The 144179-nt window shown below is 41.6% G+C and overlaps 1 protein-coding gene across 3 annotated transcripts; it reads right to left on the bottom strand.

Annotated features, from left to right (window-relative positions):
• Positions 1 to 40108: 40108 nt before the first annotated feature.
• On the bottom strand, positions 40109 to 127732 carry GATA6 (GATA binding protein 6). 3 transcript variants are annotated; one of them, XM_054583441.1, is made up of 8 exons: positions 127663 to 127732; positions 125160 to 126325; positions 120518 to 120684; positions 116785 to 116910; positions 115714 to 115801; positions 115515 to 115618; positions 51665 to 51710; positions 40391 to 40421 (listed from the first exon to the last, which is right to left on the bottom strand). In XM_054583441.1, exons 2-7 carry the CDS (start codon positions 126286 to 126288, stop codon positions 51669 to 51671), a joined length of 1656 nt encoding a protein of 551 aa, XP_054439416.1. In that variant the 5' UTR covers positions 126289 to 126325; positions 127663 to 127732; the 3' UTR covers positions 40391 to 40421; positions 51665 to 51668. The 3 variants fall into 3 exon arrangements, with proteins under 3 accessions (XP_054439418.1, XP_054439416.1, XP_054439415.1); XM_054583443.1 differs by lacking the exon at positions 51665 to 51710 and having other exon boundaries at positions 40109 to 40421; XM_054583440.1 differs by lacking the exons at positions 40391 to 40421; positions 51665 to 51710 and adding an exon at positions 97436 to 98817.
• Positions 127733 to 144179: the final 16447 nt, after the last annotated feature.

Raw genomic sequence — 144179 nt, 5'->3', positions numbered from 1 at the left:
ACCTCTATTTTTGGAGGGATATCTTTTTTCTTTTTTTCTTTTTAACATGGAGATTGAGCAAATGATAGGAACAAGGAGATACATAGTGTAAAGGACAGGTGTAAACCAGAAACTGGGGAGGTAAAAGAAGATGAAACCTGGTAGGGAGCTTCAAACACAGGAGTAAGAGAACATGGAAGTTTGTCTGGAAGTCTGTAGGACCCCTTTTGATCATGGTGCAAAAGATTTGATTGAAGATGAAAAGAGAAAAAAGACTAAATGGATTTTTATGGAAATTTTGCCTCCCAATTCAGTTTAGGAGTACGTTAATAGGAAATATTAAATGCCCAGAATGTCTTAGACGTGGCTGACAGAACAAAGTCAGCAGAGCCAGAGAGCAGCTACTCAAGAGCTCTGAAGGAACCTCTCCTCAAACGTGCGATGAGCCGTCATCAGTGCGTGACTCTCAGACTGCCAGTGAGAGTCTCATCCAAGTGAAAATCTTGAAGAACACGTGCAAATGAAACAGGATACTTACTCTTACAATAGATAAATGAGTATAAGTTGAAATCAAGCAGAAACACTATAGTTTTTAAAGGGGGGGAATCATGCTAAGTTAATACAGTATTTTAGAAGAGAAAAAAAAAAACATGAAGACAAGGGGAATTGATGGCCATAATTTATTGAGTCTAAAAGTTCTTTACATGGGTACCTGCTTTGAAAAACAAAAGAAAACAAAGCAAAACTCAGATCTGACTCAGACCTTACAAAATAATGTGATTTTTCTTGATGATTTTTCGAGGCTGTGCAAGACTACCTGTTTCATCGCTTAGTATAGAAGTGCTACAGTCCTTTCAATCTCTCTTCTCTGAGCTCTTCTCCCTAAGACAGTCCTTTCTTCCTCCTCTTCACAGCCCTCTTCACTCTGAGTACTGTTCCTTGGGCTCTGCTTTACCCTCTCTCCCTCTCCAAAATCCTGGTCATAGCACACTCCCTACCTCTTCCCCCTCACCTCCCCAGACCTAAAAGGGCTAGCTCGAGTTCAGTGGAATTCAGCAAGAATTTAGCCTAAACATTAACTACTTAACAGTTCTTTAACTGTGAGAATACTTAATTCACACAGTCATCTAAGAAAAAATCAAATATTCTATTACCTTTGTACACATGGAAAAATAATGATAACAACAGCTAATACTTCTATAGCCTTTACTAATGCTTTCTGTATATTATTTCCATTCATCTCTATCATCATCATCATCATCCCGCTTTGACACATGAATAAACTGAGGTCGCACAGTCTAATTAGCAGGACAGGTTTCTGAATCCTGCTCTTTAGTCTGGCTCCCAGAATCCACATTCTGAGCTATTACACCAAATGGACTCCTCTCTCCCCTCTAAGATTCTCTTCTTGAATTTCTCTCTCTGTGGATGGCACCCCTGCTTTCCCACCAAACCCCTCTTTCTCACCTCTCACCTTCCATTCACTACCTGAGCCTGCATGGATTCCTGCAGCAACCTCTCCCTGACTGTATATTTGCAGGAGTATGTACATACTCCCCATCTCTCTCTCACATCATCTTTCCACCATAAGTAACCAGAGCATGAGGTGTCCAGTACTTAAAGCCAGCATGTTAGCTTCATGTGTTATATGATTTTAAAAACAGCCCTGGCTGGTGTGGCTCATTGCATTGAGCACCAGCCTGTGAAGCAAAGGATCACTGGTTGGATTCCCAGTCAGGGCACATACCTGGGTTGCAGGCCAGGACCCCTGTAGGGGGCACATGAGAGGCAACCACACACTGCTGTTTCTCTCCCTCTTTTTCTCCCTCCCTTCCTCTTTCTAAAAATAAATAAGTAAAGTCTTTAAAACATACACACAGACACACACAAGATATTTTTAAGTTATTAAAACAAAGATTTTGAGTGTGTAGTGGGGTGTTATAAGACTAGATCTCAACATTTCTGAACCCCTGAGGGTGAAATTAGGCAAGAAATGTATTGGAAATCTTCCAGAAATGTGCTTCCTGTGTCACTAAAAGCAGATGTGAGAGCACATCTCATGGGCAGGCTCTTCTTGGTTCTAGGAGGGAGCAAGTTAATGACCTCAGGATGGTGGCTACTCAAGGTCCCCATGACAGTGACTCTGGAGCCTGCCCCAACCCTATCTTCCTCAGGTTACTAACACCCAGGAAATTGGCAGTAAAGAGAGTGGATTTTAAGAGTAGACCATTGGGAGAAGGCCAGCGTGGGCCGGGAGTTTGCATGTGTGTTGGGGGTTGGGGAGAGCACTTCTTGGGCCTGGGGAAGGGCAGGGTCTAACCGGAGTCAAAGCCTTTACCCTTCAAAGAACAACCATGAGCCTTCAGCAATGGCCCAAAGCTGACAGCCAGACACATCACATCTTTTGGAACAGAACCAACAAAAATAAAGTGTTCTTGAAACTCAGCAAGGGGTTCCTCCAACCTCAAGGGGCACCTGGGTTCTGAGCACAACATAAGGAGAAAGGTACAAACCCTATGGATTACTGGCCATATAAGGGGAAGAGAGGTGCTAAGAGAGAAAGAGACCAGACTTCCCGCTTATCTAGGCATGTGGGCAGTAGAAAAGGTATTCATTTTTTAAAAAGATGGAATGTGATCTTATTTGTCTCTTGGTGTACATGAAATATATCATATCAATTATATTAGCTAATATTATAATCACTTCCTTCTTCTTTCCTACATTCCATCTCTGAGACCACGACCTGGAACTGATGCCTCCTTCTAATTTTCTTGAGCCAACACTGTATATCACTGTGTTGAGGCTTATTCTGCCATAACATTATTTCTTCATTAAAGGGAGTCTATACTTTGGCGAGATGCACATGGTCTAGTCTGGTCCTCAAATTTGCAGGACCACAAAGTACATTTGGTCTGTTCACTCTGTACAGTGGTGGGTAAATAGATTCACACTAATTAAATCCACAAGAGGGTGATTCATGAACTGAGAGAACAATATGTTAAATTACCAAGAAAAATGAAACTGGCCTGAAAAGCAAGGGCATGCATTTGAACTGGACACGGTGTTTGAAATGATTCAGTCCACCCTAGAAGCCAAACAACAAAGCAAAGCATTGCTTTGTCAACACAGAATCAAAGCAAAGTTATTTGTATGCTGTTGCATATTTCCAGAAAATCCTGGTAGACTAAGAAATTGCCTTCCATGATTGCTATGTTTGAAAAACCAAGACTATTAACAAGAATAAGATATCCCTGTCCCTTGAGAATATCATAGTAACATTGATAAATTCTTACAGACCAACCCTCATTTATCCCTTGTCAATGAGATACACTCTTATTCTATTTGTACTTGTCCCTGTGCTTAGAATTATTAAACTTACATATAATTTTTATTAATTATAGCTTAATGGGTGATTTAGATTGTGGCAAATAAGTCTAAGCATCATGGTATAGCACCCTAAAGCTAAAAGAACATCAGCAATCATCTAGCTCACTGGTTTTTAAATTGTGTTTCATGGATCCTAGGGGATGAATAGGAAACAAGAGGTTTGGGGAGGAGGCTGAGTAGACAGGTTGTAGTTGACCACTCCCTTATAAAGAGTTTGGATTATTCAAAGTGCAGAAACCACTGGTATGATTTAATATAGAATGACAGGATAACATTTATATGTTAAATAAGCAATTTGGGAGACATGATTTGAGGAAGACAAAAGGCAAATTAAGAAGACCACCTAGGAAGGTATAGGATTTGTCCAGGGGAAATATGATGGTATTAGGGATCAGGGTGATAGCAAAAGAGCTGGAAATAAATGGATAGATTTGAGATGTAATTAAGAGGTAGAATAGATAGGACTAGGCTACTGAGGGAGCAGAAGCTATTAAAGATTCACTCATTTATTTATCTTGTCCAGGAAATTTATTGAGTGCTTACGATGGGCTAAGTGCTCATTACAACTGGGTTATGTGCTCAACTGGAGAGCCAAGTCTCTGCCTTTCCTGGATTTCATATGTAGTGGAGGGAGGCAGACAATAGACCAGTACACAGAGAGACAAACTATTAACATGCTTAGAAAGAGCTTGTGATATCAGTTGTAGGGCTCACAGTCTTTGTTTTCTTCTTTCAGGGATCCAGTACGATCTGTTGTCCAACAAACCAGTTTTCCAATACCCTGAAAATCATTTTGTATATTTTCCCCAGTTTTTCAGTCTGTAAGATGGAAGGTGAATTTATTCCCTATTATTTCATCATGGCCTGAAGTGGAGGTGGCTTTTTTTTTTTTTTTTTTTTTTTTTTTTTTTGCATAGCTTTGATATAAGGGATAAAGAAAATAGAAGAGTCAAAATTTCCCACCAGGTTCTGATTTTAATAGCACAGTAGATGGTTGTAAAGCAGAACCAGATGACTTTGGGTCTATTTTTTTTCCTTCCTTCCTTCCTCCCTTCCTTCCTTCCTTCTTTCCTTCCTTTGTTTGTCTTTTTTTTTTTTTGTACATGTTTAAAAATTTTTTTTTAATATTCTTGAAAGCAGAGTAATGGTGGGAAGGATGGAAATCAATAGAGTAGTTTGGACATGTAGAATTTGATGTGCCTATAAGATATTATACTAGAGTTCAAAGAGGAGGAATAGGCCATGGGTATCCCTGCTCACCTGGACATATGTAAATACAGTTCACTAAGACAAAGAATCCTGTAGAGGGAGCAAATTTGTCGGGGGAGATCTAGAGCACAGATTTTGAGATGTTAAGTCAATGAAACATTCAAATAACTGTATCAAGTAAGCAGTGCAATATTTACATCTGGAACTCAAATAAGAGCCCTGGGCTGTAAATATAAATTTGAGACTCTTCAGCATGAAATATTTCTTCAATAAATTAATGTATACATAATGTAAATGAATTAATAAAGTTTATCTGGTAAAATCTTCCCTGAGAAGAGGAGCAAATTACCTCAAGATCAGAAAACACTTTCTGTAGATTTTGGTTAATTTCCCCAGTGTAGAAAATAAGCACAATAAAAACAAAATTTTTATTATTAATATTTTAGAGACAAAAAATGTGATTTTTTTCCGAATTAATCAAAACTGATGAATAGCTACTTCCTGTGTAGATCCAAAGGCTTCTTTCAGCATTCTAGGGCAAAGAGTAATTGCTGTATTTTACATCTGAAATCCATTCTCATTTATCAAAATACACTTTAGTTTGGAGAGTGCTACATAATTATTTCCATTATTTCCATTACATCGCTATATGTTGACATAGTATTATTATGCCATCAATCCTCAATCATGAGACTAATGATAAAATCAAATTCTGGATAATCTACATCAGTCAGGAATAAACAGAATAGAGGACAGCAGGTTTGTCATCCTAATTTGGGCTTATTTTGGCTAATAACCCATGTCAGCCCACTGATGACAGAGGTTCAGCTCAGAAGCCTTTTGTGTGGTAAGGAGTCTGCTCAGGATTTTTTTTTAGGTTCTGAGATTTATACACAAAGTAGATCAAGAACTGACTAAAGGTATAGACCCTTCTACAGGAAGAAGGTTATAAAGTTCAAGGACATAGCAAAAGGCAAAATTAGATTCATATGCACGGGTGTCCAACCTTTTGGTGTCTCTGGGCCGCACTGAGAGAAAAAGAGTTGTCTTGGACCACACATTAAATACACAAACACTAACGAAAACTGATGAGCAAGAAAAAGGGTTTTAAGTAAATTTACAATTTTGTGTTGGGCTGCATTCATAGCCACCCTAGGCCACATATGGCCCACAGGCTGCAGGTTGAACACCTCTGACAGAGCTAAGGACTAGAACTGAAAAATCAGCCAGTCCTTCCCCATCTTTTACAGATGAATATAAAACCTAGAGTGATTGCATGACTTGCTCATGGTCACACAACAAGTTAATGAAACATCTTCCTGATAAATGACATCTCATGTTACTCCCAGTCCAGTGTTTTACACCATCTTGAATCCCCAAAGAGTTCTTGTTTTCCTTTGTCTTCTCCAGCAAAAAGAATTGTCTCCAAGTTGTAAGGGACATTTTTTAAATGTAAAGAATAAATTGAAATCTATCATAGATAAGACATTAAGGAAAATTCAGATTTTCAAAACTTACACTACCCTTGACACTTTCCCAACTCACATGAAGCTTTATTTCCATTTATAAATGAGGAAACAGAGGCTACATAGACTAAATAATTTATTACAGGGCACACAACTAGAAAGTGATGTAATTGACAAGATTTTAGGTCTAGAACCCTAGATATACTTCTTTTTCTACTATATCACACTTCAAATGAGATCACACCTTCCCAGACAGATCACAACCTAAAATAATGAAAGACTCAGAGATGTAATTTTGCAACCACCATGAGCAATTTGTGGGGGGAAGGGTTGGGGGCAGGGAGGACATGAAGAACAAAGAGGTGCCAGAAGACTGAAAACATAGTTTTTGATTGTGAAATTCAAGAAAGCCTAGATTCTGGGAACTCCAGTTTGGTCAAAGTAAATTCTTGATTTCAAACTTTGGCAAAAATCTAGAATAAAATTACCGAACAGATGGTTTGTGAACCACCTAGAAAAGAATGCTGTGATCACATGGAGCCAACATGGGTTCGTTAAGGTCATGATGCTGAACCATCAAACATATCTACTAGGAACTTAGGTTAAGTCTGTTGGGATGCCATTGTGGTCAAACTGAAAATATGTAATTAAGATAATAGGATAGTTGGATATGTTCACAACTGGTTGAAGTTGCCAATGGCCTGTCATATGACCCTGCCTGATAGAAGTCCATTAAAAATGTTAGCAATGGCCCTAGCCAGGTGGCTCAGTTGGTTGGAGTGTTGTTTCCTATACCAAAAGGTTGCCATTTTGCTCCCCAGTCAGGGCACATGCCTAGGTTTTGGGTTCAACCTCCCAGACAGGGCATGTACAGAAGGAAACCATCAATGTTTCTCTCTCACATTGCGCGCGCTCTCTCTCTCTCTCTCTCTCTCTCTGCACCTGCCCCTCTCTCTCTAAAATCAATAGTCATATCCTTAGGTGAGGATTAAAAAAAAGTCAGCACTCTTTTTTTCAACTTTGGAGACTGTCAGATATGTAGATAACTCAAAGTTCAATAGGAGATTATATGTGATAAACACCAATATTATTTTGACATACTTAAATGATGGTCAACCCTTTCATTTTAAATTTAACAGCAAAAACTACAGTTATACTTTTAAGACAAAATAAATCTATGAGTAGATCACAAATGATGACAGGTAGATAGATTGATGATGATGATAGATAATAGATGATAGATAGATGATAGATAGATAGATAGATAGATAGATAGATAGATAGACAGACAGAAAGAATTTCATAAGTTCTAAATTGAGAACATCTGACACCCAAAATTAGTGAGAGAGAAAAGACTGAAGTTTAATTGACCACAGGTTCACAAACGAACAGTAGTACACAGATGTCCTATAACATAAGAGCCTGAGCATCAGCATCACAGTTCAAGTCTACTGTATAGCAGCTATGCGACACTGAGCAATGTGTTTAACTTTAAAGCCTCAGGTTCCTATTCTATAAAATAAGTATCATTCAATGTCACTTTGCTAATAATAGAGCTTGGATTACAATTCAAGTCTTCTGATTCTTCATTTGGTGCCTTTTCCACAGAGGGCCACCTTCAAATGGTTGAAGAGAAAAAAATTAGGTGTATTTCATGGGGCTTTAGAAGGTCAACCAACATCAGGTCAATAGAGAGACATTATCGAAAGGCTGATTTCAGCTAATTTCTTGGAAGAACTTTGTACCTGGAGGGACAGCATGGAACAGGCTTCCCCACAAAGCAGAGTAATCATGATGTGCCAAGCAAACAGGTGGCAGTGGCTGACCCACTGTCAGGAATTCTGCTACAATGATTCCAATGAGGATGGAAAATGGGACCAATCATCTCTGAGGTTTCTCTGGCTGCAGGACTCAGAGGGAAGGGGGGAAGAGAGGTAGTAAAGGGCAGAGGGGATCAAATGTATGATGATGGAAGAAGATTCGACTCTGGGTGGTAGGCACGCAATGCAATATACAGATGATGTATTATAGAATTGTATACTTGAAACCTATATAATTTTATTAACCAATGTCACCCAGTAAATTTAATTAAAAAACAAAGAGAAACTATATTCTCTTTCCAGCTAAAAAAAAATTAAGTTCTCCCTGTCTTAGATCATTAGGACTGCTATAACAGAATACCATAGACTGGATGGCTCTGAACAATAAACATTTATTTCTCACAGTTCTGGAGGCTGGGAAGTCCAAGATCATGGCACCAGCAGATTCAGAGTCTGGCAGGATCCTGCTTTCTCACTGAAACCTCACATAAGAGACCCCCAGGGCCTCTTTCATTGGGACACTAATCCCATTGATGAGAGGGTTTCTCCCTCAGGACCTAAGGCTCCTCACCTCCCAAAGGCCCCACCTCCAAACACCATCACATTAGATTCCATCATATAAATTTGGGGTGAGGGGATATTTTGTTAAACAAAACTGAAATAAAATTAAGAAGATATAATTCTCAGACAGATAGGACTTGAGTTGACATGTACCCTCAAAGAATGGTACTTGGAAAGTGGTACGGGAAAGTTAGCCATAACATTCGATCATTACATTTGAGACACTTTTCAAATTCTTAAGCTCCACAGGGAAAGTGGTAACAGTCTCACTGTATTGAAGATTAAAGAAAGAAAAAAACTGGAGTTTAAGAACTACTGGAAGGGACTGCCCTAGTAAATACTCCAGCTCTTGGTTGAGACATCTAGAAATACACACCATACAGATGAGAAACAAACCATACACAGACAAGACTTAGAGAGACACAGCTCATTCTCAAAACAGCTCTCCTTTAACTGCCTGTTAGAAGATAATGTGAACGCTTTATGGAGAAAGAGTATTTCATCCAGAGTTTCTTATAATTTTTATACCAAATGTCTGGATTTTAATTGATAATTAACAACCATGAAAAGAAACAAGACCAAAGAACAAATAAGTAGTAGGAACAGACATGCAGATAACATAGACGTTCGATTTACCAGAGACAGACTTTAAAATAATTAAAATAACTGTGATTTGTATACTCAAGAAAGTAGATGGCAAGACGGAAATCATCACCGAAGGGGAGAAGACACAAAAAGAGCAGAAGCAATACATAAAGAGATAATATCTTAGATATTTCAAAACCTCACAAAGCCATCCAGGAGAAACATGAAATGCTCTAGAATCTAAGTAGGATAAACATAAAGAAAATCCTACACTTTGGTATATCAACATAGAATTGATGAAAATAAAGACACAGACAAAAGTATTAAAGGCAGCCAGAGAAAACAAACACATTACTTTCAAAGGAGCAACAATAAGACAAAAAAAACAAAAATGAAAACAAAGAAATGGTGTCTTTAAAGTGCTGAAAAAAAATAATATCACTGACTGAAAATATCTTTCAAAAATGAAGATAAAGGCATTTTTAGGCAAATAAACAACAGATAATTCATTGCAAGCAGACTTTCAATAAAGTAAATATTATGAGGTGATGGTTGTTAACTAGACTTATTGTGCTGATTAAACTGGTCAGTTCACAATGCATACAAACATGAACTCATTATGTTATACATGACACTTATAAATGTTATATGTTAATATATCACAATAAAAAAGGAAATATTAATGATAATTCTTACATAGGGAAAAAATATTAGATAAGCACATAAAAATGGCAGGAACAGAAAGGGTAAATTTGGGACATACTAATTTTTATTGTCTCAGTAATAAAAATATTTTGTAGGATTAGAAACGTAGGTAGAATTAAAATGCATACAAACAATAACAAAAAGAGGCAGAAAGAGGAGATGAATTAAATTATTATTTAAGATGCACTGCTTAACAGAAAATGGTAAGTCTATAAATTATACTAGATGCAAATTAGTCAAGGAATGATATTGCAATCTCTAAAGTAATAAAAAAAATGGTTAAAGAATATATAACAAGCAAGTGAATAAAAGGAAAAGTGAAATAATGAAAAATACTTGATTAAAAGAAAATAAGTTCAAAAAATGAAAGAAACTATAAAACAGGTGAACATAAGGAAAGTAAATATTAAGAAGATAGATATAAATCAAATAATCTCAGTAATTAAAAAGAATAAAAGTTCCAATTATAAGATATATCAGAGGTATAAGGGGGTTAAATGGTAATGAAAAAAAGAATTTAAAAGATTAAAAAGACAAATATTGTCAGTCTGTAAAATAATCACAAAAACAACTGCAAAACCAAAGCAACCATGCAGCTTACAATATACACACCCTTCTATGAGGACATCACCGAAAGCCCTTAATCACAGGGAGATAGAAAAAGATAAACAATGCAAATGCTAAAATGAAAGCATTATAACATTATCATCAAAGCAAACTTTAAGACAAGAAAATTATTAAAGATAAAACATTCATAATAACAAATATAAACGTACCAGGAAAATATATAATAATTCTAAATAACAGCTTCAAAAATTGAGGAAGTAAAGGAAGAAATATAAAATGATAGTAGGAGACTTTAGCAAACCTCTTTTAGCATATGAGAGGAAAAAATAATAAATCAGTAAAGATACAGGAGATATGAATAACAAAATTAACAAATTTGATTTATTTGACATATGTAGAATACTCCACCCAACAATAAAAGACTACTCATTCATTCCAAGTACACATGAAACATCTACAAAATTGGCCTTATGCTCTCCATCAATAAATTCTCAACAAATTTCAAAGTATTGAAATCATTCAGAGTGTATCTCCTGACCACAGAGAAACTTCCAAATGTTTAAATATTAAGCCACTCATCTTTAAAAATAAATATTTTTTTAAAATTCACCTGAGTCAAAGAATAAATCACAATAAAAATTATAGAGGATTTTTAACTATTCCATATTGAAAAGATGACAGCTACCTGCGGAATGTGGCTAGTTAAGCCTAAAGTGCAGTGTTAAATGCACACACTAGCCAAAGAAAAGGGCCGAAAATCAATTATTTAAGTGTCCATCTCAAGTTAGTACAAAAGCAGCACATTTAATCAAAAAAAGTAAGAAAAAATAAAAATAATAATATGAATTAATGAAATACAAACCAAATGTACACAAGAGAAAATAAAGTTCTTTGAAAAGATAATAATAATAATAAACACTTAGAAAAAGAAATTAAGAAAAATAAATGCAAAAATTAAAAAATCAAAAATGGACTGGAAAAGGAAACATCACTACAGATTCTACAGACATTAAAAGATAAAAAGAGATCCAATCCAAAGCTCCAGGTTGCTGGGTGGTGCCTGAGGTGATGGGTCTGGAAAGGCATGACAGGAGGCCTTGTCCCCATACAGAGGCAGGTCTGAAGCTCAACTCTGCCCATGGTGACCCACACCCGGACCAGGATACGGACCGCTGGTTGGTCCTTATCACACAATGGCAGCAGTCATGCTGACAGACCTGACTCAGATAAATGCTGCCTCATTCTCCAGGTCTTCACCTATCTTCACCCCTACCCAAATCTAGTGCCCTGATTCAGGGGCACCGGCTCATGTCACTGCAGCCCAAGCCCCTGTGTCCATCCAGGCCAGTGAGGTGTTCCTAGGTGGGGTCTCTATTTCTGACAGCCACTGTGATGGAGCATGGGAAAGTGTTCCAGGCAGGGAAACAACTATGTGTAAAGGCTTAAAAGGGGGACCAAGCTGGGAAGGTTCCAGAAACCTGAGTTCCTTTTTGGGTCTGTAGGGAACAAAGGGTGTGAGTGGAGTCACACCTGGAATGGCAGGCAGAGGGGCTGTTCTTCATTCAGAGGGTCCTGGAGTGTTGGGGACAGAAGGGGACACAGACTGAATTAAGGTTTTAAGAGTTTTTCAAAGCCTGCTCAGAGGTAGAACAGACTGGAATAGGGATATGGGGACATTGAGGCACAAGGAGGTTGATTCCTTGATGGAGAAATCAACAAGGTGGTAAGGGGCAGCACCAAGGACTGAGAGCACAGAGGTTAGTCTGTGAACCTGAGGTCACCTAGCTCTGGAGCTGGACAGGCTATAGAAGAGGCCTGAGCCATGGAGCCTGGCCATGGTCACCTGCCTTTTCCATAGGTCCTAATAGCTGAAGAAGCATTCACAGAATCTACACAGGGGAGTGGAGGGTGTCCTAATCCTTCCCTGATCCCAATCCCACTCACATGGTTTCTGGAATTGTGGTGTCCTGGGACTCTTCACCTGCCCTTGGGTCAGGGGACTCTGGAGATATCCCCAACTCAGAGTCCTGACTGCAAGATAAAGATATGAAAGGGCTCCTATTTTCAGGCAACCAGTGGTAAGAAATGTGGACATTCATTCCAGGAACCAGTACCAGGATGGAAAAATTCTTAAAGACAAGAGCTGCAAGTCCTCAGGAAACCACAGGTCTCCTTTCTTTCAGGTGGGAACAAAGATAATGGGGCCAGAGTCAGGACTGGAATAGTTGTCTGAGAAGTTTGGCAACTATTATGTGGATGTTTGGATCAGAGAAGGGAGGTATTCTTACCCAGGTACAAACAAGTTCCATCTGGCTGCAGAATAGAAAATAGATTGTAGAGGTAAGAGAGGAGGAAAGGAACCTAGGAAGAGGCTACTGTGATAGCCCAGGTGAGTGTTGATGGACCAGAGTGATGGTCTTAGAGATGGGGGAAGTTCTTGGATTATGAGTCTATTTTTAAAGAAAGACAAGATGCAGAGGAATGAGTGGAAGTCACACTGACCTCCTCCCAGGACCAATCTAAAATTACAACTAAATTGTGGAGAAATCACCTGGAACAAACAACTGAACAATAGCATGAGAGGAGCCTTTTAACCTCAGACAAACAGAAGAATCAGCTTTAGCACAACCTAACTGGTAAGCAGTAAGGTAGAAACTCGAGAAGGCGGGTGGGGTGCCCATGGGCAGCAGCACCAGAAAGATATTGAAAGGGCCAGTTGGATCCCTCTGAGAAGAGTGGGGTCTAAACCACAAGCGGGGATCTCCAGCCTACAGCACCAGAGCCCAAAAAGATAATAGCCAGTTGTGAAAAGTGGCAGGGTTGCTCTCTGCCAGAGAGGGGTAGCTGGACACACAAAGAGTTGTTCAAAGGGCCAACACATACATTTTTGTTTGCACCCACTTACCCTGGTCTCCAGCAAAGGCAGGGGCAGAGTGGGCTGGAGACACCTGAGGAGAGACAAAAAGGAAACTTTGAGGAGAGAACTGAGAGAGTAGCCAGAGGAATCCCAGTGCTGACTCATCCCCCAGACATCAGCAGCCATCTTGCTCTGGCAGACCACTCGCCTAAGTGGCAGCACCATGAGAAGGACCAATAGCCCCACCCCCAGGAGGCTTTGCCTAGGCCCAGTAGTGCTAAACCCTAACTGCTGAGTACAGAGTGGCAGCCACAGACAGTAGATCCCTGGCTAAAGGGAGTGCAGAATGGTCTAGAGTCACCTGAGGAGAGAGTGGGGAAGGAGGCTTTGAGGGGAGAACAGAGAGAGTAGCCGCAGGATCCCGGTGCTGACTCCTCCCTCATATGGCAGCAGCCGTCTGGCTCAGGCAGAGCACTCCCCTGAGCAGCAGCAGCATGAGAGGACCCAATAACCCCACCCCCAGGAGGGACTCTGCCCCACCCTGTGGTGTCTCTAAGCCAGCCTGATGAGTGCGGAGTGACTAGATTAATAGCTGAAGGAGGCAGATTCCTGAAAGTCTCGAACAGACTGCCTAAGGTCAGGGTCAACATCTGATATCATCACAGGCAGACCCAGAAAGAAAAAACAGCAGTCTCATACGATAGAAGTTCACACTACAAAGTCAGGAAATGAAGACAGATTAATTTAAGAAGCAGAAGCAAAAGAGAAGAGTCTCACAAATAATGGAAAGACAAAGAAACACCCCACAGTCGAAGGGAAAAGAGGACTCCCCAGAAAGAAATCTAAATGAAATAGAGGCAAGTAAACTATCAGATATTGAGTTCCAAACAACGGTTCTAAGGAAGCTCAATGAGCTCAGTGAGCTCAGAGAGAATTACAAAAAACTACAGAGAAACTATGAGGAATTTACTGCAAACTATATCAGCATGGAAAACAACATAGAAACTATCAATAAGACACAAGAGGAAATGAAGAATACAATTTCTTAATTGAAGAACACAGCAGGAGGAATCAAAAGCAGGCTTGATGAAGCAGAGGAATGAATCAGCAAGCTGGAGGACAAGGCAGAAAAGAGCTCCCAGAAAGAGCAAGAAAATGAAAAAAGACTCAAAAAGAATGAAGAGGCATTTAGGGAAATGCAGGACAACCTGAAATGTAATAATATCCATATAATAGGGATACCAGAAAGAGAACAAGAAGAGCAAGGGATAGAGAACCTGTTTGAAAAAGTCATGATGGAAAACTTCCCTAATTGGAGGAGAGAAAAAGGCACACAAGTCCAGGAAGCACTCAAGAGAAACCCTATGAAGTCCACTCCAAGACACATCATCATTAAAATGGCAAATATCAAAGACAAACAGAGAATCCTAAAGCAAGCAAGGGAGAAAGTGGTAGTAACATATAAGGGAGCCCCAATTCGGCTAGCATCTGACTTCTCAACAGAAACACTGCAAGTCAGAAGGGAATGGCAAGAAATATTCCAAGTCATGAAAAACAAAGGTCTACAACCAAGACTGCTCTACCCAGCCAGGCTCTCAATTAAAATGGAAGGCAAAATAAGGAGATTCCCAGACAAAAGAAGGCTGAAAGAATACACCTCCACCAAAACAGCATTGCAAAGTATGCTAAAGGGACTGCTTTAAGATGAAGAAAAAGAGTCTATGACTTTTCACGGTCACCAATACTTGATATTACCAATATTTTCAATACTTATTAATCTCATTGTGACAATGATGTGTTATTTTAATTGTTCCTTTAGTACTTGTTGAAACTAAACCTGTTTTTGTATCTTTCTTGCCTATTTCTATTATTTTTAAAAAGCCTAAAATGAATTTTTGGTATTCTTTATCCATTTTTTGACTAAATGTTTGTAGAATTTTTTCCCTAAAAAAAAAGCGACAACTATTAACCTTTTATAGATTTGTTGCCAATAGTTTCCTATTATATTACTTGTCCTTTAACTTTTTTTACATAAATATTACTGTATAGTCTTAAATGTTTAATATAGTCATATTGTCAATAGTTTACTTTATAGCTTCTGGGTTTCAATATTTTACTTCAGGGTAAGAAAACTATTATTTTGTATTTTCTCCTAAAACTCCTTAGATTTTACATATTGATTTTTAACTCACCTGAATATTTGCTGCATAATGGGTGAAATAGGGCTCTATATTTGTTTTATTTCAAGTAATAGTGATCCATGCACCTTATATGTTGAATAAGCCTTACTTCCCCCATTGATTTGAAATATCAATTGAATCATATATTACATTGTTAGATATATATGTTTGTTTCTAGAATGCTCATTTTATTTTATTGATCTACTTGATTATTTCTGTGTACGTGTCATGATTGCTGAGACTTTATACTGGATTTAAATTTTTTAATATTTTATAGTAAATCTTGACATGTAAAAAACATAAATAAAATCAATCTCTATTAAAAAAAAAAAAGAAAGAAGGGAGGAACTCCAACCTTTTGCAACAATATGGATGGAAATGGAGAATATTATCCTAAGTGAAATAAGCCAGTCAGTGAAAGACAAATACCATATGTTCTCACCTATAAGTAGAATCTATTCAACAAAATAAACTAATGAACAAAATAAACCACAGGCAAGGAAACATGGAGCCAAGTGAAAGTGACCATAGAGATGAGATAGGAGGACAAGGTGGGAAGAAGGAGAAGGAACTAAACAAAGAACATGTATGAATGACCCATGGGCATGGATAACAGAGTGGGAACTGACTGTCGGGGGCAGAGTGGGAGGGCATGGGTGGAGGAGGCCAAAGGGGGAAAAAATTGAGACAACTGTAATAGAATAAACATGATTTCTTTAAAAAAAGAAAGAACAGGTTTAGGGATGTTGTAGGTGACAGAAATAAAGGGAGGAGTGAGGAATGAATCCAGGGACTTAGGATCCAGCAGCTGGAGGGATGGAAACTCAATCAACTAAGATGGGTACTATGGCTTGAATTCTGTACCCCTAAAATTCATATGTTGAAGTTCCAATCCCTTATACCTCAGAATGCAACCACATTTAGAGATAATGTCTTTAAAAATGTGGATAAGTTAAAATGAAATCTGTAAGTCAGGGCCCTAATTTGATATAAATGGTGTCATTATAAGGACAACACCAGGAATACATACTCACAAAGAAACAATCAGGTGAAGAGACAGGAGAAGGGCAACAATCTGCAAGCCAAAGAGAGAGGCCTCAGGAGGAAACCAAACCTGCCCACACTTTGATCTTGAACTTCCAGCCTCCAGTACTATAAAAAAAAAATTCTATTGTTTAAGCCAAAAATAAAAAATGAAAAAGAAGAAAAAGAAGGAAAGAAAGGAAGATAGAGAAAAGAGGATGCCAAGATGATTCAATGGGAAAAGGATAGTCTATTCAACAAACGATGCAGGGAAAGTTGGATATCCACATGCAAAAGAATGAAGTTGAACCCTTAGCTACATCATATACAAAAATTAACTCAAAATCAATCAAGGACTTAAACATAAGTGTTAAAACTATAAAACTCTTAGAAGGAAACAGAAAAGAAAAGCTGCATGACATTGGATTTGACAATGAGTTCTTAGATATGACACCAAAAGAACAGAGCACCAAAAAAATACATAATTTGTACTTCATCAGAATTTAAAAGAAAAGTGCATTGAAGGAGACTATCAAAAGAAAGAGAAGACAACCCACAGAATGAGAGAAATTGTTGCAAATCATCTATCTAATAAAGGGTTAATATCCAGACTATATAAAGAAGTCCTACATTTCAACAACAAGAAAACAAACGACCCAATTCAAAAATGGGCAAAGGACTTGAATAAACATTTTTCCAAAGAAAATGTACAAATGGCCAATAAAAACATATCAACAGATGCTCAACATCACTAATCATTAGGAAAATGCAAATCAAAACCATAAGATACCCATTGCACACCCATTAAGATAGCTATTGTTTTAAAAAAGAAATAGAAGGAAGGAAGGAAGGAAGGAAGGAAGGAAGGAAGGAAGGAAGGAAGGAAGGAAGGAAGGAAGGAAGGAAGGAAGGAAGGAAGGAAGGAAGGAAAGAAATAAGTGTTGGCATTAATGTGGAGAAATGGGAACATTTGCGCACAGTTGGTGGGAATGTAAAATGGTGCAGCCACCACAGAAAACAGTTTGACAGTTATTCAAAAGTTAAATGTAGTATCAGCATATGATCTAGCAGTTCCACTTCTAAGTATACACCCAAAAAAACTAAAAGCAGGGACTCAGGTTCTTGCACACCCATGTTCATAGCAGCATTACTCACAATAATCAAAATATGTAAGCAACCTAATCCAAATGCCCATCAGCAGTTGAATGTATAAACAAAATGTAGTATATACAAACAATAAAATATTAAAAGGAATGAACTTCTAAACATGTTATAGCATAGACAACCTTGAGGACATATGCTAAGTGAAATAAGTCAGACACAAAAGGACAAATATTGAATGATTTCATTAATGAGATACCTAGAGTAGTCAAAGTTATGAAGACTGATAGTAGAACAAAGGTTACTAAGGCCTGAGGGGAGAGGGAAATTTGTTTAATGGGTACAGAGTTTCTGTTTGAGATGAGGAAAATGTTCTGGAATTAAATAATAGTGATGGTCCCTCAACATTGGAAATGTTCCTAATGTAACTGAACTGAACACATAAAAGTGGTTTAAGTGGCCAATTTTATGTTAGGTGTATGTTACTATAATTTTTAAAAGTTATACAGAAAAATTCCATAAGTGCAATTCACCATGTTAACAGAATAAAGAAGGCAAACCATGACCATTTCAATAGATACAGAAAAACTATGATAAAACTGAAAAAACACATTTGTGATATTTTTGTCTTAACTTACTGTAGATAGAAGGGAATTTAGCTAACTATATTTAAACATCTTAACTATCTTTTTTTAAAAACTGCAGCAATATAATACCTAATAGCAAAATATCAAAAAATTTCCCCCTAAGATTGGAAATAAAATAAGAATGCCCACTATCTCTGTTCCTAATCGACATTGTTCTAGAATGTCTATAAATCAAGAAAAAGAAATAAAAATTTTAGGAATTGGAAAAAAAGAATAAGAACTGTCATTATTTATAGAAAACATGATTGTATACATAAAAGATCTAAAACACTCCACAATTAGAGAATTAATAAGTGAAAAACAAGATCTCTTAAACATCTGTACACAAAAATCCTATATACTACAACAATTAGAAATGAAAGCTTTTAGATGATAACATTTATGGTATGATTTTAAAAATCAAATGCCTAGAAATAAGTTTAACAAAATGTGAACAGGATCTCTACACAGAAAACAATGTAACATTATTATGAGAAGTTAAAGAAGAACAGTTACAGAGGAACTGTTTATGCAGAGGGATGTACCATGTACATGGACTCAACATAGTTAAGATGTTAATTTTCCCAAATCAATCTATAGATTCAATGTAATTTCAATCAAAATCCCAGTCACAAAAAGCTTCCCATATAGTTGGGCAGTAAGACTTAGGCCTGATGAATGGCTGGAGAATGCCACAGTACATAAATAAGAAAAGCGCTCCACTACACTAAGTAGCTAATTAAAAAACACAGCGGCACATTTCAGGTGCAACTATACACATAAATGTGAGTGTTATAGGGAGCTGGATGACGAACAAATCAAAGGCACAAATAAGGCGGTGATACTGAGTCATGAGAAAAAGTCTGGAGTGCTTACCCTGGCATACAATTTATAAAAGGTGGCAACCCCTAACACTGGCATGATTTGCTCTACTTGCTTAAGAAACACCCAGAACTGGAATTGCCTGGGTGGGGATTACAGGTTTGGACGAGGGAGCTCTGGCAGGGAGAGGAAAGAGAGGAAGTCATCCTGGGGACACCCACCCACGGCCCTCTTCCCGCTGACATCAGCCTCTCCCCAGGCACTTTGTCAAATGATAACTCTAAGAAGCCCTTTGTATGCCAGTATGGTACTATTGATCCATTTTCAGCAAAGGGAAATATGTGCATCTTCTTCTTCATACTTCCAGTTTCCTATTTAACTAGATTTGAGGCAGAAACCCAGTACCATCTCTCACTACTATCCAGAATATCCCAAAAATAAGATAACTAAATCTAAAAAAACATGAAATTCAAAAAACACAGAGGCAGTTCATGCTGCTAACCCACACAAAGAAGCACACAGATCTGAGCCCACAAGTTAACTAATCTTGGGGATATGTCCCCACATTGGTTCTTAACTCCTCCTGTTTTGCCTATTGGTGCTCCAACTTCCACCTGACTTAAATGGGTGAATTATCAGTTTGTGGATATCTAAGACCCTATTTCTCTCCCTTTTTCCTATTGTTTTTTCTTTCTTTTTTTTTCTTTTTTCTTTGAATAAGTGGTGACTATTCACCACTTATTCTAGAATCTGTATCAGAGGATAATGGGAAAAAAAAAAAGAGAGGCTTGATTATAATTAATTAAATGTCAGGGGAAAGGTGGAATATACCAAAGTCAGGGTTTCTAAATTTTTTAATATGTTATTATTATATGTGGTTTTCCTTTATCCAGCCTCCCCTTTTCTCAATCTTTTTTTATTTTTTAAGATTCTCTGCCTGCCTATCTTAAATAATGGAGGTCATTTGGGCTAGGATGTTGTTTGGTCTTGACTGAGAATATTTATGCAACTTCCTGTTTAGACATGCTTTCTGAGGATTTTGTTATTACAAATAATTTTTTTTGATTACTGAATTCCAGATGTAATGAAAGGAAAACACATTTGAATCATTATCTTGCTAGACTGTGAGTTCTATATATATCTAAAATTTCTTTCAAAAGCAGCAAAATCATCTTCCACCTTCAAAACATGTTCTTCCTCTTTTATTTCAAAAATACTGCAGTTGGTGGTACCACCATCCACTCAGCTGCCTAAATTAGACACTGGGAAGTAAGCCTTGACTCCGCCCTACCCCTCACTTTCCATCCCAGAAATCAGGAATCCTGCTGAGATCACCGATGTTTGTTTCTTGGTTAAGAGGTGGACAAAGCATCAGTCCCCTTTGGCTCCACTTGGATGTGTCCCTGGATACAACTTTTCATTCCATTGACTTGGAAGCGATCGGATCAATCTTTCTTTCCTAAAGCATATTTACAATAAAGCCTTTGGAAACTGGGAGGGGAAAAAAAAAGCCCCACTGAGTTCACCAGCCTCCTTTCTTGGTGTCCCTGACGCCCCTCCTTCCCCAGAGGAATTGCCCACGTCCGCCTCACAAGCCCTTGCTCCAAAGGCTGCAGTGGTCTCCTACTCTAATTCTTGCTGTTGGTCTCCCCCTCCAATCTGTCCTCCATACAGAATGCTCTATCACAAATGAGAATATATGAGGTCTGTCCAGATGGTATCCAGCCATGTAATATGACAAAAAGAGACATTTATTGAAGAAGGTTCAAGAAACATTATACATAAGATAATGACACCTCAGTCCCCTTCAAAGTTGGCACTTTGGAACCTCAAATAGTTCTCCCAATTGCCCTCCACTGTCCCGTCATATTTTCCTGAACCTTTTTGATGGTCTGAAATCTCTTCCCTTTCAAAAGTGATTTTAGTTTTGGGAAAAGCCAGAAATTGCAGGGCACAAAATCTGGGCTGTAGGGGGGCTGAGTCACCTGGGTGATTTGATGTTTTGCCAAAAAACTGCACGAGAATGATGCATGAGTGGGTGCACTGTCATGATGAAGCTGCCAATCACCAGTTGCCCATAGCTGCAGCCTTCTGAATCATCCAAATAGTTTCCACAGAGGAATGTTCAAACTTAATGCAAAATTTGATGCATGTTCATTGCTCTACTTGCTCAATCATTTCGAATGTGATGGGTACACAGTACATACGCTCATTCAACAGCATCTACCGCCCCCACTGGCTAGTATAGTGAAATAGTCATTGTTCACCCATGCATATTCCAGTTCACCCTCCTTGGCTGCCAGGTTATATCGATGTTCTGCAAACCATTCTCGTGATATTAACAATAGCTGGACCTTTTCCGGACATAGTTCATATATTCAATCAATAGGTCCATGCAGCCTTCAAGATGAAGGTCAAAGGCCCCGGCCGAGCATAGAAGTGCTCTAGGGTCTGTTTTTCTTTCCATCCTCTTTGCCCACCATTCCCAGATTTGCACTTTACACTCTGGCAACCTGACTTCCTTGTAGTTGCCCCCACTTTCCCCTGCTGTCTCGCACCTCCATGTCTCTCTCATACCAGAAGTCCTCCTTGACCAGTTCACTACTTTCTGCATCTACTCACTTTCAGGAGCCCCCACCACTCCATTCTCTACACTGGCTTGTAACTACCAGTTTGTGTCCCTCTCCTGGCACCATTCAGTGATTGTCTTCCCTCTGCATCACCAACACCTAGCTCGGCACAGAGCAGGTGCTCAACAAATATTCACCAAATACAGTGGATGGAGAGTTGCATAGGTAATATGTATATTTAAATAGTTTAGAAGTTAAGTATATAAAACATAATGTACAAAAGAGTAAAAACAAATATGTTTTTGAAACGTTTTCATTGCTTTGGACCAGAGCACAGAACCAGTCCTTTGTTCTTCCCACAAATCAGTGGCATACAGCCAAAGCATTGGATTGCTTTTGCTTCCTGAACAATCAGAGTAAACATCTATTGCATTACTTATTAAATGCAGGTGCTGAGTGCTTCACATGGGTTGGCTTATTTAATCTGCCGAACTACCCTATTAGGTAAGAACTATTGTTAGATGTGAGGAAACTGAGGCTTAGTAAAAATAATGTTAGTTCTTGGTGGAGCTGGAATTTGGAATTTGACATCTGGTCCCAAAGTTCATGCTCTTAACCATTCTAATTTCCATGGGAGTTAAGGTCAGAAGGCAGTATATTGAAATGTAGAGTCAAAATTACTCTTGGGAATATCTTTTCATCAGGAATCTATACCTCTTTGGCAGGAAGTTAGAACACATGTTAAAATTCATAGGCACACGCTCCTAGCCCAGGTCCTCCAGGCAAAGTCAAGGTCTCCTTCAGTCTTCACTACAATCTGCTACATATTTGACTTGTCTCCTTAACCATCATTGTAATACTAGATGCTGCAGCTTGATGGCTTTTTTCCCTTTCAAATCTTCAAGACCCCTGTTAGACTGAGCAAATATACACTCGTGAACCACGCTGGAGATGGATATCCCATCTCTCAGGAAGTTCACAGCCGTTCCTGCACTAGGGTTGAAAATAACCACTGCTGAACACTAGATGAAGAGGACGGTTTGCATGTGGGAGCCGTGCTGTATGTGAATAAAAACTGCTAGAAACACACTCAGCAGGGTGAGATGTTTACGCTGAGAGGATGTGAAAAAGCCCAGTTGCGAAATAGCAAATTCCTGTACCCTCATCCAGTCTTCCTGTGGGACCCTGGGTGGAACGGCAGGCCTAATTGCCAGCTCTATGTAAATTGCTCCCTTCTCACTCAAATGCGTGCCTATTTGACTTTATGTAAATTATATACACAGATGAAATGATTCCATTACATCAGGACCTCCCACTGCTCCGGGTCAGGGCACCTGACGTTGACAATGATATCCATTTTTATTTTGAGATCTCTATCGTGGAGAAATGGGATAACTGACATGCAGTTCTTCCTGTTCTCTGACCTAAATCCCTTAAGTGACGTGTTAAAATGGTTTCTGCCACTTTATTCTTTTCAGAAGTAAAGCACTGATGCCCATCCCCAGTATGGCTCAAAAGAGGTACTTGCAACTCCTAAACTTCTGGTGAAGTCTGCATTTCTTCTCTTTGCCATACTAAGATTAAATCTGATGTTTGCAAGGTCCTTGAATTGTAGGCAGATAGGTAGATAGAAAGACACAGAACTGAAAATATGGGCCAATAAATGCATTTGAAATTCCTTTGAGAAAGTTTAAGGAAGCCCACTGTTTTCTCATGGGAAATTATGATTCAGGCCTTTTTTTTTTTCTGTTTACACTAAGTACACTATGGCCAAACTCTAATTAACTTTAGGTGAAGGAGGTCAAGAACAAAAGAACTGAATTACCATAGAAGAATCATCAACCCTCACAGAACACAAAGAGTACAATGGAAACTACTATATGAATTTTTTGGTGGACATAGTAGCTTAGCAACACATATTTACTTCCTGTTATAAAAAAATATGGGTCCTATAAAATAAAGAGTTCCTACATGGTTAATCATATATGCAGCCACAGTTTTCCTTAGAAATAGATGGTCATGAGCCATTGTCTTAAAGGAAAAGTTTATATTAGCAACAAGGTCAAGTACAGAAGTGAAAATACTGCAACGATGGGTCCAAAGTTCCCAGCAGAATCATCCCAACCCAAATCAGGTTGCTCCTGGTGCTGGCTTTCAATGCCACAGCCCCTCGTCACAGCTCAGGGAGCCTTCCTGGCCGTGGAAGGAGCTGGCTCCCGGGGCGCTGTCATTTGGGTTGGGTCACAGTCCGGTCAAGCTAGAAGGTTAAAGTAGGCCTTCCCCGTTCCTCACACCTCTCAGGCTGCATGCTGCATTCTTCAGGTTCCAGTGTTTTCAACTCTTGTTTTATATTTTTAATTGTGGTAAAATACGCATAATATAAAACTTACCACCTTACCCATTTTTAAGCATCCAGTTTGGTGCCATTAAGTACATTCATGTTGTTGTGCAACCATTACCACCAACATCCATCTCCAGAACTTATTTCATCTTGCAAAACTGAAACTTATTACCAGCTAAACAGTAGCTCCCATTCCCTCCCTACAGTCCCTGGCAACAACCATTCTACCTTCTGTCTCTATGACTTTGACTTTTTTAGGTGCCTCATATAAATGGAGTCATACAGTGTTTATCTCTTTTTGACTGGCTGATGTCACTTAATGTAATGTCCTCAAGGTCCATCCATGTTGTAGCATGAGTCAAAATTTCCTTCCTTTTTCTGGCTGGTTAATATTCCGTTTGTCATATTTATTTTGTCCCATCTGTAGAATATTTGTGTGCAATGAGGGGAGTAAAAGGTTGATCGTATAACTTGCCCACTCCTCTCATCCCCTATGCAGTGGAATTGATACCTGGGGTATCACTTTGTTTCCATCACTAATTGGGCAACAGAACATGCAGAAGAAGACCCCTCACAGAAAAATGTTGTGAGACTATAGATTAGACCAGGGCATTTGTGTGACTTTAACAAATCCATGACTGGGCTTGAGGAAGTTTGTGAATTTCTTGAAACTGAAACCAAAATTGTGGGCCTTTGTCTTTTTCTGGGAAAAGAGTCCTTAGTTTTTATGATATTTTTGAAGGGGTCTTTGGCCCCCCCAAATGCTAAGCATCACTGGTCTCAAAGACCTTTCATTAAGGTTGAACTGGGATGAATCGTCTTTGCTCCCCTCTGGGCTCAGGGTGCCATGAGATGGCAGGGCTGCAGTGCCTATGACAATAGAAACTCTCCACTGTACCTCGGCCTCCCAGTGCACCTGCTTCCCAGGATACATTCAAAGCACGATGGAGTTGGCTGTGTTTGGTCTAATTATCCTTCCTACTCTGTAAGAAATTATTTTCACAATGACAGAAGACACTTAATACTCAAAATATTTTCACAATTCAATGTCAAACTAGTATGTTAATGGGAAGTTAAAAATACATATAAAGGTTGGTCTCTGATCTTGAGGAAGAGGAACTCGTGTGAGAAAGGCACAGCTTAAACACCACCACTAAACACTACTCAGGAACTCAGCACTACCAGCGAACAACACACACAAGCCAGGTATGTGGCATTGACCCGAATTTGCTAGAGGAATTGTCTTAAGGTCACAGTCTGTTTAAATCATGCTACCCAATGGAGAAAATTGCTATTCATGCTAACATCTAGGAAAAATCCGACTTTAGATACAAACTACAAACTAGTTCGCTTTCACTTCTTTGAAAGGAAAACTATGTGACTGACCTCATCTTCCTTTAAAATTTGGCCACCAGGAAGCTCAGAGCCATATTTCTGGCTCAACAATGGCAATTATGTAAGTCCAAATATTCTCCACATATTTGTTTTATTATCCAGGCTTCTTCTTCCGTTCCTCATGCTTGACCTTCAATTTATGTTTTCTGTGGTCTGGATTCTATTTTTGAATTTGTATTTATTTCTTCATTGAGTGTTTGCACTGCTCACTGCCTCAATCCTTGGTAGGATGAGGCTTGTTGTCTGTGATGCAGACATTGAAAGGAGCTGGGGTCTAACCAGGAGACAAGATTGATATCTGCCATGCCGGTATTTTCTGCCTCCCTCCAGGTAAACCCTTCACCCTCCTCCACTGGCTCTGAGTCTCCCTGCCAGGCTGTAGGTTGGCAGTGACTGAGTTCTTTTACCAAAGGTCCCAATTCTTAAGGTCTTCTCATGCTCTTAGCTACAGCTTTCTTGGGTTTTAATAAGTTCCCTCCTCTTGCCCCTTCAGTGCTAGGAGTGACAATGGCTCCAACTTTCTACTCCTGCTGGACCCAGGGTGTGTCCCCAGCCTTTCCTGGTTTCTTTCAGCCATGTCTGAACCTATGTAAGTGGTGGCTGTGCAGGCTCCTCAATTATTCCATTTGGGTGTGAGCTGGAATGGTGGCTGATAAGTCTATCAGAACAGGTTGGGTTTTTTGCCATTTCTCCATACACAATATATTCCAGTCATACTGCTTTATGTGTATTTCTGTGAGAGCACCAGCTCCCTCTTGCCTCTGAATCTTTATACATTCTATTCCTTCCACTTGAAAACCCCTTTCCTTCAGTGCATCTTCCTTGATTCACTTCTGCACACTCATAGTGCTCAGTGGAGGCTACCACCAAGACTTACCCCGCTGAACTGTCCTTCATTTCTGAGTCAGCCCCCTCCTCTGGATTGTGAAAGCAGGCTTGTGCCTGATTCTTTGTTTTATTGAGCACCTGGTATTCAATCAAAATTGTTGACTGGATGAATGAGCACACCAGTGAATACAAGGCCCCTGGCTTTTCCATTGTGTGGTGCTGCCTCTGGGGCGGATCCTCTGCTTGCCGGCAGGGCTGCCAAGTCGTCCCTCCCCTTGGACTGCTGAGCTGAGCTGAGCTGGCCAGAGCCCCGGGCAGGCCCAGGGCTTCCTGGGGAAGCACAAAGATGGGATGGGCTGGGTCCACAGAGGGTGCCCAAGGGGGTGTGCTTGAGAGAAACTGACGGAAGGTAAAAGATTAGAGGGGGAGGTGAGGTCACTGCAGGAACCCTAGTGAGACTCTTGGGCTTGACCCTAAGATAACTGGAGTTACTCAGGCTACAAAGAACAAGGTGGAACCAGAGTGACCCAAGAGGAGATAATTTTGAAGATGGATTCCAAACAAATGCGAGGAGAGGGTACTTCAAGGACAGGACACCTGCTGAGGGGCTGAGGGGTGGTGGTCAAGCCATGAGAGATAAGGAGGAAAATGACCACGGGCGTTTCCCACAAAACTAGCAGGTCTCACTCTTTTTTATCATTTTCCCAAAGCTTTCCCCTAGTCCCTGTGTAGCCATGACAACCTTAGCAACTGCCCTGATGTAAGAGGCTACAATAAGAGGCTGTTTCTGAGTAAAGTCACTGTACTTCAACAGCTGAGAATGTGGCCCCTGGTATCATGGAACCCTCAACCCCAGCCCCAGTTCTGCCCTTTACCTACCTGGTCAAATGACCTCCAGTTCTTCATGATGAGATTCTCTCAGCTGAAAAGTGGGGATGACAATGGTACCCACTGCCTAAGGTGGTTTTGAATATTAATTGTTTGTACATGTAGAATATGCAGCCCCCTACCTGGGATATAATACAAATTCTACTGTTTTTATTTTATTGCTATTATGTTACACTTAATTTTTAAGGCAATGCACCAAGGGGAAATCAGCTAAGATACTAAGTAAACAAAATCATAGACATGTTACTAACCATAATCCATGTAAGAAGGGAAAAATGCTGACAAGAGCTTAAAGTGCTAAATCATAAATACCATATGTACTGTTTTATTTTTAATAACAAAAGATTCCAGGTTTTGGACTCCTACCACTGCTGGACTTGGGTTCAGCTCTTTCTACACATTATCTTTAGTCCTTAGAATGACTCACAATTTCGGTATAATTTCCTCCACTTTGAAGCTGAGGGAACTGGGACTTAGAAGGCTAAGAGACTCACCGAAGGCCATATAACTAAAAATGACAGAAAACTAAGGTTGGCCCTAAAGTCCGTGCCTGTCCTGCAAGGTCACCATGCCTTCTCAAAGTGACATCGTCAGTGTCTCCAACATTATTTAGATGTGGTTGTTAACCAAAAACATAAAACTCTATGGTTATATCTATTAGAAAACCCATGTGTGCTTATAAAAAAGAATATGCTGGTTAGGATAAGTGATCAATTTCCAACTACTGACCTATGACATCCATCACATGTACAGAAACATATTCTAAATTCACCATTTAAAGTTGAACCTCTCTCATGTTAGCCTCCTTTTCTTGCATAAGCTGGTCCCTGCAGCACATGGAGAGCATTTTAGGGCCTCCTCCCACGCCGCCGACCCTGATGCTGGCACTGGGTGATCGGCTTGCCAAGGAAGTCAGGCCTTGCACCCATGCCTTGAACATCTCTAAAATTCTTGTCTCTGTGTGTAATGTTTGGACCCTTTCTGAGAACCATCACCAGGTCTGTATTACATCCTTGACACGTCTGCAGATACTCTGAGAGAGGTGGAGTTGAGCGAAAGAAGTAAAGCCCAGAAACAATTGAGGAGTAATAGTTCCAGCTCTACACAAGTGCTATTTTGGTATCTTGGCCTTGTACCTGACAAATGAGTGGAAATTCTGAGTGGAAACATAGATGTCCATTAGTAAGAGAAATCAAGGAAGAAATGGGCCCCTCACAATGCCCTCTTTGTTCTCAGATATTCCTTTGACCTTGTTCCCTCATAGGACAAGGAATATGCAGGGGTCTTCTGATGTATAGCTTCAACTGCCACTTTAACTTGTCCTTGAAAAGCTCTGCAAGAAAATAAAAGACTAATATGATAACACACGCTCATAACCTACAAAATACACCAGTGTATTGTGATATATGTGCTTTTCAAAGCAAAGCACATATAAGAGGGTTAGCAGGGCTGATGTTACTATACTTATCTTACAGATGAGGAAACTGAAGCACAGAAGTTAAGTCTATTAGCCAAGGTCACAGAACTGGTAAAATCAAAACTCAAATCCAATATCTCGTTGGTCTAATTCCAAATCCAGTGCTCTTTTATCTCACCTTTCTTTTTTCTTTTTCAACATAGCCATAGCGAGAAGCAAAATTACATAAAGAAAATTTGGGGAAGTACCAGGACAGGGCGTTAGAGTCACTGTCACACTCAAAGACTCCCAGGCAGCAGCCCTATAAGTGGTGTTTTCACCTTCCTCGCTGGGCCTGCTCACCCGCCTGCTGCTGTGGCCTTGCTGCTCTGGCAGCCACTCTCCTCGACAGGACTGCTAATATCTGGAGTCACGGGGCCGCAGCTACATTCCCCTGAAACACAGGGGCCCCCAAACCATAAAGAAACAGGAACACAGCACAGTGGCTCATCCTTGACACCATGGCTTGGTCCCGTCCCACTCCTGCCCAGCCTGGCATTGTCTTAGAGGGCATATGGTCACACCCCACCTGCTCTGTGAGGCCCGCCAAGGCTAAAATGCTCAGCTCCACATAATATTTGTCATCTACTGGCTTCTCACATAAGATAGTAAATATCCTCCTCCCCAGTTTACAGAGGAGCAAACTGAGGCGCAGAGATAAGGATACTGATTGAGCCCCTTTGTCACACGGCTACTTCATGGCAGAACTGGGAACTACAACCGAACAAAGGCTGCCCTTTGCTTATCTCCAGTTAACACACTGCACGCTGCAGGCTCAGTGCAGGTTAATGGAGACCTCGAGGCAGTGCAGGGGCGTGGTGGGCCAGCCCTGGAAAGAGGCCAGCTTTCCTGGCTTCCAGTCTGGACAACCAGCCACAGGGTCTTGACACTTCCCCTCTGTAACAACCTGGAAATGGACAGTGGATCTCACTATAACAAGGCAGGCCGGTGTGGGGTATTTTCCAGATGAATATTAGGGGAAAAAAAGTTCAGGATAATGTAGAGATCTATGACCCAAAATACCAAAAGGGAAAGTACGGTAATTCACAGAGGGTTTAAAAACAAAACAAAGGAGGGAAAATTGAAACAAAAGCTATCTCATTGACAATCTGCCATTTCCTTTTTTCCAGTTGCTTTTTTTCCCTCTTGGGAAACTGGCATGTGTCTCTCCTCTCACCAAGCACATAACATGTAAAGACAAGGGCTGGATCTAACAAGGCATTAATAGAATGTGGCTGCAGAGCCCAGGTATCCATGGTCCCCTGAAGCACACCAGGCTACTCAATCCAGAGCCAGGCAAATTGTGTCCCACCTGCTTTGGAAGCTATTTACTGACACTTAGTGATTTAGACAAGGCCACAGGTTTTAAAACAGGCCCTTTTTCCTGAATTTTATTGCCTGGTTCCATATTGTTTCACTAAAAATAATTAACTTTCCATAACATTACTTTCACTGACCTTTCGCTTAGCAAAAGCAAGGTTAAAAAGAGAGCTGAGAGCTTCACATAAAACAAATAATCCAGAAAGAATAGAAATCCACATCTAGGCTAGCCACCTTTTTAAAAGTTTCCATTTTGGAAGTTGGTATGTTTCTAGGAATGTATCCATTTCTTCCAGATTGTCCAATTTGTGGCATATAGTTGTTCATATTTTCTTATAATCCTTTGTATTTCTGTGGTGTCAGTTGTTACTTCTCTTTCATTTCTGATTTTATGTATTTGGGTCTTTTTTTTTTTCCCCTTGATGAATCTGGTTAAAGGCTTATCAATCTTGTTTATCTTTGCAAAGAACCAGCTCCTGGCTTCTCATTCATCTTTTGTACCTTTCTTAAAGTTTGAAAGAACTAAACTCTCCTGTAGTTGTTACACCAAGTAAGCACTTAGAGGGAGCCCTGTGATAAGGCAAATGGCTCCGCTCTGCCACCAAATGAACACAAGCAATTCTCAGTTTTCCTTCCTAATAGCTGAAATGGACACACCAGCCCAGGCTGTGTTCATTTCATCTGATATGACATCCAAAGCTTGGTGCGGTAGGTAGAGTTTCTGAAAACAGCCCCAAGATTGCACATCCTAATGCCAAGTCCTGGGAATGTGATGACATAGCACATCATGTTACGACATATGGCAGAGTTGACCTTAAAAGGGGGAGATAATCTAAATGGATCTAATCTACACACATAGACCCATAAAAGCAGAGAACTTTCTCGAGCTGGTGGCAAAAGAGGATGGTGGAGGACGACCGAGGGAGCGAAACATGAAGACCTGTACCTTTGCTGACACGAGGAGCCCAGCAAACCACAGTGCTCATAGCCCAAGCATAACCCCTTCACTTCATGAATCCTCCTTGAGCCCTTCCTCTGTCGGGGCACTAGGCTGCGGGTTATTAGAGCCACAGTAATAACTTCCTCCAGAAGTTTACAGTGTGGTGGTGGGCAGTACTGGTCCACAAAGGTGGCCTTGGAAAAGGAAAACCTGCCTGTTCAAAGAGCTAATCAAATAAAAGAATGAGCCTTTCATTTCACTACTGATCCAAAAACAGAAGTACAGGTTTTGTATTTCTGGCTCTCTCATGTCTCTTCTGCCACCTTCCATCTCCTGAGTGTGGTCTCCCAAGACAACCACCTCAATATGCAGATGTACATTCTGTTGTCTTTTGCTAGTGTTGGGGGATAAATATCCAGTGGAGAAGGAATTACAGTCCTGGCAAAAGGAGCAGCGTCGCGCCCGCCAATGGCCTCACACTGTCTACTTCTCAGGTAATTCCCCACCTGTGGCTGTTAGGCCATCGTTAATGAGCTTGGAAACTGCCTTTTAATGGTGAACTGTTGCTTACGCCTTCAGAGAATAAATCTATGTCTGTTGTTTCCAAAGTGCCTCCTTCCAGAGTACCTATTTCTTTGTTTATAAAATGAGAATGACATTCCATCTCTTTCTACTGGGACTACCTACAGTGACCAGAAATAGTTACGTAAAGTATACTTGGCACGCTGGCTGATACATGGCAGAAAATCTGGCAGGTTTTGTGGCTGTTGTGATTTGTAATGATTATGATCATTCCCTGCTGCCTGCTTAGCATCTGTACCTGGATGTCCTAAAGGTCCTCAAAGTCAACCTGTCTGCATCTCCAGACCTATACCACCAAATGTGTCCCGTCTACATCATTCTGCTTTTGTTTAATGATACTATCACCCACCCAATCACTACTTTCTGTTTATTCTTCTCCTTCTCTCCCCCATCTGCCCTCTTCCTCATCCTTTTTCTTACTCCAAAAGGATTGATTATTGGACCCTAATCATTCTATATCCCAAAGATATCTTTACTCCATCTCACTCACACTATATTAGTCCAAGAAGTTATTCTTTTCTGCCTGAACAATTGCAAAAGCCATATACATTGTCTTTTTTCCTCTATTTCTGCCTCACTAAAACCATATTCTGCTTTAGCGTGTTCTATAGCTTAAATCTGATCATGGCGTTGTCTTCACTAAAGCCCTTCAATGACTTTCCACTGTGGATAAAACAGTGCCCAAGTCCTTGGAACACACAAAATGCCCTTCACAGTCTCTTCTCTTCCTACCCTTCCAGCCTCATCTGCTGTCACCTACCACCACGACCTTCCCTCCAGCCACTCCAAGCTTAAAACTAGTCCTCAGAGGTGCCATTCCTTTTCATTCCTCCATGCCTTTGCAGTAATATTTCCTCTGTTCAGAAGGCTTTCCCATACTTTTCCACTTAGAAAATTTACCTCTGAAGAGCTAATTCAAATATTTCTCCAGTTTGAAGCTTTGGGATATCTGGATCAAAATTAATCTCTCCTTCTTTATATTCACATAAAATTTCTAACAGTTATATTGAGATAGAATTCATGTACCATAAATTCATCCACTTAAAGTGTACAACTTCATGGGTTTTAGTTTATTTACAGAGTTGTACAACTATCACCACCACCTAATTTGAAAACATTTTTATTACCCTGAAAATAAACCTTATATTCATTAGTAGTCATTCCTCCTCCCTCTGACCCAGTTCTAAACAACCACTAATCTTCCCGTCTCTTTAGACTCACCTATTGCGATAGTTCATGTATCATACAACAGTTTTGTGACTTCCTTCATTAAGCATAATGTTTTTAAGGTTAATCAATGTTATACATGTGTCAGCACTTCATTCCTTTTGATTGCTGAATAATATTCCATTGTATAAATACACCTATTCTATTCATCCATCCACCAGTTGATGGACATTTGGGTTTTCACTTTTTGACTATTACAAATAATGCTGTTGTGTACGTATGTGTACAAATTTTGTCTGTCCCATAGCATTTTGCAGGTTCTTCCATTATAACATTGTTTATGTTGTATTATAATTATTTTTATATTCTTCTCCATTGAATTATAAAATCTTCTAGGACCTCATTATTCTCAGAAATGGCTATGTCACAAACAGATCTGATAAATGAATGAATGGGTGAATAAGTAAATGAAGCTCTTCTTCATTTGAATGAGTGACTACTCTTCTTTTTTATAGATGTTATTGAGCAGCTTTAGGTTCACTGTGGATAATCCTTTGAGAAAGGTCAAAAATGCATGGTCATATTTATTTTCAAGTAAGGAAAAGAATATTATTCCTGGCAACAATCCAGGAAGGCAGGGGCAAAGTAGGAACAGAATAATCCTAATCTCAACTAAACAAATAAATGACATCAGCAGCTTCCATGTTCATGTGGATACGGCTTCCCTTGTCCTTTTATAAAATCTTCTCATTAGATAATGTCACACCGGAAGGAGAGGCTGCTATGAAAATGCAGTGAAGTGCCTGGGTCAGCGTCTGTTCCTCAGCCACCCTCTGGTGTAGACCAGGCTTTTGTTGCCTGCGATGGAGGACCCTGAGCGCTGCCCAAATCCACCCAGCAAGAAGGGGCGCGTCACCATCTCCAGGGCCCCAGCCCTTCACTCCCCTGCCACCATTCTCCTTCAGTCATGCTGGGTCAGTTCTGACACCTACATTATTCTAATCCCATATTTTTCCCCTGAGGATATGAGACATGAATACCTGCAATAAGCCACTGCAGACACACCTCCTTTGTGCCCACTCAGGACAAGCACTTGTGGCCAGCAGGGCACCCTCTGAGGGAGTCATCTCTCTTTGGACTCTCCTGTTGGCTGATTTGAACAAATCATAAAAACTGTCATGGGCTTGTCTCCTGAATGGCCTGGAGTTCACCTCCACGGAGAACATTCCTCATCCTCTATTGCGTTAATTAGAAATGCCACAGAACATTCACAAGAGAGGGTGCGAGTCTGTCTGGTACTATTTAGAGCCCCCAACAGGCCACCCAGGCATCCAAGTGCCTCCGTATTCTCTGCCCCCACCCCCAATCCAGAGCCAGGATGACGCTGCCTCTCTGGACACCTTCTGTCACCCCAGAAGTTCAGGCAGTTCCTGGTGACAGCTCAGGATGCACAGACCCTAAAATAGCTGATTAAGAGGTGGTGCTATTTCTAAAAAGTACAGCCTGTTCTGTCTTGAATGCCAGGGGATTATGTCAGTGTTATCTATTCCCATTACAAAAGGATGCTTTTTTGACCTTCGGAGTACCTGTTCCCAATGCCTACTTCACAAAGTGGCTCCTGCATACATTGGGACAAGGAATACCAATGAGGTGAAAGGCAGGAGTTTCACCTTTTATCCCAAGTGAGGGCTATTAGAAAACATTTATTCAAGAGAACAGGCATTCTAGGCTGTTGTGTTTGCTGTGTGTGAGGAGGAGGCACCAAAACCTTGAAACTCAGCATGACTCCCAAGTGACCTGAAACAACCGAGAATAGAAGCTCACTCACAGGCAAGGAGAGCAACTTCTTTTCCCTTGAGCATGTTACAAAGGACATCAGGGGAGGGGAAAGTGGCCAAGCTTTCTTGCCACTGTGCCAGGATAGAGGGTGCAGTGTCCGACCTCAGCTTCCCATGAAGGAGGAGGAATGTATGAGGCCAGAGACCACCAACCACAAACTAGTGGCTCAGGCTGCCTGGGTTCAGGTCCTAATGCTGCCACTTATGAACAGCAGGTTACTTGGGCACCACACCACCCCTGCCTCAGCAGAATGAGGTCGGTGTTAATATCGAGGGTTACACAGGGTAACACTGGACAAAATGAATAAATTGCAACAAGGATGAAATGAATGTTAACATTTCAAATGCTTTTTAAAGGCCTGGCACATAAAAAGTGACATGCATTTGTCACATAAAAAGTTAGACTGCTGCCTTGACTCCATGAGGATTTTCTTCATCATTGCTGCATTTCTGAGTCAGTAAAGCCTCAATACCAGCAATAAGAAATCCCTTTATGCATCAACTCTTCTAAGACTGAATGACTAAAGATACTGCAAGTAATGCAGATTTTAAAATGGTTAAAAAATATACAATAAACAAAAGCAGAGCCTGTCCTGCAACATAGGTTAGGTCATTTAGTCAGATCTTTCCTTGCTAACTATCAAAAGGCAAGGAACACCTATGATCTGGGGAGTGGCTCTAACAGTAAGCTTGGGGACTTCCAGTCAAGATGGAGGCGTAGGTAAATACAGCTCTCCTCCTCGCACAACCACAGCAAATATTACAACTAAACTACAAAACAACTATCACGCAGAATCATCAGAAAATTAAGCTGTATGGAAGTCGAACAACTAAGGAATTAAAAAAGTCACATTCATTCAGTCTGGTAGGAGGGACGGAGATGTGGAAAGACAGAGACATGGAATTGGCATCCCACACCCACATGTGATAGATAAAAATCAGGAGGGATATCTCAAAAGCAAGAGATCCCAGCCCCACATAAGACCACCCAGCCCAGGGTTCCAGTGCTAGGAAGATAAGTTCCCATAACTTCTGGCTATAAAAACCAGTGGGGTTTGGGGTGGCAGAGGAAACTGCAAGATTCCCAGGAGTCTCCTCTTAAAGGGTCCGCAATGGACTTAAGACTTACATAGACCCACTGCCTCTGGGCTCCAGCTTTGGGGCAGCAGCTTAAAGGGCATCCATGGCATATGGGAAGAAACTGAAGTGTCTGGCATTAGGGCAAGTGCTGGGACACAGCCTCCTCCCAAGACAAAACTCCAAAGGCCAGGCACTGGCCATTGTCCCTTTTCTGAGCCCTCTCCCACACAGAGCCACAGAGCGGCAACACCATATCTGAGACTCCATCAACCTAGTTCACATGGGTTGCCCCACCCAGGCAATTACCTAAGGCTCTACCTCATCCAACTAACGATGCACTTTTCTACATTAGGCCATGCTACTAAGGCAGAGAGTCAAAGCAGCTCTACCTAATATATAGAAACAAACACAGAGAGGCTGCCAAAATGAGGAGACAAAGAAATATGGCCCCAATGAAGGAACAGAACAAAACTCCAGAAAAAGAACTAAACAAAATAGAGAAAAATAATCTATCAGATACAGAGTTCAAAACACTGGTTATCAGGATGATCAAGGAACTCATTGGGTACTTCCACAGCATTAAAAAGACTTAGGCAGAAATAAAGTTTATACTGAGTGAAATAAAGAAAAATTTACAGGGAATCAACAGTGGAGTGGATGAAGCTGAGAATCAAATCAATGATTTGGAACACAAGGAAGAAAAAAATTCAATCAAAACAGTAAGAAGAAAAAAAAAAATCCAAAAAATGAGCATAGTATAAGGAGCCTCTGGGACAACTTCAAACATACCAACATTCAAATCATAGGGGTGTCAAAAGGAGAAGAAAAAATGCAAGAAGTTGAAAACCTATTTGAAAAAGTAATGAAAGAAAACGTTCCTAATTTGGTGAAGGAAGTAGACATACAAGTCCAGGAAGCAGAGAGAGTCCCAAATAATATGGATGCAAAGAGGCCCACTCCGAGACACATTATAATTAAAATATCAAAGGTTAAAGATAAAGAGAGCATCTTAAAAGCAGCAAGAGAAAAGAAGTTAGTTACCTACAGGGGAGTTCCCATAAGACTGCCAGCTGATTTTTCAAAAGAAATTTTGCAGACTAGAAGGGACTGGCAAGAAGTATTCAAAGTGATAAAAAGCAAGAACCTACAATCTAGATTACTCTGTCCAGCAAAGCTATCATTTAGAATCAAAAGGCAAATAACCTGCTTCCCAGACAAAGTAAAACTAAAGGAGTTCTTCACCAGCGAGCCATTATTATATGAAATGTTAAAGGGACTAATTTAAGAAAAAGAAGGTCAAAACTATGAACATTAAAATGGCAATAAACTCAAAACAATCAACAATTGACTCTGAAAAACAGACTAAGGAAACAAGAAGAACAGAGAGAGAATCATGGACACAGAGAGCGTTTTGATAGTTGCCACATAGGAGGGGTGTGTGAGGGGATGGGTAAATAGGTGAGGGGATTAAGAAGTACAAATAGGTAAGTACAGAATAACTATGGGATGTAAAGTACAGTATAGGATATGGAGTTGCCAAAGAACTTATATGCATGACCCACGGACATGAACTAAGGAGGGGGAGGTGTTTGCTGGAGGGAATAGAGGGTATTGGTGGAGGGAGGCAAAGGAGGGGGGAACTGGAACAACTGTAATGGCATAATCAATAAAATACACCATAGTTTTTTAAAAGTAAGTTGGGGAGGGGAGAAAAGAGTCTTTTTTCTCAATCTCTAAATATTTCAAACTACATAATAAATTATAGAAATGATTATAATCATCGGTTTCTGTCTGAAGCAGGAGGAAACTTTCCTTGTGACACTAGAGGGCAGGAACAATTTGGGGTATAAGAATGTCAAATGCTCTGCATCTTATTTCAATATTTTGGGGTATAGTTTATTCATTACAAAAAAATTTAGCTGTTCTATTCAGGGGCACGCTATGAGCCAAATTTCAACTCTGGGCTATGGGGTGCACCTGTGAAAACAGACTCTCCCACCTGGACCTGCCAAAGCCTGGAGCATGTGCGGCTGTCGCCATCCATGGAGTGTGGGAGGGAGAGGGTGCAGGCAGGCCTGGAGGTGAGACTCTGCCCGCAGCTGGGGCTGAGGGTGGCTTCACCAGGACTTAGAACTGAGCCTCGAATGCAGTGCTATTTCTGACTGCAGAGCTGCTCGATGGCACAATATCTTTTTACTCCTTTCTCCCTTTATTATCTTTTTTGACTAAATGTCTACAGCCGCAAGGATCCCACCTCAGGAGTGCTATCTGCCACCTGTAATGGGAAACTTTTCGGTGCTGGTACACAGCTCTTATTTACAACCATTTTAAGACATATAATGAGAGAAACAGGAATATGTGTTTCCTCAAGAGGAATATAAAACCAAACACACACTCAGAGGAAATGTCTGTTTGGCTTCAAGAAATAAAAGTGAACAAGAATATAAGTCATGAAGAAGAAGAAGAAAAAGAAGGAAAAAAAAACCCTTAGGTGAAAAGCAGGTGTGGGTAGGCTTTCTTTCCCCGTCAGGTAGAACACAGTAAATATTGAATAATATTTGTTACTTTTTTACATACACACACACATACACAAAAGGGAAGCAACTCATTTCTTCCCATAACAAATACCCATTGGGCACCTGTCATGGGCTAGGGATGTTCTAGGTGCTGAGGACCCATCAGTGAACCCTGCAGATAAAACTCTCTGCCCTCATGATGCTTAGTTCTTGTGGAGGAGGATGACAAGCACATGAAGCATCTGCAATGCAGCACGGGGCTAAGTGCGGGGCTAAGTGCTAAGAGAACAGAACAGGGAAGTGCTGTCCGCAAGCCAGGGGAGAGCCTCACCAGAAACTGGACACTGCTGGCACCTTGTTTTAAAATCTATTTTTAAATTTTAGTTAACATATAATATTGTATTAGTTTCAGGTGTACAACATAGTATGACATTTATATACCTTACAAAGTGATCACCATGAACATAGGATGCATATATCTTTCCAAATTAGTGTTTTTGTTTTCCTGCTGGAACCTTGATCTTGGGCTTTCCAGAGTCTACAATTGTAAGAAAATAAATTTCTGTCATTTAAGCCACACAGTTTGTCATATTTTCTCATAACAGTCCAAGCCAACTTGAGTTGGTTACCAAAAAATGGAATGCTGTTGTAACAAATACTTTAAAATGTGGAAGTGGCTTCAGAGGTGCATGATAGAAAAATTCTAAATTGCCGTGAGGAATTATTGGTAGAAGTATGACGTTAAAGGCAATTCTGGTGAGAGCTCAGAATGAAAAGAGAAGAGCTAAAAAGAGAGCCTCTATCTTCTTAGAAAATACATAGAGAATCACAAACAGGCTATGACAGAAATGTGAGCATTAAAGGCCACTCTGGTGAGGTCTCAGATGAAGATCAGAGACATGTTTTTGGGAGCTGAAGGAAGATGATCTCTGTTATAAAGTGGCAAGGAACTTGGCTGGATTGTGCCCTAGTGTTTTGTTGAAGGTAGAGTTTGTGAGCAGTGAAATTGGATGTTCAGCTGAGGGGATTTCTAAGCAAAGTTTTGAAGTAGTGCCATGGTTTCCCTTTACTTAGAGTAAAATGTGAGAGGAGAGAAATAAATTGAGGTGATTTTTAAGCAAAAGGAAACAGAACTTGATGATCTGGAAAATTCTGTTTATTCGTACTGGAAAAAAAGAGAGAAAAGTGTTCTGAGGAGAACACTACGGGTGTGGCTGAAACACCATTTGATAAGGAGATCTGTTTGGGTGTGAACCACAGATTTGATCAGTCACTACAGAAGCAGCCAGGGAGAGCACAAATACAGCGAGGACTGAGGAAGAGAAATGGAAGACAAAATGAACAAAGACTGCTGGGCTTCTTGGATTCTGCAGGAGTGGAAAATAGAGATATTCTACTACAAATGTTTGTTATTCTTCAAGAAAAGGGAAAAATGACATCAAAGGTGATCCAGAGATAATCCGCACTGCTCCTACCAAGGTTACAAAGGTGGAGCCAGCACTGCGGTTTCAACAGGCTGAGCTGCCACCTCCCAGAGCCTGGGGGGGACACAATTCAGTTCATAGCATTCCTCCCTGGTCCCCCAAAATTCATGTTCTTAATGTATGCAAAATATTCTTTCCATCCCAACAGCCCAAAAAGGACTAGAAGAGGAAAAAAAGAAAAATCTGGTGTCTACTACTGCATGGACTGAAGCTTTGAACAAGCTATAGGTCCAGGAGGACAAAAGAACATAGATACAGCCTCACCACCAGGATCTGAGCCAAGCTGCTTGCCAGCTCTGTGACCTGGTCTATGATATCCCCAAATCACTGTAGGACCAAAGTTCTGAAAAACTATTTGAGCCTGGTTCTGACCTGGGAGTCCAGAGAACTGGTGGAGAAGATCTCAAAATCACTAGAGAGGGAGGGACAAGACAAGGGAGGAGACTAATTCAATGAAAGAAAGACAACAAAATCAGTAATGAGAACAAAACTCATGCCAAATTAAATTCATTTTATAGAACACAGACAATATATATCAGATGCTCAAATGATATAACTTTCATTTTTGAAGTATAAGAAATTATGAGACAAAAACAGTAAGAAATGAAACACGAACAAATGAGTATAAATAATTAAACATTTTAGAAATAAAAATATAGTTATTAGTATTGTCAGAGTAAGATGTCCAAACTTGTAGAGAATTTTTATAAAAACTTATTTGAGCCAAACTTAAAACTGGAAAAATCAGCATTTGTGCTGCCTGTCACTTTCAGAACCATAAGTAGAGACAAGGATTGGATTTTTTATGGGCCCTTTATTCAGATGTCAACAATCTAAGAAGATTGAAGGTTATGTACCTTCTAGAACCATCTTAACACCTCATCTAAAACTGACCTTTCTATAGAAGAAGGAAAGGGTAGGTAAGTGGTTTGGAGAAAGGTTAATAACATAAGAGTTGCAGTCCAGGTGGCAATTTTCCTAGTACTTCTTTATCTGTTGATCAGCAATTCTTTATCTGCATCATGGACATTCACTCAGATACCATCTCCATTGCTTGCAGACCCCATTGGGCACAAGGTTGAATTGCTTTTCCACCTCCTGGAGTCACGTGGTCATGCATTCCAATCCCTGGAATAACAAATTTCCACATGCATTAATCACATAAACCTATCAACTGTGACTGAAGTTAAAATCTTTAATTCTTGAGCTCCCCTATAAAATTAGAAATTAGGAAGACAGAAAAAAGAAAGGGAGTACATGCAGTGAAATAGTAGTAGGAGAGGGACCTGGGTGGGGTGATGTGGGAGGTTTTTTTTATTATTCTTGCAATGCCTATGTAAGTTTTAAATTATTTCAAAATAAACTATTTTAAAAATAAGTAGAACATGGGGATGTAAAGTACAGTCTAGGGAATATAATCAATGATGTAGTAACAATGTATAATGTCAGATGGGTACTAGACTTACTGGGGTGATCACTTTGTAAGTTATATATAAATGCTTAATCACTATGTTGTACATGCATCTGAATCCAACATAATATTGTATGTCAACTATAAATGAAAATTTTTTCATTTAATAAATAAATTGTTCTTTATTTACTTATATTTAGAGAGAGAAGGGAGGGAGAAAGAGAGGGAGAGAAACATTGATATGAGAGAGAAACATCAATCAGTTGCCTCTGCTACATGCCCCGGCCACAGACCAAACCCACAACCTAGGCATGTGCCTTGACTGGGAATTGAATCAATCACCTTTTGCCTCACACATGATGCCCAACCAAGTCACACCGGTCAGGGCTAATTAATTGTTTTTTAACAAAGTGAAGGGAGTGAATATTTCTGAACCATAATCTACCATAGGCTGTTAAAATGATCAAATGAATGTATCTGCAAAACACCTTGCATAATGTCTGGCTCTAAAGTGTTTAATAAATGTTCTCTTCTCCTTCTCTAAAAAAATGATAAAATACAACTAGAAATTTTATTATTTGTTTATATGACCCAGTATAACCTCAAGCAGGAATAGCTGATTCTCGATACCAGTATTAATCAAACAAGAAAAATATTTGTCTTACTACCTAAAATTTCCAAAATCCAGAAACAGGACTTTCCACCTCTTTGTGAGAATGAAAGGAAGGAAGGAAGGAAGGAAGGAAGGAAGGAAGGAAGGAAGGAAGGAAGGAAGGAAGGAAGGAATGCCTGATTAAGCTTTATCTCAGGAATGTAAAGAAATAAGACTGTTGCCTATGCATGTCAATAATAAATTAATTTTTTAAATAATAAATTGATTTTTACTGCTTATCCATCAGAAGACAAAGCCTCCATAGAGTGTCAGGAAGGTTTGACTGTAACTGACTGAAAAAAAACATGTGGGCAAGTACTATGGTTTTCTGCTCTTCCAACTGAATTACCAAAGGAAATATTATGCAAAATGAGATTAGTTACAGAAAGACAAAAACTGCATGATCTCACTTATGAGGAGGGACACTCATAGCACATTATCTTCTGGAGGTTGGGCCCCTTGTAGTACAGGCATCCTCTGTTAGGTGAGTGTTCTAGGAACCGATCTATATCAGTGTACCAGTTGGCATTGTTGTGAGAGGCTGCTTTCGACTTCAGTGAAATTTTTTTGAAAACTCTTTCAACACGGTTACCCATTTCATGATTTCGTGATTTAAAAGTGCACCTGCCCACACCATGCTGAGTGTTCAGCTGTTTTTGACCAAAATTGGAATGACTCCTATGTCCTACCCTCCCTACTCACCCAACCTCACCCCAAGCAACTGTTGTTTGTTTGTTTGTTTCCCCAGATGAAAAAAGTCCTTACAGGAAAAGTTCTGCCGATATGAAAGATATGAAACAAAAAAATGGCAGAAATACTAAAAGGCATCAAAATCGACAAGTTCAAAAACTGTTTTGGGGACCTCCAGGCAAAAATGGCAGCATAGGCAGACATGGCTCACAGAACCACATCAAAACTACAACTAAAATATAGAACAACCATCACTCAGAATCATCAGAAACTGAGTTGAATGGAAGTCTGACAATTATAGAAATAAAGAAACCACCTCCACCCAGACTGGTAGGAGGGGTATACACACGGAACAGCCTGATCCCACACCCCTGTGCAGTAGATAAAAATTCAGAAGCGATATCTCGGGAGCAAGGAGTACCAGGCCCCACACCAGGACCCTCAGCCCAGGATTCCAGTGCCAGGAAGATAAGTGCCCACAACTTCTGGCTGCAAAAACTTGCAGGGATTGAATTGGTGGAAGAAATTGCTGGAACACCAAGCAGTTCCTCTAAAGAAATCACAGTCTCAACTACTCAGACTCACTCCCTCTGAGCTCCAGCACCGGGATAGCAGGTCAAAAGGCACCAGTGGTATGAAGTATCTGGCATCAAGGCAAGCAGAGGCCATTGTCCCTTTTCTAAACCCTCACCCTATAGAGCAACAGAGCTGGCAAGCTGATGCCATATCTGAGACTCCATCAACCTGGCTAACACTGACCCACCTTGGAGATCCCCAGAAACTCTGCCCCACCAATTTAAGGCCCACCCAAGCTGCTTTTCCATATGAATGACTGGTTTTGGCTCATGCTTCACAACTTCCTAAATCCTCTCAAACAAGCCACAGCTGGCCTCAGTGAGCCTGAGGCCTGGCACTAGCAGCTACCAGCCTAGATTCACAGTGTGGCTTCACCTAGGAATCTCCAAGCCCAGCACCAGTAGCAGCCATCTCAGGTTGGTTTATATCTCAGGCAGGGTGGCCCTGGGCCAACACAGGTGGGGAATGATCTTGGCCTGCACCTCCTGGGAAAACCCCAGGGCCTGTGCCCACAGGGGACAGCTACAAACAACACTGCAGCACCACAACCCTGTCCCTGCACAACTGATTCCCCACAGAGGGTAGAGGTTAGTGGTCAGTGGTAACAGCCAATCGTCACAGCTGACTGACCTGGGTAAACCCCTCCCAGTTATCTGCCAACAGAAACTAAGGCTCAACTATAAGAGGAGGGTGTACTCATGATGGGCACACCTTGTGTACCCAGCTTGGATGATAGAGGAGGCTGTGCCATTGGGCCCTACAGGATACCTACTACATTAGGCCATACTGCCAAGACATGGAGTCAAAGCAGCTCTACCTAATACATAGAAACAAATACAGAAGGCCGCCAAAATGAGGAGACAAGGAAACATGGCCCAAATGAAAGAACAGATCAAAACTCCAGAAAAATAGCTAAATAAAATGGAGATAAGCTATCTAACAGATGCAGAATTGAAAACACTGGTTAAAGGATGCTCAAGGAACTTAGTGATAAACTTGAAAGCATAAAAAAAGATCCAGTCAGAAACAAAGGATAGAATCAAGATGGTGGAGGACTGAGTGGAAATCACACTGACCTCCTCCCAGGACCAATCTGGAATTAAAACTAAATTGTGGAGAAATCACCTGGAACAAACAACTGAACAATAGCATGAGAGGAGCCTTATAACCTCGGACAGACATAAGAATCAGCTTTAGCACAACCTAACTGGTAAAGAGTGAGGTAGAGACTCAAGAAGGTGGGCAGGGTGCCCATGGGTGGCAGCACCAGAAGGATATTAAAACGGCCAGTTGGATCCCCCTGAGAACAGTGGGGTCTAAACCCAAAACAGGGATCTCCAGACTACAGCACCAGAGACCAAAAAGTACACAGAAAATAGTCAGCTGCGAAAAGCAGCAGGGTTGCTCTCTGCCAGAGACAGGCCACTGGAGATGCAAAGAGCTGTTTAAAGAGCCAACGCATAAGTTTTTATTTGCAACCACTTACACTGGGCTCTGGCAAAGGCGGGGGCAGAGTGGGGTAGAGTCACCTGAGGAGAGACTGGGGAAGGAGGCTTTGGGGAGAGAAGTGAGAGAGTAGCTGGCGGGGTCCTGGTGCTGACTCCTCCCCATATGGCAACAGCCCTTTTGCTCAGGCAGACCACTCCCCTGAAAGGCAGCAGTGTGAGAGGACACAATAGCCCCGCCCCAGAGAGGCTCTGCCTTGACCTGTGGTGACTAAGCCAGCTGCTGAGTGCAGAGTGACTAGATTAATAGCTGAAGGAGAAAGCCATAGATAGTAGATTCCTGGAAGTCTCAAACAGACTTCCTAAGGTCAGACAGGGTCAACATCTGACATCATCACAGGCATATCCCGAAAAAAACAAAACAAAAAAAACAGTGGTCTCCCACCACAGAAGTTCACACCACAAAGTTAGGAAATCAAGACAGATCCATTTAAGAAGCAGAAGCAAAAAAGAAGAGTCTCACAAATAATGGAAAGACAAAGAAACACCCCACAGTCGAAGGGAAAAGAGGACTCCCCAGAAAGAAATCTAAATGAAATAAAGGCAAGTAAACTATCAGACACTGAGTTCAAAACAATGGTTCTAAGGAAGATCAGTGAGCTCAGAGAGAATTACAAAAAACTACAGAGAAACTATGAGGAATTTACTGCAAACTATATCAGCATGGAAAACAACATAGAAACTATCAATAAGACACAAGAGGAAATGAAGAATACAATTTCTTAATTGAAGAACACAGCAGAAGGAATCAAAAGCAGGCTTGATGAAGCAGAGGAATGAATCAGCAAGCTGGAGGATAAGGCAGAAAAGAGCTCCCAGAAAGAGCAAGAAAATGAAAAAAGACTCAAAAAGAATGAAGAGGCATTTAGGGAAATGCAGGACAACCTGAGATGTAGTAATATCCATATAATAGGGATACCAGAAGGAAAATAAGAAGAAGAGCAAGGGATAGAGAACCTGTTTGAAAAAGTCATGATGGAAAACTTCCCTAATTGGAGGAGAGAAAAAGGCACACAAGTCCAGGAAGCACTCAAGAGAAACCCTATGAAGTCCACTCCAAGACACATCATCATTAAAATGGCAAATATCAAAGACAAACAGAGAATCCTAAAGCAAGCAAGGGAGAAAGTGGTAGTAACATATAAGGGAGCCCCAATTCGGCTAGCATCTGACTTCTCAACAGAAACACTGCAAGTCAGAAGAGAATGGCAAGAAATATTCCAAGTGATGAAAAACAAAGGTCTACAACCAAGACTGCTCTACCCACCAAGGCTCTCAATTAAAATGGAAGGTGAAATAAGGAGATTCCCAGACAAAAGGAGGCTAAAAGGATACACCTCCACCAAACTAGCATTGCAAATCATGCTAAAGGGACTCCTTTAAGAAGATGCAGAAAAAGAGTCTATGAATACCCAGTTCCTTTCACAGTCACCAATACTTGATATTACCAATATTTTCAATACTTATTAATCTCATTGTGACAATGATGTGTTATTTTAATTGTTCCTTTAGTACTTGTTGAAACTAAACCTGTTTTTGTATCTTTCTTGCCTATTTCTATTATTTTTAAAAAGCTTCAAATGAATTTTTGGTATTCTTTTTCCGTTTTTTTGATGAAATGTTTGTATAATTTTTTCCCCTAAAAACAAAAAACTATTAACCCTTTTTTAAGATGTGTTGCAAATACTTTCCTATTCTATTACTTGTCCTTTAACTTTTTTATATGTACATTAGTACATAGTCTTAAATGTTTAATATAGTCATATTGTCAATATTTTACTTCATAGCTTCTGGGTTTGAATATTTTAGTTCAGGGTAATAAAAATATTAGTTTGTAGTTTCTCCTAAATCTCCTTAGGTTTTACATATTGATTTTTAACTCAACTGAATATTTGTTGTATAATGTGTGAAATAGAGCTCTATATTGGTTTTATTTCAAGTAATAGGGGTTCATGCACCTTATATATTGAATAAGCCTTACTTTCCCCATTGATTTGAAATATCAGTTGGATCATATATTACATTGTTAGACAGATATATACATTTGTTTCCAGAATGCTCATTATATTTCATTGATCTGTTTTGATTATTTCTGTGCTGGTGTCATGCTGTTTTAATTGCTGAGACTTTATAATGGATTTAAATTTTTTAATATATTATAATGGATTTTGAAATTTAATAAATAAATAAATAAAATCTGCATTTAAAAAAAAGAAAGAAGGAACTCCAACCTTTTGCAACAACAAGGATGGAACTGGAAATTATTATCCTAAGAGAAATAAGCCAGTTGGTAAAAGACAAATACCATATGATCTCACCTATAAGTGGAATCTATTCAACAAAGTAAATTAATGAGCAAAATAAACCACAGGCATGGAAACATGGAACTGACTGAAAGTGACCAGAGGGTATGGGGATTGAGGGCAATGGTGGAAAGAAGGACAAGGGACTAAATAAAGAACATGTATGAATGTCCCATGGACAAGAGAGTGAGAATTAACTGTGGTTGCAGGGGGTGTGAGGGGATGGGTGGAGGAGGCCAAAGGAGGGAAAATCGAGACAACTGTAATAGCATAAGCATGATTTAAAAATTAAAAAAAATTTAAGAATTTTTTTAAAAAAGAAACAAAGGATACACTAACTGAAATAAAGGACAATTTACAGATTAATCCGAGAACCAAATCCATGATTTGGAACATAAGGAAACAAAAAACAATCAATCAGAACTACAAGAAGAAAAAAGAATCCAAAAAACCTGAGGATAGTGTAAGCAGCCTCTGGGACAACTTCAAGCAATACAACATTCGCATCATAAAGATGCCAGAAGGAGAAGAGAAAGAAGAGGAAATTGTAAATCTATTTGAAAAAAACAATGGAAGAAAGCTTCCCTAATTTGGTCAAGGAAATAGACATGCAATTCTGGGAAGCACAGAGAGTCCCAAACAAGATGGACACACCAAAACACATAATAATAAAAATATCAAAGGTTAAAGATAAAGAGAAAATCTTAAATGCAGCAAGAGAAAAGCTGTTAGTTACCTACAAGGGAGTTCCCATAAGACTGTCAGCTAATTTCTTCAAAGAAATTTTGTAGTCTAGAAGGGATTGGCAAGAAACATTCAAAGTCATGAAAAACAGGGTCCTACAGCCAAGATTGTTCTACCCAGCAAAGCTATCATTTAGAATCGAAGGGCAGATAAAGAGCTTTTCAGACACGAAAACACTAAAGTGGTTCATCATCACCAAACCATTATTATATGAAATGTTAAAGGGACTTACTTAAGGAAAAGAAGAAAATCAAAACTATGAACAATAAAATGGCAAAAATACATATCTATCAATAATTGAATTTAAAAAACAAACTAAGGACACAAGAAGAACTGAAACAGAATCATGGATTCAAAAAGGATTTTGATGGTTGTCAGATGAGAGGGGGTGTGGGGAAATGGGTGAGGAAAGGTGAGGGGATTAATAAATACAAATAGGTAGTTACAGAATAGCCATGGGTATGTAAGGTACAGTATAGGAAATGGAGTAGCCAAAGAATTTACATGCATGACCTATGGACATGAAAAATGGTGTGGGGATTGCCTGAGGGAGCAGGAAGTGTTGGGTGGAAGGGTGCAACAGGGGAAAAATCAGGACAACTGTAATAGCATAATCAATAAAATATAATTTTAAAAAACTCTTGAGCAGTGGAAAAAAACATCTCAGTAGGTGTCACATCAAATGGAAAGTACTTTGAAGATGACTGGAGTTTAAACACATAAGAATAAATGCACAAATTTTTATAAATTCTGGTATTGGAAGGTTCCCCTTGTATATGTGGAATCTAAAAACATCAAACTCAAAGAAACAGAAAGTTGAATGGTGGTTACCAGGGAATGGAGGGTGTGGGACAGGGCAAATGTTGTTCACGGGTAAAAATTTGCAATGAGCAGTAAATAAGCCTTAGAGATCTAATGCACAGTAAAATGAAAATAATAATATCTTCTCTAATCATCAAACTTGTTAAGAGACTAGAATTTAATTATTCAATCACTAAAATAAAATGATAATTATCTAATGTGATAATGGTGCTGATTACTGCTACAACTGCAATCTTATACCACTATATACATGTATCAAATTAACATTTTGTACATCTTAAATTTATACATTATATCAAATATATTTCAATTTTTTAAAAATAAATGTGAGAAACGTCTCAGTTATTCCCTTTTCCTATATTCGTGCATTTTCGCCTGTGATTTTGCAGCTGTATTAGGGTTTGCGGTTTTTGTGGGGGTTTTTTCTTTTTAAAAAATTTATTTATAATAGCATTAGATGTCTTAAATTAGCAATAATAAAAATGAACCTTTATTGTTTACTATATGGATGAAGTGTTTATTAGACTAGCTTTCCTTACAGGATTTGTAGGGAGAATAAATGTAGAGATTTTTACATCACAAAAGCAGGATACTGTGTGAAGTATTCAGTATCCTACATGTGGTTTATATAGTTAGTCCACCAAACGCTGTTGTTGTTTTCCTTTCTGTGATAAAATGTGGATGGCACATTTTAAGAGTGACATGTGTAGACAAGAGTACTTCCTGAGGAAGTGACGGGAGGGTGAAGAGTCTGGGAAACAAGGCCTATTAGGACCAGTTAAAGGAAGTGAAGGTGTTTACTCTGGAAGAAGGTTTCAAGGAAACACAAGAACTGCTTTCAAACCTCTAATGAGATAGTGCATGGAAAAGGGATTACATTTAGTGTAAGTCGTTCAAAAGGACGAACTATACCAATACACGAAATTCATATGATAGAAGATTTTGGATTAGAAAAGGGAAATTCACCAGTGATTCAGGCTGTGTAACACGAAGTGGGCTGCTGCTCAGTGGGCTCCTACTCTTGGACATCCAAGAACATCACAGCATTGCAGAAGTGATTCCCAATTATGTAAAAATTATACCAGATGATATAGAAAGACTGTTCCAAGTCTAAGCTGCAATTACGACATCTCCAAAACTATAAATCACTTTGATTGACTGTACTTACTATTGAATATTAAAATATTTACTTTATATATAAATATCAGAAATGTACCAGTGGTGAGGTCAGTCTGCATATAAGTGACTTTTATGAACTTCAAATACACAATAGACTGAGTAAGGATGAGAAGCTATTACTGAATTAATCATTCAACCTTTGGGAAAGAATGGGCCTTCTTAAAGAAACAGTAGATCAATATTTAAAGTCTATAGAATAAGTGGATTGAGTCACATAATATTTATTTCTTGCGCATTTCTATTACATGTTTAAAGTCATCCTGTCCATTTCCGAGTCTCAGTTCTGTCCTCTGCTGGGGATTTAAGAGATCTCATACAGGAGGTACTTTTAAGATGGGCTGCATTGCTCATGCAAGAGGAGGAGTACGGGGGCAGGACTCTGAATCCCTCCGGAGTATGATACCAATTGTGCTTCACCTGTACAGGGTAAGGGAAAAGACCTCAAAGGAGTTAATGTGCCAAGAAAGGTGTGCGTGCGTGCGTGCGTGCGTGCGTGCGTCTGTGTGTGTGTGTGTCGGCAGCAGTTTGAATGCACGCTTTGGTTTAGTTTATTTGAATGGCTTTCAGGACAGGGGAGGTGGGTACAGCTGAAACAGCATGAGGAGGTCCCTGGTAGTGCTGGCACACTTCTATACTTCGATTAGGGTGATGGCCACCCAAATCTGCATGTGGGATAAAGCTGAAAAGATCTCCCACATCCCCTCCTTTCTCTCTTTTCTCTCCCCCCCCCTCTTTTTTTTCCTCTCTCTCACACACACACATACACACACATAAATATGCATGGAAAAACTGGTGAAATCTGAATAAAGCCTGTAGGCTTGTTAACACTTGTTTCCCAATGTCAATTTCCTGGTTTTGATATTGAACTAATGTTGGGCAAGAAGGTTCCTTGAGGGAAGCTGGGGAAAGATTAAATGGGGTTCTGTACTAATTTTTGCAGCTTCTTGTGAGCCTATAATTATTTCAAAATAAAAAATTACAAAACAAAAAAAGGAGGAGGGTGTAAAGGAAGAGGAGGAGGAAGAGGATGGCCCTTCAGTCACTTGCCTCAATGCTCTGGAAGAAGAGGGAACTACAAAAGGGGAAAGAAGGAAAACCTCATAAGAAATGAATTACCTGTTTCCTGGATCCCTTAGTTGCAAGAAGACCTTAATAGGCTTCCTTCCATAGTCTTGCTTCCCTCAACGCCATCTTCCTCTTGGCCACCAGGTAGACATTTTAAAAATCTGACCAAGTGTTTCTCAATCTTGCTCATGATTAACAGAGTACCTTTCCCCCACTGGCCTTCCACACCCCACGAATTTGACCATCCAAGGCTGCCTATGCACACTTTGCCTTTAATCCTCTCAGTGGGCTCATGTTGACGCCACTGCCTGGTGTACCTTTCCCCTTTGCCTGCACCTAACTCTTCCTCCTCTTAGAAGCGATCAGCTAAGTAACCTGGATTCTGAAGTACATATCCTCCCATTCCAGGCCTGAGCCTAGTCTTTCTCCTGGCGCATTGCCTGCTTCAGTCCAGGGAGTGTTCAGTTCTATCTGGGCACCACCCACTCAGAACAGGAGCCCAGACAGTTGGAATGGAGGCTAAGCACACGCATCAGGTTTAGCTGAACCAAATATTCTGAGGGAATTACAGCCTCCCTTCTTTCTACACCTCAATTTGCCCTATTGTTTTGAAATAATATGTTCATGCCGGTCTCGTCTAAACTGAGGGTCCTTCAAAGTAGAGATGGCCTTTCTTCCCTGGACTCTTGGTGCCTAGTAGAGTGCCCACCACACAGGAGTGCCCATGACAAATCTAGGTTCTGCTTACCTGACCTAGGGGACAGACTTCCTGGCCACACTGTTTAAGAACTACTACTTCACGCCCAAAAACCTGGAGACAGGATGAGTAGCCTTCTCCCAAGATTATAAAAAGATGGACAAAGAAACCATTGCACCTAAAGTTGGTGGAGACCAAAGGGAGTGTTAGCATTGGAGTCCAATCAGAGGGAGGCTGTGCAGGCTGCAATGCAGAGCCTGTGGCTTGGCTCCTGGCCAGAATGGGAGAGGTGGTCAGCACAGGGTACTAACAGCCTCGCAGCCAAGGACAGCGTTCCTCACAGATCTGGGGACCTGACTAGAGTGTGGTTTTGCTGAATACAGAGAGAGCAGTGTCTCCCATAACACAGAGAACTCCATCAAATTTAGAATGTGCTGATGCATTAAAGTCACAGCAGCAGAAAAGCAGTAGCAATTAAGGCACAAAGCATACACACTTCAAAACTGACATGCCCCCTACAGCTGGCCTCAGTGTATATATAGGACAACAATAGAAGAAGATCCAGATCAGCAAGGACACGTGGATAAGCCAAAGAGGGGGTAACATATAGGAGATCCAGGATGACAAGATTTGACCAGTCTCTCCCATTCCAGGTGATGTAGATACCACAATTAACTCTTCTGTGGTCTCTTCAAAGTCTCCGAATTTAGGGGAAGGGAGTACTCACCAGCTTAGGTTTCCAAACTTCTGAGTGACAGACTCTCATCTAAGTACTGCAAAAGGAGAAACCACTTAAAGTAACATAGAATTACTCATCATCTTAGTCAGCTTGTAATGCCTTTACTCTGACTGCCCATAACTGAATCTCCCAGTCCTCCAATCTCAAGACACTGGTTGCCCAATGGGGCTCTAACTTATGGAATTCTAGAAATCCAGGCTTCATCTGCCCTTGCAAAGCCTCAGTGACTTAGTCATGGTTTGTACTTGGGAAGGCCCTCAAGTACATGTGACTCAGGAAGGTAGCTATTGAAGAAGAAGAGGACAACGAGTCTATTGATGCTTTTAAAGGGACCTGGGATTCATAATTGCACAAGTATAAAGTCTTCCCGGCTACCAGAGCAAATCAGGCAGGTCAAGTCTGCTCCCCCAACACATTGCTCAGGCTGCCCCTTCTCCTCAAAGGCTGCCATAGCATCCACTGAGACTTATGTCTCTATTTTGTTTGTACAATTATATTCTGGACAGAAGGGCTCTCAATCAGCAGATATGGTTCTTCTGGTCTCCTTCCCCTGCCTGCATTCACCCAGCCCTTTAGGGTACCACCTCTGAGCAGGTACACCCACTCATTGTGTGAAATGGAAAGCAGTGAGAATAGGGAAGGATGCTGATGTTACGGGAGTACCTATTTTGTGCCAGACACTTCTCATAAACTATCTCATTTGGAACAGGAATAAAAGGCTTGCCAATGAAGTGAGAAATATAACTCCCAAAAGATCTGTTTCATTTCCATTTTGATACTTTCTCTTTCACATGGTCCATTATTTTCTAAATTTAGGGAGGCCCCATGTAGAAGTAACTCTATCAGGTATCATTGCTTTTAGCTTAGAATCAGAGGAAGTTGGGGGTTTCGCACCTCTCATGGAACTCCTGAATGCGTCTCACACCAAGTCAAAGAGGGTTGCCCTGAGATTGTCAGCTGCAGGGGCTGGGGAGTTGGGGCATACAGGTCTGCTTTTTTAATATACTATATTTATATTCTAAGGTAATCGATGGGCAGTATCTGGAAGTTACTCAGGGAAAATGTTATTTTTCATAAACACCAATGTCCTAACAAAACAGAACTCCCTTTTCCTATTACTCCCTCAACTGCTAAAGAAGAAAAGGGATGGACAGTGGGGAGAAGGCAGGTTATTTTCCAACTGGGCCATGGGCAGTAAATGAATAATAGTAATTAAAACAAGTGCGCTTAAATAAGAGAAGCTGATGAAAAGGCAAAGTTTTTATAAGAGGGTGCAATTTTGGGGCCTGGCCTATGATTCCAGAGCTAAAATCAAAACTAACAAGGCTAATAAAAACCCTGGAAGACCACTCTGTGAAAGTTCCATTGCCAGACAATGCCTATTCCAAGTCAGTAGAGATTGTCCGAAGAGCGGTTCAGAGATCAACCTCACACCAGAAGAGGAAAGAAGGACAGAAGACCTAGAGAAGCAGCTCTAGAGAGGGGGCCTGAAGTGTACCTGAAGTTTATTGCCTTTGCAGAAATGAGAGAGCCTCTGTGGTGGTCTCAGCAGAGGCTCACTGACTCAAGAGAACACTAGATTTGAATGATTCCAGGCCTTTCATTTTACAAATGAAGACAGTGAGGCCTGAAGAAGTGATGGGCTGTGTCCAAAGGTTCAGAACAACCTGGCAGCTGGCACCTGGGGTGGGAAGGCATTTCCTCTCACTTAAAGTATTGATTTGGCTACTTTTCCTGATCCTGAGCACTGGGGCTGCCGTGGCTCTTCCCTCACACAAGAGGCCTGGCCCATCTGGCATCAAAATTATCCCAAACAACCAGAAAGAGAGTTACTGAGGGAAAAAACATGCAACCTTGCCTTTTTTTTTTTTTTTTTTAGCAAAATGAAGAGAAAAAAATAAATAAATAACCCAGTGTCTTAGTGACTAATAATTTCTGACACAACTGTATAAAGTATTTGTAGAGAGCCATTAACAGAACCATTTGGAAAGTTTTGTATTGTTTTCCTAAAGGCCCACATGCTGCCTGGAGCCAACTGTGAGCTTGAAAGACTTTGCCCTGACACTTTCCACTTCCTGCTCATCCTCCTGTTACCAGGATGTGAAGGGGGTGCGGAGGATGAGAGAAACTTCCTGCCGCTGCACAGCTAAGGCCGGCTGACCCAGGCTGGAGGAGGCTCTGTCCAGGAGCCCGGGAGGAGGAAATCTTGTTTCCTCTTAAATCACCCAAGAGGTGGTAGAGAGGGATGTGTAGGAAGTCAGTTAATTGTTGCCGAAGCCACAGTCTGTTTCTTAAACACGGAGATCACCACTCCAATTACCTTAGGGCTGTGAGAGGGGGGAATTGAAGGAAAGGTTTCCTCAGACACTTGGAGAAGGGGCTGCATTAGCCCAAGAAGGTCACATGACGCTCCCAGCCATGAAATCCAGGACCCAGGCACCGCGAGTGCCTTTGCCTTCCCTAACCAAAGGCTCATGGTGCCCCACTTAGTTCTGTGCACTGTCAAACGCACACAGGGAGAAAACTCTAGTTCTGAAAACTGTGCCTGGTTCAGACAGGACCATTTGCCATGATTGGGAGGGGACCCAGGGAAGGAAGGCATTTGGGAACCATTGTTAGCTGGAGAAAAAAAAAACACTCACACTGTAAACATGTATAAATGGTCTTGGGTAACTTAGGTGCCCAAGATCCTGTTGCGAACTTTTATTCATTACTCTTGTTATTGTTATTATCGGAGACATTCCCTCCTACACATCCTTCCTTGCTCCTGGCAGGGGACATGTCTTGATAAAAAGCAAAGAATATTCACTCTGCCCTTCCAATTACAGAGGACGGGGCTGGTTGGGGTGAGGGGAAAGGGCACCATCAGAGCAGTCCTTCGCCAGCAGTGAGGAGCGGGGCTTTTCATAGGCATGAACCAGGCAGAATAACTTCACCCATATAGGGACTTTTGAAAAGGAATCTATGAACTAGGAATCTATGAGGAGAAATTTAGGAATATCTTTCAGAAAGGGGGCACTGACAACATGCTTTCTATCCAGCCCACAGAGACAGGATACTGTACACAACCAGGGCTGAATACTCTCAGGTAGGAATTTACATTAAAGAAGCCTTCACATAAATAAGGCGGTCTGAAACAGGACTACATTCTTCCCTGTTAAATCACGGTTTGGTCCAACCTTGTTTTGCCAGCAATGAATCCCTGAGATTGAACATGGAAGTTCATCTCACAAGGCTCAGATCCAAATGCCACATCCTCCTCGAGGCCCTTCCTGGATTCCCCAATCAAAATAAGTATCTTTCTTTGTGATCCCACAACGCCTTCTTCCTCCTGCTATAGAGACAGTTTACCTGGCGCAAAATAAGCACTAAATTAATACTCACTTAGTGGCTTATTAAATCAATAAATCAGTGAACGGAGAAAGATGTGAGAATCATGAACAAGTCTTTCAAGGTAAAAGCACAGCCTTTATTCTGTAAGTGCTTTGGAAATATTTATCCACTTCTGGGAGTATGTCCTAAGGAAATAACCTTTTTGGAGGGATATAGTAATTCACTTCTTAAAGACTGGGAATTAAAAAAATAAAAATTGTAGTCTGAACTTTAAATTTAAAAATCATAACCCAAACAAGAAAAGGAATATTTGCAACTTACTCTTCAAGTCTTGGTAGAAATTAATGTTTTCCCCCCTGAATCCCTGCATCTTGGTGAGAAATAGGGTACAGTATTTCTGATCTAGTTTTGGGTTTGTTTTTTTTTAAGTGAGGGCTGGAGCCAAGATGTTAGAAAATACTCTTTCATCTCATATCAAGAGAAAAGAATTTGGGGCATTTTGATATTTTCCATGGCCCTTTACATCATCCCATCAGCTCCCAATGGGGCCCCTGTTTTCATTATCAGGACCATTCCTCATCAATGGCTCCCTCTTTTAATTGAAGAAGTGGCGAGGCTTTGGAGAGCTGCCTTCCTCTGCTCTGACCCACCTCCTCTTCTGGTGCCAACTCCCATTTGGAGGAGAGTTAAAGGAATTGTTTGTGTAGGGAGTGGCTTGGCCTTCCCTTTCAGTCCCTGAAGCCACCCCCTCCTCCTCTGAGCTTTACCACCTAATTCCCAGCAGCTGGCTTTGTTACCGCAATAAGTGGGAAGTCTTTCTTAATGTGGCACAGAGGTGTCTGTGGGCAGGCAACCATGGGACACCGCTGGCCACAGCTGGCTAAATGTGGTTTTGGAGACTTGTTTGTGCTCCTGCGTGACTAATACTTACCTACCGGCTAGCTGGCATAAGAATTCTCTCCTACTCATCTGGCACTCGGAAGACAGTCAGTGTACTTCCCAGACACTGCCAAACTCATTCAGAGGGAAGGCAGAGAGGCTGGGTTTCGGTGGGACTGAATCACAGGGCCCCAAGAGGCCCCAGGGTCTCAGAGACATTGAGGCACTTTCTTCCCTTGAGGATTTGTGCCCTGCCAGCTGATTGGAATGACTTATGGGTGGTCCTAGCAAATAGTAGGAAATAGATAAGAAGGCCTTTAACTTCTCTCATCGAACAAGTCTTTGTCTATTTGTAAAATAATATTATGTTTAAAGAAAGAAATCTAGCTTTAAATTAGTCAAGAACTTAGAGTGAGATGCAGCACATGACAGGCTTTGAGGTTGAAAGAATTAATAAATAAACAAATGAGTGAGTGAGTAAAGGAATGAATGGACTGATAAGAAAATGTGGAAGAACAGGAGAGGCAAAAAGAGTCTCTGTATTCTAGGAATTTACCCACCAGATACCCTCCATACATGTAAAATGACTAATAAACAGATTAAATAAATAAATTATGGTACATCTGTGTTGTGGACTACAGTGCTATGTGGCTGTTAAAAAAAATGATACATCTATATACATATGGATACAAAAAACACCCAAGGTCTACTGTGTGAAGAAAACAAAAGCTAGAGACAGAACAGCATAGACAGCATGCTATTATTTGTGTAGATAAAAAAACTTTATATGTATTTGTAAAGGCATAAATTATCTCTGAAAGAACACAGTGTAAATAGTAATAGTAATTGTGTTTAAAAAAATAAATAGCTGGGGACCAGAGGTAGATGAAGACTTTCTTCCCACAGGGCATCATTTTATATCTTTTGAATTTTATACCTTGAATGTATTGTATATTATCTACTCGAAATAGTAAATTTTTCTATTAATAAAAATAAAATTAAAAAAATAAGGTGGGTTATATCTATAGACATAAACATCAATTTATATTCAAAAGAAAAAAGAAGTCACATAAAATACATACACTATGGTACCATATATGTTTTGAAAACTACTCTGCACATGTGCACATACACATGTGTGTATGTTTAGACATTTTTAAAAGTTTTGGGAGGAGCTCTTTTTATTCGGTATTATTTAAAAGATTCATAACGTATGATTGTTTAGTATTAAAAATACAAATTAAAAAATTTGCTCTATATGCACTGTTTAGTTATCTCTAAGATATAGTGTTAGGTAAAAAAGGATCAAAATAACATATTTATTATGCAGCTACTTGTGAGGGAAATTTGCAGGTGAATGCAGAGATTCTCTGGGAGGCGTACGTGGCCTTGGCCCCAGTGGTTCCCTCTGGGGAGAGCAAATGGGTGGTGAAGAATGGATTAACAGGGAAATTTTCTTTACATGGTGTAGGTATAATACTCATATTTTACTATTTGTGCCCTATCTACACACTACCTAGTATTCTAGTCAAATTTTTAAGTTATTTTAATTTTAAAAATATAGAACTTCCTTATTAGACTAAATTGTGTCCAAAATAAGATTAAAAACCCAAAAGAACTTGGAAAATGAAGTGCTTTATTTTCTTCAACACGTATACTCCCAATCCCCACTCTAGAACCTGTGTATTCTTGGGAGCTGGCGCTTTTAGGCTCCCACAAAACACTCCCTCAGTAGACCAAACCACATCTCCCCTCCTGCTCTCAGTGGTCATCACCCTTTTGAAGCCCAGCCTAGAGGCCCTCCACTGTATAAAGCAATATTGAGGTAAGACTAAAATCAAACTATGGCAGTATTTGTTCTAGGCCAATTCTTCCAATCATTCAAGAATTGTTTGTCAAGTGCCTACTATGTGCAGGGACTGGCAAGTCACATTCCCATTTGTCTCTTAAATGTGTCAGGACCATAGACATTAAGGCCCACTTTTTAAAAATCAGATTAATATAATTTGATGGAATGTTTATTTTTAATTCTACCTTATTCAAACCACTGGATTGTGAGGTAAAGTGTCCTTTCTGTCAAAATCCCCCTCCTCTGGCCCTGGCCGGGTAGCTCAGTTGGTTAGAGCATCATCCCAGTACGTCAAGGTTGTGGGTTCCATCTCCAGTTAGAACCCGTATAAGAAGCAACAAATGAATGCATAAATAAGTGGAACAACAAATCTCTCCTCTCTCTCTCAAGAAAAAAAAAAAAATCAATAAATTTTTTTAAAAATTCCCTTCCTCTGGACAAAATCATGATTTCATGTATCAGTCTCCAATTTGTCTAGATATTTAATATGTAGCTTCTCAAATCATGGCTCTAAAATTGGCCCAAATTGCCTTAGCTGGTGTGGCTCAGTGGATTGAGCACCGGCCTGCCAAGCCAAAGGGTCACCAGTTCCATTCCCAGTGTAGGGCACATGTCTAGGTTGCAGGTCAGGTCCCCAGTAGGGGGAGCACAAGATGCAACCACACATTGATGTTTCTCTCTCTCTTTCTCCCTCCTTTCCTTTCTCTAAAAAAAAATAATAATAATAATAATTAATTTTAAAAAAAGACCTTCCTTTAAAAAATAAAATAAAATTGGACCAAATTTTCAGAAGTCTCAGAAGAAGGTCCCTTCTGTTTCTGTTGCACCCACCGGGTATTGGAGGATTGGCTGCTACTCAGCTTCTTCACTGGTCTCCTTGCCCCTGCCAATAATTTCCTTCTCTCCTCACTGGGCACCACTGACAAATGGGGTGATTCATGGTTCATCCCAATACTTTGCACATCTGCCCCTTATCAGTCCAGCTGCCAGAGGATCTTCCCCTCTTACCTACCAATCTTAAGGCTGCCATCCAGACAAGCCTAAGCCTGGGTACTTTCTTTTTTCTCTAACCTCCCACCCTAGACAGTGCTCCTCTTCCACACTATGAGCCCTCTCATTATACTGACTACTTTGGCAATTCATTGTGCTCCATCCTGGGACACATGATGACTCTTCTCTTATTGTGAACTCATGACTCATATTTGCTGGTAATAATTACAATAAGAAGGATCCAGGGCTTAGGAGGTGGGAAGAGATGTGGGCTGGCAGGACAGAAATCACGTTTTGATGGTACAGCCTGGCAAAGAGGAGGGAACCAGTCGTTTTCATGGCCCTCCTGCAGGTGGGGAAAGAACCCAAGAGAGGAGAAGGGGGAGTGAAGTGGGGCAGGTTCAACTCCTCGGATCGTCTCACGCCTGGTCAGCACTCCATAACCAGACCACCAGAGTGGGGTCTAGAGGCAGAACTGTGGATGCTCCACGCAGGACCCTCACTTCCCTCTCTCCCACCCTACTTGAATGTGCTTTCAATCCCACAGCAGCTCCCCCAGCCCCTTCCCTGGATGACCACACCATGGCTACTGGAGCCACTTTACCCAAAGAGCAGAAAGCCAGAGGGCCTGGGATTTCTTCCCACAGGGCAGCCCAGCCTAGTGACTCACAGGTGCTGGGATACTAGTGAGGCATAATTTACATTCCTGGATTATATTCCTTGGGACTTCTCCTGAAACTGCGCCCTTGCTTGGGGACCTCTGCTTCTCTGACTTGCTTCTCCTGGTCCTTACTTGTCTCCGCATGGAATGTGTCCTTGATAAATCACATGTGCAGGAGGCCTTCTCTGAGGGCCTGTTCTGGAAGCTTCTCCTAAGACAGGCAAGGTGGGGACTGGGTAAAATGCCCTTGGAATATGGGAAAGGGAAGGACAGTGTTTTGTTTGGCTTTTTTAATTTCCTAAAATACCCAGTTATTTTGTGATTTGAGAGTACTGGCAACACCAGTTGATGCAAGGAAACAGGATGATACTTTGACTTCTCGTGTACTTATACCTCATTGACTAAACAAGAATGCAGCAACCAAGGTCAATAGCCAAGTGTTATAACCTCCACTTACTGTACCCTTGATATGTACCAAGCACTGTGCTAAGAAGTCTAGGCTTGTTCTCTCACTCCCTCTGTTTGTTTTTTTTTTTAATTCCTCAGAACAACCCTACATAACCGTACCAATACTTTAGGAAACGGAGACTCTGAAAAGTGGAGTAATTGGCCCAAAGTGACACAGCAGGTACCAGGCCTGCCTTCTCATGCTATGTTTACCTCATACACATGTTTAACCATGTGTAACATTCTGCATCCCTCATATGCCACCAGGACCTTGAAGATCATATGTGTTCAAAACTCTTTACTGATTGCTCTAAATGGGAGAATCCTCAAAATACTAAGGTTAACCTTCAAAATAAGCAGACTTCAAAATCCTAATTTTAACAAAATCTAAAGTAATCTAGACTTCCAGTCAAGATGGCAGCATAAGTAAACATAGCTCACCTCTTTGCACAACCATATCAAATTACAACTAAAATATAGAACAACCATTATTCAGAAATCGAGCTGAATGGAAGTCTGAAAACTGTGGAATTAAATAAAACATATCCATCCAGACTGGCAGGAGGGATGGAGATCTGGAACGGGCTGGTCCCACATCCACATGTGGTGGATAAAAATTCAGGAGGGATATCTTGAAAGTGAGGAGTCCCAGCCACCCACCAGGCCCCCCAGCCCAGGGTTCCAGTGCTGGGATGGTAAGTCTGCATAACTTCTGGCTACAAAAATCAGCAGAGCTTATATCAGTAAAAGAAAATTCTGGAGTCCAAAGCAGTTCCTCTTGAAGAACACACATATGGACTTACTCAGACTCACTCCCTCTTAGCTCCGGTGTTGGGGTAGCAGCTTGAAAGGCATCAGTGGCATACAGGGAGAAAGTGAAGTATCTGGCATCAAGGCAGGAGCTGGCAGACAGCTTTCTCCCAGACAGGTGGGCAGGCCACTGTTCCTTTACTGAGCTTTCCCTTCACAGAGCCACTGAGCTGGCAGGTGGGTACCATATCTGAGACTCCATCAATCTGGTTAAAACTGTTTGCCCCACACTGGAGATCTTCTGAAAATCAGTCCCCCACAACTTAAGGGCCCACTCAAATGGTTAACCATGACTTTTCCATATGAATGGTTGGTCTTGGCTCATGCTTCACAACTTCCTAAATCCTATCACACAAGCAACAGCTGGCCTCAGTAAGCCCCTAGCGCCCCCATACCTCTTGTTAAGTGGCCTGAGGACTGGCATTAGTGGCAGCCAGCCTGCATTTACAGCTTGGCTTCACCTGGGAATCTCCAAGCCCTGCACAAGTAGCAGCCATGTCAGATTGCTTTATAGCTCAGGGAGCATGACCCTAGGCAGAACACAGGTGGGGGCTGACCTTGGCAGGCACCTCCTGGGAAACCCCAGAGCCTGAATACATAATGAACAGCTATAGACCACAGTGGAGCACCATCACCATACTCCTGCACAGCTGATCCTCCATGGAAGGTGGAGGTTGGTGGTCAGCGGTCACAGCCAATCTTTGCAGCTGACTGACCTGGATAAATCCCTCCCAGTCATCTGTCAACAGCAACCAACGCTCAACTATAAGAGGAGAGTGTACTCAGCCCACATGAAGGGAATGTCTCGAGTACCCAGCTTGGGTGATAGGGGAGGCTGTGCCACTGAACCCTCCAGGACACCAACTACATTAAGCCAAACTGCCATGGAGTCAAAGCAGCTCTACCTAATACATAGAAATAAATATAGGGAGGCTGCCAAAATGAGGAGACAAAGAAACATGGCACAAATGAAAGAATGGATCAAATCTCTAGAAAACAGAACTAAACAAAATGGAGATAAGCAATCTATCAGACACAGAGTTCAAAACACTGTTCTAAAAGTGATCAAGTAATTAGTGAGGACCTCAATAGCCTAGAAAAAAATCCCATCAGAAACAAAGGATACACTTATTGAAATAAAGAACAATTTACAGAGAAACAACAGCAGAAAAAATGAAGCCAAGAACCAAAACAATGATTTGAAACATAAGGAAGCAAAAACAACCAATCAGAACTACAAGAAAAAAAAAAGGAATCCAAAAAACTGAGGATAGTGTAAGCAGCCTCTGGGACAACTCCAAGCATTCCAACATTTGCATCATAAATGTACAAGCAGGAGAAGAGAAAGAGCAGGAAATTGTAAATCTATTTGAAAAGAATAATGATAGAAAACTTCCCTAATTTTTGTGAAGGAAATAGACATGTTCAGGAAGCACAGAGTCCCAAACAAGATGGATGCAAAGAGGCCCATTCCAAGACACATCATAATCAAAACATCAAAGGTTAAAGATAAAGAGAGAATCTTAAAAACAGTAAGAGAAAAGAGGTTAGTTACCTACAGGAGAGTTCCCATAAGACTGTCAGCTAATTTCTTAAAAGAAATTTTGCAGGCTAGAAAGGATTGTCAGGAAATATTGAAAGTCAGGAAAAGCAGGGACCTACAGCCAAGATTGCTCTACCCAGCAAAGATATCGTTTAGAATCTAAGGGCAGATAAAGAGCTTCCCAGACAAGAAAACACTAAAGGAGTTCATCATCACCAAACCATTATTAAATGAAATGTTAAAGGCACTTATTTAAGAAAAAGAAGAAGATCAAAACTATGAACAATAAAATGGCAAAAATATATATTTATCAACAATTCAATGTAAAAAATAAGCTAATGAAACAAGAAGAACAGAGACCAAATCATGGATTCAGAAAGTGTTTTGGTGTTTGCCAGATGAAAGGGAATTATGGGGGAATGTGAGAAAAGGTACAGGGATTAAGAAGTAGGATTAGGTAGTTCCAGAATAGCCATGGTGATGTAAAGTCCAGTGTAGAAAATGGAGTAGCCAAAGAACTTATATGTATGACCCATGGACATGAACAATGGGGTGGGCATTGCCTGAGCGGGTGGGGAGGTGCATGGGTAGAGGCGTGCGTGGAGGGAAAATTGGGACAAGTATAATAGCATAATCAATAAAATATAATTTAAAAAATAAAGTAATATCATTGGTAGAGATTACTCTACTCTCATTGGTACAGCCAGTTTGTTTTAGGGTCACAGATGTCCATCATCCCTCCCACACCCTCTTATAATAGCATTGGTAAAAAATAGCCTGAGGTCTCTACAGTTGATCTGATTTCAACTTTATAACATTACAACTTCCACTTTTTCCCTAGGTATATATTAATTTTATCTTCTTCTTTCCCTCTTCCATCCCTAGAATTTTTATAGAAACTTTCTTTGTACTCTTATAAAAAGTGGAAGAAAAAAAAAGTGAACATCAAGGTTTCCTGGCTGTCAAGTAATTGTTTCTATAAAATGTTATTTGTAAAATCAAACTCAAAGCATGGTGGGACATATTAAGAAACAGTATCGCACAGATGCATATGAAATTTATGTTAGAATGAATTAAAATTAGTCCCTTTGTTTGCTTCATTAATTGGAGAGTAGTTCTATGTACTCGTTTATGAGGTAGTTATTAATATATATTAAACAACAGCACAGTGCCATTATCAAAAATACTGAGCACTGCTCATCCAAAAGTAAAGAGAAAAGGAAGCTCCATTTTATTTATCAAGTTTGCTGCCCCTCTTACATATCTTTGTTTGGGGCTCATATTGTAGGTCTACCAAACAGGACTGCGGTGCTTCTCTTCTCTGTGCAGAAACAACAGGAAGCCCAGGGGAAGCAGCGGAGACAGCAGGTGGCGGGCATGGAGGCGCTGGTGTGCCTGGGGACCGCTGTGAAAGGGAAGGGTAACTGCAGAGCTGGTGGCGCGCCTGGTGGCCAAGACAGGCTGGATGGGAGAAATGGGGGACCATAAAGGTAGCTGACAAAAGAGGCAGTTGGAGTAGCAGGGAGGTTGGTGACATACAGGGGGTTGAACATACAAGTATACAGGGTATTGAGGATCATGGGATCTTACTTCTCATCATTAGAGAAGGAATCTACAAATACTGAAGGGAAAAGGCCCAAAAAGAATATTGAGGTGTTCGACTCTAATTAGATGCATTGGCACGTACTCATTTTATAATACATGTACAGAAATACATTGTGTGTATGTGCGTGCGCGCACACAAACTAGATTTGGGTTTCTAAACACCATCCTCCACTAAAAGAAACCAGAGAGCCCCCTGGCTGATCCCTAGACTAGGGCAATGAATCTGGAACATCTTGCTGTGCAGAAAGGTACGGAAAAGCTAAAAGAATGACAAGGTCGTGACAGGAGCCAGTTTGAAGAGGTTTCCAGTGGTCAAACATGTGTCGCTTTGAGCATCAAAAATAAATAATGATAATAACAGATTAAATAACAGGATTCCATGCATCCATTCATACATGAAAGCAAATAAATGGAGAAGAGAAAGTTCTGCCTCCAGTAGAATGTCAGCAGGAGGCAGAGGAATGACAAAAAAGAAAACCATTATTTGACAACCATCATCTTAGTGGTTGATTCATAAGAGAGTCATCGGTGGAGACTGAGGCTGCTGGGAGCAGGATATTGATGCCGTTTCCTCACAGAATCTTTATCAGTTATGAAGGGAAAGTGGAAACTTTATTGCAGAGAGCCAGGTGACAGAGGCTAACATCTCCAGTGGTAAGACAACTGACAACTTCTAAGCACATGGCATCATTTCTGTAGGACTCCTGCCAAGAATGCACGGCCTGAGTTTGGGCATGAGGAGATATCAGACAGACCCAGGGGTGGGCCACCCTACAGAACCAAAGGCCAGTACTCTCTCCACTCAAGGTCCTGAAAGATAAGGGAAGACTTAAAGAACCAGTACAGCTAAATGCAACATATGACACTGAATTGTACCCTGAACAAGAAAAGAAGTGACATTGTTGAGACAGTTGGCAAAGGTAAATGGAGTCAGTTGGTGAAATGACAATGTATGAAAGTGATTTGGATGACTATATGATGGTTTTATAGGAGACTGTCCTCATTTGGAGAAATACACACTGCAATAATTAGGGGCGGTGGAGTAGTATATCTGCAACTTGTTCTCGAAAGTGGTTTAGAAAGACTATATTTAACTATGTATGTATATCATGAATAATCAAATTATATATAAAAGCAACAAGGCAAGAGAAAAAGCCTGCAAATATAAAATATTAATAATTGAGGAATATGGGACAACTGGATACAAGGTTTTTTTGTATTGTTCTTAACACTTATGCAAATAACAAGTTAATTTAAAATAAATTATTTTAAAATAAAATAGGATCTAGGGGGGATTTGAAGTGACCAAAAAAGGAATTGAAGTGGGGGAGAAAAAGCCAACAAAATGGGAAGTAAAAAAAAGTAATAAAGCAATTTATAACCTTTTCCTCTTGTCCCTTTAAAATAAATTGGAAAATATCTGAAATAGTATTACAACTGGTTCCCTCACGTGCCAAACCCAACTCTGTGTATTAAAATTGTGCAGCCAGAGAGAGACTGAGAGAGAGAACTCACGGACATGGACAACAGGGTGGTAATTGCCAGAGGAGGGGGGAGGCGGGAGCGGGAGGAGCACATGGGGGGATGAATGATGAAGGAAGGAGACTTGACTTGGGGTGGTAAGCACACAATACAGTACACAGATGATGTGCTGTGGAATTGTGCACATGGAATCTGCATAATTTTGTTAATCGGAGTCACCACAATAAATTCAACTAAAAGGGGAAAAAACATTGCGCAGCAGGACAAGCAAGGGCTTTGCTGTCAGATGGTCCAGGATGCAATTGCTGCTGCCGCACTTAGAGCTCTGTGCTCTTGGGCACATTATCCGAGCCTCAGCTCTCCCACATGTAAAATGGAGATGATCACAGTATCTCACAGGTTGCTCTGGAGATTGGGGGAGATCATTTAAACACAACACGTAGATCACCCAGAAGCAGACCGCATGGGATCAGCTGTTGAAGCACAAGTCCCACCAAAAACTATTATTTTGGGTTTACATTGCACAGCAGTCAGTTTTTGAATGCTGAAAGCTTAACTTTCACTACTGATTTTGTCATTTAACAGTTCGTGTTTAAAGAAAATAAAGAAATCCCAAAACTGTTGTAATTAGGGATTGGGATTGTTATACACAGAGAAAGGTACAAAAGGGACCTCAGGTGCATTTATGATTCTGATACCCAGTGAGACACAAACTGTTTAAACAAGTCCATAACTCACTGGGTGTTATTTATTTGCCCTGTGCTCGGAAGAATATGCACAACCAAATTACCTCCATCCATTTCTGACACAAGTACTCATCAGTCAGTCTCTCTATTACACCCTGAAATTTATGACATTGCAAATAAGATGTGTGTTTCTGACATTTGCTGGCCTTGTTAGAGGGTTTTGGTATTGACCAATATTGACTTATCAGTGTTCTTGACTTCAAGACCCCCAAACCCCACCATTGTAACACACACAAGGTAGGCAGCAGTGGGTCCAGAATGCTCTACAGGGGAGGATGAGGTTAAAAGAGGAGAATTGGGGAACTTGCCTCGAAGGAACATTTTTATAGCAAACACACCTTTGAGACAAGTTTAATAAAAATAGCAAAGTTCCTTTAGAATTTCACACAGAATGAAAAGTAAACAATTGTAATCTGGAGATTAGTAGATAGCTTTAGCAGAGGCTGATGAAGACAATGACAATGACAAATCCACAGGTGGGCTCAGCCACTGTCCTCAGCCCCATACCTGGCACAGAGCAGATAGGCTCTCATGCCAGCCTATCCGTCTTGCCAGCTGAACGTTAGCGTCTTCTAGACTCTCCATCAATGACAAGGTAGAGTCAGCCACTCTGCCTTCACTGTGCTATTAGGTGTTACTCTGTTGATCCCGAGACTCTTACACCCAAAATCAGGAGAAAAGGCAAACACAAGTGAGAAATAGAGGCGGATATAATGCGAAGAAAGTGCATGACTAGCCCACAGCTGTGCAGTCCTGGGTGAAAGGGGTACAGGAGTCATGGCAGGGATGGGGCCAGCTAGGCTTCGTGTGGAAGGAGTCTGGGGTGGGAGAAAGGTCAGCAGACCCAGCATTCATTGTTGCGTGCTGCTAATTGAAAACAAAAGGAAAGGTAAATGTTATTTCAGATCCTCTTGCCAAAATAGATGATTGACGTGGTCATGAGGAACCCTCTCAGTTTGTTTTAACTGATGACACCTCCCCAAAGAGTCTAAATGGTTGAGCCACCCCCAGATTCCCAGGTTCAGCCCTTCATTCTTTCCAGGGACTGCAAATAGCCTCAACTTGCCTGTCTCTTTGAAAGATCTTTTCACCCAGGATAGAAGCAGAAAAAGCAGGCTTTTGGAGGTCCTGGTATGATAACTGGAGGGCGGGGCCACTGCTGACAGCCACTCTGCATGCATGGTGCATGGCTGCGGGACCTGGTGCCCTGCGGGAATCACCAGCCCTTGGAGTACAGCCTCTTAGAAGCCAGAGTTGGCCCTCAGAGGGCCTTTGAATCCATGGAAAGAGCTCTTGAAAGAATAAAAGTATTTGAAGCTCAGGATATTCTCTTCTATCCACAGTAGCCATTCTGTGGCTCTGAAACATTTAACTAACTGATTGGTAATCATGAGGAACAGGTTTTGTGGGCAGACACCCATGCAAACACCCAACTACCATTAGCTTGTATTGCAGATGTTGATAGGTAAAAACAAGGGGTTCTGAATACCAGGAATGCGTTTCTCTCAGATTGGAGAACGATGAGGTGAAAAGAGAGATTTATGCAATGCAAGCTCTCTCTCTTTTCTTTCTTCCTTGGATTTTTCTCTATCTTGAGTAAAGTTCAGTTTCTAGAGACCAAGCCAGGTTGTAAACACAGTCTTTAAAACCTTTGCACTGCTTTACTGCAGAATTTATGATCTGTTTACATTTGAGGCGAGGAGCAGGCAAGAGGGGTAATCCTGAAGTCTTTGGTAGGCTACTCAAAAGAAAAAAAGGGGACACGGGACGCATGAATAAAAATACTTCCTTGTTCCATCCATGATTTGTGTGTACAAAATTCTCCCAAAGAGAGGTCATGCCCTAAGGAAATTGGCCCAACCAGCCCTGTATAACTATTAGAATAAGCCACTGAGATCTTCAGAGAAATTTCAAGAAATCCACAAATTTCAGGATTTCAAAAATGCACATGAGAATGAGGCAGGTGCCTCAGTGGCAATTTGGAGTGTTTCTGGGAACTAAAGGACAATACCGGCAGGACAGGGGTCTTCCCTGAGGGGAACTGATGTGCAGGTGGGTCCAGGCCACAGTAGACCCCGGAACTGTCCTGTCACACAGTGGACCCCTAGGATGAGAACCTTCCAAACAGGAGCTCAGTCATGAACTGTCCCTCTACTGATGACTTACTTTTGAAAGTCAGAGGCCAGAGTGGCCCAGAAGGAATCAAATAATCCAAGAATTTTTCAGCATAAATCACAGAAGATTTAAATTTCTCAGTTATAGAATTATTTGTCATCTCAGTAACTGAAATTTTATTGTAATATAAATGAATGAATAAAGGAGAGGAATTAAAAGACCTGGGTTCTATTGGCAGGAAACTCTCAGATATCCCACGCAGCAATTTTTTCACTGATATGTCTCCTAAAGCAAGGGACATAAAGGAAAGAATAAACAAGTGGGACCTCATCAAAATAAGAAGCTTCTGCATGGCAAAAGAAAACATCAGCAAAATGAAAAGGGAAAATATATTCGCTAATGATACATCAGATAGAGGTTTGATCTCCAAGATATATAAAGAACTCACTCGACTCCACTCCAAGAAGACAAATGATCCAATCAAAAAAGGAGCAAAGGACCTGGGCAGACACTTTTCCAAGGAGGAGATACAGAGGGCCCAGAGGCATTTGAAAGGATGCTCAGCATCACTAGCCAGCAGAGAAATGCAGACCAAAACCACCATGAGTTACCACCTCACACCAGCCAGAATGGCCATCATAAACAGATCAACAAACAACAGGTGCTGGCGAGGCTGTGGAGAAAAGGGAACCCTAGTCGACTGTTGGTGGGAATGCAGACTGGTGCAGCCACTGTGGAAAGCAGTGTGGAATTTCCTCAAAAAGCTGAAAATGGAACTGCCTTTTGATCCAGTGATTCCCCTGCTGGGACTATACCCTAAGAACACCAAAACGCCAATCCAAAAGAACCTATGCACCCCAATGTTCATAGCAGCACAATTTACAATAGCCAAGTGTTGGAAGCAACTTAAATGCCCAAGGGTAGATGATTGGGTCAAAAAACTATGGTACATATACACAATGGAATACTACGCAGCAGAAAGAAAAAAAGAACTACTAAACTTCTCGACAGCATGGATGGAACTGGAGAGCATTATGCTAAGCGAAATAAGCCAGGGGGCGAAAGACAAATACCATATGATCTCACCTATAAGCGGAACCTAACCAACAATACAAAGATGCAAGGAAAATAAGACCAGCAACACTGAAAGGAAAAGAAATCAACAGAGACAAGAGGGAAGGAGGGGGCGGCGGGGAAAAGAAAGGGAAGAGGAAAGTCAAGGAACATATAGCAAGGACTCATGGACAAAACCAAAGGGGAAGAGCTGAGGGCGGGAAGGAGGGAGGGGGCAAGGGAAAGTGGTGGGGGGTAGGCAGAGACAAATGTATTTGAAAAAATAAATTAAAATTAAATTTAAGAAAAAAAAAGACCTGGGTTCTAGTAAGAGCTCTTACCTACTGCCTACTCACACCTACTGGGTATGTGACCTCCAGCAGGTAACACACCTGACCTCGAGCTCCTCACAGTCATTCAGGACTAGTACTTGCCACTCAAAGGTGCAATGAGGATAATACCATATGCTCTGAAAAGTTCATCCCATAAAATGTAAAATATTTTATTATTAATAATGGCGACAATGGCTATGATAAATAGTTTTGAAGTAAACTCTCAGCCCCTACCCTTGAACGAGTGGGTTTTACAAAGAGAAACGTTCCCCTCCTCTTCATAAGCCCCCTACGGAGGAACCCAGGCGGGCACAGGGCAGCCCTGCAGCCTGCGGAGCTCCTGACTCCAGGTGCCCTCTGAGACTGCGTTCTTCAGAGGGAGTGTTGAGGTCATGCTGGGGGTGGGCTTCGCCATGTTAGTGGAGGAAAATCAATGGGACGAGGTCAGGAAAACGGACTTCCACCCCAGCTCAGTCACTTACTATTTCAGGAATCTCAGACGTGTTTCGATCCCCTTGGATCTCCAATTTTTAGGTCGGACATAAGCCAAAGGTTTCCTAAATCTTTTCTGGTACTAAATTCCTATGATTATCTATCAGGTAATAAGTGAATAAATTAAAAAATAACAAATAGTTGACTTCAGGGTGGAGTTTTATTATAAGCCATATGTTAAGTCACACTGGGGATTAAACTGCGATCTATTGTGAATCAACATCAAGCAAGATTTGGGTTTTGCTGAAAAGACTTTTTTAGTTACTCTGCAACTCATATCTGCACCGGGCTTGGCAGCTATTCTTACAGGCTGTTGCAGTGTGCTGTTTGAAAGACAAGATTAAAAATCTTTAATTATTGATTTAAGGAATTTGAGTAATACTGTTTGGCTTTTATCAGGCATCTTAAATATGTAAAAGAAAATGCGTCAATATTTGGATTAAACAAAAGAAAGATACAGGAACACATGCGCCCTGTTGCTTACTGAGATACTCCCCATTTCCAAAAACAGGCAGATTTTTTTTTTTTTTTTTTTTTTTTTTTTTTGCCGGCATAAAGCTGCCCTGGTGTCAAGCAGGAAAAAACAGAGTAGGAAACAATTTAAATTTGTGTTCTATGTTCTAGCCTCCTTAAAACTTCTTTGAATCTGCTCATATATGTGACATAAAATAAACTGGATTAGACCACATTTGGAGGGAACTTGTTCCTTACAGGTTTAACTTGATGAAATTCCAAAACATAAAGGAGATGTGTAGGTGAGAAACTGTAAACACTAAAGCTATATAATAATAGAGCACTAGTGTTTGATCTTTGATCTACAGCATGCTAAACTTCCATGAGTTGAAATTTCCAAGCAAACCTGAGAAAGTACAAATGACTTCTGCAATGTTTTCAGTCTACCAGGTGCAGGATGCATTTTCCCTTGCCTAATTTCTGCAAAGCCCCATCATTTATTCATGAAAGCATTTGTTCGTTCATGCCTAACAAACCATGTGCTAGGCTGTGCAAGGCGCCTGGTGGGTGAGAGGGACTGGCTAGTCCCTCCTGCGTCTTCCTCTCAGTAGTCTTGTGAATGAGAGTTTGTTCCCATGGACTCTGTTTTAGGAAAGTGGTGTGGCAAGTGAATTCTCCTGCTCTTGGCTCAGATTCTCTGACATGAAGGGGGAAAATAGGTAAGACAAGGACAAACAAGGTCCTGGCTCCTGCAAGAAGAGGATCAGCCTGTTAGGGCAGGCAGGAAAAGAATGCCAGCAATGGAAAACTCACACTTTCTTGCCCCAAAAGACATTCCTGTGTGTTTCTTTTCATAAAACATGTTATCCAGAATGGACTGAGGGGTTTTATCTGCCTTGGGCACTTCTAGAAAAGTATATGGCCCTTAGGAGATGCTCAGATTTTTTTTTTTTTAATAATTGACAGAATGAACTTAACACATAAACCAGAGCTATTAAAAAAGTAAGATTTCACCTCAGCCTTGGACCTTAATTTAGTAACACAAGACCCCATGCTCACCCACATCACAAATTCATCAGATGTTACAGCTACAAGGCCTTATTTACTAGTAACTGCAGCATGAGCACTGGACTGTGAGTCTGGAAACAGACTCCAGTCCCCATCTCCACCGTTGATCTAAAAGGTCATCTCTAAATCCCTACAGCCATGCAGCAAGTGATGCAGTTGCTAGTTAGGAGTAAGGACTCTGGGTAAGTTTGGGATTCACTCTGGCTGAATGTGGCCTGAATATCTCTGAGCTTCAGTTTCTCATCTACAAGAAGAGGAAAATAAGAGTACCCACCACATTGGACTATCGTAAGGAGTAAATGAGGGAAGGCAGGTAATCCCACTGCCACTGCAACATCAAGAAGAGAAAGATGATCCTCTGCATAAAGACATGTGGTATTGGACAGCAGGCCAGCCAGGAATCTTTGCAGCCCTTGTGTACTGCTAGGAAACCATAACCGTCATCAGAAGCCACTGGGCGTGCCTGAGAGACATCAGAGCCCATCTCTGCTGGTAGAAGGGACCCCTCTGCTGGGCGTCCCCCCAGCCTCTACCTATTCCTTTGAGGAGAGGAACCAAGAGGCTGAGGTCTGGAGGGACAGACAGTGTCTTAGTCTCTGAAGGCCTCCAGCTGTGGGCACCAGCTGGAAAGAAGAAGTGACCCCAAAAAGTGACAGAAAGACAAATTAGAGAGTAAAAGAATAATTGCAGGATATTCCTAACTCCAACACTAAAATAAAAGGATTATTGAATGATATTAACTTTACATAGCATTTCAGAGAGGGCTCATAGGGTTTCATAGAAGAGTTTCCATTGCGCTTGCCTGCAAAAACTTTAAAAATCTTTATTAGACATTTCTCTGCAACCTTCTCATCTACTGCTCCTCCTCCACCACCACAAGCATTTCTGTTTCTGCCCCTCCTCCAAGAAATGCCCAGTCCTGCTGGCTCCCCTCTTGTTGATTTTTTTCCCTCTTCCGGCCTGCCACTTTGAAATTCTTTTTGCCTCCACTATGTAGAGATGGTCAGCCCCTACTACCTTGTAATCCAAACCTGACATGTTTCCAAAGAAGGCACCACAAGAAGCTATCCTTCTAATAACACTCAGCATCATTAGAAGGCAGCTGTGGTTGCAGACAGCAAAAAACTGTCCTTAGCCCAGCATCCATTGGACCCCCTTTCAAATAAACCCATACTCCCCTTCTGATAGCTACCCTATTCTGTGCGGTCCTATACTTCAGTGGATGCTGACCTTTATCCCAGCTCCAGTGGTGAACGCCTTTGCCAAATAATAGGTGTATAACTAATTAGGGACAATGAAATATGATAGGAGACAATCAGAGAGTATTGGGGAAAAGAATTTCCTTGCTTTTCTGAGAGAGCTACTGGATGCCATCTCTTAACCCTGACCGCTCACGGCTACCAGCTGCCACCCTACAGCCTGAGGTGAAGCAGCCATGGGCTTGGCAGAGGGAAATGAGTGGAACCATCTGGGCCTTAGATAATGTTTTTGAGCCTCTGGACCTCTAGCCTAAACCAGCCCTACCTCTGATGTATAACTACTTGACCAACTACTTGTTTAAACCAGTTTCAACTGACATTTTTGTTTCTTCCAGTCAAAAGCATTCTGGGATAGGACTCATTGTTTCCTATGTATTGATCTTAATGTTTAACTAGACCACAAATTCTTGGAGGACAGAGATGTATTTTTCTATTGTATTCCCCCCAGCCCTTGGGACAGCACAGCATCTAGCAGGGGGTCTAGTATTCAACAGCGGACTAGTTTGTTGGTATAAGTTCCTTGAAATAAGGGTCCTTGGTTTTTGTACATTGACTCTGAAGTATTAGTTTGAGCTCAGACATCCATCAATAAACAATTATTAGATATTTAAAATAGTGGCTTTGGATATTCTGGAATTGTAACCATTTGGGAGTGATGATTATACATTACACTTCTGAGCCTCAGGGAATTTTAACATTCTCCTCTATCTTATTCTCTATGTTCCTAAGAATCAGCTTCCACACAGGCAGGATCTGGCAAACCCCCAAGTTTTTAATAAATGTGTTGTTGAATTTAGAAATATAGATTTTAATGTACATATCAATGAGCATTCTAGAAATAATACTTTCAAGGTAAATTCAGCTGAAAATTCTCCAAAATCCAAGACAGAAATAAAAACTAGCGTACTCAAGCAACCAGTCAGTGAGTGGCACCTACTATCCCACAGGATGCAGACTGTATTGTTTCAGGAACTACACAGTAAACAAAATATTCAGAAGCACCCAGAGACTTTGACAAAATCACAGCAAACAGCAGGACTGTACAGCCTGTAGTCCAAGCACCAACTCCACCCAGACTCAATGGCGTACGTCTTTAGCAAATACACTTCACTTGCATAGAAAGCCTGCTCAGAAGCCACACACATCCTCTTAAGGCCTTCAGTAAGACTCTACATGTACTAAATGACCTAGCATTTGTGCTGCATGTAGGGAAAGGAAAATATGTTTATTAGGATTTCTTAAAACACATTAAAATTCTCCTGTATTAACCCAGGCCAGTGTCTTGGAAATTTATGTAAAAGTTCCTGCATATTTCAGCAATCAACCTGCAAATTACTATTCCCAGCTCTGTGTGCTCTCTTAAGCCTCACCCTACACCCAGAATCCCCTACTGCTCATCTAGACCTTCCATGTTGTCACTCCAAAGCCCCAAAAGTCCCCCATTTTCAGGCACCCTATCTGAAAATAAACTACACAGTATTTTCCATCATTTGCCCCACAGACTGCATGTACCGTAATGGGAACACTTTATTTAACACGGGTATTTGTTAATGTTTTCAAAGTGTTTATATCACCATTGTACCATTGATCATGAGTTTCTAAATGGCAAGGATCTTGTCAGAGTCACTCACACTGAACAGGGAAGAGACATAAAGCCAGCCAGCCTGTCATTGTTCCTCCTGCTTTGTTCTGGCATGCTGCTTCTCAAACACCCAGCACTGCAGAATACCATCGACCTCCGGGCGTCTGCGTTCTCTCCCTCCTTCCCCATTTCAAAATGGATCTGTCCTTTGCCCCGGCACCTCAAACTTCTGCTCTCTGCTAAATTTTCAAATGAGCTACATTATAACAAGCATGTGTTTCTATGTTACTCCATCCAGTTGGCATGAAAGCAGGATAAATGATGGCAATTTGAGGTAACATGACAAGGAGATATTTTGGCCCTAGTAGCCTGCAGAGTTCCATCAGGTGAGTATCTATTTACATTGTTAAGTGTTAAAACCAGCCTCAGAAAATGCCTGCCATGACACCCTACAAAAAGCAGAGCTTTACAAGCTGATATTAGTAACAGGGCAATAATGGTTAAGAACCACTTTCCTATACATCTTTTACTGCTTACAAGGCACTTTCTCATATATTATCTTATTTTGATAATGATGATGCATGCACATGCATGAAAATAAACCCTTATAATCCAAGTGGCTCTTTAAGCCCACCAACCAGCATGTTATCATACAGGGCAATAAAGTCATTTGTTATTTTTTAAGGCAATTATTACAAATTTATGGAAACTACTATTTTGTTTGTAAGTTCACCCTTCTACTTCCTCTAGAAGGAAGGGACGCGAGGCTATTCTCATCTTATTTTCTATTATTATTTTTCTATACATTATTTTCTATTATATGACCATCTCCACACCTTGGAAGGGAAAGAGAAGCTATTTCTTCCTGCTAAGAAATCCGATAGCAAGGCAAGCAACAAGTCAGGAAGTAGTGTTCTTCCGCAGAGGAAATGCTTATGACTCTTTGACCCCCAAGGACTACATAAAGGGAAATATCCTTCCTCATTCCCTCCCCCATGATTCCATTACCCCATTGAGGGTGGGATGAGAGAAGTGACATCAGGGAGAGAGTGGAAGCTGGGGACCCAGGAAACTGGAGATTGATTTCACCAGGCATTGCCAGCATGTTAAACCCAACCCAAGAGATGAGTTTCCAGCCAGGACCTCTACACCTTCACACAAACACAAACATCATAGGGGTGTGCCTGCCGAACCTCCAGGTGGTAGTGCAATTCCTGCCTTCTCCCCAAACACGTACATTCACAACTCCCTGGATTGCGATTGGGAGTAGGAGGCAGAGAGTGGAAAGGCAGGTCAATCAGATACTTAGAGATGAAACACCCCAGGTGTGAGGCCAGAGGCCAGGTGGCTCTGCATGAAAGGAAGGTGGCAGTTTTTGTTTATCTACAAAATGCAAGAGGGAAGGACATGCATACTCAAGATACCTGTTTTTCTATTCTTTTCATCCAAACTAAAAGTTCAACTTCTCAAATCGCTGGAGAAACATGGGATTTCACAACACCTCACGGATAAAGCAATTTCCAGTTACTGCTTACCAAAGTCTTACAGATCTTCACAAAATACCCCAGGAGATAAAGAAGCTAGTCAGGTTAGGTTTTATAGGAGGAGTACTAAAGGGAATTCAAGAGCATTGCACGATTTACTTTTGAGTGTTCCCAAAATTTTGCTCCACAGCATACAAGAGGTTCTACAGTCAGACTAAATGTGGAAATGCTGCATGTGTTTCTCCCCTGGGAGCAGGGGTGGGGAACATATTCATTTTGGATGAATGGATGGATGAAAGGAAGGCTAAAGTAAAATCTCTATATCAAAAAGACAAGAGATAACAAGTGTTGGTGAGGATGTACAGATGAGAAAAGCTTACACACTCTTGGTGGGAATGTGAATTGGCACAGCGACTACAGAAAACAAAATGGAGGTTCCTCAAGAAATTAAAAACAATCCTGGTGAGTGGTTCAGTTGATTGGAGTGTCAACCATACACCAGAAGTTTGCAGATTTGATCCCCAGTTGGGGCGCATATGGGAGACAACAGAATCTCCCTCTCTCTCTTCCTCTCCCTCTCGCTCTTTCTCTCTCTCTCCCTCTCCTCTAAAATCAATAAACATAATCTCAGGTGATGACTTTAAAAAAAAATTAAAAATAGAACTACGAGCCAAGAATTCCACGTCTGGGTATCTCTTCGAAGGGAATGAAATCACTCTCTCAAGGCGATATGGACATCCCTGGGTTCATTACAGCATGTTGTACAATAGCTAAGTCATGGAAACAACCTAAGTGTCCTTCGACAGATAGAGGGGGAAATGGGGGAAGGAGGTCAAATGGTACAAACGTCCAGTTATAAGATGATTAGATCCTAGGGATATAATGTGCAGCATGATGACTATAGTTAACAATACTGTCTTATGCGTTTGAAAGTTGCTAAGAGAGTAAATTTTAAAATTTCTCAAGGCAAAAAAACTGTAAATATATGAGGTGATGGGTGTGAAGATTAACATTTTGCGGTAATCATTTTGCAATTTATACATATATCAAATGACTACATTGGCTACCTTGAATTTACACAACATTATATGTCAGATATATTGCAATAAAGCTGGCCTCTAGGGGGTTTCTCCTAGGTGTGCCTACCTGGAACCCTTAGGCGGCAAATAGTAGCAACTGAAGCAGCCACCTTGGAGGCAGCTGATGCTCTTTGATGTTTAATAGTCTGTCAACCTAAGATCTCTCACATATATTTAAAAGCTAGTGTCTGTTTGGCACCTGCAAACTAAACACCCAGAAGAGTTATATTACCAATTCAGTATTAGGTATAACAGGCAATTGCCTAAAAAGCTATACATTAGAAGCTTGTTACAATAAACCTTCCCTGGGGAAGAATGAGATCCTTTTAAGTAGAATTACAATGACTGATACAATTTCTAGCACATACTCAATACATGGGAAAAATAAATGAATTTCAAGTTCTCTCACACCAATGAATTTGTGGACACATGTGCCAAGCATCAGGTCAGTTACTTTTCCAGCCAGCCCCTTGCTTATAAGATTCGTGGGTTCATCAACTTGGAGAAATAATCTCAGAGAGATAGGGATATAGACTTTCCACTTTTATTAAAGTCTGTTTGTTTCCACATCTTTATGACTTTCAGAAATTGACCGTCTAAACTTCTAGCCTTGTTCATTTCAAGGAATGCGGTAAAATCACAAAGTTTAGTTCCATGTTTAATCTGTAAGTCCTAGAAGACCAGATTCATGAACCTCTAATCATGGTACATAGGACTTTTTTTCTTTTAAAGGATCCTTCTATTTTCTTTTTATTCATTCATTCATTCATTCATTCATTCATTTTTTAGAGAGGGGAAAAAAGAGAGGGAGAGAAACTTCAATGTGTGGTTGCCTCTTACACACCCCCCACTGGGGACCAGGCCCGAAACCCAGGCATGTGCCCTAACTGGGAATCGAACTTGCAACCCTTTGTTTCACAAGCTGGTGCACAATCTGCTGAGCTACACCAGCCAGGGTGGTACATAGGACTTCTGAATGGTTCTCTCAGCTACTGATTTGCTGCCACTTCAAACAAATGATATCTACAAAGTATATAGGAACCCATGCCTTTACCTCCCAAGGTCAAAGAACTGATTGAGCAAAAGAAGACAGTGAAGAGAATAAAAACAAAATGAAGAGGTGACAGGACAAAAATGTTTGATTCCCAGCCTTGCGGTTGTTCACAGAACATTCGGACCACAGTTGCCTGGCTCGGCTCTGCGTGACCCAGTCACCTGCTGGCTCCTGCACGGTACCAGTCCAAGAAAGGCAGCCAGATGTGGAGCTGGGACTCACTGCGAACAGGGCACACACAGCACCCACACCCATCCCTTCCCTGGTCTGCTCCCCACTTTAAAAAAGAGTTCTCTGCACAACACTATGAATGTACTTAATGCCATACGTCTACATGTACCCTTAAAAATGAGCATGTACAGGAAGCAACTGATGCTTGCTTCTCTCTCACATCAATGTCTGTCTGTCTGTCTGTCTGTCTCTCTCTCTCCCCCTCTCCCTCCCTCTACCTCTCCCTTCCTCTCTCTAAAATTAAAGAGCATATCCTTGGGAAAAGATTTTTTTTAATGGTTAAGATAGTAAACTTTATGTCAGGTATATTTACCACAATTTTTAAAAATGTAAAAAGAAATGTACTCATTATCAGTTGAAGAGCAAACCTAACATCTATACTATATTAGAGACAAGTTAGCCTTTATAATAATAATAATATTTAACATTTATTGAACCCTCACTAGGGCTCTCATTTAAACATAGTCATTCCATGCCATAGAGGTTAGTATTATCACTATTTCATAAATAAGGAAACTGAAGCACAAAGAAATGAAGTCACTCACCCAAAGTTGCACAGTAGTAACAGCAGATATATCAACAGACTCTAAAGACATAGCCAAGCGATAAATGTAATTTAATTACAATGCAATATAAATAGTATGTTTATCTGTTAGAAACTGACAAAAATATTCATTGCTGGTAGGGCACCAAATGTGTAGGAAGGACAGCCTGCATCTACTGGATGGTCAAATCAGCATTATCAAAGCAGCTTTGCAGCATTTCTGGGGCAGTTGTAAGTGTCTAGAAATGACTTAGAAGTGCCAACTCTTCCTTAACCCACACATCAGAACATTTCTGTTAAATGCCTCATGTGGGCTTCACATAGTGTCCCATCTGAGGCCACTTGTAGCTGCCTGGGTTTTCCTCCTCCGCCATCTTCCAGTTCTGTTCCCTGAAAATACCTGAGGCTGCCCTTTTGGGGCCACATGTACTGACTTTTTCACCAATACAAAGTCCAATGAGTTCTCTGGAATTTTAACAACACAGGAATGATACCCACAAGACAGACAGACCGCTTGTTAAGAAGAGACAATGAGAGTAAATCACAGAATACTCATTAAAACAAAAAGAGGATGAGGTTACACCAGAAATTACCATCATTTCCCATATCAGACAAACAGCATGACACTAGACAATAGATAATGCTCAGTTTCAATTCTGACTCAACAACTTACAGTCAGAATCCATTGCCCTTTTTAGCTCAGTGTCTACTGTAAAATGGAAGCAGACCTGTATCTACTTCACAAGTCATTACAAGAATAAGGAGAAAATGTATATTGGAGCACTTGTTGAATTATAGAACAATACGTGAATAGTTATAGGTATCTCTCCTATGAATTTGTATAAAAATAATAGCAAAATAATAAACACCAACATTTCAAAAACACAAACAGATTCTGCATTAGAAAGAAACCATTTGTAGAAACAGTCTATTCATCTAAGTTGTTTTAAACCCTGATGTGAAAGGCCCTTACCAGATAGGATTTTGATTTCTATCCTACTTGATGTAATTTCTCTTTAACTAATAAAAAAAAAACTTACCTAAAATTTTCAAGGGACGTTAGGTATATTTCATTAATATCTTAGGATAAAGTTAAATAAATAAACAAACAAATAAACACCCTTTGTTGATGTCAACAGAGAATGGATGATCTTACCTGTTTGACTCAACAAGTTTTTATACTTGAAAAATCCTCTTTGAAGCTTACCCTCCATTCAGAAACTTCAAATGTTGAACTGTAGAAATTGCCAAGAAGTTCTAGTCCCACTACCCAATGTCCCTGAAGGATTGCTCCAGAGGGGTTTGCACATCATTCCCTTGTCTCTAGCCCTGAATTCAACTTTGCAGGACTTGAGATGCCCCACGAAGTGTCATTCAAGTGATCAGCACCCAACTCAAGCACCTACTCAAATGCCAATATCTCCCAGTAGCAGAAGCCCCAGACACTTCTCTGAAAACACGGGTGACCACCCTCTTCTTGTAAAGACCCTCTCCTTGGTGGTCTTCCCAGGAAGCCCTACTCATTTCCAGCATGGGTCCTATCTCCCCAGAACCTCCACTCACACCTTCCAATTATTAACACCTCAGAACAGAACACAACATTCCACATTTGCCAAGTGCCAGCAGCACTCTCTGTTCTCCACAGCACATGTAAAGGCAGGGCCCTTTCCTTGTGGGCTAGCGATGTAAAGAGGACAAGAAATAACATTCAGATAAGACATCAGATCCAGAGGCTAAGATTCAAACATGCGTTGTTCCCTCACATCTCCATCCCTTGGAAGGCAGTTCAGCTTCAGAAAGGGGCCAGGACTGAAAAGACGGGTCATGCGGATGACACCCTTCCAAGGAGAGGTGGAGACAGATATTCTGGAGGAGTCCAAGGAGCAGATTTGGGCTGAGGAAAGATAGTGAGAGAGGGACTGGAGGAAATGCACGCAGAAGCTTAGGTAGGAAGCCAGGAGGGATATTTCAAGGGGTCTGAGAAAGCACTTCAAAGAGCAGCGCCGACAGACGGCTTCAAAGCACCCAGCATTTCCCTCCAGCCCTATAGAAGCATAAGAGTGGTACCACCGCCCCAGATCTTTTTTCAGTTGTCATTGCTGGTGTTTCTTTAAGAAAACAATTTCAAAGACAACAAGGTTTGTATATGACAAAATGTTCCTGGCCACCTCAATAATAAAAAAATCTAGAAACAACCAAAATGCCCACCAAGGGCATTGGTGGGTACATTGAGGGTGTCAACTTGATGAATATTGTGCAAACACTGAAAAGGATCGTTATGGAGACAACATATAAATTGAAGAAGTATATATGGTATAATATTAGGAGGGGGAAAAAAAACACACTAAATGGGTGTGTTACAATGAGCTTACCACAATGTCAAATGTATATGTGGACAAAGACTAGAAAAAAATGCAAATATAAAAATACTGCAATCAGATTAGGAAGGTAACATTAAGAGTTTTCCAATTTTTTTCCAAGTTTTTTAGCATTCTTTTGACATCCATCCTTTCAGTTTAAAAAGTCTTGATGGCTATGGTGGTATCACTAACAGAAACATCCTTCCAGTGTTAATCCAAGTATCTCAGAAGGAAAGAGGGTGGGAGGAGGGAGTGGTTCTCCTCATATCCCCCTATAACCTCCTCTGCTTTAACATGGTAGTGGTAGCAGTAGAGAGGTGCTAATTAGTAATTTCTCACATTTGCTAATGAATAAGCCACCTCCGGATAACTGCTGGAGGTATGGAACACAGATCACTTGGGCCACGCCCCCTCCTCCCAAAGTGAGTTTTTGGCTTGAAACTGAAGTTGTGAAAGCCCAAGATGCTAAACAGCCACTTGGACCATTTGCTTCAAATTCTGATAACCTGTCTTGTCAGCAACTCTCTGGCTTCCCCGAGAGCATCGTGGTTTTACTCAATTTCCTCATTTGCTGTTCGCTGTTCGGATGAGACCTGAAGGGACATCCCCAAGCCAAGCCTAACCACTTTTCTCAGCCTTGTTTTCCCCAGCATTTTCTTTCTTCAAACTTAGAGCCATGGATAAAAATAAGAAAGCCTACTTAAATGTTCGGCCACAAGAGCAAATGAAAAAAAACAAACGTCCTCCTAAGGAATCATTTTGTCATAGCATTCTCCTCCCTGATCTTAAATCTCCCGTGAAAGTGCCACCTTTGGGAAATCCCACAAATGCAAACAAATATACACGGGGTTAACTGTCATCCTCAAAGGCTAACAAGTAAAGCATCACCTATTTTGCTGAACTAGTTAGTCCGCAAGCAGCCCAAGCCGGAAAACTTGGCATGCACGAGGGAGAGCCCTGAGAACCATACAGCCCACGTCACCTATGTCACCCCCAGAAGGAGCTGAGGCAAGTCATTTCACGCACTGATTTTCTGTTTCTTCATAATCCAGAGGATGAGGAACAGCTACCCAGACTCCCTAATACCATCATTCACCTATCCATTTAGCAGACACTGTCATGAAAATCAAATGATACAGGAATAGAAAGTTTTAAACATTTTATGCATATGTTAGTAATATTATTAAATAAACCAAAAGAAAAACCAAGCAAAACACATTAGATGGTATGTTTCAGCCATGCTAACTGCCCCCAGGGCCTGGAACGTGTATTAACCCAGCTCCGGAGCAGCTCGGTGCTAGCGGAGCCCTTTAAAGACCCACCACAGGTCACGAGCACCTATTGAACAAGGGGGAAAACACAGCTCAGAAAACCAGACAGAAGCAAAAGCCAGCGCCCAGCACTTCGGGGCAGGCAGGAGCCCAGAGCCAGAGCCTCCAGGTTCTCATTACCCAGAAGCACTACCCAAAACGGCCCAGCAGGTTCCTGCCCCCTCCCACCAACTCCAAGCCCCAGGCTGCTCACTGTCAGCCATTCGGGCCCCTGAGTCACCCACACGTCAACGCCCTGGGTTTCCCTTGGATCCTTTCCCAACGGTGTTGCCAGATGATGAGATCATGGCACTTGACAAAACCCTCTCTTTCAAAAGCACCTTTTATCCAAATGGATAAAAAAAAGAATTGAACAGTCTTTATCTTACTGGCTGTGCCATCTTTGGCAAAGCCCATGGCTCACATACTCAATTATTGCTGTTGTTTTAATACATATTTTTAGAGCAGTTTTAGTTTCACAGCAAAATTGAGTGGAAAGTGCAGAAAGTTCCCATATACCCTTGTCCCCACACAGGCACAGCCTCCCCCACTATGACTGTTCCCACCAGAATGGGACATTTGTTACAATCGATGAATCTCTTCATCACTAAGAGTCCATGGTTTACCTCGGGGTTCACTGTTGGGGTTGTGCACCCTATGACATATTTAGTTTTCAAGGAAGGAAATAGGCAAGAGGGTTCCAGAAATGCACACACCAATCACGAAGCAAGGACTCCACTCTCCACAACCTGAATGTCCCTCTCTTTCACCCTTCGTGCCAGGCTTTTCTTCTTCAACTATCAGGCCAGAGAACAGTTGATGTGTATTGACATGTGGGTCAGGTGATGTTTTGGGTTTGTTTTTTTTTAAGCCATTTAAACAAATTTTCACACAAGTATGTATCCCCTGAGAATCTGGTTATATCCAGATTGTTGCGGTTTAGGTCTGGGATGGGACCTGATCTGATCCAAGAAACTCCTAGGGGACGCCCATGCTGCTTGGACATCAGATTGAATTTTGAGAAAGGAAGTTCTGACTTGAAGGTGTGTTGGCAGGGGTGGGAACTTTCAAGTTAAGGAGATTTGGTTTCCAATCATAGTTGTACACTTTACTGGATGCCAGCCAATGATTGGATCTATAAAAATGGGATGATCCAAACCTCCCTTTCAGAATTCAATGAGATCATGAATGCAAAGGTCAATTCAAAGGTGGCACTCAATGAGCTGAGAGGTAACTATTATTATTGTTCTTTTTGTTGCTGTTTTCCGGGTATAACAGCTTTTTCTCATAACAGCGAAAATACTGTTTTGGATTTGGATGTCTTTTGGTTAGCGAAAACAGGTGTACTAAGGTAGGTCTTTCGTAAAAGCAAAGTGACAGATTGTGAACTTCCGGAAAGCAAGGATATTCTTTGCTTTATGTCATTTCAGTTTGTGAAACTTTCAGAGAGCAGAGGAAACCTGTATCTGATTTTGATCAGTTTCTCCTTTACCCATCTCTGTATAAAAAGCATATTAACTACTTTTAGACAAAAGCCAGACATTTTTATAAATTTTAAGTTCATGGCAAAGTTTTCTTCCACTCTAGTTTTTGCTAACAACTAAGAAACAGGGTTCCCTCTTTGCCCTTGATCTTCCCCCTCAAGGCTCTGATCCGTACCTCAGCCGTTCCCACTTGGCCTCGGGTGTATTCATTTGAAGTATATAATGTTATATTTGGACAGAACTTTCAGAGGTCTCAGCTGAACTGCCTTATTTTTTTAAGAAAATTAAGGTCCAGAAAAATTAAGTGATTCACCCAAAGTGACAGTTACCTTTTCTGGGAACCAGAAGTTGAGTTTAATTGATTAAAAAGGAAATGTTTAGACTGAGGCTGTCCTAATGCCTTAGTGGCCTACATCAACCAAAACCTAAGCTTCCAAATGCTTCAAGGTTAAAAAATTGAAACCTAAAGACAACCAAACACAAGCAGCCAACTAGGTTTTCCCAATTAAGGCAACCTGAAGCTGTAGCCAATCAAAATACTTGCTTTGCATCTGCATCTTCTCTATGAAAGGTTTGCCCTTGTCTCCTACGGATGGAGATCTCCTAACTATTTCTGATTTGGTGTTGCCTGACTCAAATCAATTTTTGCTCAAATAAATTCTTAAAAAATTTAACATGCCTCAGTTTATTTTGTAACACACCACTTTCTTTAAATGAGCTTTGTACGCAATAAGAGACAGCTTTCATGTACAGGGAACAGGGAGAAGAGTGATACATAGCAGAACACTCCAAAATCATGTGCAAATATAAAGACAATCCTCTAGATCAGTCGGTTCCCAGACTATGAGACTTCACAGGCTAAGGGGGGGGAAAAGGAGCTGTAATTGGAGGTACAGTCAGCTTTTTGTCAAGGAAAAAAACTGTTTTCTGTAGTTACTATTTAGTATCACCATCATCCCATATATGAAAAGAATATTGAATACCAAAAATATCAAATGAAGATAATCCCAGAATAAAGAATATTCTTATAACTTTAACTTTATTAAAAACTCAATTATACCTTCTATTTTTCTCATTGTATTGCAAGCCATCAATCAGAAGTGGTCACTGGTTCTTAATCTACTTTGAGTCACAAGTGCCTTTGAGAATCTGATGAAAGCAATGAACCTTTCCCTAGAAAAATGTGCATGCCTGCATACATACAAAATTTCACAAACAAATCCAAACATACGCAGGCCCCAGGTCAAGATCACCTGCTCTTAGATGACAGTTTAGCCTTTACCTGACTCACTAGTGACTTCATCCTCTGGTCCTCGTTAACGGCTCCAGCATCCTCTACAAGCTGTAGGAGATCCAGGACACTCAGGCACTGAGGCTCTAAGGACTATCCTTCTGCAAAGTGGCATGATTTTTTATGAAAGAAATAAGGAGTTTCTTCTCCTTTTGCCTGGACCCTGCCCATCAGTGATACTGCCAAATCCAAAAAAGATTACCCCCAAAGCCAAACCCAGAAGTTCATCTGGGTCCAGGACCAAAAAGCTCCACCTGGTGGTGTAAGGTCATGGGAACTCTGGGAAATAGACCAAGAAGAGCAAAAGGTCACTCTGAAAAAAGGCCAAGGAATACAAACTTAGGTCCACCTGGCTCTCACATCCAGATCATTCTCAAAGCCCTATGGAGGAGGAAGCGAAAGGTAGGAGAGCTGACAGCTGGTCCAGGTTCAGCCCAATAGGCGATAGTATAGGAATGGGGTGGAAAGCACCTAAAAATCATAGAAACAGTGTCTGGGGACACGCAGAATATGATGTGTTGGCAGGTACACACATATCATGAGGTATGGGGTTGGGGGGGCAGCATCATCACAGCCTGCTTTTGATTGGTGAGCAATGGTGACATGCTTCTTGACCTTCACCAGGAGGTGGGCACTCAATACTACTCAGAATGGCTTCTCAGCTGTGTCTGTCTTAAGATGATCAAACCTACCTGCACCATCCATCCACCTAGTTTGCAGTTCCTGAGGTTGCCCATCCAGAACACACAAAACCATTCTACAATACTATATATCCCTCTGGAAAGGGCCAGAAGAGGAAGAAGATAGAGTTTCTGCAAGCCTCAGCGCCTGTGTATTCCAAAGAGGAAAATCGTACTTGTAACCTACCATTCCACTCCCTCCCTGAAAGATTTGAAAATATAGAGCACCTTATTTGTGCTGCAAAGGGAAGCATTTGCTGCCTACTTGAGTATGTAAGGATTCCTGGCTTTAATATCTGCAGGACTTAGGAAGAATCAGGTAGCTAAATGGATGCTATTCACAGAAATAGGTCTCCCTGTATGGATTACTAATCCATTTTTTACAGGCAAAAGTTGAGGGAAATTCTTATTGGTGGCTGAGGTAAGGGAGAAGCTAATGAGAAGGATTTGGGAAAGCAGGGAGTCCTTCAAGTAATTAAAAACCAATTCTTATCTGGAGAATGCCAAAAGAGGTGATAATTGGACATATTTAAATGTAAATGTACGGTGGATTCAGACATTTGGCTGTGGATTAAGTAGCCACAGGTAACTGAAAACGGCCCCTCAGCCCCACAAAAGGTTCAAAGATACTGGTAATGCTCTAGTTCTTAAATTGGGTGATGGATGTCTGGGTATTTGCATTATTGTTATTCGTTAAACTAACTATAGGCAACATATATGCTCTTTTGTTTGTAGATTTCTTTTAAGTAAAAATATTTTTTAAAAGTCTTCTCTATTCCTATTGCCTATTCTCTCTGAAGTTTGCAGAATCAGCCAATTACTAGATCAGACTTGTGAGTGTTCCTTTTCTGGCCTCTGTCTCTTTAGGTCTGTTTCTCTGTACTTCTTTCCTTTGTTTGGCTTCCTGTTTCCTGACCCTGCTGGAATGTGAGCAGTAAACCTTCAAGAAGAGAATGTGTGAACAGGACTCCAAAAGAGCTTGCCCTTCCACTTTGGAAAAGAAGAGCAAGGAGCCGCAAACAATTGGCTCTGGGATAAAATCAGCCCTGTTCGAAATATCTCTGTTTACTCCATGTGAAAGTGGAGTTGAAACAAGTGGCTGTGTTGACTTGGCTGGTTTGTAGTAACCAACCTAAGAAGGCGCGAGTTGAAGGGCCCAGGTGACACCAGGTCCCAACTGCAGCTCTTTAGGGAGTTTCAATTAAAATCACATTTAGAATGTAGTAAAATAACCCCAGCCACAATTAAAGGAAAGAATAATTTAAAACCTATCTTCTCTGAAGAGCAGAACAGTTGAAAGCAACTGGTTAATGGTAATTAACAGCAATTTAGGTCTTGAATGAAACCAGGTGGAGAGAGAGGGCGAGTACCTCCTGGTCCAGCACAAATGATGCTGCAAAAAGAGTGGTCAGGTCCTCGCGCTCACCGCCCCCCGCTGTGGAGGGCCGTGGAGGTGGGGCTCCCACAGCTCCTCTCTTCCCGGCTGTGTTCTGCAGCCAGGCAAGAGCTTTGCTCCAGCAACCCACAGAGGCCTGTTTTTATTTAGTTATTTTGAACATTACTTACCATTATTTCCATCACTGATGGTATTCTAAGTCTTTTGATATAATGTTGTATTTTAATTCTTTTTTTCAATATACAAGCCTTTTGAGGCCTTGGATAGTAACAGGGATTAAAACCCAGGATTAACTAATTCAAAAATGTTGACTTCAACCATACGGTGTCCATCTCTACTCTGACTCCTCCCAAAATTGTTCTCAACTGAAGGTTCTATTTTTAATTGCTTTCATTGGGACTTGAGAAAAAATATTTCCTGTAATGATTCATCACTTCTTCCTTGAATGGAAGAAAAGCCAATTCCTAGAGGACAGAATGTCTGTTTTAAAAGTAGAGTGAGGTACTACTACGTGGCCTAACCCTCATGTTTCATATGTGACGACCTCAGAAGTTGGTCACACCTTAATGTTGTTTTTTTATTATTTTTTAAAGGCAGATAGATTCCTTGATTATCTCTGAAAGTAAGCCTCTTGCCTCAAACATACTAGTCGCCCTGCAGGACTCCAGGACTTCAGAAATAATCCAAGGTCAGGAGGTGGGGGGAAAACACTCATTTTTTCTTTGTTTTGAGACATTCATTTTTATTTCAGGTTTACCCTGCATCACTTGGCAGTTCAAATACAGCATTCATTTATTTTCACAACTCTGTAAGGAATCTCATCACTCCCATTTTACAGATGAATAAACTGAGGCTCAGGGAAGTTAAATATTATGACCAAGGTCACAGAGCTGGTAAGTGGAAAAGCCAGGATTTAAGTTGAGATGTATTATTCCAAAGCCTCAGTTTTTTCCCGTATACTCTATAGTTCCCTAAATTTCAAGAAGGCTAATAACACAGAGGATGAGATTATCTATCATCACACTAGAGCTTATGCTGAACATGTCTTTATATGAGACAAACTTTTTAAAACTATTTTTTAATACAAAAAGCACCTACTGAGCACTCACTAGATAAATGACATCATCACATCCCAGGGATAAAAAGGCATCACTTTTCTGGTCAGCAAACATGTGCTGTCAATTCTTAATGCTGTCTGAAAACATGGAGCCATTTCCAAAAAAGTTCAACAGTCATAAACTGTAAATTACTAGCAAGACTCTACAAATCACATACCAAAACAAGAGAAGCAGAAAAACCCAATGTTAAAGAGTGCGAAGGGAAATTAAAGTGCATCAAGTCTAAATGTCACCCTTTCTAGACAAAGTAAACTGAGGCCCAGAAGAGCCCAGTGCCATGCCCAGGATTACACAGCTAGACCAGGGGAGCCAAGCCCAGGGCTGAGCAGAAACACGCAGCTCCTGCACTTCAGGTTAGCACCCTTCTGCAAGACTCCCCCCACTACCGCCACCACCCCTGCCATTAGAACCCTAAGAGAGTCAACAGGCAGTAACTAACACAGAACACTGATCCTGAGTGAGTTCCAACAGATCACTTTGAGCAAGCCCTTTAACTGAGGCCCACTTGCTAAGGATCAATGGCCAATCTGGTGGAATGTGACGGTTAATTGTATGTCAGATTGGCTAGGCCATGTCACCCAGTTGCTTGGTCAAATACCAGTCTAGATGTTGCTTCAAAGGTATTTTTTTTGATGTACTTAACATTTAAACTGTAGACTGAGAAAGGCAGAATTACCTCCATAACGTATGGGCCTCATCCAATCAGCTGAAGGCCTTAAGAACAAAGTTTCCCAAAGAAAAATATCCTCCTCTAGAACGTAACAGGAAAATCCTGCCTGCGTTTCCAGAGTACTGCCCTGTGGAATTCAGACTTAAGGCTCCAACATCAACTCTTAACCTGAGTCATCAGCTTGCTGGCCAGCCCTATGGATTTCAGACTTGCCAGCCCCCATAGGAATCATGTGAGACAATTCCTTAAAATAAGTCTCTCTCTGCAGATAGATATAAAGATGACACACACAGATATACACATACATATACATATGTATATACATCATATACATATACATCATATACATATACATATACATATACATGGTTCTGTTTCTCTGGAAATCTCTGACTAATAGATAGATGGAGAATGAATGAATGATACTGTTCTAGGCTGCACATGTAAATTAGAAAGCAACTGAATTAGTGAGTGCCTATCTCACGAAGGCACTGTGCTAGCACCCTGCCAAGGGTTACAAATGCTGCTCCACCCCTCACACAGCTGAAGTTGAGTAAGGCTTCAGGGCTGATGACAGGGTTATGAGGTGGTAATGTTGCTCTCCTTTCTGAACACTGAACACTGAAGCCTGGAGAGGTTAGGTAACTTAATCGAGCCACAGAACCGGTGTGTGGAGCCAGGATTCAAACCCACATCTGCATGATTTCAAAGTCCACAGTCGTTCCACGTCATCATATCCCTGATTTATCTACAACATCATGAATGTCAAAAAGGGAAGTTTCGGGAAAAATGGAGTGGACCACAAGTCAAATGCTTCAAAGAGGTCAAGACAAGACGGTTAAACTGCGAGCAGCTCCCTCCACTGCCCTGATCCAAAATAACCACCACCCTAAGGCTTCCTGCGGTCAGTCCTAAAATGAAAGACTCTCTTGCCCATTTGTAAAGCAGAGGAGGCACCTTCGGGAATTTCTCCTAGAAGGACCCAACTGGAAATTCCGCCACTAAATCTAATGGTATCAAAAAGTCCAAAGTGTTTGTTGTAGACTCAGTTCTCAACAAAATGTAAACGGAAGAATATAACAAACAAAAAGAAAGTCCTGGGAAAGCTGCAAAGTATAGTAAGAGTGTAAGAAAAAGTAACCAGGACAATAAGAGTTATAAAAATGTTAAAAATTATGTAGTCTATGCCAATTGTTCCACATGGATCAATTGGTATTTGGTATGGCTTTATAAATAATAGGTAATACACAACAGGTGCTCCCAATGATTTTTCATGAACAAGGTGCCCTGTGTTTTCAAAATAAAGGGTGCTCTGAATTAAGTATAGTGGGTTTACAAAGTTCATTCCGTTGGAGTCATCGTTGCCTCAGCCAGCCCAGCTACCGGTCATTGCCCAGTTGATTGGAGCCAGAGATCTTCCTTCTGCCAGATTCAGCAAGAGGGGAGCATGAAGAATGCAGTCTCTTATTTACAAGCTGTGAAGCCTGCAAAAACTTTGCAGAGTATATCTGTCCATTTGGTGATAACTGATCTCCAGGGGCTCAGAAAGGGAAGCTGTTTGGGTTAGCAAGTGTAGGTGTTTGTCCTGATTTCCTGCTCTCACAATGCTTTCGTTTATTCCAACTAATGCAGCCTGGTGATTCACTGGAGACCAGTAGTCATTTGTGCTACTCCCTGGAGGTAGTAACTCCAAGCTGGTGTTCGGGGGACATATGTAACCTTTGAAAAACCATATTGGCGCAAGTCTCAGTAGCTTGTTAATTCCTAAACTGATTAATGAAGCAATGCTCAGAGTAGTAAGAAGTAACCAGCCTCTGCCAAAGGTCAAGCTTTTCCTCACAGTTTTGTTCTCAAGTTTCATGCAGTGACCTCTCAACCTAGCCCAGAGCCAAGGTCTCTGAGCCAGGAGTCTGGAAACACTGAGCAGCAAGACGTAACCTCTAAGACTCAGTTTCCTCAGCTAGGGCTCAGCAAGGTCCCTTCCATCTCTAAAGTTATATGAATCCATGATTTAAGGGAATAAGTGCATTAAGGGATATGCATTTTCTTAATCAGGCCAAGAGCAGGGTTTCCCACCAACATCCAAACAACCAGAAGTGCAAACAGAAACTGCGTATTTCCCCCAGAAAATGCAAGAGAATTGGCTGGAAAAAAAAAAAGACATGAAAATTCAGAATGATTCTGGGAAAGAAACTTAATACATGCTCTTAGCATAAATAACCAATTAGAAGAGATACACTAGCATCGAAAAGTGTGAAATACCTAGGAATAAACTTAACTGGAAACATGCACAAGACCTACAGGAAGGAAAATTTAAAGTGCTAATGAGGGACACAAAAATAAACAGATGAAAAGACATGCTTCATCTTGGACTGTAAGACTTAAGAAGTGAAGATATTAATTCTACCTAAGTTAATTTAAAATTTTAATATTATTCCAATAAAAATATTCTTAAAAAATTGAACAAGCTGATTCTAATGTCTGTATGGAAAAATAAAGAAGTGAAAATAACGATCAAATTCTTATTTTTATAAACATTAATGAGGAGAAGCTAACCCTCTAAATATATTACAAAGTGTAATAGACAAAGTAATTTGGTATCAAAGCATGAATAAACAGATCACTGGTACAGAACAGAAAAATCCAGAAATAGACCCAAATATACACACAAAATTTATATTAAGTATATATCCACATAAGAATTTATACAAGAATGCATATGTGAGAATTGACACATCTTTTAAATTCCCATTTGATTCAGTGGGAGGTAAATGAATTATTCAAGAAATGATGCTGGGACAAGTAGGCTGTCATTTAGAAAGACATAAGGTTGAATATATATTCTACATGTTACAACAACCAAAAGCAAAAATTCCAGATGGAAACAAAATGTAAACCTCCAAAGCAAAACCATAAAAATACTAGAGGAAAACATTGGATTTTAAAAAACAATCTTAACCATGGAGAAGGCTTTTCTAAATATTATACAAAACTCCAAAGCCATAAAAGAACAGTAGCTAAATTGAATTACCTTTAAAAAAAAGATCATCGTGATTGTTTTTGTATAAACAAAGTCAAATGAAAGACCAGGAATAAATATCTTTAAAGTATATTTCAGACAAAAGGCTAATTTCCTTCATAAGCAAAGACTTCTCAAATCAATGAAACCAATAACTCAACAGGAAAAACAGATAAAGAATATGAACAGAATTGGGCAAAGAGTTCACATAAATGGAACTACACACAGTTCTTAATCATAGGAAAAGATATTCAACCTCATTCACAATAAGATGCAAAACAAAGCTCGGAGATGCTAAATGACAAAGATCTGAGTATTTGATAACAGACATTTGACTAAGGGAACATTGGCAGGGGAGCGCAAACTGGAACAACCTCCATGAAAACAATTGGCGATATCTACCAAAATCAAAAGTAGAGATACTCCTTGACTCAGTAATGCCATGTCTAAAAACTCATCCCATAGGTATATTTGCATATGAGTTAAAAGACACAGATATGGAATAATAATTGCAGTATTGCTTGAATAGAAAAAAGATTGGAAACAAATATTCTTCACAGGACACCAATTAAATAATGAATACCAAGTGAAAAAAGCAAAATGCAAAGCAATGTGTATAGTATACTACCACATATGTAAAAAATATTGAATACATATACTTGTATATGCTTATGCATGCATTGATAGTCAATGCATATAATCAATACAAGAAAGAAGTTACATCCGTGTGAGAGACCGAGTGGCTGGGGGACATGGGTAAAAAGGACAATTGTTCTTCACTGTGTTCCAATTTAAAACTTTTCTAATTTTGTATTATTCCAGAAATTTTAACTAATGCAAAGACCAAAAAACAAAAAAACACAGGTTTTTCAGCCCTGCACAGGGTCTGTGGAATCAGATCCATCTGGGAAAGAATCAGGGGCTATGCAACAAGCACTCTCTGTGATTTTTGTGCCCCCAGAAGTTTGAGAACTCTTGACAGACAGCATCATTAGTAATGCAAACTTATCAAAATAATAATAGCAACAATGATGTAAACAGTAATGAACACTTATTTAAAAAGATAAAGCCTAAGACACCACTGCCAAAATCTTGCACAAGTGTTCCTGAAAACAATTCTTTGGCACAACCACAATGTTATTGAAAGATTTTACACCACAACGAAGTATTTATTCCTTGTTCTCTCCGGTGTTCAGTCTTAATCAATGTTAATAATTTCCCCAGCTTTTTAAACTTTGCAAAATGCTTTTGAGCTAAGTAAAAGCATAATAAGCCTTACTTGAAGTTACGTGAAAAAGAAGCGTCTTGCTCAAAGACAACACAACACCTCCAAATTCAATACTTTCCAGCTAACAACTACATGCTACCTTAAATATTCTGAAGATATCTACAACTGAAAGAAACGTATACTTTTATGAGGTTTCTCAATCTAGGCATAGCTGTGTTGCAAATCACAATTGTGTGTTTCTAAAATGCTACGGGAGACAGAAAGGGCATAACCTCAGGTCTCAGACAGTTCTGCCTCCCCCTGTTTTTCAATTTCTTCCCCTTTAAATCAAGAAGACAACATGATAGAGTGGGTAAGGGCCGGAGCTCCAGAACCAGACTGCCCCCACGTAACCTTGGACAAGTTACTTAACTTCTCTGTAGAGATATCTGTAAAATGGGATGGCAACACCTCCTTCGCTTGGTATGAGGATTACATAAATCAATATATGTGCAGCGCTTTGTATAGATGCTCACCCATAGTGAGTAAAAATATTTGCTATTATTTTTTCAGACCAGTCTTGGAGTGCTAAAGGAATAGAATCCACAAAAATAAGGGATAAGCTAGGGAAGGGGTGGAGAGACAGGGAGGAAAACTCTGTAATGGGTACAGAGAAGCACAGAAAGCAAACAGTAATGAAAAGTTGGTTTCCAAGAAATAAAAAACCAACTACAAGATATTGAAGCAATGGGCCAAGCAAAGCAAAGCTGTTTTTTCCTTGTTCTGCGGACTGTTCAACTGCCAGACATTTCCATTTTCCGGTCTGGGTCCATATCACCGTATAAGTTTTCTATCAAGGGTTTGGTGTTAGGGGGTGGCAGCACCTCTTACCAAGTCCCTGTGTTCATTAATCTGACCAGACTCGCACCCTCTGTGGGCTAAGGCAACAGGAGTTCTTGGCCTCCGCAGAGCAAAATCTGAGGAGGTAAGGTAACCAGGAGAAAGCTAGGAAGATTCCAATCCACCAGCTTCCATAGTCATGGCATGGCCTGCAGAAGCCCCTCAGTCTCAGAGGACCCAGACCATACCACGGGCCCACAACCTCCTCATTACCTATTATCAGCATGTGGGCCTGCAGGCAGCAAACACAGATGGAAGGGACCTTCAGACTACACTGCCTGATTTCTCCATTATGTGCTTGCTGCAGAGGCTGAGGTCCAGGGAGGAAATGACTTGCTCAAATGCTAAGGGATATCTAGATAATTATCTTACCACAGGGAACCACTGGTGACTAAAATATAAGCCCTTCTACTAATTAAACATTATTTCATTTTCAATTGCTGTATTTTGGCCATTTTTAAAATGTTTTTTTTAATCTCTTTAACTAAAATAGTGATACCAACTGCAAACGGTCACGTGCCTGTGCCAGCTGATGAGCCAGAGTAACAGTGAGTACCGGCTGTCCGCCAGAGCAGATCTGGGAGACGCCATAGCAGAGGTTTGACATGCACCTGCAACACCCTAACTCTTTTAGAAGCTATTTGGAAACTACCAACCAGAACTGACCCAGAGTTCCTATGGACTTCCTCAGGCTTCCAGCCTAATAATGTCTTATCATTGAAACCACGAAGGGCACCATGTGATTCCTCCCCTCTGCAGATCTTACCCAGGGCTAGCACCCTGTCCCTACCTCCAAAAACCTTAGCAGACAGGCCTCCTTTAGCTGCAGCTAATGTTTCAGCCACACAGTATCCATCTTGAGGCCTCAAGCGGCCAGAGCTCTACAGAATTTTTACCCGTAGTACCTGTTCTCAAAGATTTGATCTAACAAATTTATTAATAGTTCTCATTTAAAATAACCAAACTCATATCTGACTGCCCTTTAGAGCTTCCAAACAACAGGAGATTGCCAAGTTGACTTATTATTTCAACCCATAAACAAAATCCATTTTAATTAATGAGAACTGCCTTATTCTGAATGAATATTTGGTCCCTGCTCTCCACTCTCAGTCTCCCCTGCTGCCTGTCCCTCCCCCCAGTATTTGCTTCTCAGAGTCACAGGGACCTGCCGACCCCATGCACAGTGCCGGGACATAAAGAGACCTTAACACACCGAAGCCACCACACTGCCCCAAAACGAAAGCAGCCTGGAATCTGGCGTAGCCGCCTAAGACCTGCTGTATTGCCCTTCCAGCAGCTAACCTATCTATAATCTGAAATTACATCAATTTTCCAAGGACTGGGGAAAACATTTCCCATGAGCAAGAAGTTAATTTATTTGCAGGGGGAAATGAATAGCTCCCTTTGCTTTCCTGACCCTCCCATAAGCACCGGGAAACAACACAAAGTGACCCTGAAGAGAAACCCCAGACAGAGCCTTCAGTTATGTAAGATGGCCTAAAATCAGCCAGGAGTGACAGAGGACATAAATTCTGCAACCCACAGTAATGGGCCTGCAGACTCTTTAAGCTGAGGAGCACCATCGTCCTCCTCAGTGAGAAATGAATTGTTTTTGTACATCATACTCTGGGGGAGGGGGTGCCGAGATTGTATGTTGGGAAGAAATGGTCAAACTTCCACTTTATATAGTCTCAGGTGAGAGTTACCACTGAAAAAGCCCAGATCAGTGGAGTTCTCTGTGTAGGACAGGCGACAAGCCCCCTCCTCCTTCTGCCCTTTGTCATTTATTTCATGAAAGCTAGAATTCTTTCCTCCTTCGTGTTCTAAAAAAAGAGGAGCTTTAGCAACCTAATGGCACTTTAGGATTGGAAATAACAACATTTGAGACCATCCCCAGAAAAAAGATCATTTGGAAGCCCCAATAAGAAAAATTCATTTTCCAATCAAAGCATATTAACTCTAACAACTGCCAACCCACCAGAAAGCCCTCAAAGTAATGAAAACCGTAAGAGGAAGGAGGGGCAAAAATGAGGGGATAATTTTCTTTTGCTGTCAGACCAGCCCTGTTTTATTAAACAATCAGCTGAACTCACACTGTTATCTCTCAAGCATACTCCCCATCCATCTCTGCCACCTAGGGTGGGGGTATCCCCCATATCCCTCTCCCCAGCATTGTTGAAGAAGTGCAGGTAAGCCAAGAGACATCAGATTCTCACAGACCATAAACTTCTGATTCTGCGCAGGGACTAAGACATTCCAAAAACCCATGTGGTAAGAGTTCCTGCCACTCTTCCTCAATCAAGTTCACATTCTATGCTTACTATGTGTCTGGCCCTGTGCTAGGCACTTCATATGAACTCTCTCCTATGTGGTGAGCTATATGTTACTGGCATTTTATATATGAAGAAAATGAGTTGGATAACTTGCCCAAGGTCACAGAGCTCATGCAAGCAGAGCAGGACTTGAAGTCTAGTGGTCCGACTCAAGACCCAGGACTCAACCATTGTTTTAGCCCACCATATGGTTTCAGGGTGCATGCGGGCTTCAGTGGCTTCCCCAGACACATACACATCCCAGCCCTGAGCCTGACTTCCAACACCACCCACCGCAAAGGAACACCTCCCTTCTCTTGAAAGAATCAAACTAGACCCCACAGAATGGCTGTAATCCTGAAAAGAAGTCAAAGATGCCCCACACTTCAGAGCCAAAATGAAATTACACCATTTTGTGTTGTGGAGCAGCTTCTTGATTTCCTGAAATCCACCCAATAGTGAAGAAAAAGCAGACTGTTCAGATCGTTTTATATCTTCTGGTGAGTGAAAGGATCTCAACCTCAGATAAGCTTTGAGACTTAGTGGCACGTTGCAAAAGGGAGGTTCCAAAAAAAGGAGACCATTTCTAAACTATAAAGTGTATTTCATTCAGAGGGAAGAAGCTCTGGACTTTTTCAATGTTTTTAAGGACTGATCCTAAAGAGAACACTTATAATCTCAGAAAAGATAGAATGCTGGCTCCCTTTCACTTATAAAAATTGTCTCCAATGCAAATTGAAAGTGATAACTAACCCCATGTGCCAACTTCAAATAAACTATGTTATAAAACAGCTCCAAAAGGACACTTCATTGAAAGGAAGACCGTAAGGCAATTTGCAAACCTCACATGCACTTATTTTATATGAATATCTATAGTCACATACATTATCAAAATGAAACTAAAAGGGAAGGAATTCACTGTACAGAAGACAAAACAATACCCTTTTTATTTTTAAAACTCTGGTGAAATAGGTTTCCATATGACATCCCATTTTTAAAAAATTAATGTAAACCAACCTGCCTGTGGGTCAGTCACACTAAAGAGACTTCATATTGGTGTGTACAGATGCCAAGAGTATTTACAAATGTTGTCTGTTAGGTAGTAAAGTGTTGCAAATTTTCCAGCACGTATTCCACAGTAAAATAAAGGGGGGATATTGGTGTTCTTGTATAAGAATTCTTAACAAATGAATAAAGGCAATTTTCCTGAGAGAAGATTTGTTCTTGAAATATTTTTCTTTAACAATTGGAAATATAGAAATGGGATGTAGTTGTAAAAGAAGCATAAGAATGTCTAAGTTAACATTTTTCTTTTAAATTATTTAAGTACCATTAAGTTAAAATGTTTACATTCATTATAAAAAAATGTTGTTAAATCTTATGCAAATGATTTAACACTGATTGCTGCAACGCAAATTGCACTTTTTAAAAAAAATTATTGTATACATGGAAGAAAAATATCTTGTTTGCTACCCTGTTTACAAATTCCGACTGACTTCAGATCAGTCACACAATATGAACTTTGAGAAATGTCAGTCACAGTGTACGTTACAGTTATAATGCAGTCTTGCAAACTGAGTAATATTTTTGACAAGTGACCTCATGAACCGACTCAGCCTCCAGAGATGTGTACCAAATGGCCTCAAATGGTCTTCTTCGTGAACACATGTGAAATCTGGGTGTGGAAAGGTATTAATAAATTCTGGAATAACCAAAACCGATCAGAAGAAGCACATGATTTGGGGCAATACACATAAAACCTTTTTAAAAAAATCTCAAAATTCCTTAGCAGGCAAGGCCCCAGTCCTAGTCCAGGTTTCTAGAAGTGGCCCAGCGGATGCCCTGGCAGACCCACAGGTAGGCTGGCTGGAAGTGGCAGTGGCCAGGCAAGAGACCCGGGCGGAGGGCTGCACTGGCCTTCCCAGGAAAGGCTCCGTCTTCTCCCTGGCTCTTCACTGTCAGGGGCTGGCTGGCAAGGCAGAGCAAGCCTCTTGGGAAACGCATCTCTTTCAAAATAAAGGCACGGAAATCACGCGTCAGAGGAATGTTCTGTCAGCATACTCGCCCCGGTTTCCACAGCGTGGCAATAATGGCCGCAGGTCCCGAGGGCCCTCCCGCTCCAGGCAGCGGGCTCAGGCCAGGGCGAGCGCGCACCATGAATCCTGTCTCACCGAGGAGGACGTGACTTCAGCCGGCGAGGCCAGGCTGACACCTATGTACAGCCCATCTTGACCTGAGTACTTGAGCTCGCTGTTCTCGGGGTTCGTGCTTTCTCCCGCGCCAGACATCACTGGGGCACCCGCCTGGCAGAAGATGGGGACAGAGAGGAGGAGACAGAGAAGGGGAGACGTTACTGATAAATTTGTCAGGCGTCATGTTCCTGCTGGGTAAACACGTGAGGACAAATGAGATGAGCAGTGCGGCCAGGGCGAGGGCTGTTCACTGTGCTGCACGGGGCCACTGACCTAACCCTGGCGATTGAAGCTCTCAGACACATTCTCCTGTTATCTTGAGGACTCATGGCAGGAACCACACAGCAACATGTGCAGCTGGACAAAAGGAACCGAAGGAAGCCTATTTGTAAAAAGTGCCAAACCCTGAGATCTCTGACAGTGAAACAAGCCACACCACATAGGTAAACAGACCCTAATGATGCCCACACAATCTAATCATTTCCAGAGAAAATGCAGAGCATTGTATACGCATACTCACATACACAGCAGAGCCACAAGGCTTAGCAGTTATGTCAAAGTCTAAAAGAGAAAGCTGCGCAGTTCAGCAAAGTCTGATAAATGAAATTTTTGAGCTCTGACTTCATGGAAAATTAACCCATGCATATGCAGGTTTTAATATCTACCTCATTTAACCTTAATTCTTTCCAAGAAGAATGGGCTATGTTTGAAGCAGATCACATTATAATGAAAATGCTAACATCCTATATCTGTCATGATTGTGGCAATTATTTCCGAGAACAAAAGGTTACCTTTGTATTGTTTCATTCATTCCTTCCATCCAAACGAGAAAGGCCATATAAAAAAACGTATAATTTATTTGGTATAATTTAGTAAGATCAAGCCAAAATAACTAATCATGTTTAGGCTACGGTTTGAGAAAGCGGTTGCATTTGGCTCTTCAAAAAATCTAGCCATAATCACATACGTTTAAATCCTGCCTTTTGCCTTCTCAAAGCTCAGAAGCCCGTTATTTCCTCTGTGCTTTCAGTGTTCTACTCCATAAATTACTGCATACTTGTTTTTTGACACCGGCAGAATATTTTGTACTTCTCAAAGCATACCTTTCTTTTACATACATAATCCCATTAAATCCTTAAAACATGTTTCTGGCTGAATTGATACTACATTCACTTCAGAGAAACACGGAGTGCCAGACACAGGCTGAACTGAATGGAAGGTGCGCTGAGCCCCCTTGGCTCCTGGAGCCTGGAAGTAAATGTGGTCCTACTCTTTCCTGGATAAAATTTGGTTTTCTCTCTAATCCTCACAGTAACCACATGAATTAGTTAAAGAACATGTATGAATGACCCATGGACATGGACAATGGTGTGGGGATTGACGGTGGGGGCTGGTGGAGGGCTGGGTGGAGGAGAACAAAAAGGGAAAAATTGAGACAACTGTAATAAAATAAACAGTAAAAAAAAGTGAACCACATGATGCTAGGAGGTGGGGGTTCAGGAGGTCTGACCATGTGACTTCCTGTCTGCCCATCCGACCATCCCTACCAGCCCCTTCAAAGGTAACCAATCCTTCCTTTTCCTAGAAAAAATGTGTGTTCGTAAAAATTCAGCAACATACAAAAGTACCCCTACATACAAACTTCTTTTTAACTAACACAAACTTAAAGATTTAAACTGTGGGCTTTGGGTACATAAAAAAACAAACTTCAAAAAGTCATTGATATGCCTAAAATTTTAATTAAATTCTTGTGAAAATTTGGAAACAGCTGAAATAATCCTGTCAAACACACCAAAGCTGTGAATTTGAGTATATACATGAATATGGTGACTGCCCTAACCTGTGCAGCTCAGTTGGTTGGGTGTCATCCCACAAAGCAAAAGGTAGCTAGTTCAAGGTCAGGGCACATGAGATGCAGCTTACTAATGTTTATCTTTTGCATTGATGTTTCTCTCCCTCTCTCCCTCCCTTCCCCTCTCTCTAAAAATAAATATTTTCCAAAATATATAGTGATTAACTTTAGCCCTTAAATCCAGAACCTCCACAATGAACAAAGCCAGTGTGGATCCAGATTTTTAACCTCCAAAGAAATAAACAAAAGGGTGACATTAGATTAAAAGGCCTCTTCATTTTAGAGTCTTCATTAGCTATTACACAACCAGTAGCAAGAGTTTTATAAAGGATTTATAAATGATTTATGCCACCCTCAACTTTGTATTGATCTATTTATTCCCCCCAAAAGCACACCGGCATTGATCTCACTAAATCTGACTTCAGCATAACAAGTACTGTCCTCTGAAATGACGAGGGTGTCTGTATTGGCCCAGGAAGCAGCTCACCGCAATTGGCCACAAGTGCTGAGATAGCAGAGCAGTCTGTCATTACCACAAGTCAGTAACAAGGAACAGTAGGCAAGGTACTCATGAGAGCCAGGTACAGAGACTGTGAGCCCCAAAAAGACAGTCACTCCCTGGACGAGCTCCGAGGCCACATGAGGGGCCAGTCACAGACACACTGAAAAGACTGCTCAGCTAGCTGCCTGTCATACTTGATACAGGAATGGCTGAGACAGGGAGGCCATAGAAGAAATCAAAGAGGCGAAAGGATCCCTGGAGAAGAGCCACAGGCAGCCTGCATGGGGAGGACAAGCGTGGGTTTTCAAGTACCGCCTTGGTTCTGCCACCCATGAGTATGGTCGCCTCCTTGAGTCTCTTCCCCGATAAGTGGCCCTGTCTTACCTGCCTCAGGTATGGTTGTAACAATTAATTGAGATGTTTGTAAAAGCATCAGGATGACACCTTGCCATGTTGACCATTCCATAAAAAGCAGCTATTGTTATTGGTGAGGACCAGGTGTGCAGAATGGGAGGCATGCAGGACATGGAGAGACCTGTTCATAGGAAAACCAGCTGAGACAGAAGTGTTAAGCAAAGGAGCCAAAAGAGACTATGTGGGAGACGTAAACTAGAAGACCTGACCTGTCACTTTCTGTCCCTCAGTTTCTTCACTATAAAATGGAAATAAACAGACACCTATGTGTAAGGTTGCTGCGAAAATTAAATTTGTTATTATATGTACAGCTTTTACAACAGTGCCTGGCAATGGTAAAGACTACATAAGTATATATTACTATTAGTATTTTATTATTTCTGTTAAGGATAAAGACTGTAGATCTAACTTAATCTGCCAATTCTATCCTTCACCAGGTGAGTTACCACCATCACTGGGTGGGAGCAGTGGGAACTCAGAGCTAAGTGAAACCCACTCAACAATGGCCTTATCCTAACTGTTAGAGACAGCCCTTTGCAAAAAAAAAGAAAAAAAGAAAAAAAAGAAAAAAAAAAGGTAAGGTGCTTCCACAGTCCTTCAAAAGGCTCATTGGCCCTTTTTCAAATAAGCCCCATTAGAGAAATTTAATACCTTGATTATTATTCTTACACCTGAGCAATAATTCCAAAAGCTACCAGCTGAAATGACTATTGTCTTCAGGCAAAAATGTTATGCTATATGGCAGGCCAAGAGTCCTATTGTCAAAGGGCAGGAAAAACACAATTTATGTGAATGAAGAGCTCCTAAAAAAAAAAAAATTAGCTCTAAGGGGTTAATATCCAAAATTTATAAAGAACTTCTTATACAACTTAACACCAAAAACAAATTAAAAAAAGAACAAAGGACCTGAATAGACATTTCTTAAAAGAGGACATACACATGACCAACAGACATATGACAAGATATTCAAGATCACTAATCATTAAGAAATATACATTAAAACCACATTGAGATATCGCCTCACACTTGCCAGAATGGCAATCATCAGTAAGTCAACAAACAACACAAGTGCTGGCGAGGATGTGGAGAAAGGGGGACCCCTGTGCACTGTTGGGAAGAGTGCAGACTGGTGCAGCCACTGTGGAAAGCAGTGTGGAGTTACCTCAAAAAATTAAAAATGGAACTGCCGTATGACCCAGGGATTCCACTTCTGGGAATTTATCTGAAGAAACCCAAAACACTATTTGAAAGAATATATGCACCTCTATGTTCACTGCAGTGTTATTTACAATCACCAAGATATAAAAGCATCCCAAGTGCCCATCAGTAGATGATTGGATAAAAAAGCCGTGGTACATTTACACAGCAATACTACACAGCCATAAAAAAGGAAATGTTACTTTTGCGAAAGCATGGATGGACCTGGAGAGTATTATGCTAAATGAAATAAACCAGTTGGAGAAAGACAAATAACATATGACCTCACTTACATGTAGAATCTAATGAACAAAACAAGCTAACAAACAAAATAGAAACAGATTCATAGATACAGAGAACAGACTGACTTGTCAGAGGAGAGGGTTGGGGGCTGGGTAGAAAAGGTGAAAGGATTAAGAAAAAAAAACTCAAACAGCATGGTGATTACCAGAGGGGAAGGGGGAAAGGGGAGGTAGAAGAAGATAAAGGTGGGATAAATGATGATGGAAGGAGACCTGACTTGGGGTGGTGCACACACAATACAATATATAGATGTGTTATAAATTTACCTGAGACTTTTAATTTTATTAACCAATGTCACCCCAATAAAATGGGGATACACTATTCAAACATGAAATACGACAATGTAAAACTTTTATGTATATAGATCATACCTCAATAAAAAATAAATTATGATTTTTATGTAATGATATATAATGAGATCTGATAAAATTGTGATAACCCCAGTACCCTCATCCATGGCAAGCAGGGCTATATTCTATACACGCCTTAGAAGGTAGTTAGCAGAGATATCAAGAATTTTATACCCTACTTAGCTCTGTAATTTCACTTCTGAAAATGTACTAAAAGAATTTTAAGGGAGGGAAAGGCTCCACACAGGAAGACATCCATTGCAGGTTTACTTATAATAGTGGAAACCACAGAAATAATCTAATGTCTAATAATATGGGAATGGTTTGGAAAAGCAAAGTACATCCGCCCAATAAACTATTATGCAATTATTAAAAATAATAAGATCATGTAGTAAAATGGAAAAAAATTCTGTAATGCAATGCTGGGTGAAAAACAGCAGGATATAAAATTTCTATGTCATAATTACAACTTGTCCACAAACACGCAAGAGTGTTTCAAGGGCACCCAGGGGGGCATTTGAGAGGGCCCAACATAATAGCCAGCTATGCCTTTCTTTGAATATTTTAATTGAATGGTATAAGTTCTTTCGGCGAAGAATAGAAGACACTAGCCACAGAAACACAAGCACTTGAGGCTTGAAGAATGAGCCAGCCTGGAGAGAGTCATAAAGCAGTGGAAAATACAGTGAGGAATCAGAGTGGAGGCACTAACAGAGAGAAGGGTAGGTTAGAAGGGATCTCATGTACCTCTGGAGTCACCTCCATATCACCTGGATTAGGCTGGAACTCGGCCATCCACGCCCATGTGAAACATGGTTTCATGTAAGTTAAAGCACCAAACACACTACGTGGGTTCACCAGTGGAACCTGACCCTTGAAACCGGCGCTCCGCCTGTAGAAATCTAGAACCAGCACAACTCTCCTGAAGAAACCTGGCTTGTTGTATCATTATTCACCTAAGTGCCTTTCCCCCATTGGTGATATTCAAGAGCTACCTACTGAGAAACAGTACAATTTGGGGAGAAAATCAAAGAAAACTTATCGTGACCCTGGACCCAGTACACACATACAAAAAAATACACGTATAAATTTCAACTCGTGACTATACCTTCCCACATCTAGTTAAACCCTTGAAGGACTTTAGTTCAGATCACAGGTATCTCAACATAGCAAAAGCAGACACTTCACTAACCTAAACCAACCTACTCCACCAAACGTTTCTGAACGGCAGTATAGGAGAGTACTCAGGAATGCCTGTAGTTGAATCATCCTTCCTCCTTTCAGTGGGGAGCTCAGGCAGGCGGAGGTCCTTGCTCTTTCTCTGATCAAAGTGCAATGAGGGTGGAGCAGAAATCTGTTCTGTGTTTCCATTCACAGCTTATCTGCCCTCCACCCTCCCACAGACAACTGAAAATGGAGGCACTTCCTGTAGAAAAAAATGTGTTATCAGCACCAGTCCCAGCCTGGGCTTAGCACTGAGGGCAGGCCAAGTGAGGTGGGAGACGACCGACCGGCGGCCCGGCAGCTGGGCTGGAAAACTCCCTCCTAAAGGAATAAATGACTTCAGGGGGGACATGGAAAATATCCACTAGCCTGTGAAGTAGGCACAGTTTGGGTTTAGATCACCAGATTTTTTTCCTGTGAGAATGAGCCTTTGTTCCTTTTCAGACATATATATGAAAAGTCAAGGATTTCTGAATTGAGAAACCCATATAGTCAATACCCAGCAGTGTCTGGCTCACCAACATTACCAGTTCTCTTTCTTTACCTTTACGGCACATATCCCATAATAGCCAGACCCAGAGGCAGCCTCCAGTGGAGATGCCCAGGGAGGCAGCTCTGGAAAGGCAACACATGTCAAGGACACAGCCTATCTAGAAGAACAGCATAGGTTCTCTGGCTTGTGAATTATAAACATGCATTTCATTTTTGAGAAAGAAAAGCAATAAGCAGTCGACAGGGTTGTGCTCGGTCCTCCATTCTGTAATCTCCCTTAATGCAGCCTCGATCTGAAGAAAGAAAACACTGCACCCCAGGCAGGTTTAGGGTGAGTGTGTGATCATTTCCAGAGCATAAGACTTTGATGATGATCACCACTGCCTCCTTAGCTCGAATTCAGACTGTCAACTTCCATGGCCTCTGATCTGTCCTTCCTACACATCTGAGCGAGTTTGTGGTTACGGCTTTTTCTTGTGTGAGGGGAAGCCAGCCGCCCCTCACTGCCAAAGCTCTCTTCTCTGCTTTTATAACCCCTGGGTTAGACTCTCACAGTGCTTTATAGCGGCCTTCCTCAAAAGAAAAAGTAAAAACTACGTGTAAGTTCCAACAAAGAAACACTTTCAGATAAATCTAAACTTCCACCATAGAAATAACGCTCATTTCAGCTTGAATGGAGGTAATAGAACCAGACAAAAAAATGATTCGATAATTTCAACACAGGAAGATTCACAAACACACAAAGGTTCCGTCTCCATCGGAAGATGTAAAAATTGTCAATCACAACAAAACCTTCTAATTCTCCCACAATAGCTCGAATCAGGCAAGATGACATGAGCGCTTTCCCTCACAAGAGGAGAGTCATGGTCACTTCAGCTGATAACCTAACTCAGTTTTCAGCAGAATGGTTATTTTTTTGTAATCTAACAAACAAATTCCTTACTGGAGAACTTGCTGGCTGTCCCCGTGACCCCTCTTGCCCCTTCTCGGTCTGAGTAAACTAGGCTACATCCATACTCTGGGGCGCTGCCTTTTCAAAGACAGGAGAAAAATCCTATACTTACAATATCCTCTGGGCAGAGGAGCAAATTGTTTTGCCCATCTCTACACACTAAAACAGAAAGCACGTTGTGGCGAAGAAAGGCATGGCCCAAAATTTGTAAGTATTCTGGGGTTGTCAGTAAAATACTACTGTACAAATATAAATTGCAAGGTGGGGGGGTTTGTACTAAGAAAAAGTTTTTCTTCTGAAATGAATCAAAACAAAACACATGACTCTATTCTAGTCTTCAAATTAACTAGTAAAGAACCCTGAGGCAAGATTTAAAACCTGGTGAATTATGATCTTTTACAACTAAACTGGCTTTTCAGGAGATTGGATGAGTGTCTTTATCTCACCATCTCACTTAGAGAAAGCCTATCATAGTCCCAGATCCAAGCAGCATTTACAAGAAAGCAGTATAAATATAGTAAGTATCGTGAGGAATGAAAAATTGTTGCTATCAGAAATAAAAGGAGTATTTAAAATATAGTTACTTTGCTAACACAATAGCTCTATATCTCTAAATTCCCCGATTAGGAAAGTAAGGATTTATTTCTAATGTCTTGGGATGAAAAACATTGCCAGGCAAATAAAGCACATCACTATTAATTTCCAAGATTAAATTTAAATAGTGCTATTCTTCTTGAGCTTCAAAGAGGTCCACAGGCATCTCCCACTTATGCTATACAATACTCTTAAGAACCAGATGGTAGGAATTACTTTTCCCCATTAGTAGAGGAAAACGGAGGCTTTACAAAACCTTGGCAGCTCACTAGAGTCACACGTAGAGCCACAGCTAAGGGCCTGGCTGCCCGAAACTTCCCTTCCAGCTGCAAATCCGTGAACCCCCAGAATAAACTTCAGACTATATTCAGGCTTCACTATCAATCAAGCAACTAAACTTAATAAGAAATTTAAATTAAAAGTCTTTATACTTAATAAGATAAAAATGATAGTAGAGTGTGTGCGCCAGCTCTGGTGGAACCGCGCCAAGCTACCAACAACCGAAAGAGGCAGTACACTAAGTAAATAAGTATTTAAACATGGGCAGTTATGAATTTGGAATTGTTTACTCACAAGACTCCAACAGGACATTGAAATCAATACCTGTTGTTTATTTGTTCAAATCCTTCTTAAAATCTGAAGTCAATAAAATAAGGCCCAGTCTTAGAAATTCTGACTGCTGGGCCCGGTATGGTAAGTAGCAGCATTATGAGTTATAACATATGCTACCACCTGTCTTTGAAGATGCTTTTTTAAATCATTAAAATTTCAGAGAAAATTAACAGGTAGGTCTAAACATGAACAGAGCTAACACAGTGTATTTAATTCATATTCATTAGATCTTCATATTGCTAGTAACTCTTTTGGCAGACACCCATGAAATGCATAATAAATTACTTTTGTTCCAGTAAAGGAATTCGTTTTCTTCAAAGATTCATTTAGCAATAACATTTCAAAGCATTCTAAGCCAAATTTCTTAAATTTGGCCATGTTTTCCCGTAACATTATTTCAAGTTTTGTGACAATTTTGTATATTCTAATAGAGGCATGGGGAAAAAACTGCAAACAAACTGTAATCTACAAAGAAAACTTCTATTCTGAGGCCACATGAAAAGGCAAATGATATTCTGCCTACACTTATCCTTTACCTAGTATTCTAATGTTTTCAGATTGTGGTAATGAGTCGATTATTAAATAAATCACAGTCCTGTGATAAATTGGGTGAACACATACATTATAAACTATTTAAAGCACAATACAGTTTTACTATATTAGGAAATATACATACAAAACCATCGGCTATTAATGTAGTAACATGTATTTCTAACTACTTTTTATCATCCTCCCAGTGACATGCGCACACGCGCGCACACACGAAAAAACGAGGAAAGTCCACAAAAGGCCTTGAGATCAAAAGGAAAGTATGCAAACTCCACATACTTCAAGGTTCCCTGCCAGGGTGACGTGTGACTCTCACAGTGAAGGCCAATGTGGTCAGACAGGAACGTGAGTTATTAGAAGGGGCTGTGAAAGAAGTAAGAAAGGGAGCCTGGCACATAGGGAGCATGAAGATAAAATGCCAACAAAATATTTATGTTCATGGGTTGTAGCAAGTGGCAAGTGGGATATTAATAACTATGATGATTGGTCAACTCCTGGGAGTGGTAACAGCCCTGGACTGGGAGCAGGAGACGTCGGTTCCAGTCCCGGCTTCAACATGGGCTTGTTTTGTGACCTTACGGAGTCACTCTGGGCCCTGGTTTATAAATGAGGCAATAATAAGACCTAACCGCAACTCTCTCTCAGACTCTTGTGGGAGATTAATGACTTTGTAACTTTTTCTATTCATTTATAAAGTGTGTCACTTGGAGAAAAAAATGGACACTTGTCTATTAAAAAATGCATGTTCAATGATTTTGTAAAAATTAACTGAAGGCAATTTGAACATTCTGAAAAGTTCCAATTAACTTAGCATTCACTGTGTATGAATTTAAACCACACCATTAAAAGAATTTTAATAATATTGTAAGAGAATCTTCCTAATCACATTAGATGCATTAAACAACAGCAAATTTTACTATTTTTTCTGGTACCCAAATAGTATAGTCCTAGCACTATAATACATTTCATTAGTAAGTATAATATTAACAAGAAAATTTGTACAATGTGCCTGTTACGTTTGGCCATGAGCAAATCACTTCTCTGGCACTATTTTTCCATCCATTTCAGTGGGACTATATTTAATGCTGAAAATTACTAATTAAAATTAGTCAGGTTTAATTAAGAAAATATTATTCCTTCTCTTTAAACATTTCAGTATCAGATATACTATATACCACATACTGATCTGGAATGCCAGAGTGATAACAGCCTGGGTCCAAATCCAAGCCCTTAATGCATAACTTTAGGCCTACTTACTTACCTTCTGAGTCTCACTGCTGCAAACAGAAAATGGTAATAAAAGCACTCCATAGTAGAGTAATAATCAAGAATAAAAGAGAAAATGTACACAAAACACTGGTTCTTAAAAGGTATTCATAGAAGCTAGTTTCCTGCCTTCCTTTTCCTGCCTTCCTATGTTTACTATCTTATAAATGAGAAAGTGTGAGAAAGGGAGGAAACTTCTCAAAAGCAAGAGTACCGCTGATAAAATGCAAGACTAATCCACCAATGTCTGGCTTTCAAGTACTCTAAAGGCTCTTGTGGAATAGTCAGGTTAGGAGCTCAGCAGTAATTTTTTTGTCTCTGTTTTAGCAGCCTCTTGAATCAGATCTTCTCTTCATAGCCAAGTTCCTCTAAGGGAAAGCAACCCACACTGTATAAATGACCTTTCAGCTATTTAATTATTATAGGAGCAGTTAATAATAACAGGAACTATTATTTTGTGGCCAACCATAATGCCACAGTAAATTCAATTACCTGGAGAAAAAGACAGTGCAGTATAAATTTGCTAATAAATAAATAAGTTACAGGACTAAAATGTTGCTTTCCAATTTATCACAGGATGCAAATATTTAAAAATCTACATAAAGAATTTTAAATATTAACCTGCAAAGTACCTAGCCTTCCTTCAGAAGGCCTTATAAAGACATCCAGATATCCTAACAAGCATCAGTCCCTAAATCACTGCCTGTCGGCTACAAGCTCACAGGGGTGTGCATTAACTCTTTCAAACCACTTCCAGCACAAGATTTAGCACCACACAGCTCAGGAGAAGTACGTCTTCTGACAAGGTCTTTGAAATAACATTACTACCAACGGGTGACTGCAATTAAGAAAACAGGTCTAGCTAGGAACATAGCATCCCAGAAGAATGAATGAGACAGCAAGCAAGGAGAAACTGACCAGAGTAGGTAAGGTCCACCCAAAGGCACAGAATCAGCCAGGCAGGAAGCTGAGATGAGGTCCTTGTCTCGGTCTAAGGTCACCTGCCTCTCTTGGGGAAGTTTATCATCAACAATGAACCACAAGGTGAAGGAACTTTTTCCTGTCACTAACACACCATGTCTAATATGTTTCCATTCAAGTCACGCGGTAGCCACCCTAAACCATCTTACTCTGAGGAGCCTTGGGGACTGAGAAACTAAACATTATAAGCTGTGAGGTCAGGGCATGTCACCAGCTCGGAGGAGGATTTTTTTTTCTTGCTATTTGTGAGGGGAAACCCTGCTTGTAAAATGTACAAGTAGGAGCATGCGAGCATTTGTTTACATCAATTATCAAAATACTCCCAGCTAAGAATGTTTTAATTGTTGGGCTCTAGCACAGGCAGAAATGCATTTGTGACTGCAGGGGGGGTTAAAGAAAGTCCATCATTTAGAAATGAATATGGTTTGGGCCCTTCTTAAGGCTGGCTTGATATTAATTTGAAATCATTTCGAAGATCTTACTTTCCACCTATTTTACCAGCCTCATCTGCCTTTGGCTTCCTATACACTGCACTCTAGCCACACTAAACTCTAAAACCATCCCTGGAGGACCACAGATACCCAAGCTCCTCTTCTTCCTGAACACCTTTATCCCATTGTTTCACCTACAAAAATCCATTAATTTGAATTTCCTCTACTCTGCGGAGCCATTTCCAATGCTGCATTCGGAATTCGCCACTCCCTGCTTTAGCCTGCTCCTGTGCTTTGTTGTTCATTCACAGCACTTCCGCATCTCACCAGCAGAGAGATCGGTCTGTGCCAGCCCCCGCCACTGCCACCACCTTATGAACATCTTGAGGTCAGGAATCTTGTTTAACTCAATTTTAAACAGGGCCTCCCATAGCACGATGTTTCATAAATGGAACAACAACTGTAAGCAAGGCCTCGTCATATACAGGGTGGTGGAAAAGGTGTACAGTTGTTCTTATGGAAAATAATACAATAATTAATAATATAAAAATAAACTGTGTCTTGCACTCACAACTATAAACCTATTTTTGTCCCATCCTGTATGTTCAGTGATTTCTTATTCTCAGACATTTTCTTATTGTGTTTTTCATCCCCAAATTAATCTTTACCATCCCAAAGAAAATTAGGAAATTCCCATTGTCTACTAAAACTTGTGGATTAAGATATAAAATTTATACAGTACATAGTATATATGTTATACCATATGTTAGATACATATTATACATCATATATATGCATTTTATATATATATACATATTTTGCCTGCCTACCAGTAGTTCTATAAGTAATTATTAAAAATTTAAGCCTACTTAAGTTTGTATTAAAACTGAAGATATAATGTTGAAGTCATCAGTAAACAAATAATGGTGAAATAAATGGAGATGAATAATACAGGGGTGGGGCAAAAGTAGGTTTATATAATACAAATAAATAATACAATAATTAATAAATGAAGAATACTGTGTTTCACGTACTCACAACTGTAACCTACCTTTGCCAACCTTGTATATATAAAGTACCCTCTAATTTCATAGATTTTTAATTATGTCATAGGGAAAATAACAATATTTATAAACTATTATATCTTATTTGGGAATTGCTGAAATAGAACATGTTAGTGTAGCTCCCTTCTAGACAACAATAACAAGAAAAACCCTAAAAAACAGAACTCACTCGAAAAATGGAAATCAATGAAAAATTTAAATATTCTTACACTCCACAGAGAATGTAAATGCCAAAGGAAACCTGCTGTCTACTTAGGTCAACTTAATACACATTTTTCAGTAAAACTACATGTATAAGAAAATTTTAGACACAATGAAAGTCTACATAGAGGAAATTTTTAAGTTCAAAAGTCACAAAAAATATTAACTATCAAAAACTTAATTTAACATTTTTAATAAATAAAGATTCCAAAGCAACAGGACAGGGACTATTTTGATCTTGGTCTGCATGGCAGTGGGTCCTCCTGATCTCACACAGAAAACAAACTATCCTCTCTCTACCTCCAGCACCTACACCCACCCACCCACCCACACACGCACAGCCCACAACATTGGTCTGATCACCATCAGAAGGAATGACTCCTTTTTTTTCCAGGCAGAGGTCTAGTCAAAACACAAAATGGCAACAAATATTATACATAAAGCTAAGACATGCCAATAAACCAAAGAAATGAGGCTTCAGAGCAGCACAAAAATTATTTTTGTGGCACTTGTCCTGGAAGAATGCCGAATGCTGTGTGCTAGGAATCCTGCCCACAGCTTCGCCCTGCTGGGGAAGGAGTCCTGGAGCCCCCTGGCATAGCAGCAGAACACTCAGCCAGGACACTCAGCCCCTGCCAGGCTAGCTCAGGAACCAGGCCACACTGGAGATCTAGTGACACCACCTGAACATGCCCACACGCAGGCCAGGGCAGGAACAACAAGACTGAAAAGAAGCCTGGCAGGAATGCCCACTGGTGATCTCCCAGAGATAATTTCTCAGGGGGAATGAAAATAAACAGCAAGTTTGGTTAAGACCTCTGCAGAGGTCTGACATCCTTGCAATAAGAAACATTAAGGAAAGGTAGAGCAGTTACGTTGCCCTCTACATCTCTCAGTGGAAGAACATTTGGCCCCAGTTCCTATCTTCCACTGGATGCCTAAGATTACCTTTTGTTTTGTGACTCAGTTGTCCCTATTAAGCTAGGATAACTCAGTTTCCTCCAAAGGAGCCACTGGAGATCTATGGGATGTACCAATCATCACAGGAGGCATATACACTGAGCCAATGAAGGTGCCACGTACTACATACCAGATATAACCCTGCTATGTGGATATAACATTTTCCTCACTTACAGCCCTTCACCAAAATCCTGCAAGTGGTCAGCACAAACAGCAACTGCCCTCCAGTATCATAAACCATGACCAAAATGGGAAAAAGACACATCTTTGTCAATACCGTCAACTTTCACAAGTGCTTCTGCCCTGGGCTCACAGGTAACTCCCCCAGCCTGCTCTCTACAGCTGCTCAGCTGCCACAGTGGCCATGCGCACCCAGAAGGCTCTGGAAAGTGCTAAGGGACCAACAGGCGCACAATGGCACTCCTTGGTAGTGACCTGGGGAGATGCCTGGAATCTACAATTATTCTTAGAGGGGCACAGTTTCCAAAGGCAGCCAACAGATTGACTTCCGCCAAGCAGGCCTGGCAGGTGGGAGCTGGTGGGCACATCAGTTGATGTGCCAACATCCGGAGAAAACCCACAACCCAGGTGCCATCCAAGAGCCTGTGGAGCAGACCAGGAGTGGGTCTCTGGGTGAAAGGAAGAGGTGGGCAATCCACCCCACACACCCCCACGCACCGGGAAAGCTGTCGGGAAGTGTTTCTGAGGCCGTCTGCAGCCTGTTCCTCAGTTCCTCACAGGCTGCCCAGGCCACAGGAAAGGATGGGAACTTACAGCAAAAGGCCTTGTGTGGAACTCTTCGTTCTCAAATCCCTCAATCTCTAAAATGCTGTTGCTTTGCCTCATGGCCTCTAGGAGGGAAGTGAGCATTCTGGGTCGCAGGTGAGAGATGCTGGGACACCAAAGCATACCTCCTAAGGTTCCTCTTCCAGACGGGTCCCACCCTAGACTTTTCACTGTTCCTCCTCTGGGAGGGCAACTGATTGGACTTGCAAACAGCCAGTTTTGAACTTTTAGTTGCAGAACCACAAGAGCAAAACGGACTCCACCCACTAGGGTTGCAAGTCTCCAAAGCCCATCATTGGGCAAATATTTATTTCTCTGCCATGTATATTCAAATCTGACTTTTGCTATGCTTAAGCTGGACTGTATTACAACAAAAGTAACTGGGGCTGACAGCAGTCCTCATTTCTGCTAAAAAAGGCAGACGCTCAGACAGGAAACCTGGCTGCTCCCTCAACGCTTTAGGAAACCAGAACTTAGTTTGGCCTCATTTAGCTGAACTTAGGGCATCATAAAAATTGTTTTTAAATAATTTTGATCTTTTCATTTCCCCACAAGGACCTGCTCTATTTACCACTTTAGATCCTTAAAAATTCATGTACCCCTCCTATAAAAACATCACACATCAGAGTCCCCCTTTATAAAGGCTAGAATCATTCTTTAACCCGTCTGCAACAAACAAAAATGAATGAAAGCCTTTTTCCCTTGTGAAACTCTGATCAAAATTCTTGTTTCATTAAAGAAAAAGCCCAAAAGAATTTGGGACAGAGGACAAAGGAAATAAATATAATTTTAAGCACAGTTTTAAACTGTTTTAATTGTTTAATTTTCATTTACTTAGGTCTGTGAAAATATGACAAAAGAAAAGAAACCAGCTCTGTGGTTCTCAGGCCCTGGTTGGAAGATATCTCAAGGGCAGGGCTTCAGGGTCACCTGGAGCACTTGTTCAGAAACACAAACTTCCAAGCCCCACCCCCAGAGTCTCTGACTCCAGAAAATCCAGGGTGGGACCCAGGAATCTATAGTATTTCAAAGCACCCCACACAGGACAAAGTTAAATGCAGAAAACAATTACTAAGTAAACAGGGATTTTAAGGCTGGTGTTTCATCCTAAACTAGGCTCAGTTTCCGGGACATGCTGCCCAGGCCCCACCCTGGATTTCAGTGAGACCTATGGTGAAACCTGGCCACTTGAAAGCAGCAACCAGATAAATTTAGGAAATACTAGTGTGGGAAAACGCTCTTCACTTGAGAAAACTTGAGTTCCAATCACAGCTTTACAGAAACTAACTTGGTGTATGATCGTCACAAAGACCCTCACAACAAAATTGCTCACAGGTTTGTAGCAAGGCTTAAAGAAGCCTGGATACAATTAAGGTGCATTTAAAGAAGGCAAGGCCTCCTAGCAAGAGGACAGTTGGGTGAATAAAGATCCGTGATACAGCAGCACCTGACATATTACAATGAGCTGTGTTTTGAGTAGATGATAAGGAAGAAAGGAAGGAAGGAAAGAGGAGGGAAGAGAAAGGAAAATCGAAAGCAGGAGTTGATATGATAAGCAAAAGCAATTTAAATGTCATGGGCTCCGGGGTATATGAAACAACTGAGCTAACAGTTTTTTTGATCTACATTAGAAATACATCTATATATGATATATAATACTGTTATATATTTATTTTAATATATATAAAATATATATATTTCCAGGTGTGTGTGTATATATATATACACACAGATAAAAAGTTTTATACATACGCGCACGCGCGCACACACACACACACACACATACCTGGAAATATAACAGTTTAAAGCACTTCAACCCAAAACTTCTAGCTTTTACTCAGGTTAATTTAACCATAAAAATATGATATAGATCTTAATTAAGAGGTTTGTAAAGTACTTAAGTTAGTCATTTTGTTGACATTTAAATGTAATTTCCTCTAAAAACTTTTCTTAGGTATCAGCTAACTAAACTGAACTGTTGGTTTAGATTATTGTACTACCAGATTAGATAAACTTTGAGATAATAAAGTAGAGAGATACCCACTAGTTTAGAAAGAGTCTACTGTTTTAACACTTACCCCCGAGGCTGTGGGTTGTGTTGAAGGGGAAGTATTTTTGCTGCAATCATCTGAATTAGAAGAGGTGGAAGATGGAGTCATAGGAACGGAATTATTGCTACTGCCTGCAACATTCAAAATTAACCTCATAAATATACATATACTCTACTGTAAAGGTTGGCAAATACTTTATAACCAAATAGCATTTTATTATATTTACCAGAGCAAGCCTTTGACTTATTTATGTTCTTAGGTTTTCGTTTCCTGGTTTGAATTCCCTCTTTTTTCATAGCAAGCGGTCGAGGCACCTAAAAAAAATTCCACATAGGTTATACAGTTAATAAATATTATGCTGAAGCAAACCCAAACTTTAACTAAAGACCCAACATCAGTACAGAAAGCCCTTATTTAAAAGAATTTGGCATCAATCTCAATTCAATTTTTATATACATTCAATAGATTCCAACTGCACAAAGACTACACTTACCCCAACAAATGCAGATTCCTTCAAGAAAAATGAAGTGATTTGCCAGGGAGATATTATTCCCTCAATTAATGCTTATTGTTTTATACAACTTTAATTATAGAGTAAAACCACTGAATGCATACTTTTATTTCAAAGAGCACATGTGCTCCCTTCTTCCTATTGTACATTTACAAGGTTATTTTCCTTTTTAAGATAGATGTATTTATAATATTTTGTGCTATCCTTAAAATGAAATATAGAATCTTTCTAACTATAATTACCAAATACAGGATATAGCAAATGTAGGTTTAGAGTTGTATGTGAAACAGTTTATTCTTGTATTATTATTTATTATTATATTATTTCCTATACAACTGTGGTAAACAATGGTAAACCTACTTTCTCCCCACTCTGTATATTACTCTTTTGTATGAATATATTTAATTGCATTCAAAAAATAGGATGTAAAATAGTTATTGTGCACTTCTGGTTGGTTATATGCTTTTTTCTCTTTGTACAGGTTTTTTTAAAGGGTTACTACCATTTTATCAAGTCTAAAATACACATTTTTCAATTTTAATATTTCTAACATTGAGATGTCTGACAACGGACATGTGTGACAGTTTAACTAGAAGGATTTTTGTGTCTTTCTGCCCTCTAAGATAATAGTTTAATATAATTAATATCCTAGATTCAATAACATGCATATTTAAAAAATCAGATTTTTTTACTTTCATCCTCTTCTCCTTCTGACTTTTTCTTAACTGAAATCATTTACAAACTATACTAAATAAACATGCACTGTGAGCAGAATATGTGGCGCACCCCATGGAGCTTCATGTAGAGTCCACAAGCATTGCACACAGGTTCGCCCTCGGCGTTTCTGCGCCACAAGGTGGTCGTTGTGGTGTGACAGTTGGCACAGGACAGTCCAAGCCGCCGGGAGGAAGGCTAGAAAGCAGCACAAGAAAGTAAGTGTACAGTTAGATAAGTGATTTTTATGCATATGCTACATACACGAATGTATCATGTGCATGTCATCATCAAGCATGTACCCGGTTATTAAATAAGAGGTTCCTTGAGAAAAAATTTCTGGCCTTCCTGGCCGAAGAAACTTAAGTCTTACAGAGTGTGCTTGATCCCAAACATACATTTGATTTGCTCCAGCATATTAATGTAGATTATAGGATAACCGGGAACCAGTCACAATGTTGGCCAGTAACTGCACCTACTGTTGTCAGGGGTCTGAGATAGAAGACTACTGAAATGCAGTCACAACTGCCTGCCAATATATGTTAAATGGCTCTGGGCAGTCTCTGTTTCACCTGAAAACTTAAGATAATCAGGTCTATTTCTCAGATATGTGCACCGGATCAAACCAGAAATTTTTGAAGAACCTATATAGGAACAGAAATTGATTTTGGAAAATGTACAAAATGTTTGTAAAGAGATATATTTTTAATATATTCCATAATTATCATGATGAAATGCTGCCTGAATTTTTGTTTTACTTATTTTTGCAAAGGATAAGCAAATTTTACGGCATTGTTTTAATGCTGGCATTGTCTTATATACAATGATACTAATGTATTTTATTTATCCTGCCCGTATAATAATGAACTTTTTTTTCACACAAAGGGTCTAAATCGTATTATCAGAATGTCAACGTTGTTACTGTCATTATGATTTCCATGTTCCCTTATGCCCATAACATCCTTAAAGGGAACTTATTTCCCCTAAATTATGAGACAAGGACAAAGAATGAGAGTTTAACCTAGTATCAGGTTCCTCCCTAGAATGGCAAAAATCTAAATTTGTTTGTAAATTACCTAGAGACAACTTAAAAAAAAACAACAAAAAAACAAAAAAAAGGTGCTGTGACTCCTCTTTTAAAAGCTATAGGGGAAATCCAGGAACCAAAGCAGATGAAAGCTACAGACTTTGGGAAGTGAGCTATACTAGTTAATTTAAGTTGTAAAGAAGTTAATAACACACAACAAAAATTAAAATTGAGCGTGTATTGAACATTCACAGATTAAAGGACAGAGATATCCAAATCCTTTGGTGGCAATTTTAAAAGATACAATTGAATTTCTCATTTACAATTCACATCCTGTTGTATTACTTTAGCATTACTCTTTACATACAAATTATAAAAACAAAGAGACACTGGTAAGCCTCTTAGCACTACAGCATTTTAAGAAGCTGGTGTTAAGAAAAAAAAATCAATTTGACTTTTGGTAGTAATGAATATGCTTGGATGACAGGAGAACTATTTAGCAAATTGCTTTGCTAAAATGATGAAAACGTATGAAACCTTACTCATAAGGGTTTCTTTTTCTTTCTTCCTTTCTGGTTAAAAGAAAATAATTTCCTAGGAGAACACTCCTTTCTCTTTATAAATGTGAAATCAGAAAACAAGGGACAGGAAGGTTCATTTTATAAACAGGTCATTTATGACAGTTTCCAGTGGAATTTGGAGCCAATGTGAAGCAAACTTGTTATCAGAATTTGCCATTATATCAAAGAACTTTATGACTGTCAACTGCAGATCATAAGTGAAGCCAGTCCTCATAAACATGTGAATGAAGGTGAGTGGGTTATAAAAGCTCCTTGTAACAAGTGATCTCAGTTATGTTCATCACTGACAAGGAATTCAAGTTAACCATAAATCTCTTATTTTGCAATGTATTACAGGTTTAAATTCACAGTGATTGGTTCTGTACTGCTGGCTAAACAAACTTGGGTTCAACATTCTACTTCTGATAACTAAGGTAGGTCTATCAAAACCATAAATAAGAAGCCCACAAGGAGAGCTAATTGATAGACACACCCTTCAATTGGTATCATTTATAACCCATTTACACAGCATATTGGCTGACCTTGGTTACTGCCAAGACGGCTGCCACACAGAAGGGAAACTAATTGAGTCAGAGATGTTAAAAACTGTTTTTCTGGAAAGTTATTTTTACTTGTAAAAGCACAAACCCAATGGCACTGTCTAAATATGGATGTTACTAGATTAAATTTATAATGCAACTAGAACCGAAATGGCTACTATTCTACCAGTTTTTTTGCTCAATCTCAAGAAAATGTTACTTTTCCGAGCTCAGCTAGTTCTCAGCTCTATGCACCTTTCCAAAATAATAATAATAATCAGTTTCATTGTTAAAATATAGGCTAATATATGAAAACAAAGAACTGCCTTGGAACATTTTCCAGCTACTTTTTTTAATATCATGCTTGTAAGAAAAATAGGGAGTCAGGCAGGCACTGAAGTTAAGGGTGGCCTTTGAAGAAAATTTTTAAGCTGTGGGAGGCTGTAACAAGTTTAAAGCACATACACTCATTAAATTAACCTTGGCCATTTTATTTAAACGCATTAAAAACAAAACAACCATAAAACTAATTGCTTCTCCTTAAGGTGTCAGACTTACATTGTGATGCAATTTTACTCTAATCTGTTTAACACAAACAACATGTGTAGCATTTGTTCCTGCTAATTAGAGAATAACAATTAAATAAATTACTTGGATACTTAAGATGTCTGGCATCTAACTGTAAAATATTTTACTTTAAAAGGTATTAGAGTATGTATGCTTGTCTAAACAAATGTTAGCCTTACAGTGGGGCTTGTGAAAGCTTTATTTTTTTCTAAGTACCCCTTCCTTTAAAAGTAAGAGATAATAAGTTAATAAAAGATTGATCCCTGAAAAAAATGAGAATTCCCACACGTTAAAACAGTAAAACGTGTCCATTCATATCGGCGAAAATCCTCAACTTGTGAAGAACACAGACTAGATTTTTTCCTCAAGTCCTATGTAGTTCTGTGAACAGCCAGATTTCAAAATAACAAAGGTTAGAGTAAATAAATTTTCACCAGACTCAAGGGTAATCCAAAAGAAGGATGAAATTTGCAGCTAAAACCTGTCTCACTCCAAGGAGGTAGAAGGGACCCAGAGCTATCATAGAAGGGACAGAATCCAAGAAACCCGCAATGAGTCTATAGGGAGAAAGGGAGTATGGATTTGTTGTCATGTTCTATTCAGGGGGCTGCGGAGGGGTGTGGTGAACGAGCATCGTTTTTCAAAAATAAAATCCAAGCCAGAGAAGGGTGCATAGTGAAAAAAATCTCTTTCCTTCACCTGACCTGGGTCCGTGTACTCAGTCTTTCTCTCCCGGGGTTACCATCATTACAAATTTCTTGTGTCTCCTTCCAGAATTATTTCAGTGCATTTACCAATTCGTAAAGAGATATGTAAATACAAATTTTTGTACTTCAAAAAATGGTAGTACCCTACAGCTTTCTTTTTTCCTTTCATATAAGATGTCATTCCCTATGTTATAGGTGGAGAAAAGGCTGTTTTCCTTCCTGAGACTTTGATTTCAGAATAACCTCCAGTCGGGCACCAGTAAATGGGGGAATGAAGGGTATACAGCGTGATCCCTGCGCTGGGCTGAGACCCGGGGGCTCCCGGCCACGCGGCACCTGTCCCCGCGGGGGCGCCGGTGGTGGGTCGGGCGGGCCGCAGGGAACGAGGGCTGCGCTCGCACTCACCACGCGCTTCTGAGGCTTGATGAGGGGCCGGCTGAGGCCATTCATCTTGCTGTAGAGGCCGCAGGCGTTGCACAAGTAGTGGCCGGTGCCGTCCCGCCGCCAGAGCGGCGTCTGGATGGAGCCACAGTTCACACACTCGCGACTCTCGGGCAGGTCCTCCAGCAGGTCTGCGGTGAGAGCGGGACGTAAGTCTGGGTGAGGCCGCGCCGCGCTGCGCAGCCCCTCCCCCAGGATCCCGCCAAGACCCCCAGCGCCGCACGGGCCCAGTGCTGACGACGCGCTGCCCGCTTCCCTGCCCGCGCCCTTCCCCACGGATCTTTCTACTCAGGAGCCAGGCCGGGAGCCGGGGTGATGTCCCTGTCGATCGATCGCTGACCATTCTCTGCACCCCTGGGCGCATCCAGTAAAAGTCTAGTAGAGGACAGTGTTGGAAGCCGAGCCTGAGTTATTTGCCTTCTACCACCACGGACCTCAGGATAGAGATAAACCGTGGGGAGATCGATTTGGGTCCCCTGACCCCTCCTTTCTGGCTGTTCACAAGCTTTTCAAAACTGAAATCCATCATAATTACAGTATGCCACTTTCCCGACTCGAGCAAACCATGCTATACTAACACTGATCACTGACCCCTGCTCCAGCCCACAAGTATCCCAGGACGCAGGGAGGTTCCCCTATTTCCTTTGTCTGCCTTTTCTTTTAAAAAGTATTTACTCTGCCACCCTGCCTATCCCCCCTCTAAAAAGACAAATGAAATCATAAATACTGTTCTTGAGCATTTATACCAATTAATTAGAAAATGTCTCAGATCTCAGGGGAGGAAATGAACTAATATTAATAAGCAAAGATAAATGTTAAGTTTTATTTTCATGCCAAATGACCAAACACTGAACTATTCTGATTTTAAAGTGGGTCTAATTGTTTCTATTTGCAAAATTTCTATAAACAGTTCATATTATATTGATCCAGAAAATTACTAAGACCACCCCAGTGCTAAATAAAACTGTTTCCTATATTCCTACATTAAAATTTCAACGTATGCAATCCCTCTAAATTGTGTTTGTCATTTCTACTTGGTTAGTTTTTGGAGTTCACAACTAATCAAAACCTGTTATTTAAAAACAATCTTAAGAATAAGTGATTGTAATATTTATTACCTACCCTAAATTGGTTAAATATGAATGAATAAATATTATCTAATGAGATAGGTACTTATTAATTAAATAAGAACTTGTTAAATACTTAAAAATTAAATATTTCCTGTTTAGGGTTATTAATATTATAAAGGGTTTAAATGTCTCAATTAGCTTTCTTTAAGAATTTCTGAATCAATTTTTAAAGTAAATAAACATTACACTTTAGAGTTTTATTTGAAGATTGTGTGCTATTGAGCCTTTCTATTCCTTCTCATTCCTGCGCAGTTAACTGTTTGTTACTACCATTAACTGTTTGTTGTAAAGACATTTAAATGTGTTTAATTCCACTTATTATTTACCCTGCAAAACAAGTCTCCTTCCTCGAGAAATAAGTTTAAAAGAAACTAGCATCCTACATAATTTGAGTTCAAAGTTGTCATGGGGATACTGCAACCTACAACATCACAAAGATTTATTCTCCTCTGCCCTAAAAGCCACTATTGACTACGGTAATCAGTAAAATGCTCAGGACTTCAAGGACACTGAAGTTAAACAAGTTATTTGTCTTTGTTGTTGACTTTAAAATGTTACCTATCAGAGCCTCTCTCAATAGAGGAGAGGGGCATTCCCTGGAGAAACCAGACCTGTGCCTGGCCTCCTTCCCCGAGATTAGAACAATAAGACAGTGCGAACTCTCCAGGTAAATCTCTTCAGTTACCTGAAAACTTAAAAGTCCACTGTGGATAAATAAAATTTAGGAAGTTTGCTTATTTTTAGTTATATAAAATCTATAGCTCCCATTCCCTCCCTACCTTTCCCCACCCCTCACTCAGCAGTTACAATTCCTTAACTGATTAAAATAAGAAAAATGTTTTTAAACGTATAAAATCTGATGGTGGTAGAAGCCCTTTCCTCAGTTCCCCCCACTCACCATCCCTCTCCTAACATGGCTGCCTTGGGCACCCCTTGGGAATGACAGACTCAGGGGAGAAGGGCTCAGTCAACAAGTGTCTCCCGAGGACCCCAAGAATGGAACACTGTTAGCAGGAGCTTAAGAGAGGGCTGGGCGCATGGACTGAAGGGCTGTGAGGACCCTGAGCGCACCCCAGGATTCCCCACCCACTCACTACCAGAACCAGGGGGAGAAGTATGGAGCTGGTTCCCAGGAGCCTCCACACTGGGCAGTTGGAGAAAGCTCAGCACTCAGGTTTTAGTCCTGCTGCTCACCCAAATCAATTAAAGAGTGTCTCCAGAAATGGTTTGTTTAAAAAAAAAAAAAAAAAAAGTGGAGAAGCAGGAACTCTAGCTAGGAAGCTGGGGATGGAGAGAGGCTTCGTGGTCGAGCTCTCTCTAGCAAAAGAACACCTGTGAGGCAAGCAGAGGTAGGGCTATTCGCCTCTCCCAGCCCCAGACTGGCTTATTCTCACTCAGTAGCCTCCTGCCTTCTTAACTGACTCCATGCAAAAACCTGGGTGTTCCAAAACCCCTCCCATTCTTGGTTGTTTGGGTTGTTGTTTTTTGGGGTTTGGTTTGGTTGTTTTTTGGGTTTTTTTTTTTTTTTAATATACTCTGGGTCTACAGAAGATTTCTCTAATTTTGCAGTGTCCTAACCAGAAAGTGAAAACATTGGTGAAAGGATCATCCAAGTTTAAAATGAAGAGAAACATAACTTGCTTGCAATCGCACCCTACTACCTCTCATAGGATTTTCCACACAGAGCCAGTTACTTTAAACACCCGAAGACTCCAGTTATGTCTTTTGCACTACTTCTCTGTCTCTCTCCTGTGAAATGCTGGAAGACTAAGAGAAAGGAACATGTAGATCACGCTAAGGTGTGTCAGGGGACAGGCTGAGCTACACAACCTTGCTGCAACTGCAGCTGTCCCAGACCCAACTCACAAACCCTTTCAGATTCCCTGCTAGACTCCTTAACTGACAAAAGCCTCACACCCTAACACCCACCCCTTTCCCATCCTTTGAAGATCCCACTTCTCTCTTCCCTCCTTCCCTGGGAGCCAGACATGGGTCCCTATGCATCAGGAAGGGTGACAGTGCTCTGCTTTCTCAAGTCTCTACTCAGAAGAGCAAATCTGCAGGGCCCACCATCCCCTGATTCGTGAAGCCTGAGGATGGTCTCCAGAGGCAGCTTTGCAAGTGAAAGAAGAGGAAATTTTGAGACCAAAATCTTAAGAGAGGGTAGAGAAAGAGAGGAAGAAGGTATTGCCCTCTCCCACTATTACTAATGCTTTTCAGATCAGATCCTTCACTTTCAGGCCACTTGAGTTTCCAGCATGTCTTCTGAACACAAGGTTGGCAATGCCTCATATATCCTAACTAATCAGAGCCCCTAAAGGACTTCTTGTCCCAGAATAGAAGGCTGAGGCGCTCAGACCTGGGGTGTGAAAGCACCAGGTAAAATACTTTAGGCCGACGCTCCTCCTTCCTCATTGCCACCCCGTGACTTCCACAGATCCCCTCAGACAAACAAACAACACCCAAAAAAGAAAAGGCTTTGTGTTAAAGAGTCTGCCAGGTTATGAACAAATTAAATATAAAGTAAGCGAGACCTGTGAAACACCAGAATGCTGCTGCTAAGAAGCCAAAGTGCCTCTGTCAGGCCAGACAACACAATTCACACCCTCCCCTGCATCAGTGAACAAAACATTTCAACATGGGCTGTTTTCCAGGTGTTCTGAAAATTGAGTTTTCCCAGTTCATCCACAAATTGCCCCAGACACTGGAATGATAGTACAAGTGGGATTGGAAACTGAAAAATTGGTGACTGAACTCTAGAGGAAGGGTAGATGTGGGAGCCCCAGGCACCCCAACCAACTGATGCCAAAGCCCAAAGGGCCCCCCACCAGCTTTCCAGTCCAGGTGTTCTCAGTCTTCTTCCCCTCTCACTGAGGGGAGGTGGGGATGCCAACTAGGTCCTCAGGTCTTTTTCCATTGTGGAGCCCTTTTCAACACCGTCCCTGAGGAAAACACACACAACAACTCCTCACCTTTGGAGAGGTAAACTGAGCAAGACTGTGTGTGTCTTTGAGGACAGGGTGAATCAAGTGCCCCACACTCTCAACTTACCAGCCAAAGGAATCTCACTCTTCCACTCATGCAACACTAGAGACTTCCACAGGGCTCAGGCCCTATCGGTTCCCTCCCGACTTCATTCCTTTCTACTGCCCACCCCATTCACTACTCATCCCCTCTGAGCCTCTCCTAGGCGCTGAGGTATACATGCGCATTCAGTTTCTTTGGCGGAAAGGAAACAGTCCGCAAAACAGAAGCGCCACATCCACGCTGCCAGACTCTGGGTCGTCCAGACACAGGCCGGCAAACGCTGCCTGGGGCCAACCCGACTTCTGGGCACCCCGACAGGAAAGCCCAGAAAACAGGGCCCAATTCAAGTAACAGGGCCCAATTCAAGGAGCTGCTCCACGCCCGCTTTCGCCCCCATGCTTCGGGTCCCATCGGGTGCCCCCCACCCCCCGCGGCGGCTCGTCCCTTACCCGTGCTGGGGCCCCGCGGCACTGGGAGCGGGGCTCCGGCGCGGCTCTGCAGGCTGTGCAGCACCGGGGTCTCGAAGGGTCCGGCGGGCCAGGCGGGCGTCAGCGGCGCACCCACGTAGGGCGAGTAGGGACTCGGGTGGTGGTGGTGATGGTGGTGGTACGTCCCGTTAAGTTGCCGCGCGGCCGACAGCGAGCTGTACTGGTGCTCTCGGCCGCCCATGGTCGCCAGGCTGCCGCCGCCGCCGCCGCTCACACCGCCCGCGCCCCCGCCGCCGGCGGCGGCGTAGCCCCCAGGGTCCCGAGCCGCGCCGTTGGCCATGGGCGGGCTGGAGGAGTAGGGGAAGCGCGCCGAGACGTGCGCCGCGGCCGAGCCGGCGCTGCCGGGCCCAGCGGCCCCTCCGCCAGCCGCGCCGCCTCCGCTGCCGTACGGGGGGCTGTCGGCCGAGGCCTGGGGCCAGCCCGGGTGTGCGCCCGCGCCTCCCGCGTGGTTGGCGGGCCCGCTGCCCGCCCCCTGCAGGTACGGCAGGCCGGGCAGCATGGAGCCCACGCGGGTGGTGGGCACGTAGACTGGGGAGCTAGCCGCCGCCGCCGCCGCCGCCGCAGCGGCCGCCGAGTGCACGAAGCCGCCGGGCGCGCCGTCGTAAGCGGCCGGCCCCTGGCTGGAGAGGGCGGCGAGGGTCTGGTACATCTCCTCAGGCTGCTCCGGTGCGAAGGGACTCAGCTTGGCGCCGCGGCTGGACCAGAGCAGTTTGCTGGCAGTCGCGGCCTGATCAAGGTCAGTGAAGAGCAGTAGATCCTCCCAGCTCGACAGGGCGCTCCCGGGGCCAGCGACCCCGGGCGCCGAAGGTCCGTGGGGAGCCCCGAAAGGATGCGAGGCGTAGGGGCTGAGCAGCAGCGAGCGGGCCGGGGGTCCCGCCGCCGCCTCCGTGTCGAGCTGCGGCGTCCTGCAGTTGCTGGCGCCGCCGGGGCCGCGCTCCGCACCCCGGGAGCAGCAGGAGGAGGAAGAGGAGGATCGGGGGGAAGGAGGCGTGGAGGGCTCCCGCGCTGGAAAGGTTCCGGAGTCGCTCGCGTCCGCACCCGCCGCCCCGTAGCGCTTCGACAGGCACCAGCTGCCTTCAGTCAAGGCCATCCACAGTCCGGCGCCGCTGCAAGCTGACTTCTAGCTCCTGAGGCGAGGAAACAGGGACGGGAGGAGAAATAAAAAGGGGTTATCAAAAGCGCAGGCTATACGACATCTTACTTCCACTCCCTTTCCTAGCTAATGAGGTTTCTCAAAGATCCCATTTCCGCCCTGGGAGTGAGAGTTGGAGAATTAGAGGGGACCGTGACATGCGCAGCCGCCACTGGATCCTCCAAAGACAGGGGTTAACAGCCCTCCCACACCCCCACCTCTCTGGTACCCTCGCCCTCCCCACTCTCCCCCTCCGCAGCATCCTTCATCCACGCGCGCGCCTGATCCCAGGGGCGACTGCGAGGCCGGCCGAGGATTTCCTTCCTCCTCAAAGTGGCTCCCTCCGGGCCGTTCACACACAAAAGAACTTTTTAAGTAGAGTTACGTGTCCGCGCTGCCCTATCCCGCCACCATGCGGGTGCCCCTCGCCCAGCCCTCGGGGAAATCATTAGCGTAAGGAAGGCAACCTGTTCCGAAAACGAAACCGCAGCGTTCCCTCGCACGGGCTCTCCCAGAGCTTCCCGGACTGCGCTGACAAGACTGAACGCAAGCCCCGGAGAAAAAGTGCAACTCAGCCCTGGGAAGGTGGGGCCTGGGGCGGGGACGGCAGTCTTGGACCTTCCGGGCACAGGCAACGAGGGGTGCCCGCAGGGCCGAGATTCACACCCAACACGCGTTCCCGTGGCGGCGCCGCACACCTTAGTCGCGGCTCGCGTTGCAGCCACCAGCGCGTGCGCTCTCGCCGGCCGGGGCACCCCAGCCCACCCCGCAGTCATCCCCAGCAGTGAAAAGGCCAGACCGTTCCGGAATCGGACGTACGGGGTGGAGCGGAGTGCAGTGAAAAGGAGGGGGGACGTGAGACCGCCCCGGAGCCGAAGCCACCCCAAAGGAGAGAGCAGGAAGATGACAGAGAGACTCGGAGGGGTTTAAGGAGGGAGGCAAATGCAGCCGGGGAGGCTCCCTCCAGGCTGCCTTTCCAAATCGCTTGGGCTCATTGGAGATAACCACACTGAAATGAATGCTCCCACACAGACCCGGGGCTAGATAGCAAGAAAAGAAGTCTCTCTGCCCGTCTGACTGCGGCTTCCGCCCCTTTGCGCCGAGATAACTCAGAGATAAGCCTGCGTGCAGATAAGCGCTTCAGGGAGAGGAAAAGAAGTTGGTACGCGGGTGTCCAGGGAACGTGGGAGCCGCTTCAGTCTCCCAGGAGCGGAGTAGGGAGACACCCTCGGAGCCGACCGCGGCCGGGAGCCCAGAGCCCGGGGGCCCGCGACGGACAGGGGTACAGGGAAGGAAAGAGCGGAACACGAGCAAAAGAGGAAGCAGCCGAACCTCGAGTGGGCGCTGCGCATGGAGAACGGCCGCAGTAGAGGGTGCTCCCGAGCGCGGAGAGAGGCCGAGGGCGCCGGCAGGCGAGCGCGAGTCCGAGGTCTGCGCCGCGCTGCTGGTGAATAAAAAGGAGAGAGGAGGCGCCTCTTACTGCTCTGCCGGAAAACTGCAGCCTGCGCTCCTGATTGGACTCACCGAGCCCTAAACAAACAGCGCTCGCCGAAGGGTGCCAGGCTGTGGGTCGGAACTGCGCTCTGCAAGCTGCTGGGTGCTGGAGGTGAAGAGGAGGAGGAAGAGGAGGAGGGGAGGGAGCGAGGGGAGGAGAAAAAAGAGGGTGGGGAGGGGACGGCGGGCTGCAGGGGGAGGGGAGCGCGCCGCCAAGGCAGACAATGAGCGCTACGCAGCCTGCGGGTATGAGCCGAGAGGTCCTCGTAGTGGGGACGAGTGCATCCAGGGGGCGCCGACCGCGAGGACGCCGGGGGAGGGGCGGAGGTGGCCAAACGCCAGACCTGCCAGGCGACCCACACCCTACCTTCGGCGGAGCACTGTCCTCCGCCACTAGTTACACACGCACTCGCGGGGGGTGGGGGAGGTTGGCACGGGAGGAATTGGATGTGCACAGCCCGGCGCTGCCACCGCTGTGGGAGGGACGCGCCAGCTGCTGGGTCCACGCTCCCCCGGAATGAGGAGGGAAAATGCTTTGCTCCGCTGGCTTTCCCCTCCTCCCTCCACATTAAATGAGCTTTTTGCTCTGCGTTTGTGTGTGATCGACCTTAAACTTTCCCCGACCTCTGCTCAAGACCCTGGAGCTCAGATGGTCGTGGTGGCCGTCGAGGTTAAGGCTTCTATGATGTGGGAAAGAAGGAACTCGAGTACTCAGCTCCCTATCTGTGCTCTTCTTTATAGAAACATACTGAATTTCTGGAAAGTTCACGTCGGTAATCCTTAGCTAACTTTTAGGACTTTCAATTAGGGGCCATGGTGTACTTACGTTAGTTAGTAAATACGGTGCTAGGTTAGTCCGTGGGGTGCACTGGCTTCCAGCCAGTAGCGCCCGCAGATGCTCTCGGGGTTTGGGTGTCTCGTTTGCTCTGAGCTTTCCCTGGAGAGCTTCAGGTGAGTCTCAGATAAGTCGTTGGAAAGAGGGGGCGGGGGGAGGTCACCTTCCCTGGACCCAGCGCGACATACCGCTTCCCCCTCTATACACACCCCTTCTTCGCTCCTTCCAAATGGTTATCACAACTGTGTACAAACTGATACGGTCTTTAGCCGGCAAAGGGACTGGAAATAAACGTCGCAGGGTTATCAGCGCCGATCTGTCATCAGCAAGTCGTGCAGCCACGGGTTCGTCCGCGGCAGAAGCCCTGATATTAGGTCTCGCTCCCTTTCGCTCACAAAAAGGATTTCTTCCGACAGACGTGACCCCAGAAGGCTTTCGAGAATTCTAACCGGGGCAGGAGCAGTTGTGTGGGAATGGATTTTTTTTTTTTTCGGGTAAATCGAAGTAAATGATTTTCTAAAGGTCAGTCTCCCTGAAAGCGTTTGGGCTCTGTTTTTGTTTGTTTGTTTTTGTGTTTTTCAGTTGGGGGAAGGGAGAGGAACCTAAACACTGTTAAACCAATGTAGGTAGGGGAGTCGTAAAATATGGTTTCGAAAGATTGTGAGACCTAGTCTCTCAATACAACTGTGAGCTGTGAACCTCTGTGTTGAGGGGAGGGGGGGAGGTCGGGGGCCGAGGAGCAGAGAGAAGTGGACAGGGCCTGGCAGCGCGATGGAGACAGGCGCAGAATCGAGGAAGTTCGCAGCTCATTCTGTCTTTCTTCATTCTTCGTTGTAAATGGCTGCTGAACACTTCTGAATTTTAAGTTGCTACTGAGAAGGTCCATAAACCGTTCTCATATAATTTAGTCACTTTTACTACTTTCCTCTCAGCCTCCCCCAATCACTGTGGCGGCTCCCAGTTTCAGTTGTGGCCACATTTCGGAAAGACCGAAGGTAGGAAACTCTGGAACGGAGACTTGAGACAGGAGTAGGATCCAGGGGCTTTAAGTGTTAACCTGAGTTCGATCGAATGAGACTAGGAGAAGACAGCCCAGCGTCCGCCGAGCACTTACCTCGGGCCAGGGCTTCCAATGTCTTTATTTTGGTTTTTACCTGAGTTCCGACCAAACTTTTAAATAGACTGGGTTTTGCAGAAGCTCCTTTGTAAGCAGTTACAGAAATGTTATGGACATTTGATTTCTTTTGAGTCCAACTGTTTTTAAATGGTTCTCAGATTTGCTCTTAAAAGCAAAGTGGTTTTGTGTTTGTTTGTTTTTTTGTTTTTAATTCAGATTTTGGTGAGTTGGTTTCTAATGAGAACAGGTTTTCAAATCTTTGGGCCAATTAGAGTCCAGGCTCTGAGGGCCTCCAAGCCTGAGCGCTGAGGAGACCCTGCCCTGTGCAAATCTAATGCCCACTGTGTGTGTTTCTCTATATTTGCAAGTACCGGGGTGTCCATGTGCATTTCCTTGGACAAACAGCTCACCCCCAGGGTCCTGCTTTTCGCACAGCTCCACAGCAGTGGTGAGTGGGTGAGCTGGCTCCGGCACTGCTGGGACATAGGTGAGCGGCAGGACAGACACTGACCCAGGGTCCCCAACGTGAGGGTTCTGAGGGCCCCGAAAAGGGACTCGGCATTTTATCCTCCAGATTCCCAGACTCTTTTTCACATTGTCTAAAACAAAGAGGGGGCAGAGGAAGGTCATTGCTCCTTTGCTAGGTCACAAATTGTTTTTTGGGTTTTTTTTTAAGATTGGTTTTCCAACCAAAGGAGGGAATGGGTAGTGAAACGCTTTCCTTGTCAGTTAATTTAAAAATAAAACTGTTTAACCTGTAGAGTTTATTCAGACCGAAAGCCAGGTTGCCTGACCCTTCCAGTTTGCAGTTTTCCCAATGCATCGACTTTGGCCCTGGGGACAACACTCCGGAGGATCGGTACATTTCCCAAGCCAGCCTTCCCCGGCCCCAGGCCCTTTGGGTTTTCTCTGAACACCCCAGCAGGTCTCGGAAGGTGGGGAGAATAGGGGTGCAGGAAAAAGTGCACCCCAAATTAGAAATCCAAGAGCTGCAGAAGGCCCCCATAGTGTTCCAGGTAGACAGGCAGTCTCTTAGAATTTGTTTTGTTTTATTCGTGATTTCTTTGCTTAATTTTTCTCCCCTTTCCTTTCCTTCCTTTTTTCCTTTTCCTTCCATCTGTCCCTTCTTTCTGGGGTTTGTTAATCTGAAACGGAATCGTTTCTCTCCAGACTATTTAGACCCAATGGGGTGGCCCCTCCGAAGCGAGCCGTCCCTCCCCAGCAGCCCTCCCCACCTTCGGAGTGGGGCTGGCTCCAGGGCGCGGCCTGTCCCCCGGACTGATTTATTTGGGCCGTGCCACACCGCTAATCGCGATTCGAATTCAGCCAGAAAACAGCAGCCAATTGGGCAGGGGGCGGGGGCTCTGCTACCAAACTAAGGAGGGTGTTTGGGGACTTAGCTCTGGCTGCTTCCGGAGGAGCAGCGAGACCCTGAAGACCCTCATTACCAAACGCTTTGACTCTCGCAAACTTAAGTTCATTGTGCTGTCATTTTCCAAGCTCCTAGCTGTCCCAGCCACATTGCAGAAAGAAAAGGAACACAACGTCTGAGTTAAGGCATATTTTTAAATTGGGAGTGTTTTTAAACCAGATTTATGGTGCCTTCTCGCTGATACCATATTTATTCCTGTCCCCGGGACGCTTTCGCCGAAGAACACGGGGTCACCTCGGCAACTCCAACCCAGCCAGTGTCAGGGCCCAATAGGTGGGTCCGGGCAGCGTGTGTCCCCACCCCATCCTCCTCAGAGGCTGTCAGTCCAACACAGGCCATTGCCGGGAGTCTTGACGGTCGTTTCTTAGGAGGGGGAGGGGAATATTGTTTTATTTTTTTAATTCTCGAAAACCCCCAAATACTCTTTAGAAATGTCAGGTGGTTGCGGCGAAAGCGCAAACATTGCGCAGCCGACAGGTCGCCCCAACCCCCTCGCCCCGCCGCCGGTCACTTTGGGTAAGGAACGTGCAGCGCCACGCCCGGGTCCGGCCGCCGCCAGCTGCCCCTCGCCCTGCAGCCCCAGGCGCACCCCGCATCCCCGGCCGCCGCCCGTGCGCCGGAATCGAGATCCTGGAGCGCCAGCTGCCCCTCGCCCTGCAGCCCCAGGCGCACCCCGCATCCCTGGCCGCCCCTTGCGCCGCCGGCGGCCGCCAGCGCGGCGCGGAGGTGGGCTCGAGGCGGCGGCGCACGAAAGGTCACCGCGGTGGCATTCCTCTCCGCGCTGTTTACGTGACTTAATGTACTTCATACGCCGAGGGTAAGTTAGGGCCCTGATAAGGGGCGGCCGGGGGAGGGTCGCTGTAAAAGCCCCACGCTGGGCGCCTTCCAGCCCTCCCCTCATCCATTAACCTTTTTACTTTCTTCTCCCCTCTCTCTTTTAAAGCTTGTTATCTAGGCCACCCAATGACCGACGAAAGATTTTTCCCTCACTGCTTCTCCCAGGGCCGCTTTAAACCAAATAAATTTAGCTATTAAGGGCCAACATGTCTGAGAAAAGATCGAAAGGTGTCTTTCCGTGATCGCCTAAAGAAGCGAAGGAGAAGCGGGTTGCTCGCGGGTCCCGATAAAGACATTCCACAGCGGCGCCGGCCTCCCTCCCTGCGGCCTGGGTGCGCCCCAGCGGCCCAGACCTGGGATGGGTGAGCTGGACCTGAGGCGGCAGCACAGGAACGTGGAAGCCCCCAGGCTGCCGGGCCGGGAGAGCCAGACCGTGGGGTCCCCCATCCGGGTAACTGCAGGCCGGAGCCGGGCTCCCAAAGCCGCCCCCAGGACTTCGCAGAAAAATTAAACCAACCTCGGTGGGGCCTAAATTACGATTCATTTTCATTATTGTCTGATGCTGAGTAACACCACAAAGCCAAACCGCCCCTACCTTCCCGCCCGCACTCCCTACGGTTTTGCTGAGAGGCAGTGTTACTTCACATCTCTGGTCCTGAGAAGCAGACCTTCTTTTGAACCCGTTGAACGTGGTGGCTGGAACCTGGCAGCTGGATTCGACCCAAGCTAATAGGAGGGTGTGGACTCGCAGACTAACAGCGTGCAGGTGGGAGGCAGAGGTCCAATCATTCAGTCATCCTCAGGTTGGGTTTGATATGAAGTGTGGTATTTATTATCATTATTAATTACTACTGGCATCACTATATAGAGCCTAGGGCTGCCAGCTGGGCCAGCTGGGCTCAGTCCCTGCCCCTGGGGTGATCCCTTCCCTTTCACCAAAGGTGACTGGAGGAATGAATATTCAGTTTCCTGATCCAGGAAGCAAAAGTGGGTTTGGGGAGTATGATGCTGTTTTAGAGTTTCCCTCAAGGCCCGAATAAACGTTTTCTACCAATTTGAGTAAAGGAAGGATAAAAAGCTGGGTTGGCATATGAGGCTTCCTTGGCTTCCCTGCAGTGGGGCTTCTTCCCATGTCTTCTGCCTTCCCTTATCTGTTCTTCTCTGTCAAAGTTGGAGACAGTGCTCTGACTTTCAAAAGGCAGTCCAGCATCTGTAGCTTCCGTCTGTCAACTCGTGCTGGGCCTCAGAAGTTAAAGATGCCTCTCGTTTCTCCTCTCCTCATCCAAATAAGTTGAACTCCAAAATCTAATCCTTTCTCCTCACCCAGATCCTGGAAAGGGAAATACTGGATCATCAGAGAGAAAGGGATCATTTTTGCACCCAAGAAGGTGAAAGAGATGCAGAAAGTTCCAAAGACCAAAACCCTGGGCTTTCCCTGAATTTTACTGATCTCATTAAGTGCACAGGCAATGCTAGTTCTATGCTCAGGATCTAAATGCCACAGAGCTGTCTCAGATCAGAGACCTTTCTGACTGGGTTCTCGCCTCCCCCCATGGGGAGGGTGTAAAGGGGCAGCAGAAAAAGGAGGTGATTGGCTTTTGGAAATTTGCTAAGTAACTAATGTTGCTCCTTGAATCAGTTTTTAAAAAGTGCACAAGAAATAAAAAAAATTCCTGCATTTGCCACCCAGAAATATGACCTCTCCATTTAGCTATGTTGCAAATATGCAGAGAATTAGGACCAAAGGGTTGCGTGCCCACATGCAGTCCTCCAGTGCCCTGTACTTTCCCAACAATACTGAGTACCACTGCAGAAGAACTAGAAAAGCTGGCCTCTAGTTTTGAAGTGTTTACACTCTACAAGGTTGGCCCTTTTGTAGAGCTGGTCAGGCAAAGAACCACAGATAACTTTCAAGATGGAGGGAGATGACTGAGCCTTTTTTCTCCTCCAGTGAAATATCCAGCCTTGGATTTTCCTCTAGGCTTCATGATTAATTTGAAAAGAAGGGAGTTGCTCTAGCTTGCACACTGAGGACTTTCTAGAAGCCCAAACTCTGGGCCAGCCTGCTTGGGCTTGGACCCTATCGCAACCACTTACTTGCTGTGTGACCAGGACAAGTTGCCTAATTCCTCTGTGCCTCAGTTTCCTCATCTGTAAAATGAGGATGATATATAAAGTGCTAATACCAGTAGTACCTGGCATATCGTAAGCACTGTATATGTGTGAATTATTATTACCAATATTTATATTGTAATACATTCACATATACTACACCAAATTTTAATTTCTTGTGTGACCTAACTGTCCTCTGAAGCTAAATTAATTCTCGGGAAAGAGCTTCTTGGAGTCTGACGTTCACCAGAGACCTCAGGCTTTTCCTATGCACCAGCAGTGAGGACTTTATTTATTGCATTGTGGTAGGAAAGTGGAGAGAAAGGAGTTGAGACAAAAAAGGTCCTTTACTTACTTTTGATTCCTTTGAAGAGGAAACATTCCTTGTTCTCCTTGCAAATGCTGCTAACAGACCAATATCTTCTACAGGACAAAGATAGTAATCTTAAGGCTTCTCCTCTGCTCCAGGAAAAGAATCCCAGCCTTAGCAGCACCCTCTGCCTGGAACTCCTTTTTGGCGGTAGATAGCAATGAATTAACAGATGGGGCCACAAAAGAGGGCAGCTGTGAGGACTGGCATTAGATATCTGGGAGAAAAAAAGAACTAATTAAATTAACCTGGTCAGCTAACTACACTTTTTTCATGCTTTTTGCTTTGCCTTTCAATTTGATATCGCTATGTATTAACAGACTTATCCTACTTTAATTACATTTTTGTTATGGAATAAAAACATATCTCTGAGGAGCTATGGAACACACTATTTTTTCCCCCAGTTTTACTGAAAATGGAACACACTATTGACAGAGGAAAATCTAGGCCATTCAAGACATTTTCCACCGGACATTTTTTTTCTTATAGTGCCCTCTCTTCTCAAACAAGATCTAAACCCCTATCAGGAGAACTTAAAAAAAAAAAAAAAAGAAAAAGAAATCCATGGGACATAACAAAAAATACTGTTCTCTAGATAAAATGACAGGGAAAGAGATTTGTTTTTCAAAAGGCAAAGTCTGGAGAGAACATAAAAGTCTTCCCCTCCCTGCAGGTTTTCAGCGGGGTTTGTGCCCAGAGCCTGTTTTTCTCTTGTCTCTGACAGTCCTGATCTTCTCTACGTTTGATTTACTGAGTGCTGTCATTTCTTTGCTCTTTACTTTCACAATCACACATTTAAACCTGATAAAGTTCAAGACCCTGAATACTTGCAGCTTTCCCAGATTTACAGTCCTCCTGCCCCCCACCCCGGCCAGAGGTCTGGGGCTGATTGAATCCTCATGGACTAAAGCCTTGGGGGATCAGCGGAGAGCCAGCTGGTCCAAGAGGGTTGGGTCCGTGGGGAACACTAGCCCCCATGTTAGCTCTTTTAACTAAAGCAAATCTTGGTAGCTTCCTTCTCCTAGAAAGTGAATGGCAACAACATCCTTTCATTTTAAATCCAGCTTCCAGTTTGTAACCTACCTTTGGCCAGGTACAGGAATTGTAACTTGCAAAGTTTAAAACCGGGGAGAATTGGATGCAAAACCATAGTCAGCTGGCATGAGTACCTGGTTTTCCTGGATCTACCAGACAGCCTTGTGACTGAGGGCAAGCCACTTAACCTCTCAGTGCCTCAGTTGCTCCTTCTGTAAAATGGTAAAAATATTACCTTCTACAAACATTATACACAGGCTACTGACTTGGGTCCTTCTCCCTGTGTGTAGCTCTGTCAGGGCCCCAGGAAGACACTTGAATGTCTTATCTGGCTCTCTGGACTCTCTCGGGTTAAATCAAAACCTGTAAGTGAATCTAAATGCTATACCAATGGGCTAACTAAAAGGAATGATTTCTCTCCAAAGACTGAATAGTTAGCTTAGGCTCAAGTTTTAAAACTTGAAAACTTCTGACAGAAGATGCTCTCTAAATAATCTATTCTTTACCTATAAATACATAATTCAATTAAATCACAAAACACTTGATGAAAAGCAATCACTGACGATGGATGCCCTTATTTCAAATATGGTTATTATCTGGGGATTTCATATTTACTAAGTAATTATTTTATGTGATTTAATGTTTTTATTTATCTTGAACTATCAAAAATTTTCTGAGTAAGGTAAATATTTTAGGTAGCAGAGGTTTAAATAGATCTTTAAAAAAAAAAAAACAGCCATGTTCCAAGTCCAAGAACTAAAAAAAGGTGGGCTTTTATTTTCCCCTTTAAAATTCATATTCTAAAGAAAGCTAAACTGTCATAATATCTAAGGGGAAGATCATAGTTATCTGTTCCGTTAGGGAGAGAAGGAAGCAGAAGGAAGACTACCTTCTTCAGAAGACATTTTTTTTTAAATCTATCCAGTCAGGAGACACCCACTAGAATATATTCCATGATGTTGCTTTTTTCCTGACCATAATTATATTCAATTCTATAGAAGTGAATAAAAATAGAAACGACTTAATGGATATCAAATAACTTTATTTAGCTACTCCTGAGCCAGATTACTGCTCTGTTTACAATACCACAAATTAAAGACATGCAATTATCTAACAAAAACAGTGTATTACAATACTTTTAAATACTGACTACCACAAAGCCAGTGACCAGCAGACTCTAGCCAAAAACCACAATGTGGATCTACAGTGAAAGCTGTCACCCTTTGCATTTCAAAAGCATCTTTCTATGGAGAGCTCAGCATACTTTGAGCAGAAGTGAAAAAGGCTAAGTGAATGGGGAAAAGCCTACCAAGGTTTGAGCTGGTGGGCCCACAGCAGGATCTGTCTACACCTCAACACTGCAGCAAGATTAAGCACTGCATAGGGATATGGGTTCAAATCTCAGCTGTGCAGCATACGCTCTCTCTGGCTGTGTGTCCTTATGCAAGTTCCTTAATATCTCTACTTGTCATTTCCTCATCTGTAAAAAGGGAGTAATATTAACAGTAGACACCTCAAAGAATAGTTATAAAAACTAAACAATATTTACAAAGTGCTTAGAAGAATACCTAGCTCAACAAACCAGCTATTTGAACTGTTTGATAAATAATTAAAAACAAAAACTTCTACTTTGGTCTACCTCTTAAGGGGAAGAGAGAAGAGAGGGAAGAGAACATACCAAGACCTCAAAAAAGTTAGGTAGGAAGTGATCAAAGGCATAAAAAAATGATACCAGAAAAAGCCTTTGAGGGTGTAAGACATTTCCTACTGGGAACTATTTAACAACATAAACTCACCCTTTCTATATATAGCACCTTCCAGTGTGCTGTCCTCACAATGACAAATGTGCCAATAATTTGATTTGTGAGTGGAGTTGTAGGCTTTCACCCAGCATATCGTGTTTAAATAGAGGTAAAAGTGGAGGTTGCAGAGGCAATAAAACTCTTTCATGGCACAAATATTTTAATGTCTAATAAATATAAAAGGTTCATCATTCTGACAGAATTGGCACACTTTCTCCCTTGAGGAAGCACAACATGATGGCTAGAACCTGAGGCTGCAACACCCATTTTGTCTTCATGAGCACACCAAGTTGCATCCACGGTCACAACTGTGTGACTCTAATGATGGTAAAACCCATCACATAATTAGTGAAGGCTGTCATATGTGTTTCCATCACACAATAGCCTTAATGGCCTTCTATCTCCACCCACCCCACCACACTCACACAATTAGGACTGCCCTCTTTATGCTCAGGTAGCGCTGTGGTTATTGTGAAATGTGGTGAATCACAGATGGCTCATCTTTATTGTGTTCCTGTGATCTTGTTCATCTTTTGGTCTCCATTGATGCACACCATGTCTAGCACATAGCACACACCAAATGCTTGTTGAGTATGATAATATTAAAAATTTTAAGATACAATGCTCCAAGCGTGAAGCATGAATTCCAGCACTATCAATATCACACCATTCTACATTAAAGACAATGATCTCTTTATATGACTTTTTAAATTAAAATTCTAAATTCTCCTGAATAGAATCTTCTACCAGAAGATTTTTAAAATATATTTTATTGATTATGCTATTACAGTTGTCCAATTTTTCCCCTTTGCCCCCCTCTATCTGGTACCCCCCACTCCCTCCAGCAATGCCCCACCTTAGTTCATGTCCATGGGTCATACATATGAGTTCTTTGGCTTCTCCATTTCCTATACTGTTCTTAACCATCCCCTGTCTATTTCATACCTACCAATTTATACTTCTTAATCCCTGCACCTTTTCTCTCAATTTCCCCCTTACCCCTCCCAGCTGATAACTCTCCAAATGATCTCCAAATATATGATTCTGTTTCTGTTCTGCTTGTTTGTTTAGTTTGTTTTTGAGATTCAGTTGTTGATAGTTGTAAATTTATTGTTATTTTAATGTTCATAGTTTTGACCTTCTTGTTCTTCTTAAAAAGTCCCTTTAACATTTCATATAATAATGGCTTGGTGATGATGAACTCCTTTATCTTTACTTTGGGAAGCACTTTATCTGCTATTCAATTCTAAATGATAGCTTTGCTGGATAGAGTAATCTAGGTTGTAGGTCCTTGCTTTTCATAACTTTGAATACTTCTTGCCCATCCCTTCTAACCTTCAAAGTTTCTTTTGAGAAATCAGCTGACACTCTCATGGGAACTCCTTTGTAGGTAACTATCTGCTTTTCTCTTGCTGCTTTTAAGATTTTAAGATTTAACCTTTGGCATTTTAATTATAGTGTGTCTTGGTTTGGTCCTCTTTGGGTCCAACTTGTTTGGAACTCTGTGCTTCCTGGACTTGTATGACTATTTCCTTCATCAATTTTTAGGGAAGTTTTCTTTCATTATTTTTTCAAGTAAGTTTTCAATTCCTTGCTCTTTCTCTTCTCCTCCTGGCATCCGTACAATTCAAATGTTGGTACTTTTGAAGATGTTTCAGAGGCTCTTTATCCTATCGTCATATTTTTGGATTCTTTTTTCTTCTTGCTGTTCTGATTGAATATTTTTCCCTTCCTTATGTTTCAGATCATTGATTTGATTCTCAGCTTCATCCCCTGAGCTGTTTGTTCTCTACATTTGTCTTCATTTCACTTAGTGTAACCTTCATTTCTGCCTGCGTCTTTTTTATGCTGTTGAAGTATCCAGTGAGTTCCTTGAGCACCCTAATCACCAGTATTTTGAACTCTGCATCTGATAGATTGCTTATCTCTATTTTGTTTAGTTCTTTTTCTGGAGTTTTGTTCTGTTCTTTCACTTGGTCCATATTTCTTTGTCTCCTCATTTTGGCAGTCTCCCTGTTTGTATTAAGTAGAATTGCTTTTGACTTTCTGTCTTAATAGTGTGGCTTACTATAGAAAAGTGCACCAGTAAGTGGGATGGGGCACAGCCTTAGGTAATTTTGAAGGCAGGACAACCAGAGTCACCGCTCTGGGGGTCCATGTGGGGGAGGTGTCAAAGAGAGGACAATGCCACTGCCTGGCCTCTGAGGTTGTGTCCAGTGGAAGCTGTCTCTCAGCACTCATCCTGATGCTAGTCACTTCAATTTCTCCCAGTAAGCCACTGGTGTCCTTCCAGCTGTTTCCCAGTGCTGAAGCTCAGTGGGATTGAGTCTATGTAAGTCCTAAGTCCGTTGTGGACCCTTTAAGAAGAGACTCCTGAGAATCCTGCAGTTTCTTCTGCCACTACCAACCCCCACTGGTTTTTATAGCCAGAAGTTATGGGTACTTATCTTCTGGGTGTGGAACTCTGGGCCAGGGATCTGGTGTGGGGCTAGGGCCCCCTGCTCCCGAGGTATCCCTCCTGATTTTTATCTACCACACATGGGTATGGAAGCACCTGTTCCACATCTCTGTACCTCTTCATGCCTCTCCACATCTTTCTGCATCTCTGCCCTTTCTACCCATCTTTCTGGATGAATGTAGCTTCCTTGGTTGTCACACTTCCATACAGCTCAATTTTCTGATGATTCTGGGTGATATTTGTTTTGTAGTCTAGTTGCAATTTTTTCTGTGTTTGTGTGAGGAGGAGAGCCATGTTTACCTATGCCTCCATCTTGTCAACCAGAAGGTTTAAACATCAACTTTGGAGGTGGGGAGTCTACAGGGCCCAGCACAAATAACACCCTTTTTATTACAAAATCATAAGCATGTAATTCTGTAACATAACAATAGCACTCAAGCACACCACATGACATTGTAGGTGGAATGTTCAAATTAAAACTATAAATTATTACATCCATATTATTACCCTCCCAACTACACTCAAGCAGGCCCTACTTATGCCAGACCCTGTATATTGAATAGAGTTGATAATGAAATGGTATCTTTAGAAGAATAATAGAAGGTATTTTGTGATCAATAATCCTAATAGAAAAAAGAAATCCTGATTGTAGCTTGTGGTGCTTGCATTCTTGGTCCTTAAAGGAGATATTGTGAGGCTTTTGTTGCAGCAGGCATTGTTCCTTTACTTCCAAGACTTTTGTCTCAGTTTTTATGGACTTTAAATTTCACTACATTCCACTACCCCCAACTTCAAAATGCTTTCCACATTTTTTCTCCTAATTCAGCCACTTAATATTATATTATATGTATTCAGAATTCTGTATTAGCCAATACTATATGAAACCTATTAGAAAGAACACTTAAAAAGAACCAATGGCTAAAAGTACAAATCAGTAAGAATTTATTAAATATCAACAGCATCTCCAGCACCATGAACATGAAGAAGAGGGGTAACTTCCATTTTCAGTGCTGGATGCATGCACCTCTTTTGTTTCCATCATCCCAACATTGAGGAACAGATTTCAGTCTTGAGAGCAACTGCCTTTTGCCATTAGTTATGACAAGAGAATAGGTTTATCGCTGTCACCAAAAATAAAATATGATAAGGTCACACCAAAAAACAGTATCACTTTTGGAGGCTTCATTCAAATAAAATGTCAAATTCCTTTCATTTTCACTGAACTCAATTTAAGAATACCATCACTTACATTTTCCAGTGTGATGTTCAGGGTAGTATAAATTTATTTTTATTGGTGGGGGATGTGCCTAATATGAAAACTGGTGTCCTGGTATCTGAAGATAACCAGCCATCCTTCATGCCGCAGGTCCTCCCTCCTTGGAAGCCCTCAAATATATGAGAAACAGAGCAAGAACTACTAAGTAAATTAAGTTTAAACACAACACCATACAAGAATACTGTAGATAAAGTTTCTGCCCTATAGAATCCTTTCCTAATGGATAACAACCATAAAATATCCTACCTAATTAAATGCACCCCAAATAGATGCATAGCAAAGTCCCGGACCCATATCAATTCAACTACGTCTTCTGTTCCACAATGCCAAGAGCAAATGCCTGTGTTATGTTTTCTCTTGATTGTTTTGTCTCTCACACTGGTACAGGGACTTTGGGCAGAGATGAGGAAGAGGTGAAATAACGGTCTGTCACTTCCTCCCTCTGTGCACCAACTCGGGGGCTCACTGAAAAGTCATTATTTCTGGACATAACCCTAAGTCCTTCAGGAGAGACAAGTGGCCCCCAAACAGCTGTTCTCTTACTTACAAAGCAACTGCCTGGCCACATCACAAGTGTCCCAGGGAGACTTCTTTGTAGGTGACCATGCAATGAGAAAGAATGGGGCAGAGAATGGAAGTGATATGTAAGGAATATCTATTCCGATTGGCTCCCTCTGAGACTTGATAATGAGAAATGAGATCTACTGATTTCTTTTTAATCAAGATATATAGGGAAAACCCAAGGCAACAAATCACCTTTGGCCCCTCGTTCCCATACCCAGTGCTGTATAACCAACAGGCACTCTTCTCAGGCTACCCCACATTCAATCCTTCCCCTCCTTCTTCTCCGAGCAACCCACCCAAAACATGTGGCCACAGGGGCTGATCTAAGTCAGTGTGCTACTGGGAGTTAGTGGACTAATAACCATCCCTTCAGGGTAACATATTATTGTTTTACTGGGGACTTTGTGTAGTATGATTTCTTAACGGAGTGATTGGTGGAATTTCAGACTCCCATAGCAGTCTAGTGAGAGAGATTTGGCAAGGGGGGATAGAGGGAGTCTCCAAGGGATATTTAATTCCTACCAGGCAAATCACCTGCCACACCTATAGGTAAGGTAGGTTTTGCCTAATCATAATTCTAAGCATGAATCTTTTCTTCAAGGCACTCTTTGTGCTGACTTGATCATTTGTTTTTCAATCTATAACTTAAGTGTTGAACCAAAAGTATTACGGACCATTACACTTTTGTGTTGGAACCATCTAAAGATGGCAAATATCTCAACTCTTAGAAAAAAAGTATCTGCTTTGACTAATCCATGGGTAGAGAAGAAGGAAATTACTATTTGCTTTGGCTTAGAAATATGAACCCATGTGGATCTCTCAGGTTTCCATAAAACTGACAAATCAAAAAATGAGTTTGCTATAGGAAATAAGGTATTCTGTGTATAAATATTTAGAGGCAAGATGTGAGCACTATGCTAGAATTTCAGAAATGGCTAAAATGATGGCAAATTCTCAACTGCAATGAAAACAAACAAGATTCAGCTTGCAGAACAGGAAATGAACAATGTTCAAATGTAATATTATTCAAAAATGCTGCCCAATTACAGGGATTCACTTGTACTTACTTAAAATGAACTAGTAACATAGAATTATAGAATGTTAGAGCAAGAAAATGCCTTAAACTTCATCTAATTAATATTACACCCTCATGAGAAACCCAAGATTTACAGGGTTCCAAAAGTCATTTATAAATTGTTAGTTTGGAAGATGGAGAAGATTTTCTTACAGAAATACATGATAAATGAGGAGTAGATCCCAAAATATAGCCTTTCCCCTCCTTAGTACAGAATATTGTATACTTAAATAGTTTTGTCTTTTAGTACCATTCACTGTGTGTTAACATTTAACCTATATTCTAGGTTAATATGAGTCATTGACTATTCATAATATGTCAGAAGCCCCTAGAGATGAGCCCAGTGATATCTCCATATAAGACCTCCCAACCTTCTGTAAAGCTTGCAATGCTTTTGGTTTCAAGACAGAAACTCTTCTCTCACTGAACTGAACAATGAAGACATTGACACGTTCATGTAACTAGAAGTTCATAGTCAGTTGAACCCAGGAACTCCTGCTCCATTTCTCTGCCACTTCTTTGCATGTATTTCTCTCATTTAACTTCCTCTTTAGGTCATTTTTCTCAGGTGGCAAAAGGACTATGGTGGTTCCTATATATCCTGGCATCCAGAAGAAGAAAAGGAAAACCCCAGTTACTGGAATGCAAGCAGGAGTCCTGAGATTGACCTTGGTTGGGCCCTGTAAATCATATGCTTACCCCTGAACTAATGACCTTAGCCTGGGAATGGAATGGGCTGATTGGATTAAGCCTACCAAGAGTTGAGTTTGAGATAGTCCCCCTTCAAAGTACATGGGTGATGATGTAAACTAAAATGAAAATGTGGGTCTACTAAGAGGAGGGGAGGGAGAAATGTATAAATAACCAACAGTGTCCTCTAAATCATCTCTTCCCATTGACCCCAGCCCCAACTACTGACACAGTGAAACTAAGGAAACTAGAATGACATGGGCAGGCACACAAGTGTGGGAATCAGAGGAATAAAATGAAAATGTTCTACTTCTGTTCACTCCATTCTAGAGTACACTAGAGTATCTTCTAGATGCCCCAGACTGCAGATCTCTAGTCTCTGTCTCAAATCCCAGCTACTTAGATTTTTACTCCAGCTTAGGACTTTCAGATCTACCACCACCACTGGAAAGGAAAATATCAATAGAAAAAAATATATCTTGCATCATTTAGTAGTGGCTACATGTCTTACATCTTCCTCTCCCTCTCACTTCCTTGCTGATGGAAAGCATACCAGCCCTAGAAATACAACTCATTCCTCACACCCTGACAACAGAGCTGTGGCACCACTGTCTTCCCAGTATGATTTTGGATGAAATTATGGTGGTTTCCAATCCACTTTTGATGGTCTTAATCATGCACTAAGAATTGCAAGGTAAACCATGAGGCTATCTAAAGAAATGTACAAAGAAAATGGGAGCAATACTTCCTTC

Source organism: Pteronotus mesoamericanus, unplaced genomic scaffold, assembly GCF_021234165.1.
Source record: "Pteronotus mesoamericanus isolate MK-2021 breed Mesoamerican mustached bat unplaced genomic scaffold, CSHL_Meso_final contig_74, whole genome shotgun sequence".
In the NCBI taxonomy this organism is placed as follows: domain Eukaryota; kingdom Metazoa; phylum Chordata; class Mammalia; order Chiroptera; family Mormoopidae; genus Pteronotus; species Pteronotus mesoamericanus.
The sequence above is the reverse complement of the archived record's forward strand: the minus strand, read 5'-3'. Positions and strand labels throughout refer to the sequence as shown.

Coding starts and splice junctions, on each gene's coding strand:
- GATA6 (XM_054583440.1), bottom strand. CDS start 126,288: ATGGCCTTGACTGAAGGCAGCTGGTGCCTGTCGAAGCGCTACGGGGCG. Junction 115,802..116,784: donor TCTACATGAAGCTCCATGGG/GTGCGCCACATA, acceptor AATTTTTTTTAG/GTGCCTCGACCGCTTGCTAT. Junction 98,818..115,514: donor CACAACCCACAGCCTCGGGG/GTAAGTGTTAAA, acceptor ATCTTCTGCCAG/GCGGGTGCCCCAGTGATGTC.